At 40.6% G+C, this 111817-nt stretch overlaps 1 protein-coding gene, 1 long non-coding RNA gene and 1 other non-coding gene across 12 annotated transcripts; 2 read left to right on the forward strand and 1 right to left on the reverse strand.

Moving 5' to 3' along the window:
• Positions 1-1864: 1864 nt before the first annotated feature.
• LOC112648219 (uncharacterized) lies at positions 1865-33797 on the forward strand. Its single transcript, XR_004817608.2, has 4 exons — positions 1865-1989; positions 6689-6768; positions 14861-15059; positions 33194-33797. It is a non-coding gene; the product is annotated as an uncharacterized LOC112648219 (long non-coding RNA).
• On the forward strand, positions 33437-33570 carry LOC112648977 (small nucleolar RNA SNORA70). The gene has a single exon (XR_003129412.1). It is a non-coding gene; the product is annotated as a small nucleolar RNA SNORA70 (small nucleolar RNA).
• A 10352-nt stretch (positions 33798-44149) lies between the features above and the next one.
• On the reverse strand, positions 44150-111494 carry FMO4 (flavin containing dimethylaniline monoxygenase 4). Of its 10 annotated transcripts, none has more exons than XR_004817606.2 (12): positions 111171-111483; positions 108770-108911; positions 105241-105449; positions 104247-104409; positions 93507-93649; positions 92107-92306; positions 90095-90444; positions 87737-87806; positions 78867-79019; positions 63844-63942; positions 47079-47211; positions 44150-44832 (listed from the first exon to the last, which is right to left on the reverse strand). XR_004817606.2 is itself a non-coding variant. In XM_035719352.2 (9 exons), the coding sequence occupies exons 2-9, from the start codon at positions 108903-108905 to the stop codon at positions 79013-79015; spliced, it is 1278 nt and encodes a 425-aa protein (XP_035575245.1). In that variant the 5' UTR covers positions 108906-108911; positions 111171-111483; the 3' UTR covers positions 78862-79012. The 10 variants fall into 10 exon arrangements, 7 of the variants coding, with proteins under 7 accessions (XP_035575245.1, XP_035575243.1, XP_035575242.1 ...); XR_004817604.2 differs by having other exon boundaries at positions 63840-63942; XR_004817605.2 differs by lacking the exon at positions 44150-44832 and adding an exon at positions 46294-46478 and having other exon boundaries at positions 63840-63942.
• Positions 111495-111817: the final 323 nt, after the last annotated feature.

The following is a 111817-nucleotide window of genomic DNA, read 5'->3' on the forward strand; positions in this document are numbered from 1 at the left end:
AAAAAAATGTTTATTTTATTCAGCATAGTGCCCTCTGATCCATCCATGTCATACATGGCAAGATTTCATTCTTTTTTAAGGGCCAAGTAGTATTATATATATATATATATATCACAAATATATATATATAGAGAGAGTATGTATACACATGCACACACACACACATCATCCATTCATCTATTGATGGACACTTAGATTGCCCCCCTATCTTGGCTATTGTAAGCAATTCTATACTTTTAGGCTTCCTATAGAAAAAAGAAGTTCATGTATTACAAAGTATCAGTATTCCATGCCTAGTTCGGGTTTTGTTTCTCTGTATTCCCCACTCTTATTTCAGCAAGGTTTAATTAAACAGTTATTTCAGAATTATTTCTTTGAGTTGCTGAGAGTCTCAGTGAGATGATTGCTTCACATGGGAATTCATAGTACAATACTCCAGGGATTGGGCCATTGTTAACCTTATAGTACACAGTCTTAATACAAAGAAGAGAGAAAAGGAATAGTGATCAAAAGAATTGAGAAAAAGCTTCTCAAAGTGTTTAACAACCTGGTTAAATTGTTGTGAAATGAACCTCTCTTCATTTTAATATTCCATATTACCTATATGAAATTTTTAATTGGAAAGCCTTATTTATTATAATGATTAATAAAATTGTGCTACCTTTTAAGCTACATGTAACCAGGCCACTTGTCCAACCTTGAGAAGATGCTGGTAGGTTGGGTGATCAATCATCCCGGTTTGCCTGAGACTGTCATGGTTTTAGTACTGAAGGTCCATGGCCCAGGAAACCTCTCAGTCTGGGGCAAAATAGGACAGTTGGTCACCTTATGCTGGCTACGAGGAAGGGGAGGCATGGATCTTAGTACCAAGCTTCTTCCACATTAAAGTTTCCTTTGGGGACGCCTGGGTGGCTCAGCGGTTGAGCCTCTCCCTTTGGCTCAGGGTGTGATGGAATACTGAGATCCAGTCCCTGTGGGGCTCCCTGCAGGGACTCTGCTTCTCCCTCTGCCTTTGTCTCTGACTGTCTCTGTGCCTCTCATGAATAAATAAAATCTTTTAAAAAATAAAAAAAATAGGGACGCCTGGGTGGCTCAGCAGTTTGCCGCCTGCCTTTTGCCCAGGGCATGATCCTGGAGACCCGGGATGGAGTCCTGCATTGGGCTCCCTGTGAGGAGCCTGCTTCTTCCTCTGCCTGTGTCTCTGCCTCTCTCTGTGTCTCTCATGAATAAATAAATAAAATCTTCAAGAAAATAAAATAAAATCTCTTTTTTTGGGGGGAGGGGTGTCTAGGTGGCTCCGTCAATTAGGTATCTGCCTTCAGTTAGGTCATGATCCCAGGGTCAGCAGGGAGCCTGCTTCTCCCTTTCCTCCCTGCTTGTGCTGTCTCTCACTATCTTTGTCTCTGTCTCTCTCTCTCAAATAAATAAACAAACAAACAAACAAACAAACAAAATCTTAACAAAAAATCTCCTCTAAAAAAAAAAAAAAAAAATCTCCTCTGGGTCCCTATTATCTGCCTGAGAAGATATCCTTGCTGGAGATTACTAATAGGAAAGGAGCTTTGTCTGATACCACAGACAAATCCTGGGGTTTAGCCAAACTACAGAAAATTAAGAAGTTAGTCCTAAAGAGCACTCTGGCATCAATTGGACACATCATTGTTGTGGTGCTCACCTGGTTGTCATTGCTGCATTAACTCCTCCTATCCTGTGCCAACTGCCAATTAGGAAGTCCTTACTGGGGGCTAGCAGTGTGCTAAGTCCTTTGCACACGTCCTTTTACATGCCAGACTGCAATATAGATTATAAAACTGTGGTTACAGGAGGTAAAATGGCTGCCTTTGATGTCACAATACCAGTTGGTATAGAGCTGGTTGGTATTTGGACTGAGGTATAATTTCAAACAGAGCTGATGCCCTCATTCACCGCCGCAGCATCCAGGTTGCCTGGAAAATGTACCTGCACACTCTCTGTGATCTTTCACTCAAGGTCTGTATCTCTTCATCATTTGCTCTATGACCTGGAGGTATGGTGACTGATGCTGTTGACTAAACCAGGTTCTTTCTCTGTCCATAGAGCATTAAACCCCATGACCCATGCTGGTGGACTCTCCCTCTACTCCCTGACAGAGGGCGATTTCAAGTGATTTTTTAAAAACCACAAAAAGAATACACATAAACAATACTATCCATTGGTAAAAGATCAATAACAAAAGCAAGAAATCTTTTTGCTTGAAATCCTAAAGTAATAAATCACTAATAATTTGGTCCATCTAATACAATTTAAAACACCAAACTAGATTACTGATTTAGAGAGTGAACTAGCTCCTTAATCACTGTTCCTAAAATTCCAGTTGAATTGACAATTCAGCAACACATTAACTATTTTTCCCATTTTATCAGTGTTATGAAATGAGGAGATAATGGGAGAGCATTTAAGCTTACATAGTACCATGCAGATATAACTTCTAGTTATTAGCGTGGCATTTTGAGCTTTATCTAAGGCCAAAGGATAAGAGAAAATTTTGGTCTCAAGATTATTTTTGTTCAGTAACCAAACTTGCAAAAGGTCAGCTTTCTCCAGGAACAGGAGAAAAATGTTTTTAGCAAGGAGCAGCTGTTGCCTCTTCTCTGAGTATGACATTTAAGCCAATCAGTCAGCCCATGGTACTAGCTGAGAGTTTCATGGCTTAGTAGGAAGAAGAGCACTGTTAACAAATCATAACTATTATCATCTTGTATTAGAAAAAAATGTTCTCAAATTACTCGAGAAACAAGTTGGCTTTAAAGAATTGGCATGAATGTTAGAATTAAGCATTGTATAGAAATTTTTTTTTAAGATTTTATTTTTAAGTAATCTCTTATACCCAATGTGGGGCTCAAACTCACACACTGAGATCCAGAGTCATATGCTCTACTGACCAAGCCAGCCAAGCACCCGTGCATAGAAATTTATTAGGTCACAGAAGTGATCTAATAACAGGGAAGAGTTCACTTTTCCAAGTGGATCACAGGAATGGTGGAATGGGAATTCTTTTTTTTTTTTTTTTTTTTTTTTTTTTTAAACATTTTTTTTAAATTTATTTATGATAGGCACACAGTGAGAGAGAGAGAGGCAGAGACACAGGCAGAGGGAGAAGCAGGCTCCATGCACCGGGAGCCCGACGTGGGATTCGATCCCGGGTCTCCAGGATCGCGCCCTGGGCCAAAGGCAGGCGCCAAACCGCTGCGCCACCCAGGGATCCCTGGAATGGGAATTCTTAATGCATTACTCAACTTGTATATTTGCTGTTTGTAAATATCATGCCAAATATTATAAATCTGTATTATTTATTTTTATTTTTAATGCAGGATACTTAATATGTACTATACTTGATTTATTTTTTTCCTTCAACAAATATTCGTTAAGACATTATGATATATCAGCTATTGTGCCAGTCATGGAGGACATAAAAATGAGCAAGACATTCTAAACTTCTGTTTTTAGGGGACATATAGTTAAGTGAAATGGGAGGAGTAAGGTAAAAAAAATTATAAGCAATTATGACTAAAGGTGGTAAATGCTCTGACAAGGCAATTAAAAGGTACTATGTGAGTCCAAAGAAAAGGCAACTAACCTCAGATTTGCAGAGAAGGGTGATCAGGGAATGAATCCAAATGTTTTACAGGAATTAGCTACATGCTTGTGTGTGTGCATGTGTTATGAGTGAGTTAGTGTATGTATATGGTAGGGACAGTGTGGCAGCATGTGGTAGGTAGGTCAACATCTGGGAAGAGGAGGGCAGTTAGTTCACAAATAGTGAAGAATTCTCCAGACAGAGGGAATAGCACAGGGAAAGAACCCCAAAAGCCAAAGGGAACATGGCATGTTTGAGGATTTTATAGTATTCAGCAGCTCTGTTGCTTAGATAGTAAAAGAAATATGAATAAAAAAGCAAACTTGCAGAGGTAAGCAGAAACCAGAATGCAAAGAGCTGTATAAATGAGTTTGGATTTTACCCCAGGGGCAGGAGGAGCCTTTGAATGGGTTAAAACTGGGATGTTATGTAATGTAGGTAAAATTTGTGATCTTTATTGAAATAACACATGAAATACAGCTTAATGTATATTATTCCTTAGTCATTCTTCCCTCCAACCATTATTATTATTTTTTTTTAAGATTTTATTTATTTTGGAGAGAGAGTGAGAGAGAGAGAGAGGGCAGGGGTATTGATGGTATTGAGGTCTGGCTTTCTCATTTGCATCTCATCTCAGGACCTTCTGAAGGGACATCTCCATTCTGGAACTCCACATAGGGTATGCTGAGACTTCCTTGAGACTGTATGTAGATCAATTTCTCAGTCTCTCTAATCCAGGTAACTTTTCTCTCTTCCATTGGCATTGATCCCCAAAGCAGTCTAGTTAAAACTCTTCCCGTTAATCTCTATCTGTTCTCCACGGGACCCAACCTGCAATACCATCATTTACCAAGCCGGAAATCTGGAAAATCCCCTAGACCCCTTTCTCCTTTATCTCGGAAAGGCCTCCATATCCAATCAATCACCAGATCCTTTTCTCTCATTATTCCAGTTGCAACCATCATAATCCAATTCACCCCCATCTGTTGGGCAGGTAAACTTTCTGCACAAGCTGCTAATTTGTTTTCCTATCTTTTACCTTTGCCTGGATCAAAGCGACTTCTTTTAAAAATAAATATATTATATTCAATAGATTTATTGAGTTATATGTGACGTACAATATACAGGATATATTTATTTTTATTAAGGATTTCATTTATTTGAGAGAGAGGTAAGGGGAGGGGCTGAGGAAGGGGGAGAGGCAAAGGGAGAGGGAGAAGCAGACTCCCCCTGAGCAAGGCTCCCCAGGTGGGGCTCAATTCCAAGACCCTGGAATCATGACCTGAGCCAAAGGTAGATGCTTAACAGACCCAGCCAGCCAGGCACCCCTATGCTGGGTATATTTAAGGTGTACAAGTTGAAGCAGCACAGTGGCGGTTACGTAGCTCAGGTTCCTGGGCTGCTTCCAGGTGCGCAAGGTCGGTTCCTATGCACCAGTCCCTGCGGCTCCCCCACCAGCATGCCAGTGCTCCTGACCAACACCAACGTTCCCAGCACGTCTCTGCCAGAAGGGCTCCCTTCTGAGTTGAGTCAGCAGCTGGCGCAGGCCCCCGGCCAGCCGGCCCAGGACATCGCGGTGCACGCGGTCCCAGACCCACGCCCGGCCTTCAGGCGCGCTCCGTAGTCTGCGCCGCACTGCACGGGCAAGATCCGCAGGCAGGACAGGCTCCTGCAGCTGCTGTGTGGCCCCCTGGCCGAGCGCCGGGGCAGCCCGGAGAGGATCCACACCGACTGCTGTGGCTCGAACGTGGCCAACCTGGGCTGGCGCGGCTCAGCCTTCACCTGAGGGCTGCGGCCCCCGGCCCGCCCACGCCAGGGCCTGCGGCCCTCCGTGTTGCACCGGCTCTGCCCTGGTGACTCCCACTTCCAGGTTGGGAGACTTACAGGGTTTGCAAGCTGAGAAAACAAAAACAAAAACCCAACGACGGTGTGCAAGATTTTGACATATGTGTATACCTGTGAATCTATTACCACGACCAAGGTAATAAGCATATCCACCACCAACTCTATAATTTTTTAAATTACAAAAGCTGTGCAAGTTAGTTGGAAATGTAGAGATAAGCAGTAAGAAAGTGGGAACAGGAATTTTTACCCTCCCTTGGGGGGGTAATCGTTTACAATTTGAAACTTTTTTTTTTAAAGATTTTATTTATTTATTCATGAGAGACATAAACACACACAGAGGCAGAGACATAAGGCAGAGGGAGAAGCAGGCTCCATGCAGGAGCAGGATGTGGGACTCCGGGATCACCCCCTGAGCCAAAGGCAGACGCTCAACCACATGGCCCTACAATTTGAATCTTAACAGGTTTTTTCCTTGTCTTAAATTCCTTTAATTGCTTCACATGTCTTTTTTTCTTTTTTTAGCTATCCAAAGTCTATTTATTGGGATGGTTTCCCACTAATCTTGATTCAGAGTGTTTTTAGGCCGCTTCCATCTGAAGGAGCATCCTTCAGTAAGCCTTACTTTTCCTCCTGGAGGCTGGCAGAGGAGAGTGGAGGAGCCAACACACAAAACCACCCCATGTACTTGGCCAAAATCACCATGGTGATTTTGTAGCATTTTAGGCACTTCACCACCATGAAGTCGGAGCTGGGGCTCTGCACCAGGTGCTTCTCTTGTGCTACCTCTTCTCTTCCCCAGGGGCGGAGGAGGTCCTTCCCGTGGGGCATATTTTCACTGGGATGTCAACACCGCAGGGAAGGCAAATGCATTTGAATAACTACAAAAATCCTTCCCTGAAGGCTGATCCCCCATCCACCTTTCCAGCTTCCTGTGGCAGACCTTTCTATTTCTAGCCCGAGGGGATTGATTTTTCAACCAAATTAGTGTTGCCCCGCCCCTTCTTGCTTCAGGGTCTTCCACCAGGCTTTATCCTTTCCCTCTACTGCTCTTTTACTCCTACCCCCACCCCTGCTTGTGCATATTCCTAAATGTGAATGAATATTTTAAATAATTGCTAATTAATGATTATTGAATACTTATTTTTTGTCAGGTTCTATGCTTTGCATACATTGTATCTCTTCAGCCTTACAAAATGGGTAATTGGCATTATTGTCCTTATTTTGCAGATAAGGAACTGTGACTTCCCCAAAATCAGGCAGTTGCTGGGTTTAGAAGGATTCCCCTGTTGCTGAATCTTTAGACCAAGGTAAGTTCCTGGTTACAGCCTCCTGTGTAATGGCCTCCAGATTTCCTGTAGAATATACATTGTACTCACAACTTTTTTAAAAAATTAGGCTCCGCACTAGGTGTGGAGCCCTGCTCGGGGCTTGAACTCAACCCTGAGATCAACACCTGACCTGAGATCAAGAGTCAGATGCTTAACCAGCTGTCACCCAGGTGCCCTTGCAGTCACTATTAAATGTCTATTTTCCCATTAGAAGACTAGACATCAGGCAGCCCGGGTGGCTCAGCGGTTTGGCACAGCCTTCAGCCCAGGGCCTGATCCTGGAGACCTGGGATTGAGTCCCAGTCTCACGTCAGGCTCCCTGCGTGGAGCCTGCTTCTCCCTCTGCCTGTGTCTCTGCCTCTCTCTCTTGTGTCTCTCATGAATAAATGGATAGAATCTTAAAAAAAAAAAAAAAAAAAAAAGAGAGACTAGACATCTCCACTGCAATTTGTATAGCAGCTTAGTGACCAAAGCTTAGAATCGGGAGTCAGAAAGAAGGGAAGTTCAAATCCAAACTTTGCCAATATATGACCTTGAGCTAGTGCTATTTAACCTCTGTGAGTCTCAATTTCTTCACCTATAAAGCAGATAATAATACTTTTCCCCTCTTACAGAATTGTTTTCAGGAGTGAGTAAGATGATATCAAAAAGGATCAAAAAAAAAAAAAAAGGGATCCAACACAGGATGTGACAGGGCCTTTTGTCTTTCCAACTTTGAATGTAAAACATTCAAGGGCAAGTATCAAATCTTGTAATCATTTTGTATCCTCTACTGTGTCTGGCATGCACAGAGTATATACTAGATAGCCAATAAATAGTTATATGGAATGCCAGGAGGTATTTCTGGGGGCTAGCTTGGGTTTATGATTTTGGTTTCTTTACTTTACAAATCAAAGGGTAAATAAAGCAAAGTTTTCTTAACACTGTCACTATTTCTGGTTTGAGTGAGATGGTTGCTGTCTGCAGAGGGTGGAATTGAGTGAGGCAAAACAGATCAGAGTTGAGTCAGCATCTATACAGGCCAGACAATGCAAGATACTTAAAAGTAACACAGAAGGTACATAGACCTATAGATAGTAGATTGATTTGCTAATTTCCACAGTTTAGACTCATTTACTTATTCATTCATCAAACATTTATATAATACTGCTTTCTGTGGATTGCTGCTCTAGGTACTCTGGGTAGTGATTCTTATACAATATTGGTGCTGGCCACAGAAAAAACTCCTGAGGGATTGTTAAGGTTAAGATTCTCGGGGTACCTGGGCTCAGTCAATAGAACATGCAACTCTTGATTTCAGGGTCATGAGTTCAAGCCCTATGTTGGGAATGGAGCCTACTTAAAAATAAAACAAAAATAAAAACAGATTCTTGCATCTCACTTGTTGGAGTTTCTGATAAGGGTCTGGGATTATCCTGGGGACTTGTGTTTTAAAAAATTCTTCATGTGATACTGATGCACTGTTCTGGGAAAGCAGACATACCGAAGGCACTGTTTCTATTCACAAAGAAGATTGCGTGAGGGACATAGTTAATAAGGAAAACTTAATCAAGTCGCATTGTTACCAAACAACCTATCATAGCTGCTAATTCAGGAAACAAACAGGTGAGCCCTGGCATGCTTTGGGACCAACTCCTCCATCCCGGAGAATTCCGAGAGGGCTGGACAAATCAAAAGCATAGCTCTTGGTTGGGTTTGCCAAAAATGTTGCTGAACAAACTCGGATAAACTCGTCACAAGAGAAGCCAGTGACTCAAGAGATGAGGGTTTGGAAAAGAGAATGGGAGAAATTCATTTCAGGTGCCGGCCGCAGGGGGTTGGTTGCAGGCTCAAGCCTTAATAACTGCCGATGACATGGACGTTTAGAGTTTGACAAAGAAGTTTTTTGGGGGGGGGGGGGGATGGATGTGTAAGAAAGCAGGGCAGAGAGCCTGTGGTCAGAGGTAAGGGTCAGTATGTGTGCAACCCATAATCATGGGCAGGGAAGGGGATGTGTGGGGTGTGGTCTACTAGACATTCCGTTGCTATCAGGACTTTTCTAGTCTGTCGGTTGGAATGTTCTGTTCCTTGCAAAACATCTTTGTCAATGCCTCAAGAAAGTGTGATAAGAAATCAGCACAATGGGTTTTAGTTAAAGCATGAGTTCAGCACTCTAGTCTATTTCTGGTTTTAACTGTTGGGGTCTACAATTGAGCAAGAGGGTTCACTGACAATGTTTCAGGATTTCTCTTCCTTTAGTGCTCATGGTTCTTGGTCACACCTCTTTCAAGAATGAAGAGGTAAACCAGACAAAGAGTGGTGAGCAGCGAAGCAAAATTTATTGTGTGAGAGTACAAAGTTCCCAAAGAGGGAGGAGATCTGAGGGGGTTGCTCTTGGAGTTTCTAAGTCTAGGGGTTTTTATGAGCTCTTTGAGGAACTATCTTGAGCAACCATGGTGTGCTAAAATATGCCAATTTTGATCATGTATCTGTGTATCTATTAGGTTAATGTTCATGTGCTGTTGGTCTTCTTGGGCTGACATCTGCGGACTTACGTCTTAACTGCCTCAGCTCGTGATAGTGACATGGAACTATCTTAAGCAACCAGGGTGTGCTAAGGTGTGCCAGTCAGGGCTTTGATCATGCGTCTGTGTACCTATTAGGTTAATGTTCACATGCTGATGGTCTTGTCTGAACAGTGAAACAGGATGTTAGCACTGTTTTGTCTTAGCTGTCCCTACTCCATGTATTTTTGTTAGGGACCCTGGCCCTGACAACGTAACTGTCCAACTAACTCCTTAACAACAGCATCAAGTTTTTTGTTGGTTTGATTTTGGCTCTGGGTAGTATGAATTTATTTGCCCGTACCATCCCTCCTACAATAATATAGCCTAAGTCTTCACTGAAAGGGTCAAATGACATTGTTTGTATTCATGTTGCCATTGTGGGGAGTCAAGATGTGCTTGTAGAAGAATATGTGGGCTGATAGAATGTGCCAATATATAAGCAGGTCGATAATTAGAAGCATACATGATAAAATAATCTCAATTTAGGTCTAGTAAATTTCAGTCCAGAAAGAGATGAAATAGAATTGTCTGAAGAGGGGTGAAATCTTTACCAAGTAGGCTATCTATCCAGAAGAATCAGCACTTCACTGATGTGTAAATATATTGATCAGTGCCTTTCTATCAATATCTAGAAAATGCCCCCATCACCAAAAACGTATCCATTATCACCCACACAGTGCCTCGACCTCTAGCTCCCCTCAAAGCTGGGAATGGAAGCGAAGTAGGAGTGCTGGGTATCTTCACCCACACAAACACAAATTCAGCATGAACCCTGAATAGGAGTATAAAGATTTGGACAGCAAAAAATGTGCTGAGTGCAGAGCAAAGGCACATGTAGGAAAAAGCATCGCTTTTACTCAGTTCCAGGTTGTGGAAGAATACATAACCATTGCATTTTACATAACTGGGAATTTAATAGTTGCTGTGTTAGAAAAGTTTGGTTCTAACATTAAAACCAATCGGATATTACTAAGTACCTGTTGTGTATGGAAGGGTCTTTCTAAACATTCCAATAGAAGAAAAACACTGGTGCTTTGACTCTAAGTGTACTCACAGCCAAACATTTTACAAGCTGTATCAAAATCCCTGTTATTAGTGTCTGCTTTGAGCATGGAGGTATTAAGTAGAGAACCATAGACCCAAGGTAGAGTCACTTGCCCTCAGGGCAGTAAACCAAGACTTAATTGCAGTTTCAAACTCTCCAGGGGTGTAATTTTAAGACAATCAACCTGGAATTTTTCTGGTGAACACCAATGAAGTAATCTGTCACATGTGGGCCCCCCCTCCCACCAAGGAAGATGAGGTGATTAGCATGATAAGACCCCTGCCCTTTCCCTTAAGGGAAGGTAAACTGGCCTAAACCAGTTTTGTTTTGCTAATAACTTTTTGCTCCACCTCCTTTCCTATAAAAACCTTCTTTTCTTACAAAACTTTGGAGCTCTCTTCTACTTGCTAGGTCAGATGCTGACCCTACTTGAACTGCTTAGGAAAAACAATTTAGTCTTGGAATTTACTCCACTGAATTTTGCTTTTTTAGCAGAGAATAATGTGGCCTGTCACCCAATTGCCATTTACATTTTTTTTTTTGCATTTCTAGCAGTGAGTCTTTTTAGGGTGTTTTGTACTACCTTGTGTGGCAGATGGTTGAATCATAGGATAGACTATTAATATAGGACTCTCCAAGTGACTAAATAAGAACCTCATCCAAGGTCATGGACACAGGCTTGACAATCACCCTACTTCAGCTTTAAGTTTATATTTTGTAAAATTTTCCATAATTGATCCCAAAATGCTTTTTTTCTCTGAATAAAGCATGATTAAATATATTAAACTGATGTTGAATTAAAATACCAGGAAGAAATGGGTAACTAAAAATAACAGGATATGATTAATGGTTTTGATTCATAGCCTATTTTTATCTTCTTCTGGAATCTGAGTATCCAAATTTGTATTTGCAGAGCAATATAAGAAAAGATGAGATTGGAATCTTTAGTTTTGAAATGTTCTTTTGAATTATTAACTATATTCAAAGACTGTCACTTTAGAATTTGATCTATTAGTGAATACTCTCAGCATTGCTTCTCTGGGATTAGGTGTTAGCCTATATAAGAATTCATTGTTAATTTTACAGGGTGTGATAATATTATTGTGGTTATGTTGTTTGAAATCCTCATCTCTTGGAGATATATTTAGACTATGTATAGGTAAAATGATATAATGCCTTGGTTCAAGTTTCATGTTGGGCGTGGGGATTACTTAAAAAAATGAAAAATATTCCAGCCAAACAAAACAAAGCAAGAAGAAAATAGGAAAATACGTAGATAATAAGAATGGCAGAAAGTTCCTCCTGCCTGTCAAAATGGTTAACATCAACACCCAAGAAACAACAGGTGTTGGGAAGGATGTGGAGAAAAACTCTCATGTACTGTTGGTGGGAAAGCAAACTTGTGCAGCTGCTGTGGAAAACAGTATGGAGGTTCCTCAAAAAGTTAAAAATGAAACTACCCTACAATCCAGCAATTACATTACTGAATGTTTACCCAAAGAATGCAAAACCACGGATTCAAAGACGTACATGCACCCCTATGTTTATAGCAGCATTATTTACAATAGCCAAGATAGGAAAGCAGCCCAAGTGTCCATCGATAGATGAATGGATAAAGAAGAAGTGATATTTATATATATATAATTGTCAAAACAAGGGAGCAAAGGGAAAAAAAAAAACACAAACCAACAAATAGACTTAATTATAGAGAACAAACTGATGGTTACCGGAGGGGAGACGAGTGGAGGGATGGATTAAATAGCTGATGGGGATTAAGGAGTGCTTGCTGAGATGAGCACCAGGTGTTGTATGGAAGTGTTGAATTGCTATATTGTACACACAAAACTAATATAACACTGTAGTTAAATAGCGGGAATTAAAATTAGAAACTTAAAAAGAATGACAATGCTGATAATTGTTTAAGGTGGGCGACAGATATATGGGGGTTCAGTATGCTTTTTCCATGCATTAAAAAAAATGTCCACAATAAAAACTTCTAAAAAGGTTTTTCTCGGTAACACACTCTACACTATATTTTTCACTTTCTTTTAGCAATCTCTCTCTCTCTCTCTCTCTCTCTCTCTCTCTCTGGCAAAACTACCACATCTAGAATGTAAACAAAATGAGAATTTTTTTAAATAAATTTTTTAAATAAATTTTATTTTTTATTGGTGTTTAATTTGCCAACATATAGAACATATAGAATAACACCCAGTGCTCATCCCATCAAGTGCCCCCCTCAGTGCCCATTACCCAGTCACCCCCACCCCCCGCCTACCTCCCCTTCCACCACCCCTAGATTGTTTCCCAGAGTTAGGAGTCTCTCATGTTCTCTCCCTTTCTGATATTTCCCATTTATTTTTTCTCCTTTCCCCTTTATTCCCTTTCACTATTTTTTATATTCCCCAAATGAATGAGACCATATAATGTTTGTCCTTCTCCGATTGGCTTATTTCACTCAGCATAATACCCTCCAGTTCCATCCACGTTGAAGCAAATGGTGGGTATTTGTCGTTTCTAATAGCTGAGTAATATTCCATTGTACACATAGACCACAGCTTCTTTATCCATTCACTGTCGATGGACACCGAGGCTCCTTCCACAGTTTAGCTATTGTGGACATTGCTGCTAGAAACATCGGGGTGCAGGTGTCTTGGCATTTCATTGCATCTGTATCTTTGGGGGTAAATCCCCAACAGTCCAATTGCTGGGTCATAGGGCAGGTCTATTTTTAACTCTTTGAGGAACCTCCACACAGTTTTCCAGAGTGGCTGTACCAGTTCACATTCCCACCAACAGTGCAGGAGGGTTCCCCTTTCTCCACATCCTCTCCAACATTTGTGGTTTCCTGCTTTGTTAATTTTCCCCATTCTCACTGGGGTGAGGTGGTATCTCACTGTGGTTTTGATTTGTATTTCCCTGATGGCAAGTGATGCAGAGCATTTTCTCATGTGCTTGTTGGCCATATGTATGTCTTCCTTTGTGAGATTTCTGTTCATGTCTTTTGCCCATTTCATGATTGGATTGCTTGTTTCTTTGCTGTTGAGTTTAATAAGTTCTTTATAGATCTTGGAAACTAGCCCTTTATCTGATACGTCATTTGCAAGTATCTTCTCCCATTCTGTAGGTTGTCTTTGAGTTTTGTTGACTGTATCTTTTGCTGTGCAAAAGCTTCTTATCTTGATGAAGTCCCAATAGTTCATTTTTGCTTTTGTTTCTCTTGCCTTCATGGATGTATCTTGCAAGAAGTTACTGTGGCCAAGTTCAAAAAGGGTGTTGCCTGTGTTCTCCTCTAGGATTTTGATGGAATCTTGTCTCACATTTAGATCTTTCATCCATTTTGAGTTTATCTTTGTGTATGGCGTAAGAGAGTGGTCTAGTTTTCATTCTTCTGCATGTGGATGTCCAATTTTCCCAGCACCATTTATTGAAGAGACTGTCTTTTTTCCAGTGGATAGTCTTTCCTCCTTGTGCTTCCCATTCTTTGTTCAGAAATACCCTTTAGTGCCCATTTAATGAATAACCTGTGCTTGGTGCAGTTGCTGCTGAGGCTAAGGGATTCAAAAGGAGCACATGATCTGTTCACCAGAAGCAAGTCACATTTGTGATTTTCAGTTTCCTTTTTGGAAAATGAGCAAACAAAACTGGATGACTTCAGTAATCTCCTTCCAATTCTATGTGTCTTTGAGTCTGGCTTCTTGAGAATAAGAACCATAATCTTTTCATTGGGACAGCATAAAATAATTAGATTTTAAATACGTATGCACTTAGTAGTAGGTAATTTTGAACCAGATGTCTGTTTCTTCATGTGAAAATAGGATATTCTTCATGGCATTCCCTTCTGTCAACTATCCCTTACTTTCTCTTCTGGTGTTGGTTTCTTTCCAAGACTAATCTGGAATTTTTAGGCAAATAATTTTTTGGAAGAACTTACCCTCCCAAATTTATGATATTCTACAGTAACATATTGATAAACATTTTTGGTAATTTAACTCAGGTTTTCTTTATAAATGAGAGTTAATGCATTTTCAAATTTAATATGGTCAATTTCCTTAGCTATAAAGAGTGAGATCAGAAACTCACTTAACAGGACAAGCCAAGTATCATTCAGTACTCAGTTATTAGGACATTGGGAAGACTTAAAACTTTAATTTCGACATACTATAAAAGAGCAAATACCAGGTTGTTCTGAAGAAATGAATTTAAAGTAAATGTAGCTATTCGAAAAATGTTTTTAGCAGATGCATGAGAAAAATGTGTTTACAGAGTTGAGTGTTGCTGTGGAGAATTCAGAAGTTAAATATATATATTTTATGACAGAAAAAGATAAACGACCTCCCACAAAACCATCTCTTCTTTAAGGCTTTTTGCACTGAATCAAAGTTGTTATATCTTTGTATTAGTTGTTGATTTTTTGTTGGCATTGTTAATTGCATATAACAAATAGTTTTTTTTTTTTTTTTTTTTTTTTTTTTTTAAGGAGGCTTCACACCCAGCATGGAGCCCAATGTGGTGCTTGAACTCATGACCCTGAGATCAAGATCCAAGCTGAGATCAAGAATCAGATGCTTAATGGACTGAGCCACCCAGGCGCCCCTGTAACAAATAATTCCATTAAATACTGTTGAAACAGTATTTTACCGAGGGAAGCTTACAGATATATTTTGCAGCCAACATGAGTAAGTGTGTGTCTTTTTCACAATCTCTTCTTCGGGACTGGGAGTATACGCTGCAACTATATGCCTTAATTAACTTTTTTATTGGCAAGGAGGTGAGGCTAGGTTTACAGGAACAAATGTAAGTAAGTTGGTAACTTGCACTTTTCTTCTGTCTTACAAATGAAAGAAAATGCCTATTTTTTACCCTAGTCTTTCTTTTTCCCCTTCCTTCCACAAACATGTATTGAGCTCTTTGTGTGAACTTTTAGAGATTTAGGGAAGTGGGGATGTGGGACAAAACCATATACTGCTGCCTTGCCAAGCCATGGCTCAGAGCTCTGATTCTCTCCTCAGCTCTGGAATTGTAAATCTAATTTTTTTTAAGATTTTATTAATTTATTCATAAGAGACACAGAGAAAGAGAGAGAGAGAGAGAGGCAGAGACACAGGCAGAGAGAGAAGCAGGCTCCATGCAGGATCACACCCTGGGCCAAAGGCTCAACCTCTGAGCCACCTAGGCATCCCTGTATTTCCAATTTTTAATTTGATTTGCTCTATCATTTACTAACAATTACTGTTGAGCTTTGCATGCATTCTCTCTTTAAACTCTCTTTAAAAACCCTTATAAGACAGACACTCTGCCCCCTTTGCAGTAAGAAGATTCAGGTTTAGATCAGTTAAATTAGTGGTTGAGCCAGGATTCAAATCAAGTCTGTTCAATGGCAAATACCTATGCTTTTTTACCACCTCATCACTCTGTAGTACCAGATCTTAATCCCAAATGTCTATAGGAAAAGTAAGGGTCTAGTGCAGACTGTGGGACCCTCAGAAGCTTGTGCTCCATGAAGTGTTGGGAGCTGGTGATCAGCTCCACCAGCTAAAGCCAGGCCAGTATTACAGTGGTTCTGATCTCTAGAAAGCAGCTGAATATAGATTTTTATTCTTATTTTTTTAAATATTTTATTTATTCATTTGATAGACTGAGAGAGAGAGGGAGAGCATGACTGGGGGGTGGGACAGAGGAAGAAGCAGATTCCCAACTGAAGAGGGAGCCTGACAGAGGGCTCAATCCCAGGACCCCCAGATTATGACTTGAGTCAATTGCAGCCCTCAACCAACTGAGCCACCCAGGTGCCCCTAAATATAGATTTTTATTTTTTTTTTAAATTTTATTTTATTTTATTTATTTATGATAGGCACACAGTGAGAGAGAGAGAGAGAGAGGCAGAGACACAGGCAGAGGGAGAAGCAGGCTCCATGCACCGGGAGACTGACGTGGGATTCGATCCCGGGTCTCCAGGATCGCGCCCTGGGCCAAAGGCAGGCGCCAAACCGCTGCGCCACCCAGGGATCCCTATTTTTTTATTTTAAGAAATATTTTATTTATTTATTCATGAGAGACACACAGAGAGAGGCAGAGACAGAGAAGCAGGTTCCATGCAGGGAGCCCGATGCAAGACTCAATCCTGGTACGCCAGTATCATGCCCTGAGCCGAAGGCAGACACGCTTAACCTCTGAGCTACCCACATATCTCTATTTATTCATGAGAGATACACAGGGAGGCAGAGACATAGGCTGAGGGAGAAGCAAGCTCCATGTGGGAAGCCTAATGCAGGACTTTATCCCAGGACCCCAGGATCATGCCCTGAGCCAAAGGCAGATGCTCAACCACTGAGCTACCCAGGCGTCCCTGAATATAGTTTTTTAAATGAAAGCCCCCAGTTATTAAATGATGTTATTTAATTATGCACACATTTAAAAAAAATGTGAGGGCCAAACAAAGCATGTCTACAGGCACCTCAACCTCTGTAACTATTTATCTTTTCCCTTCAAGCCTGTTCACATTCCTACCCATATTGGAGTAGGGGCATCTCTAGCCACGGAGTATGTGGAGTTAAAAGCTGAAGTGAAATAAGTCAATCGGAGAAGGACAAACGTTATATGGTCTCATTCATTTGGGGAATATAAAAAATAGTGAAAGGGAATAAAGGGGAAAGGAGAAAAAATAAGTGGGAAATATCAGAAAAGGGACAGAACATGAGAGACTCCTAACTCTGGGAAACGAACTAGAGGTGGTGGAAGGGGAGGTGAGCGGGGGATGGCGGTGACTGGGTGACGGGCACTGAGGTGGGCACTTGACGGGATGTGCACTGGGTGTTATTCTATATGTTGACAAATTGAACACCAATAAAAAATAAATTTATTAAAACACACACACACACACACACACACACACACACACACACACACACACAAAGAACTGAAGTTGTTTCTCCTTTCTCCTCTTCATCCCACATTTCCAACCCCAGAAATATTTCTCAAATCTGGTAGTCCTCTCTGCCCTCCCTCTCCCAAGCTAGTGTCTTTGGTCAAGTTCATATTTCTTTCTTTCTTTCTTACTTTTTTTTTTCAAGTTCATATTTCTACCTGCATTATAGTAATGCCTCTTACCTGGTATCCTTACTTCCAACCTTTCTCCTCTGCAAAACTGCTGGTTAAATTAAAAAAAAAAAAATTGCCCCCAAATCAGCGGAGAGAATGGACCTGTTGTTAAAAAGATAAGTTGGGGGAAAATATGGAGAAAATTAATTAAGATTGGATCTCTACCTAATACCATATGGAGGGTAGATTCTGGTTGGGTTAAGGATCTAAATGTAAAAGGTAAAATAGCAAAGTTAATGGAAACACATGTAGGAGAATATCTTTGTGATTTTAGTTCAGAGAGAGCTTCTTAAAATAAAGCAAAAGCCAAACTGTAGAGAAAACAGTGACAAATGTTATTATATCAAAACTGAGTATTTCTGTGAATGATCTTTATTTTTCTGTAAATGATTTTGATAGAGGAAATAATAGGAAAAGGTATTTAAAATATCTAAACCATCCTAAGGGTTAATATATAGAATACTTCTAGATGTTGCTGCAAAAGATAGCAACCCCAATGGGGAAAAAATGGACTAAGGATTAACATAGTGGGTCAAAGAAGTTTTTGAAGAGGAAACCTGAAGAACTAATAAGCATATGAAGAGAAGCTCCTCATTGATAATCAGAGAAGTGCAGATAAAAACAGCAATGATATGCCAATTTATACCGATGGGAGTAGCAGATATTAGAAAGTGTAGGTAGGGGTGAGGGAATTCAGTTACCCCTTGCATTACTGGTGAATATGTAAAGTAGTGCAGCTGTTTTGGAGGGCAACGTGGCACAATTTAGTTAGATGAAGTATATGCATGCCCTGTGAAGAGTAATTCTGCTTCTGAATATATATTCCAAAGGAATTGTTATACAGATTTATAATGGGACACATAAAAGCAGTTCAGGGTTTTCTTTTTTTCATATGGTAGGGAGGAGTTGTGCCAGTTGGGTGTTCATCAGTGTGAGAGTAGATAGTAAAATGCGATGGATGTAAACTCTTAAGTACAATATAGCAATTACAATAGACAGATTAAATATACACACTGCCATATGGATACATTTTAAAATCATAATGTTTAGTAAAAAAAGTAAAAGAGAATGAGTTATGTGACACACTACCATTTACATTAATTAAAAATACTTGCACACTTCTATTTGATTTAGGGTTAGTATCCAAAATACATAAAAAACTCATACAACTCAACACCAAAACTCCATAAATAATCTAATTAAAAATGAGCAGAAGAGCAGCACCTAGATGGCTCGGTCAGTTAAGTGACTCTTGATTTCAGCTCAGGTCATGATCTCGGAGTTGTTAGATCGACCCCCACATCGGGCTCTGCACTGGGTGTGGAGCCTGTTAAAGATTCTGACTTCCTCTCCATTGGTCCCTCCCCTTCTCTCTAATATAAAAAATGTGGATAGAAGACATGAACAGACATTTCTCTAAAGAAAACATACAGATGGCCACATGAAAAGATGCTCAACATCATTCATCATCAGGAAAATGCAAATCAAAACCACAATGAGATATCACCTCACACCTGTCAGAATGGCTAAAATTAAAGCCACAAGAAATAAACAAGTGTTGGAGAAGATGTAGAGAAAAGGGAACACTTGCACCCTGTTGATGAGAATGTCAGTTGGTACAGTCACTGTGGAAGACAGTGACTTCCAGTGGAAGTTCCTCAAAAAATAAAAAATAGAAATACCATATAATTCAATAATTCTGCTATCGGGGTATTTACCCAAAAAAGACAAAAATATAAATTTGAAAAGATATACATACTCCTATGATCATTGCAGCATTATTGATAAGAGTCAAATTATGGAAGCAGCCCAAACATCCATGATAGATGATTAATGGATAAAGAAGATGTGGTATGTATATACAATGGAATATTACTCAGCCATCAAAAAGAGTGAAATGTTGCCATTTGCAACAACATGGGTGGATCTAGAGAGTATAATGCTAAATGAAAGTCAGTCAGAGAAAGACAAATGCCATATGATTTCACTCATGTGGAATTTAAGAAACAAAACAAATAAAAAGAGACAAACCAAAACAAATTCTTTTTTTTTTTTAAAGATTTATTTATTTATGATAGACATAGAGAGAGAGAGAGAGAAGCAGTGATACAGGCAGAGAAATAAGCAGGCTCTGTGCCGGGAGCCCATCGTGGGACTTGATCCTGGAACTCCAGGATCACGCCCTGGGCCAAAGGCAGGTGCTAAACTGCTAAGCCACCCAGGGATCCCCCAAAACACAGATTCTTAACTCTAGAGAACAAACTGATGGTTCCTGGAGGGGAGGTGGGTAGGAGGATGGGTGAAATGGGTGAAGGGGATTAAGAGTACACTTATCATGATGAGCACTGAGTAATGTATATAATTGTTGAATCGCTATATTGTACACTTAAAACTAAATAACACTGTATGTTAACTATCCTGCATAATAATTTTAAAAAGACATGCACATTTTGTAGGAAAACAGGCAAAAAGGAACACAAACACACAAGTGAAAATATTATTCAATGTTGTATGATTGCATATAGTAGAAGGAGAATGAGAGAGAATATGAGGATAAAAAGAGAATAAATAAGAAAGTTTTGTCTGGACAAGAAAAATGATAATAGGCCATACATGACCTTTCAAGTATGATTAACTTATCATTGTGCATCTGAAGTCCAATAAAAATCATACCCCACTCCCAGCACACAACACACATACTTTCTTATTAGTACTCCCAAAGTTAACTTTCCTCCATTGACTTTGTCACCTATAGTTAAAAGTCAAATTTCATAATAATTTGGCCCTAAGGTAGGCCATCTTCCTGCTGTCCCTGAAATTCTTGCCATTCCTGAACATACCTTTCCTATTGTTTCCTATTGTTTCCATCTTGAGTTTTGACTCTTATCATATTGTATTGTGTTTTGTTTTTTTTTTTATTTTTAATTTTATTTATTCATGAGAGACACACAGAGGCAGAGACACAGGCAGAGGGAGAAGCAAGCTCCATGCAGGGAGCCAATGTGGGGCTCCACCCCGGGACCCCAGGATCACACCCTGAGCCAAAGGCAGACGCTCAACCATTGAGCCACCCAGGCGTCCCTCTTATCATATTATACTGTGATAATTTATTTACATGTTTATTTTCTCATTTGTTTGTGAGCTTCAGAAGTTCCCAAGGGCATATAAATTAAATACTATGTGGGTTTTATTTTTGTTTTATTGTTTTTAAGATTTTATTTTTAAATAATCTCTGTACCCATTGTGGGGCTTGAACTTACAACCCCAAGATCAAGAATCACATGCTCTACCCACAGAGCAGGCATGTGCCCCAATACCATGTGGTTTTAATACTCAGGAAAATTATAGGTTGTCAGAGGATACTTCTTTTGTCCATGTAGACAATAAATCGTTTATTGAATGATTTCTAAAGGCAGACCCTCAACCACTGAACCACCCTCAACCCTGAGCACCCAAGTTGAATGGTTTCTAAATGTTTGTTGAATTACGTGATTACTCAGTGAATTATCAAATCCAGTCACGATCTCAAGAAGTGAAATCTCCAGTCAAATCCCCATTGTCCTCTGGAATTGAATCTTGGCATGGAGAAATCTGAGGCCACCCTGACTTTTTTCTCCCATCTAAATGATTTATCTTTTCAGTCCAATAACTTTATTAGGATATGTCTTTTTGGATAAATTTTCTTGGGTACATAGTAAATCATTCCAATATGTACACTCATGTCCTCATTTGTTTCAGAGAAGTTTTCTGGACTATCCTGCACTATTTACTATTGCATTATTTTTATTTTCTTCTTCAAGAATTTTAATTATGCAAATGTTGACACTCCTTGTTTTCTAAATAATGCTCTTTCTTTTAAAATTTTTATTTCAAAAAATTTTTTTTTATTTCACTCTTATTTTTATATTCTAAGACTCTTACTGTATTTTTCTTCGTTGTTCTATGTTCCTTCTTTTTTATCCTCATCTCTGTTGGGTTTACTTTTTCCCTATACTTCCTTCAGTTTGCATTTTATCTCTTGGGATTGTTTCATTATATCTTCCCAGAAGTCTTGTAATTCTGCTTGAGGTGTGTCTTTGAGAGATGTAATTACTCCATTGACATCTCTTAAATTCATTGTGAAAATTTTAGGTCTGTTTCTTTTTAAAAATTTTAATTTTAAAGATTTCCTTATTTATTTTAGAGGGGGGGAGGGGCAGAGGGAGAGAATCTTCAAGCAGACTCCCCACTGAGAAGAGAGCCAGATGTGGGACTGGATCCCATGACCTATGAGATCATACCTGTGCCGAAACCAGGAGTCAGACATTCAACCAATTGAGCCACCCAGGCACCCCTTAGTTTTAATTTTTAAATTTGAATATGGTTGACACACAATGTTACATTAGTTTCAGGTAAACAACATAGTGATTTAACATCTCTATATGTTATGCTATGCCTACCACTTTCACCTGTTTCTTTTTTTTTTAATTTTTTATTTATTTATGATAGTCACACACACACACAGAGAGAGAGAGAGAGAGGCAGAGACACAGGCAGAGGGAGAAGCAGGCTCCATGCAGGGAGCCCGACGTGGGATTTGATCCCGGATCTCCAGGATCATGCCCTGGGCCAAAGGCAGGCACCAAACCGCTGTGCCACCCAGGGATCCCCACCTGTTTCTTTATAGCTTTTTTTTCCCTGGTCAGTGTGATTTGTTCATTGACAAGTTCGTAATTGTTTTCACATTTTAAAAGAGTACATCTGTGTCAATGCTGTGCTAGATGCTTTTTATTTTTTTTCAATATTTTATTTATTTATTAATGAAAGATACAGAGAGAGGCAGAGACATAGGACCTCATCAAGGATCAAGACCTGAGCCAAAGGCAGACGCTCAACCACTGAGCCACCCAGGTGCCCTAAGATCCTTTTTTTAAAAAAAATTTATTATCAAGGCACCTGGTGGCTCAGTCAGTTATGTGTCTGCATTTGGCTCAGGTGGTGAGCCCAGGGTCATGGGGTCGAGCCTCGCATCTGGCTTCCTGCTCAGTGGGGAGTCTGCTTGCTTCTCCCTCTCCCTCTGCCCTTGGGCCTCCCCCCACCCCCCTGCTTGTGCTCTTTCACTCTGTCTCCCAATACTTCATTTTTGCCTTTGGAGACATGTCTAGCAAGAAGTTGCTGCAGCTGAGGTCAAAGAGGTTGCCATCTCTGTTCTCCTCTAGGATTTTGATGGATTCCTATCTCACATTTAGGTATTTCATCCATTTTGAGTTAATTTTGTGTATGGTGTAAGAACGTGCTCCAGTTTCAGTCTTTTGCATGACTGAATTCCAAATTTTCCAGTACCATTTATTGAAGAGACTGTCTTTTTTCCATTGGATATTCTTTCCTGATTTGTCGAAGATAAGTTGCCCATATAATTGAGTATCCATTTCAGGGTTCTCTATTCTGTTCCATGATCTATGTGTCTGTTTTTGTGCCATTACCATACTGCCTTGATGACTGCAGCTTTGTAAGACAGCTTGAAGTCCAGAATTGTGATGCCTCCAACTTTGGTTTTCTTTTTCAGCATTACTTTAGCTATTCAGGGTCTTTTCTGGTTCCGTACTAATTTTAGGTTTGTTCCAGTTCTGTGAAAAAGGTTGATGGTATTTTGATAGGGATTGCAATGAATGTGCAAATTGCTTTGGCTAGCATAGAGATTTTAACAATATTTGTTCATTCAATCCAGGAGCATGGAATGTTTTTCCATTTATTTGTGTCTTCCTCAATTTCTTTCATAAGTATTCTATGGTTTTCAGAGTTCAGATCCTTTACCTCTTTGGTTAGGTTTATTCCTAGGTATCTCATGGTTTTTGGTGCAGTTGTAAATGGGATCAATTCCTTGATTTCTCCTTCTTCTGCCTCATTGTTAGTGTATAGAAATTCAGCTCCTTCTGTGCATTCATTTTGTATACTGTGACCTAGCTGAATTCCTGTATCAGTTCTAGCAATTTTTTGCTGGAATCTTGTGTTTTCTACATAGAGTATCATGTAGTCTGCAAAGAGTGAAAATTTGACTACTTCTTCCTCTGTTTAGATGCATTTAATTTCTTTTTGTTGTCTGATTGCTGGGCTAGGACTTCCAGTACGTCTTGAACAACAGTGGTGAGAGTGGACATCCTGTTGTGTTCTTGACCTTAGGGGAAAAGCTGTCAGTTTTTTTTCCCATTGAAGATGATATTTGCTGTGGTTATATGGCTTTTATGATATTGAGGTATGTCCCTTCTATCCCTACACTGCAGTTCTTATCAAGAAAAGTTGCTATATTTCATGAAATGCTTTTTCTGCATCTATTGACAGGATCATAAAGTTCTTATCCTTTCTTTATTAATGTGATGTATCACACCGATAGATCTGTGGATATTGAACCACCCCTGTAGCCCAGGAATAAATCCCATTTGATCATGGTGAATAATCCTTTTAATGCACATTCAGAGTAATTATTGAAAGGTATGAATGTAATGCCACTGTATTACCTATAAAGTCACTGTTTCTGTAGATTGTCTCCGTTTCTTTCTGGTCTTTGTTAACTTTTTTGTCACATTCCAAAGGAACTGTTATTCAGATCTATAATGGGAAACATTAGTTTTTGTTTATCCTGGAAACTCTATCTCTCTTTCTATTCTGAATGACAGCCTTGCTGGATAAAGTATTCTTGGCTTCATATTTTTCCCATTTAGCACATCAAATATATCATGCCAGTACTTTCTGGCCTGACAAGTCTCTATGGATAGGTCTGCTGCTAGCCTTATGTTTCTACCTTTGTAGGTAAAAGACCTCTTGTCCTGAGTTGCTTTCAGGATTTTCTCTTTATCTCTGAGATTTGCAAGCTTCACTATTAATATGTCAAGGTACTGACCTATTTTTATTGGTTTGAGGGAGGTTCTCTGCCTCCTGGGCTTGAATGCGCTGAGCCGAAGACTGGCGCTTTAACTGCTAAGCCACCCAGGTGTCCCTAGTTCAGATATCTTATATCCATATTGATTAAATCCTAGCAGCAAGTACTAACTCCTGTTCTTTCTTTTGTGGTGAATTTCTCTGTTCTGTCATTATGCCCAGCAAAGGATAGAAGAAAGAGAGAAAGTACAATAGCAACAACAACAGCAGAAAAAATAAATAAATAAAACAAACCAGAAGAAGACAAAAACAAAACAAAATAAGAAAAAAATCAAACCAGAAACAAAACAGAACAACACAAAATACTAGATCCTGGTCTGCTTGTTAAAAGAAACTAGATCCTGGTACACTTGGGTGGCTCAGTGGTTAAGCATCTGCCTTCAGCCCAGGGTGTGCTCCTGGAGTCCCAGGATCGAGTCCCACATTGGGCTCCCTGAATGGAGTCTGCTTCTCTTTCTGCCTATGTCTCTGCCTCTCTCTCTGTGTCTCTCATGAATAAATAAATAAAATCTTAAAAGAATTGCAGATATTCTTATGATTGGCCAAGTTTGGAAAACACTTTTTACCATTTCCACTTGAGTAAAATCAAGTCAAAATAGCATCAGATAGTCTCTGAGAAGAGGAGAAGCACCCCAGAAATCTGAGTAAGTTTGGTAGGAGGAGAAGCATTGATGGTAAGATGGGAACATTGGTGTGTATAAACAGGTTAGATACATAAGAATCAACTGTTCTATTAACCACCATCTGCCAGAGGTGGTCCTGCTTCTATGAGTCTCTATGTAGGCAGAGATAGGGTGACATGGATGAGTTAAAATTGCCTAATCCCACCTCTGGGCTGAATGTACCTATGGAAAATCCCTATTTGGCTCTGCTTTCAAGAATGCCAAGCCTAGCTCAGCACTTCCCCTGTGCATCTGCTGATGCTCATATTTTGGAATGGGGGTAGCCCAAACCATGTTAAAGTAAATGTCGGTTCTTGGTTTTAACATCATAATTAAGAAACTTGTAAAGGTTACCAAGAGTTATTGGCTGGTCTAAATTCACCTCTTATGCATGTTTTAGATTTGCATCAAGGGAATAATGTGAGTACCCTGAGGGATAACCTTGATGACATAAGCAAACTGTAGTCATGGGAATATCTTTGAGGATGTTTGTTACTGAACTGTTGTTCAGATTCCATAAAGGAATGATATAGTGACTCAGGTGAAACAGTTTAAAATTTTATAGTAGGCAAAGAGATACTCAGGTAGCTTTCTAGAGGGAGAGAAACATTTTGCAGGGCTCCCTTCTGGCTCAGTCAGAAGAGTGTGTGACTCTTGATCTGGGGGTTGTGAGTTTGAGCCTCATGTTAGGTGTAGAAATTACTTAAATAAACTTAAAAAAACCATTTTGTTAGCTGCTGGCACATTTTTATTTATTCAGTAAATATTTATTGAGTTGCTATTATATTCTAGGTTCAGTAGATAAAGCAGAGAAAAGATAAATGTCTCTGAAGTTACTGGGCTTTCACTCTGGTGTGGGAAATAGATGATATACAAGTGAACAAATATCAAGATATTTTCAGACAGCAGAGTACACAGTACCAAGTAGACCTAATTAAAGAATAGTCATTGATTAAATGTATTGCAAGAATCCTTTAGATGTTGGGGCACCTGGGTGGCTCAGTCGTCCAGCATCTGCCTTTGGCCCAGGTTGTGATCCCAGGGTCCTGGGATCAAGTCTCACATTGGGCTCCCTACAGGGAGCCTGCTTCTCCCTCTGCCTGTGTCTCTGCCTCTCTCTCTCTCTCTCTCTCTCTCTCTGTGTCTCTTATGTATAAATAAATAACATCTTAAAAAAAAAGAATCCTTTAGATTTTGAGGCCCTGTGGTTTATTTCAACTATGATTTGTCTATAAAAATATAATTTACAAACGAATCTTCCTGACATGAAATTATTTTGCAAAGGTCTTGTCTTTTTTTAAAGACTGAGAAAATGTGAAGATTTATGTGTAAAAAGAACTAACAGTATCAGTTAACAATATGGTTAAGTGCAAACAGGCTAGTACAGATTCTAGGTGCTGTGGCATTTCAAATAAGAATCGAGGGTTTCCATGGTTTTGGGGTCTGACAATTTGGAAGCTTTTGCATCTTCAAACAGATTTCAAACTTCACCCACAATTTCTTAAATTGGCTTATCCACTTGTTCACTTTCTTTGGTGTTCTATCCTTTAGCAGAGGGAGTGGGAGGTGAGAGGAGGAGGAGGTTATTATGTGCTGCTCCCTGTGGGCTGCTTGTATATAAAAATGGCACCCCAAGATGGTTAGAATAATGCTTGTTGTGTCTAACTGAGATAACAGTGGTTGAAGGTGTTGTCGTTGTTATAGTTGTCGTTGTTAAGGAAAATATAGAAAGATCCCAGGGGCGCCTGGGTGGGCCAGTCAGTTAAGTGGCTGACTCTTGATTTTGGCTCTGGTCATGATCTCAGGGTCCAGGGATGGGGTCTCTAGATGAGACTGAGCCCTGCAACGGCTCTGTGCTCAGCAGGAAATCTGCTTGAGATTCCCTCTCTCCCTTCCCCCTCCCCTTGTTCTCTCAAATAAATAAATCAGTCTTCAAAAAAATATCTCAGATATTAGAATTACTGACTGTCCATACCATTTATTGTAAAAATGGTGCTGCTGCTCTGGGATATGAAAAATCCCTTCAGGAATGAAACATTGGTCACTTTGGCTCAATTTGAGCAGGCTAAAGACCTGAGTGTAGTTCACTTCCTTTTGATAATAACACACAAAAATGTTTAAGAAATATTTAAGTTGAGAGAAATGGGGCACCTGGGTGGCTCAATCCATTAAGTGTCTGACTCTTGATTTCAGCGCAGATCTTGATCTCAGGGTGATGAGATTGAGCCCTGCCTTGGGCTCCATGCCCAATGTGATTCTTTCCCTGCCTCCAAAAAAAAAAAAAAAAAAAAGAAAAAGAAAAAGAAAAAATGACAAATTACAGAAAAAAGAAGAAAAAGGAATGCTGTCTAAATGTCAGAAAAGAATGAAACTCAAAAAAAAAAAAAGAATGAAACTCAAAAGAGTTAGAAGCATAGGACATTAAATTGGTGCCGATCAGACTTTTTGGTGTGACTAAAATAATTTCTTGAGGTGACATGTCACCATTGTGTAAACTGTTCTTATATAGATGTTTTTTTTCTCTAGATGACATGTAAATAAATAGGATTCCCTCTTTAATCATATCTGCACATAAATATATAGAATTTTAATTTTTTGTTTGTATTTGTGTCACTTGCAAGTTTACTCCCTTTCTAATCATACTGGGGCAGTTAAGTTTGTCTGCCAAATATTAACTTGAAGAGTCATGAGGAAACATGTAGAAAATAGGAAGCTACATGCAAATTTTACACAATTAGCAAACAGACTTGATTTTATGTCATTCTAATTTATGTCAGATGAAAAGAATAGCATTTTCCTTATGAAAGAATTTCCGAGTAAGAAAAAAAATACCCACACCTAACATTCAGTCAAGTATTGTCCGGGGAATGTGTCATTATCTGTTTATATAATTAACTCTGAAATAGATTTGGGAAATAACTACACAGAAATTTTCTATCCCTGCTGGACTGAAGCAATGAGCTTGGAAACTTTTTAAAAGAAGGTTCAGCTTTTGAATGGTCAGTGCTTCGTAGACTTCTTTATAAAGTCATCCCACCACCATTCCGGGGAGATGGGAAAAACCTGTTAGCAGCAGAGATGATTTAAGTCTTAGCAAAATTTTTATTTTAAATTAAAATTTTTTTTTCTGACAGAGTGCACACATACACACACTGGAGTGATGGGTAGAAGCGGAGGGACAGGGAGAGAGATAATCTTTTTTTTTAAATATTTTATTTAGAAGACTCTTTTTTTTTTTTTTTTTTTTTTAAATTTATGATAGTCACAGAGAGAGAGAGAGAGGCAGAGACACAGGCAGAGGGAGAAGCAGGCTCCATGCACCGGGAGCACGACGTGGGATTCGATCCCGGGTCTCCAGGATCCCGCCCTGGGCCAAAGGCAGGCGCTAAACCGCTGCGCCACCCAGGGATCCCTAAATATTTTATTTAGCATTCAGGAGAGACACACAGAGAGGCAGAGACAGGTAGAGGGAGAAGTGGGCTCCTTTTGGGAGCCTGATGTAGAACTTGATCCCAGGACCCGGGGATCACGACAAGACAAAGGCTCTGAGAGAGAATCTTTTTTTTTTTTTTTAATTTTTTATTTATTCATAGACACACACACACACACACACACACACACACACACACACACACGCAGAGGGAGAAGCAGGCTCCATGCAGGGAGCCTGACATGGGACTCGATCCTGGGTCTCCAGGATCACACGCAGGGCTGCAGGCGGCACTAAACCGCTGCGCCACTGGGGCTGCGCTCTGAGAGAGAATCTTAAGCAGGCTCCATGCACAGCACAGAGCCTGACATGGGGCTCAATCTCACAACCCTGAGGTCATGACTCAAGTGGAAATCAAGAGTCTGACACTTAGTTGACTGAGCCACCAAGGTGCCCCAAGATTTTATTTTTAAGTAATCTCTACACCCAATGTGGGGCTCAAATTTATAACTTCAAGATCAAGAGTTGCATGCTCCACTGACTAAGCCAGCCAGGTACTCCTTAATAAAATTTTTAAAAATCAAAAGAGAAAAAGCTTTCTTTCTTTTTTTATAAAGATTTTTTTTTTTTTTTTTTTTTTTTTTTTATTTATGAGAGACACACAGAGAGAGGGGCAGAGACACAGGCAGGAGGGAGAAGCAGGCTCCATGCAGGGAGCCCGACATGGGACTCGATCCCGAGTCTCCAGGATCACGCCCTGGGCTGAAGGCGGCACCAAACCGCCAAGCCACCCTGGCTGCCTGAGAAAAAGCTTTCTTTACATTAAAATCTAACTCTTGGGATCCCTGGGTGGCGCAGCGGTTTAGCGCCTGCCTTTGGCCCAGGGCGCGATCCTGGAGATCCGGAATCGAATCATATGTCGGGCTCCCGGTGCATGGAGCCTGCTTCTCCCTCTGCCTGTGTCCCTGCCTCTCTCTCTCTGTGTGTGTGACTATCATAGATAAATAAAAATAAAAAAAATCTAACTATTAATTATCTTGATAGTTGAAAATCAAGCTTAAAATGTTCACTTTCAACATTGCTTTTAAAATATGATTTAAGAGATGCCAGTTAAGCATCTGACTCTTGATTTTGGCTCAGGTCATGATCTCAGGGTTGTGAGATGGAGCCCTGCATTGGGCTCTGTGCTGGGTGTGGAAACTGCTTGATTCTCCCTCTCTCTCTGCCCCTCCCCCAGCTTGTGTGAGCATGCACCTGCGCTCTCTCTCTCTCTCTCAAAAAAAAAAAAAAAAAAAAAAGAGTAAAATATGACTTAAAACAAAATGCTTCACACAGTTTTCCTTTATAAGTGTTGATGGACACTGAACAAATCAGAATTGACTTCTGCTTGTTTAGTTGAGAAAATTGAATTTCTTTAGGGTAATATTTTCATGTCCTTCTTTTCTTTCCTTAGAACATTGCTTGAATATGTGACCATTTTTCTTTTTACACTCCTTTTTTTATAATTGAAAGGGACTACTAACCAAATTAGAGCTGTCTTGAGGTAACTAGTAAATCATATTTACCGAAGACATACATTGCCACTGAGGGTGCTATAATAAAAGTTGATACTCTATGAAACAGGCCTCTGGAACCTCAATATATTATTTAGAAGATTTTCTTCTGAAAGAGTGAAAAAGCTTTTAAGAATGAGGATCATCTTAAGATGAGTTATTATTGGGGTCAAGTCTATATCAATACACTAGAAAATAAGTTTATACTAGCAAGAGTATAGTGACCCTGGAAATCTCATACTATTGATGGCATTATTAATTCATAGAAATGTCCTAGAAATCTTCTGAATAATATTAATGAATGCAAAATGTACATAGTGATGCTTTACTCCATAGGCTTACTACTTTTCCCCTGCTCTTCCTTCTCCCTCTCCTCTTATTCTTCCTTCCTCTTCTTCTTCTTCTCTCTTCCTCTTATTCTTTTTTTTTTTTTTTTAATTTATGATAGTCACAGAGAAAGAGAGAGAGGCAGAGACACAGGCAGAGGGAGAAGCAGGCTCCATGCACCGGGAGCCCGACTGCGGGACTCGATCCCTGGGTCTCCAGGATCGCGCCCTGGGCCAAAGGCAGGCGCCAAACCGCTGCGCCACCCAGGGATCCCTTCTTCCTCTTATTCTTGTTTGTCTTTTTAAAAAAATTTATTTATTTGATAAAGAGAGAGCATGAGCAGGGAGAGGGGCGGGGTTGGGGGCAGGGTAAAGCAGACTCCCCTCTGAACAGAGCCTGATGTGGGACTTGATCTCAGGATCACAGGACTCCAGGATCATGACCTGAGCTGAAGGCAGACACTCAACCAACTGAATCACCCAAGGACCCTTGTTTGTCTTTTCAGCTCCACAGAGTTGAAGTCATTTAGTCATTCACCCAGCGTATTCTTTTTCAGTGCCTATTTCAGGCACTATTCTAGGCTTTGGGAATACAGCAGTGAATAAAATATACCAAATTCCCTTTTTGGAGAAATCTGATGGCTGTAGGACATGCAAGATAACATCGCCTACATTGGGACAGACCAACATCTTATATCTGCTGATATGAGGCTCTGAGGACACATCACTTCTGTAGGATTCTGGCTAAAAATGCATAATCTGAGTCTGATTGTGAGGAAATAGACAAATACAAATTGAGGGACATCTGCAAAGAAACTGTCCTGAAATCTTAAAAAATGTCAAGGTCAAAAAAGACCACCACCACTACTAAGGATCACACCCCGGGCTGAAGGCGGTGCCAAACTGCTGGGCCACCGGGGCTGCCCCTCTATACATTTAAATTACACCAAAATAAAGCATGAAAATTTTTTTCCTGGTGGAACTTACCTTGGTGTGTTAGTGGCTGGGTGAGGTGGGGGTGGTGTTTCAGACAGATAATAACAAAATAAATCAGTAAAAAATATATTATGTTAGGGGCACCTGGGTGGCTCAGTGGTTGAGTGTCTGCCTTTGCCTTGGGTTGTGATTCCAGGGTCCTGGGATTGAGTCCTGTGTCTGGCTGCCCGTAGGGAACCTGCTTCTCCCTCTGCCTATGTCTCTACCTCTTTCTCTGTGTCTCTCATGAATAAATAAATAAAATCTTTAATAATAAATAAATAAATAAATAAATAATAAATATATATATATATTTAAGTTTTACTGAAAAACTGAGCAGGAAATACAGAGTTCCCAGATAGGTCTTCTCCCCCACAACAGTATTTCCTGTTATTCATGTCTTGGGTTAGTGCGTTACATTTGTTAAAATTGATGAGCCAAATTTAACACATTTTTATTAACTGTAGTCCACAGTGTACATTAGGGTTTACTCTTTGTATTGTCAGATTTTATGGGTTTTGCCAAATACATAATGTCATGTATCCACCATTATAGTATTATATAGAATAGTTTTATTGCCTTAAGTTCCTGTTCTCCACCCATTCATCTCTTCCTACCCTTGAATCCCTGGCAATCATAGATCATTCTATCTCTGCAATTTTGCCTTTTCCAGAATGTCACATAGTTGGAATTATACCATATGTAGCCTTCTCAGATAGCTTCTTTCACTTAGAAATGTGAATTTAAGTTGTCCCTATGTCTTCCTGTGGCTTGACCGCTCCTTTCTTTATATCACTGAGTACTATTCCATTGTACAGATGTACCACAGTTTGCTTATTCATTCACTTTTTGAAGAATACCTTGGTTGCTTCCAAGTTTTGGCAATTGTTAGTAAAGTTGCTATAAATAACCAGATGCAGGTTTTTGTGTGTACAAAAGCTTCCAACTCATTTGAGTAAATAACTAGCCGTGCATTACTGGTATTGTGAGTCTATGTTTAGGTTTTTATTTTTTTTTAAGATTTAATTTATTTATTCATGAGAGACACAGAGAGAGAGGCAGAGACCTAGGCAGAGGGAGAAGCAGGCTGCCTGCAAGAAGCCTGATGTGGGACTCGATCCTGGGTCCTGGGATCAATGCCCTGAGCTGGAGGCAGACGCTTAATCACTGAGCCACTTGGGCATCCCATCTATGTTTAGTTTTGCAGGAAACTCTCAAACTACCTTCCAAAATGGCTGTACCATTTTAATAAGCACAGGAATTTTGACCTGCTGCATTTCTGACCTGGGCTGGTTCACCCCTCCTTAGGCAACGTGATGGTGCCTCCATGCCTGGGAGGTCGCTATGTTGATGCCCAACTTGGTGCAGACACCCAATTAGGAGAGTCTATTGCCTCCCAGAACTCCTGGGCTCCAGTGATCCTCCTGTCTCAGCCTTCAAAGTAGCTGGTGGCTACTGCCTGAGTGCTCCTGGCTGGACCATTTTGTATTCTCATCAGCAGTGAATGAGAGTTCCCATTGCTTCACATCCTCACCAGCATTTGGTGTTGTCAGTTATTATTATTTTAAAAATCTTAGCCATTCTAATGGATGTGTAGTGGTATCTCATTGCTGTTTTAATTTGCATTTTTTAAAAGATTTATTTATTTCAGAGAAAGAGAGAGGGAGAATAAGCAGAGGGAGCAGCAGAGGGAGAGGAAGAAGCAGGCTCTCCCACTGAACTGGGAACCCAATGGATCCCAAGACACTGGGATCATGACCCAAGCCACAGGCAGACGCTTAACTGACTGAACCACCCAGGCGCCCCAGGAACCAGAGGATCTTAAGCAGAAATCTGCTTTCTGTTTAATAGGCTCATTCTGCTTGCTGTGTTGAAATCAGACCAAAGGCATAAAAACAAAAGACTGGTGAGGAGACTGGTGCCAAAATCAGGGAAGAGGTGATGGTGACCAAGCCACTGGTGGTATTGAAGGATGAAGCATGATTGAATTCTGCATATATTTAGAAGATAAGGAATTTACTAATGGATTGGATGCGGGGGTGTGGGAGAAAGAAAGAAACTGAATATAGTCTGTTCAAGGATTGTAAACAGAGTCTGGAGCCAATTAAGCCAACTGTGCTCTTTCCCTAGAGGGGCCTGATGTGCCATGGCTGCAAACAGTAGCTTCCTTGGTAGTGCATGAAGCCTACTGCTTCTAGGAGTTGCCTTAAGGGACCTTGGAGACAGAGGTTCATGTCTGACTTCATGCTATCCCCAGTCTAGGCTCTAGACAGGTATGTAAGGTGCCTTTGGAAAGCCCCAGAACACAGTAGCCAGGGTCCACATTGGCCACGCCAGTATGTCTATCTGTGGCAAGCTGCAAAAAAGGGAGCATGTAACTGAGGCCCTATACAGGGCCAAGGTCAAGTTCCCTGGCTGCCAGAGGATTCATATCTCTAAGAAGTGGGGCTTTACTAAGTTTAATGGGGACAAATTTTTTTGAAAACTTGGTGGCTGAAAAGTGGCTTATTCTAGAGGGCTATGGGTTCAAATGCAGCCCTAATTGTGGTACCCTGGACAAATGGCAGACCCTGCATTCCCAAGAACCTCAGGGCTGCCCCCTCCTTAGTCATGCTCACTGATAAATCCTACTTCCTATCAACAATAGCAAAGATAAACCGAGGCGTATTCAACTTTTAAGAGTTTATTTGAACATTGATTTGAATCAGGCAGTGCCAAACTGGAAGCAGGCAGCAAGGTTTTCAAAAAGAAGCAAAGCAAGGAAGCTATTTCATTGGCTAGAACTTAAGGGGTGCAATAGTGGGAAAGTCTACTTGGCTGTGATTGGTTGTTCTTCTTGATCTGGAGGTATTTGCAGAACTGACTCTGGCTGAGGTTTCAGTTTGATTACGTAGGTTACCAAATTGGCTTTAGAGCCACCCTCAGTCTAGTGACCCTTTTGTTTGATTACTCTAAGAGTTCCAAGTTTGCTTAGTTCGTTTCCTAAGCAACTGAAGAATAGCAACGATTATGCTCTGTCGTCTTAGGTCTGTACAAGGTCCTCTTTATTCCTGACCCCCATTCTTATTTCTTCTACTTTGCTCACAGGCATCCACCAGTATGCTTGAGACTTATATATTATTTAGAGCATTTTAAATTTACACTGGTTCCGTGCTATTGATTTTATTTTGTTTCTCACACTTTTTCCACTTGACACTATGTCTTAAGAGCTAAGCACATAGCTGAATATATATCTGCTGCATTAATTCTGGCTGCTTCTTAGTTTCCCACTGATTGGATACATTACAGCTGATGGAGTTATCTTCTTGACCACCAGTGGCCAGGTTGCTTCCAACTCCCTGGCACTGCAAACAATGCTGAGATGCACACCTTCAGACTGGTTCTAGTAAACACCTGCATGTAAGTTTCTGTGGAGTATATTCCCAAAAGTGTGATTGCTGGGGCATATTTAGTTGCCTAACTATTTAGTTGCATCAGTTTACCATTGTAGACCAACAGCCTTTGAATGTACCCTTCCTTCATTTTTTTTTTTAAGATTTATTTATTTATTTTAGAGAAAGAGATTGAGAGGGAGAGCGAGCACAGGGAGGGGCATAGGGAAAGTGGGAGAGAAACTTTAGCAGACTTCCTGCTGAGCAACAGTAGGGCTTGAGGTCACCACCCTGAGATCATGACCTGAGCTAAAACCAAGTCAGGTGTTTAACTGACTACAACACCCAGGAGCCCTCATATTCTCACTAATTCTTGATATTAAACTTTAAACGTTTTATAATGTGGTACCTCATTGTTATTTTAACTGCTTTATTTGATTACTAAAGAGTTTGAGCAAAAAAAAAAAAACCAAAAAAACAAAAAAACAAAAAAAAGAGTTTGAGCATCTTTTCATGGATTTGTTAGGCATTCATATTCCTCCTGTAATTTGTGTGTTCTAATTCTTTGTCCAGTTTTCTATTGGATTTTTGAAAAAGATTTTATTTATTTATTCATGAGAGACAGAGAGAGAGAGAGAGAGAGAGAGAGAGAGAGGCAGAGACACAAGCGGAGGAAGAAGCAGGCTCTGTGCAAGGAGCTTGATGTGGGACTCGATCCCAGGACTCCTGGGATCATGCCCTGAGCTGAAGGCAGACACAACCACTGAGCCACCCAGGCATACTATCTATTGGATTTCTTGCCTCTTGTTGATATATAGAAGTTTTCTCTATATTCTATTTTTAAAAATTATTTTTAAAAAATATTTTATTTGAGAGAAAGAGAGAGAGAATGAGAGGGAGAAGGAGAGAGAATCTGAAGGAGACTCCATACTAAACACAGAACCTGATGCAGGACTTGATCCCACAACTGTGAGATCATGACCTGAGCTGAAACCAAAAGTCATTTGCTTAACTGACTGAGTCACCCAGGTGCTCCTCTCTGTCTATTCTACATATGAATTCCTTGAGTTTTAAAGGGGACAAATATATTCCTCTAGGCTGTCACTTGTCTGTTAACTTTGTCTATGATGTCCTTCTTTGAAAAGAAACCCAATTTTTTTTTAAAGATTTTATTTATTTATTCATGATAAACATAGAGAGAGAGAGAGGCAGAGACACAGGCAGAGAGAGAAGCAGGCTCCATGCTGGGAGCCCGACGTGGGACTCCATCCCAGGACTCCAGGATTGTGCCCTGGGCCAAAGGCAGGCGCTAAACCGTGGAGCCACCCAGGGATCCCTAAGAAACCCAATTTTTATATACTGAAATCTATACATTTCTTCCCTGATTGTTTATGGTTTTGAGAACTTCTCTACTACTCTAATTCAAGGTCACAGAGATATTTTCTATACTTTCCTCCTTATCTTTATTGGTTTCTATTTCAGATTAAAGCATCTAATCCGGGCAGCCAGATTAGATGCTTTATCTAAGCATACAGATATACTTTATGGGTGGCTCAGAGATTTAGCGCTGCTTTCAGCCCCGGGTGTGATCCTGGAGACCCGGGATCGAGTCCCATGTCGGGCTCCCTGCAGGGAGCCTGCTTCTCCTTCTACCTGTGTCTCTGCCTCTCTCTGTCTCTCATGAATAAATAAATAAAATCTTAAAAAAAAAAAAAAGAAAAAAAGCATCTAATCCATTACGTTAGCATTTCTATGTGGTATGAGGTAGGACTCCAGAGGGCTTTTTCTCCATGGAGCAAGATAGTGCTCCCAGCATCAATTCCTAAATAATCTATCTTTTTTTCATTGTGAGAGGTGCCACCTCTATTGTATATGAAGTTTCTATGTACATGTGAGTGTGTTTCCGGATTGCTATTTTATTCCATTGATCTGTCTACTCCTGTGCTAGTATTAAATTGTTTTCTTTCTTTCTTTCTTCTTTTTAAGATTTTATTTATTTATTCATGAGAGACATACACACACACACAGAGAGAGAGAGAGAGAGGCAGAGACACAGGCAGAGGGAGAAGCAGGCTCTATGCAGGGAGCCTGACATGGGACTCGATCCTGGGTCTCCAGGATCACACCCTGGGCCAAAGGCAGGCTAAACCACTGAGCCACCCAGGCATCCCCTAAATTGTTTTCATTACTGTAGTTTTGTGATGTGATCTTAATATCTAGTAAGAGAAGTCCTCCATCTTTGCTCTTCTTTTTCAAAATTGCCTTAACTACTGTGTCTTATTCTTTGTATTTTTTAGAATCCGTTTGTCACATCCCTCTCAAAATCGTGCTGGAATTTTTTATTTTATTTTATTTTATTTTATTTTATTTTATTTTATTTTATTTTATTTTAAACATTTTATTTATTTATTTATGATAGTCATACAGAGAGAGAGAGAGGCAGAGACACAGGCAGAGGGAGAAGCAGGCTCCATGCACCGGGAGCCCAACGTGGGATTCGATCCCGGGTCTCCAGGATTGCGCCCTGGGCCAAAGGCAGGCGCCAAACCGCTGCGCCACCCAGGGATCCCTGGAATTGTTTTTTTTAAAGATTTTATTTTATTTACTCACGAGAGATACAGAGCGAGCGAGAGAGAGGCAGAAGGAGAAGCAGGCTCCACACAGGGAGCCCGACATGGGACTGGATTCCGGGTCTCCAGGATCACGCCGTGGGCTGAAGGCAGCGCTAAACCGCTGCGCCACCGGGGCTGCCCTCGTGCTGGAATTTTGACTGGAAATGTATGCTAGGTATGTGATATTTTTAGAAGAACCTATAGGGGCACCTGGGTGGCTCAATCAGTTAAATGTTTGACTCTTGGTTTCAGATCAGGTCATGATCTCATGAACTGTGGGATCAAGCCCCGCATGGGGCTCTGCACTCAGTGGAGAGCCTGCTTGAAGATTCTCTCTCTGTCCCTATCCCCACTCATGCACTGCACTCTCTCTCTCTCTCTAAAATAAATAATAAATAAATCTTAAAGAAAAAAGAAGAAGAACATGTAGATTTCTACTGGTAAGCTATTCCACATGAACAGAGTACTCTATATTTTCTTTTTATATTTTATGCTTTATTAGGGTTTGTAAGATGATTTTTAGAACTCTTGATTACAGAAATCATGACAGATATATTTAGAGATACATTTACAAGAGTGTCATGAATATTTGGAAACTACATGTTCCATAATAAAAGGATGGTTAAAAAACTGCAAATAGTTTGATGTATGCATTAACAGAACATTGCATCAAAAAAACCCTTGGGCAGCCCGGGTGGCTCAGCAGTTTAGTGCCGCCTTCAGCCCAGGGCGGGATCCTGGAGACCTGGGATCGAGTCCCACGTCAGGCCCCCTGCATGGAGCCTGCTTCTCCCTCTGCCTGTGTCTCTGCCTCTCTCTCTCTCTCTGTTTCTCATGAATAAATAAATAAAATCTTAAAGAAAAAAAACATACTTTCAGGGCACCTGGGTGGCTTGGTTGGTTAAACCTCTGCCTTCAGCTCAGGTCATGATCTCAGGGTCCTGGGATTGAAACTACATCAGGCTCAAGGCTCAGTGGGGAGACTTTTCCCTCACCTTCTCCCTCTGTCCCTTCTCCCGCTCATGCTGTCTCTTTCTCTCTCAAATAAATGAATATCTTTAAAAAATGCCCCCAAACAAAACAAAAAAACCCATAGTTTCAAAGAATCTTTAATGACATGAAAAAATATTCTTGCTATAATAATTACGTCATTAGTCAATGAAATTACACAGACTTCAGTTGTCTTTATTATATATTTTTGGGTATGTTCCAAGTTCTCTAAAGTGAACATACTTTATTTTTGTGATAGCTGTTTTTTTCTTTTAAAAAGTTGATGGAGGCAAATAAGGTTTACATTTGCCATCCGACTACTCAGAAACATGGAAAAATGGTTTCTGACTCATCTGATGAGCTCATCAGGCAAGAAACGATAACTCATATGAAAATTTCCTAGTTTGACTCTCTGCCTGCTCCATCTGTTGGGACTCCTCACAGTTTGTTAGGCCACCTGACTCACTCAGCTAAGCATGAGCAAATGTAATTTCACACATTTGCTTTTTCATGTAATAAATATTTAATAATGCTGCTGTGTGCAAGCACTCTATTAGAGCCGTTGAAGACAAATGGCCAAATTACATCGTCTCCATCCCAAAGGGGCTCAGCAGGGCATATTCCAGACCCCAAAGGCTGCCCGGCTGTCAGGACCGTCTATGCCAACTCTCACGTCTTCTACACTTCAGGCATGCCAGACTTTTTTTCACTTTCCTCGTGTTGTTCCCTCGTTTGGAATTTCTTTCCTTCCTTATCCACCAATAAAAATGCTATCTCACACATCTGTGAGGGCTTCTCTGACCCTCCCACTTTCTCTGACACTCTGCCAGCACTTCTAATGTGGCTCACACTTGGCATATTTTTGGTGCATTTTTGTCTTTTTAGTCATCCAAAAGCAAAGTTGGAAGCATGATTGTTATCTGCATTAAATACTGCATTTTTTGGTTGCAATAGACAGGAAAAATGGAAATTCAGCATATATATTTTAGAACAACACACCCATAACGCTTTTCCCTTGTGATATTGTTAGCAGATGGGGGATTAGGGAAAGCTGTTATGGCAGCCTTGGGCAAGTATAGGACCCCATGGGTGATAGTTCACTAGTGACTGTTTAAAAGTTTGAATCAAAGAGGTTGTCTGATAGATTTCATTGAATCCGAGGGGAATTTATTAGGGAATCAATAGACTGAGATAACTCCGAGACCAAAAAAGAGTGATTCTATCAGGAGCTGAAAAAACAGGGTTTAGCTGTGTCGCTGTGGTTCCTGCCCTGGGCTTCATCCATTTGGAGATGTGTCTAATTATGATTTCCATAGGGCATCTTTTCCAAAACTGAGCTTTGCTCTCCAGAGCTGGGTTTCCCTGTGGAAGTTTCTCTCCAGACTTTGAGGAAAGTAGCTACAGAGGCCCAGCTAGCTATGTGAGCAAGGCAAGCTCCATTCCTTCTTCCAGACTCACCCATCAGCTCTACTCTTCTATATGGAGTGAGGGTGGGGATGAAGACAATGCTCCTGCCACAAGTCTCCTTTCTGGGATATGGAGTTGAAATACTCCCCACCTTCCCCACTATGGAAATGTGGACTTCCACACATCTTGTATAGTTCCTATAACTCCTCAGTTATATTCTTACTCTCATTTTATAAGCATGTGGGGAGAAAATGGAGACAGCAAGGGACTGACAGGTCACCTGGAAGTTTTAGATGAAAGAGAAGGAAAGAGGGTGGCTGGTGGCTCAGCTGATTAAACATCTGCCTTTGGCTCAGGTCACGATCCTGGGGTCCTGAGATCCAACACCAAGTAGGGCTCCCTGCTCAGCAGGGAATCTGCCTCTCCCTCAGCCTCCACTTGTGTGTGCTTTCTCTCTCAAAGAAAGAAAGAAAGAAAAGGAAGGGAAGAATTTGAGGTGCAAAGTCAGTACGTTTTTGTTTTTTTGAAAGGAGAACTTGTTTATAAAACAAAGAGAGCTTTGTTTGTAGGCTAGTAGTTCTCAAACTTGAGTATCGGAATCACCTGGAAGGCTTGTTAGAACACGGATTGTGGGTTGCATGCCCAAAGTTTCTGAATTAGAAGGTCTGGGGTGGGGCTGGAAAAGTTGTATTTTTAACAAGTTCCCACGTGGTGCTGTTGCTTGTTGGGCCCATCCTCTGAGAACCATTAGTACAGGCTAAGGCAGGGGTTGGCAAAACATGGCCCACTGCGTGTTTTTTTTTTTTTTTTTTTAACATTCATGAGCTAAGAATGTTTTTTTACATTCTTCTTTTTTTTTAAGATTTTATTTATTTATTCATGAGATACACACACACATACACACACAGAGAGAGAGAGAGAGAGAGAGAGAGAGAGACAGAAGCAGAGGCAGAGGGAGAAGCAGGCTCCATGGGGGTCCCCTGACATGGGACTCAGTCCCGGGTCTCCAGGATCATGGTCTGGGCTGAAGGTGGCGCTAAACCGCTGAGGCACCCAGGCTGCCCAGTTTTTTACATTCTTAAATGGTTGAAGAAAAAAAAAAAAATACTTTGTTGCATGTGAAAAAAATTCAAATTTCATTGCCCATAACTAAGGTTTTTTTTTTAAATTTTTATTTATTTATGATAGTCACAGAGAGACAGAGGCAGAGACATAGGCAGAGGGAGAGGGAGAAGCAGGCTCCACGCACCGGGAGCCCGATGTGGGACTCGATCCCGGGTCTCCAGGATCGCGCCCTGGGCCAAAGGCAGGCGCTAAACCGCTGCGCCACCCAGGGTTCCCCATAATTAAGGTTTTATTGGGATACAACCATGCTTATTCATTTTGTATTGTCTAGGGCAGCTTTAATGTTAGAACAGCAGAGTTGAGTAGTTGTTACAGAGACTCTATGGCCTGCAAAGCCTAAAATATGTACTACCTGGTCCTTTACAGAAGAAGTTTGCTGTGTACCCTTCTGCCCCAACAAGAAACTAGTTGTGATGGAGAGGTTAGTAATATGGGAGAAGGGTAGCTGATTGAAGGGGGAGTGTTCTGCATGAGGCAAGAGAAGGATATCTTATCCTCTGAAATTGGAGGGAAGTTGGTGAGAATTAGGGGGAATCTAGGTAAAGTTGTAGATGTGTCAATTGGTTAGAATTTGACAAAGACCAATTACTAGACATGAAGGGGAAGAGGAATTGATAAAATTTGTTAAAGTTAAAATATTTAAGGGGAAATAAGAAAAATCATAAAGGGCCTGGCTGAGGCTGAAGATCAATAATTTTTAGTAGTTTCATATACATAATGTGTGTCATTATATCTAATTTTGCTTATTGTCCCAATGTAGGAGCAGAGAGGATAATCATAGTTTCGATCTAGAATGTGAAGATAGATGTGCCTTGGAAATGATGGTGGTCACAAAAGAACTGTGCATAGGATCTACCACATTAGTATCCTGGGTTCAGAAGGTTAAAAAAGGTCAGGAAAATGCTAATTGAGAGAAATGAAAGGTTTAAGGTTTAAGAAGTAGCAGACTGTCCTCTGGGATTCAGAAATAGTGGTGCTTGAAAAATAGGCATCCATAGTCAGAGGATGAGTTATTATTGTTCAAAGTTTAATCAATGGAATGATTCCAGATATAACAGCATCCAGATGTGATCATAAGAAAGGGCTGAATGAAGTGAAAATAGCTATCACTGAGGCATCAAGAGACTAGGACACTCCAATATTCAAAGGGTTATTCCCATGGATGTTGAAGACTTCCAAGATGATGCCCATTTACTAAGTAGTCCAAGAATGTGAGCAGGTACAGTAAGCCGATGTTCAGAGATAGAATAACTCTTAAATGCAGAGCAATACTTCAAGGACAGGGAAGGCCTGGAAGTACTCTCGGGAATGAGGAAGAGCTTTACCTTGCCCACCCACCTTAGATACATCAGCTGCAGAGATGGTTAGCCCCCTACAACTAGGCTGCAGTGGTCTTGGACCAGACCCAGGCCTTTATTATGACTAAGGGATTGAGATAACGTTCTGTGGACTAGGGATGCAGAAAAACGACAGGTAAGGGAAAGAAACAGTGGAGCAATATGGGGATGAGGGTGTTGGGGGTTGTTGCTATTTTGGTTGCTGGCCAATTTAGCCAACACTGTGATGCCTAGCATGATTGAACAGCTGTAGTGTTGCTCCGTGCAACTCTGTGTTGCATGGTCCTTAAGTCTCAGGCCAAGCTGGGCAAGGTGGAGGTGCTGAGAGTGGAGGAAGGAGAAGAAATGGGGGGCAGTAAGCAAAGCAAAAGTGCACAGGCCAAGAAGCTTAGAAGAAGGGGCCTATTTGTAAGGAGCTGAGAATTTGGGGGTGATATGGCTGATGGCTAGAAGCATCTGCAGATGAGTCAGGTGCCCTGTAAGCCAAGTCTGATCTTTTCTGTGAGTGTTCTGGTCTCATCGAGGATTTTTAAGTCATGGAATGATATGATGAAATCACCATTTTAAGAAGTTCATTTGGTGGTGGTGGGGAGCATGAATCGGAACTTTCTAATCACTCACAATAATTGGCACTGTAATCACGGTGATTCCTGTGGCCTGCTTTATATTAAGATATTTGTGTAATGGGACACCTGGGTGACTCAGTGGTTGGGCATCTGCCTCCGGCTCAGGGTGTGGTCCTGGGGTCCTGGGATCGAGTCCCACATTGGGGTCCCCGTGTTTCCTGGGGCCTCAGGAAGAGGGAAGAAAGTAGATTCTCTGGAGCTGGTTTGTGAAGACTCCTGAGAATAACTCTGAGAAAAGGGTTAGCCTCTGCCTGAAAAATGGAGGCAAGGCAAGCATCCTGCCCAGCAGCACAGCAGTGAAAACAAACTCTTTCTCATGAATAAATTATTTATTTATTTATTCACGAGAGACACAAAGAGAGAGAGAGGGAGGCAGAGACATAGGCAGAGGGAAAAGCAGGCTCCATGCAGGGGGCCTGATGTGGGACTCGATCCCGAGACTCCAGGATCATGCCCTGGGCCGAAGGCAGGTGCCAAACTGCTGAGCTACCCAGGCGTCCCAATAAATAAAATCTTAAAAAAAAAAAAAAAAAAAAAGATATTTGTGTAACCTGTCTTCTTTACTATTTTATGAGCTTTCCATTGCCAGGGAGCCTATTTTATTCTAAGACATAATATTCCCTCCCATCACTTAGCATGTTCTTGGACCTAGTAGTTTCTCAGTGAGTGTTTATGTGTTTATGTGAAGATTAATATACTCTCTTGTAGAGGATTACCTTTCATAATTTATCCTTATTTCCTTCTTCCCCTGTTTTCATTCATGCCCCATACTCATAAACCAACTATTTATTTTAGATATGGGACCCAAAATCAAGATAGATATTTGGCAAAGATGTTTTTCTTTAATTTTGAGTTCATGTATAAAAAAAAGTTCGTAAAAGGTGAATTACAGGGATTCTTGGGTGGCTCAGTAGTTGAGCATCTGCCTTTGGGTCAGGGCGTGATCCCAGGGTCCTGGAATTGAGTCCCGCATCAGGCTTCCCATGGGTAGCGTACTTCTCCCTCTGCCTATGTCTCTGCCTCTCTCTGTGTCTCTCATGAATAAATAAATAAAATCTTTTTTTTTTTTTTAAGTAAATTACATTTAGGGGCTCCTGGGTGGCTCAGTTGGTTAGTTGGCTGCCTTCAGCTCGGGTCATGATCCCAGGGCCCTGGGATTGAGCCCCACATGGGCTCCCTGCTCAGTGGGAAGACTGCTACTCCCTTTCCCTCTGCTCCTCTTCCCACTTGTCCTCTCTCTGTCTTTCTCGCTCACTCTTGCGCTCTCTCTGAAATAAATAAATAAAATCTTTTTTAAAAAAGAAAGTTACATTTACTTATATATCATTGCTTTTATCAAAAGGAAATTATATAAAACAGACTGCTTTGGAAAGCCCAAGATGGATGGTGTCTATGCTTTTGTACATCAGGCACTTGGACAGAATGTAATGAACTCATCCATTTTGCTTGAGGGGCCATGGTGACTTGTGCATTTCCTGGGACCTCAGGAAGAGGGAAGAAAGTAGATTGTCTGGAGCTGGTTTGCGAAGACTCCTGAGAATAACTCTTGAGAAAAGGTTTAGCCTCTGCCTGAAAAATGGAGGCAAGGCAAGCATCCTGCTCAGCAGCACAGCAGTGAAAGCAACCCATACATGAAGGGGACAGAAGGGAAGGAAAGGGAGGATCTACTGGGGTAGGGCTGCTGGCTCACAACCAGCATGAGGGTCCCATGATGCGGTGGTGGCGGGAAGAGGCACAGGGTATGCACAGGATCTGAAGATTGAGGCTATTTGTAGAGATTGGGAAGCTGCAGGCCAGGTGTGGGGGCTAGGGTACAAGACGGGAGGTATCAGCATCCCCTAAAGATTTCAGGAGAGAGCAAAAGGCTTGGACAAGGTAGAAAGTTTCTAGAGTGTGGGAGAAAGGATGCAGGGTAGGGGGGCCGTGAGGCAGAGGGCTGGTAGAAACAGCAGAAACCCCCTCTTCATTTTATCCAGGGGTTCTTGTGGCCCAGGGCGATATACATTGTGACACAGTCGGAAACTAGAGGACAGAAGAGAATTATGGTTATTGTTATATTTGTATCTAATTTGTATCTAGATTTTCATCATGACTAATAGCATAAGAGGAAGCTTGTGCTTACTCTCCTAAATGGGAGGATAAAGGTTTACTCCTAGCTTCTTGAATTTAGTTTTTTTTTCTTAAAGATTTTATTTATTTATTCATGAGAGACACACAGAGAGAGACAGAGACATAGGCAGAGGGAGAGGCAGCCTCCCTGAGGGGAGACTGATGTGGGACTCGATCCCGGGACCCCGGGATCACGACCTGAGCAGAAGACAGATGCTCAACTGCTGAGCCACCCAGGTGCCCCTGGAATTGAGGTTTTAATACTAACAATAGCCAATATTTATTGAGCTATTACTATGTGCCAGGTGTCACTATTAATTATTGTCACAACTTCCAAGTAGATACATCCTTTTATGGATGAGAAACTGAGGTTCAGAAAGATTTACTAACAGTGTGGAAGTGGTTAAGTGGAAACATCAAGCCTGACCTATGGGTGCCTGAGAGTTGCCCCTGACTACTGGGCTCTGTTGTTCCTTTAAGAGCTCGCACAGTCAGCAGTGATCTCCGTAACTGTCGTGGTCCAGGTGACCCTTGTGGTATGCAAGATGCTCTGACTTGGGATGCGGGTTTTTACTGGCTTCTTGAAGTGGGAAAGGGGAAGGCCTGGGATACACTCAAAAGGTTCTGACCAGCATTGTCCTGAGGGGATCCAATACCTCTAGGGACAAGAAATGGGCAGGGAGAGAAGATGGGAGGGTTTTGAGAGGAAACACAGAAAATCTCAGGTTGTAACAGTTCTCTGTGCAAGTGGTGTTCCTGTAAACCCACCTACCTCTAGGGACCCCCATCTTCCACATGTCAAACACCCTCCCCCATATACTCGTTCCAGAAGTATTGATTGATGGCATTGTGTGACATGGGAAGGCAGTGGAGGGTTTTAAGCAGCAGATCTTACAATTTTATGTTTAAAAATAATCACTCTGAAAAAAAAAATCGCTCTCTCAGGCTGAGAGGAAAGCAGCTCAAGATTTGTTACACAAGAAATCTTAGAAGTCTTTTCCCATATTCTATGATTCAGGGGTAAGGTGAGAGAGGAAAAATAAGTTAAGCACCTCTTTCCTTCTACTGTCTCTTTGCTCAAGTTCCCAGATTTCCCAGAATGCTTCTTTCCTTCCTCATTTCATCATCTTACCTCTTCCATTCTGGAATCTCAGCCAACTTTACCTTTACTATGCACCTGCCCTATGGCCCTTAGGAAATTAACAGAAGGCTCAATGCAACAGTAAGCCATACATTTCTATGGATGTGTCATTAGGTAAATGTCCTGTATCAGTGATTTTAATAAGTTTTAATAATCAGTGGTTTTAATATCCTACTCAGTGGAAGCATCTTGATGCATAGTGCTTCAGTGGAGACAAGAAGGGGGATTTTACCCATAGGCTTTTGGGAGATTTTTTGTTTTGAGATGTTTTTCTTATTGATGACTCCTCAGGGTAAACACAGCAAGAGTGGAAGCTAATGCACATGTGTATTCTTTATCTCATGCCTTTCACTATTCCAAGCACTTGAATCATTTATTCCTCATTACATCCTTCTGAAGTAGTTATTATTGCTCCATTCTGTAGATAAAGAAATGGAGGCACAGAGAGTCTAAATTAAATAACTTGCCCAAGATGCATGGATAATAAATATTCTTGACCACTATGTCATGCAAAGAATATGCCAATGCCAAGCAAGTTTAATATATATGTATAAAATATTATATAACTTAATATAAGTATATGTCAATATACAAAATACTATATTATATATATTTAAATACAGTGGTAAGGCCACATAACGTGTGATCTCCCGCTTAACAAATTTTTAGTGTGCAATACACTATTGTTGGCTATGAGCACAATGTTGTATAGCAGATCTTTAGAACCTATTCATCCTGCATAATTGAAATTCTATACGGGTTGACTAGCAACTTCCCATTTCCCCCTCCCCCTAGTCCCTGACAACCATAATTCTATTATTTGCTTCCATGAGTTTGACTATTCGATATAGTCACATAAGTGAAATCATGCAGTATGTCTTTCTGTGGCTGGCTTATTTCACTTAGCATAATGTCCTCAAAATTCATTTACATTGTCACATATTGTAGGATTCCCTTCCTTTGTAAGGCTGAATAGGATTTCATTGTATGTATGTGCCACATTTTAAAATCCACTTACAGGGCACCCCAGTGGCACAGTCATTTGAGTGACTGATGCTTGGTTACAGCTCAGGTCATGGGCTCAGGGTCGTGAGATTGGCCCTGCCTCAGGCTTCCCGCTCAGCACGGAGTCCGCCTATGATTCTCTCTCCCTAGGAAAAAATAAAATAAGACAAAATCAGAGAGAGAGGCAAACCATAAGAGACTCTTAATCATAGGAAACAGACTGAGGGTGGCTGGAAGGGAGGGGGGTAGGGGGACAGGGTAAGTGGGTGATGGACATTAAGGAGGGCACGTGATGTCATGAGCACTGGGTGTTATATGAGACTGATGAATCACTGACCTCTACTTCTGAAACTAGTAATACATTATATGTTAATTAATTGAAATTAAATAAAATTAGAAAGAAAGAAAAACACTGCAAAAAACTCTTTATTTTTGTCATTTGACCTCTAGTACAGAAAATTTGATAATTAGAACACATTCTCAAGAAATTTAAAAATTGTTCTACATTTGTTTAGTGAATCTGTAATTTTACCTAAAGTATATGCCAGTTTTTCAGGTCCGAGAAGTAAATAACATAGTCATTAATATAATGACTTTTAAGTTATAAAAGTAATGCCATTAGTGTAGAACAGATTAATAGGTTTTATTAAACATTTCTAAGATTTGACTTTTTGAATTAACGTTTATCTATGTTGTATCTAACAAATAGCTGTTGTGGCTTACGCAATTAATATTTTAAAATGTGGCTAATATTCCTTAAAGATATACTAAAATTAAAGACAGAGTTCTTATGCCATTAAAAGAAAAAAAATTCTGCCTTTGCTCTTGCTCCTCCCCCTTTCAAAAAAATCAATCAATAAAATCTTTTTTAAAAAAGCTTTTTTTAAAATAAAATCTTTTAAAAGAGATTTATTTATTTATTTGAGATAGAGAGGGAGAGAGCATGAGCAGGGGGGAGGGACAGAGAGAGAGGGAGAAGCAGGCTCTCCAATGAGCAGGGAGCCTGACCTGGGGCTACATCCCGGGACCTTGAGATCATGACCTGTGCAGAAGGCCTACAGTTAATTGACTGAGCCACCCAGGTGCCCCGATAAATAAATCTTAAAAAAAATCTACTTATCCTCCAATGAACATTTAAGTTGTTTTTAGTTTGGCAATTGTAGATAGTGCTGCAATGAACACAAGGGCGCGGATAGCTCTTCAAGAGATGAAGTATATAAAAAAGTGCTCAACATCACTGCTCATCAGAGAAATGCAAATCAAAACCACAAGTAAAAAAATCACAATGAAATATCAAATATCATTGTGTTAGGATGGCTATTATAAAAAAAAAACCTCAAAACACCAGTGTTGGCAAGGCTGTGGAGAAACTGGAACTCTGCTATTGGAAGGAACGTAAAATGGTGCAGCCAATGTGGAAAAAAGCATGGAGTGTCCTCAAAAAATTAAAAATAGAACTACTATACGATCCAGCAACTCCACTTATAGGTATTTGTTCAAGTAAGGTATTTTCAAATGAGTTTAATGTTGTCCAACTCTGTAGTGCTTTTTTTTTTTTTTTTTTTTTAAGATTTTATTTATTTATTCATGAGAGACAGAGAGAGGCAGAGGCATAGGCAGAGGGAGAAGCGGGCTCCCTGAGAGGAGCCTGATGTAGGATTTGTTCCCAGGACCCCAAGATCATGACCTGAGCCAAAGGAAGAAGCTCAGCCACTGAGCCACCCAGATGCCCAACTCTGTAGTGCTTTAACCACCTGGGTAGAGTTACTACAATATTGCTCACCCCACTTCCTTTCATGGAAATCCTCACGAACACAGCAGAGGACTCAGAAATTCTCGAGTCACATAATAAGAATGGACCATGCTGAAATAAAACATTGTGTTAAAATACCGGAAGAACCTGAAAATTATGTAGATGTTTTAGGAGAAATTAATGTTCCAGAAAGACACTGGCTGGTTTCCAAACATAGTCTTAGCACCTCTGGGTGTGTCTCTGGCCCTTATTATCATAATTGTTTCCTGTTTCACTTTGCTCTCACCCATCTGAGGTGAGTCACTCTGATAACTCAGAAATTTTCCATCACTGCCAGAAGGCTCAAATCCGGAATGAAAGGAACTGAAATCTAAAAGAGATTTCAAAAGGAAACCTGCTGCTGAAACTTCAAGCTTTGTCCCTAAGGAGATGTAAATAATGAAATCCTCTTAAAATAATGCAGGGCTACACTGTCACAGCAAATCGCACCCGATCCAGATTCTCTCTCACCAAGCACACACAGAGTTTGTTAGGCAGGGTGGCCACTCAAGCTGATACTGCTGTGGCAGGTCTCAACACAGCCCACTCAAACTTCCTGCTTGTTGTTGCAATGATGTGATGGAGGTGGACTGATGCCACTTGTACAAATCAACAATTTGGACTTGTTGCTAGAACTTTAGAGCTGGAGTGGAAAGGGTCTCACAGGTCATCTAGGTGAAATGATGGTTTCCATCAGCTCATGCTGCTGTAACAAAACTATGGGTGGTGTAGGTGAGAAACATTTATTTCTCACAGTTCTGGGCTGGCAAGTCCAAAGTGCTGAGCAATGACCTGGTGAGGACCCTTTTCCTGGTTTGCAAATGGTGCTTTATTTGTGACCTAATGACCTAATTGCCTCCCAAAGGCTCCAGCTCCAAAGAGTATCACTTCGGAGGTTAGAGTGTCAACATACGAATTTGGGGAGACAAAAACATGTTTACGTCAGTGATGGAATTTTTTTTTTTTTTTTTTTTTAGTTTTAGAAATGGAGTCCTATCTTTAAATAAGACTTTAAATGGACCCCTAATATGCAAAGTTCACAATTTAATTTGCCAGCCTTTCTTTCTGTCTTCTGAGTGGCCTACAGAGGCACACACATCAACACAGTATGAGGAACTCCAATCTAGTTTAAATCTCTCACTATGCAAGTGAGAAGACTGAGGTTCAGGGAAGAGCCCCAACATGTATGTCTAAAGCCATTCATTATAGCGGCGCGTGGGTGGCTCGGTCACTTAAGCATCTGCCTTGGCTCACAATCCCAGCGTCCTGCTCCACGGGGAGTCTGCTTCTCCCTCTCCCTCTGCCACTCTCCCTGCTCATCCTCTCTCTCAAATAAATAAATAAAATCTTTTAAAAAGTCATTCATTGTGTTAGTGGCAAAGTTGTGGCATGACTAATTTAGGAAATGGAAATTTCATTTTTCCAGTTATCTTGTTCAAACATATTGTCATCACTCTTTATTCTTGTCTTACTTTCACACTGCACATTTTTTAAAAAAGATTTTATTTATTTCTTCATGAGAGACAGAGAGAGGCAGAGACATAGGCAGAGGAAGCAGGCTCCCTGTGGGGAGCATGATGTGGGATTTGATCCCAGGTGGAACCATGCATGACCTGATCGAACTTGATCACAAACTTGATCTTGGTACCACGACCTGAGCCAAAGGCAGATGCTCAACCACTGAGCCACTCAGGTGTCCCACACTGCACATCTTGTGGTCCATCATCAACTGGTTTCAAAATATATCCAGAATCAGACCATCAGTTGTGCTATGACTTTGATCCAAGTTGCCAGCATCTTTCTTCTGCAATAGCATCACAACTCACCTCTATGCTTCCGTCTATTGTTTTTTTTTTTTAAGATTTTATTTATTTATTCATGAGAGACACACACAGAGAGGCAGAGACATAGGCAGAGGGAGAAGCAGGCTTCCTGCAGGGAGCCTGACATGGGACTCTGTCCCAGGACTCGATCCCGGGACTCTGTTCTAGGACTCTGGGATCACACCCTAAGGCCAAAGGCAGATGCCCAACCACTGAGCCACCCAGGTGACCCCTGCTTCCATCTATTGTTGATCCTATCTCCCCCCACCTTTACTGGCTTCACTCAGCAGAACAACCAAATCAGTTCTTTTAAAAACACTGCATTTAATTGTATCTGAGATGACACCAAGTTAAGATGCATCATTATCTTATGTGCCACTGAGAAATAAACACTTCCAGTCATATAATGATGTAATGCTCTCCATCACTTACAAGTTTTGCCTTATCCTTTGTACTTGGCTCTAGAACAGCAACCCTGCCCTCTTTTTTTTTTATTTTTTTTTATTGGTGTTCAATTTGCCAACATATAGAATAACACCCAGTGTTCATCCCATCAAGTGCCCACCTCAGTGCCCATCACCCAGTCACCCCCACCCCCCGCCCACCTCCCCTTCCACCACTCCTAGTTCGTTTCCCAGAGTTAGAAGTCTCTCACGTTCTGTCTCCCTTTCTGATATTTCCCACTCATTTTTTCTCCTTTCCCCTTTATTCCCTTTCACTATTATTTATATTCCCCAAATGAATGAGACCATATAATGTTTGTCCTTCTCCGATTGACTTATTTCACTCAGCATAATACCCTCCAGTTCCATCCACGTTGAAGCAAATGGTGGGTATTTGTCGTTTCTAATGGCTGAGTGATATTCCATTGTATACATAAACCACATCTTCTTTATCCATTCACTGTCGATGGACACCGAGGCTCCTTCCACAGTTTGGCTATTGTGGACATTGCTGCTAGAAACATCGGGGTGCAGGTGTCCCGGCATTTCACTGCATCTGTATCTTTGGGGCAAATCCCCAGCAGTGCAATTGCTGGGTCATAGGGCAGATCTATTTTTAACTCTTTGAGGAACCTGCACACAGTTTTCCAGAGTGGCTGCACCAGTTCACATTCCCACCAACAGTGCAGGAGGGTTCCCCTTTCTCCACATCCTCTCCAACGTTTGTGGTTTCCTGCTTTGTTAATTTTCCCCATTCTCACTGGGGTGAGGTGGTATCTCATTGTGGTTTTGATTTGTATTTCCCTGATGGCAAGTGAGGGCGGAGCATTTTCTCATGTGCTTGTTGGCCATGTCTATGTCTTCCTCTGTGAGATTTCTGTTCATGTCTTTTGCCCATTTCATGATTGGATTGCTTGTTTCTTTGCTGTTGAGTTTAATAAGTTCTCTATAGATCTTGGATACTAGCCCTTTATCTGATACGTCATTTGCAAGTATCTTCTCCCATTCTGTAGGTTGTCTTTGAGTTTTGTTGACTGTATCTTTTGCTGTGCAAAAGCTTCTTATCTTGATGAAGTCCCAATAGTTCATTTTTGCTTTTGTTTCTCTTGCCTTCATGGATGTATCTTGCAAGAAGTTACTGTGGCCAAGTTCAAAAAGGGTGTTGCCTGTGTTCTCCTCTAGGATTTTGATGGAATCTTGTCTCACATTTAGATCTTTCATCCATTTTGAGTTTATCTCTGTGTATAATGTAAGAGAATGGTCTAGTTTCATTCTTCTGCACGTGGATGTCCAATTTTCCCAGCACCATTTATTGAAGAGACTGTCTTTTTTCCAATGGATGGTCTTTCCTCTGTCGAATATTAGTTGACCATAAAGTTGAGGGTCCACTTCTGGATTCTCTATTCTGTTCCACTGATCTATGTTTCTGTTTTTGTACCAGTACCACACTGTCTTGATGACCACAGCTTTGTAGTACAACCTGAAATCTGGCATTGTGATGCCCTCAGCTATGGTTTTCTTTTTTAGTATTCCTCTGGCTATTCGGGGTCTTTTCTGATTCCACACAAATCTTAAAATAATTTGTTCCAACTCTCTGAAGAAAGTCCATGGTATTTTGATAGGCAACCCTGCCCTCTTAAGGCTGGGTTAGGTGTTCTACCTACGTGCGTACTCTCACAGCTTCTTGTACTATCTGTCTCTTAGGTAACACTGTATTCTAATTACTTGTTTGCTTGTGTATCTTCTTTTAGTATGCTAAGGTACTTGAAGGCAAGAACTGTGCCTCATTTACTGCAGGATCTTCAGGAAATACCACAATGCTAGTGTTACAGGATTTCTCCTCCTCTGGTGCTTGGGGTTCTTGGTCATGCCGTTTTGAAGAATGAAGAGGTAAGACCAGCAGAAGAGTGGTGGGCAGCAAAGCAATGTTTATTGAGTGACAGTGAAATTTATTGAGTGATAGAGTACAAAGGTCCCAAAGAGGTAGAGGACCTGAGAGGGTGGCCCTCAGAGTTTCTAAGTCTAGGGTTTTTGCTTTTTAAAAAATTTTATTTATTTGATGGAGAGAGAATAAGCAGGGGGAGCAGCAGGAGAGGAAGAAGCAGGCTCCCTGGAGCAGGATGAGGGATTTGATCCAGAGACCCTGGGATCATGAACCAAGCCAAGGACAGACACCTGACCAACTGAGCCACCCAGACTCTGGTAAGTCTAGGGGTTTTTAGGGCCTTGTTGGTGGCTGTTTTAATCTGATTAACCCTCCATGCACCTGTCATCCAATCAGGTTTTTGTCATCTATCACATGGGAAAGGGAGGTGGGCTCCTTCCTGGGTAGTATAAAATCCTTTTAAGGGTGGTTTCTTCTTAGGGCAGGGGCCCCTTGTCCCTGCCTTATTTTCTTCCAACTATCTTTTATCACTAGTACACAGCAAGTGATCAATTAATATTTGTTAAATTAATGAATGTTATATAGGCTGATTGTATTGTCAAAGTCTAGCATTGTATGAATACATGAGCCCCCCAAAACTTTATTTACTGATTATATCAGCAGTTATCTGTCAAAGTTAGGCTACAACACAGTTTTTTACTAGGGACACTATCATGTAGGGTGACTGTCTTCCTGGACAAACTACTGTGGTTGGTCATCCTATCATCAGAATACAGCACTCTTCCAATTTTATCATCATCCTATGGAGCTTCTGTATTTGTACTTTCATATATTTAAGAGTTTGAAAACAAACTTTATTTCCCTGAACATGCTTAAAACTTTTTCTCCTTAAAATTATGTCTTTTAAGTACACATAGTGTACATGATAAACTACAGTCATCTTTGACTTTCAAGATGTTTCCTTCTACATAATTACTGTTTTTAGTTTCCATGTGGCCTTCATTTATGCACTCACATGCATATTTACAAAACCAAACTTTTATTTTTTTATTATTTTTTTTATTTTCAGGATTTATTCTTTTCTTTTTTTTTTAATTTATTTTTTATTGGTGTTCAATTTACTAACATACAGAATAACCCCCAGTGCCCGTCACTCATTCACTCCCACCCCCCACCCTCCTCCCCTTCTACCACCCCTAGTTCGTTTCCCAGAGTTAGCAGTCTTTACGTTCTGTCTCCCTTTCTGATATTTCCCACACATTTCTTCTCCCTTCCCTTCTATTCCCTTTCACTATTATTTATATTCCCCAAATGAATGAGACCATATAATGTTTGTCCTTCTCCGACTGACTTACTTCACTCAGCGTAATACCCTCCAGTTCCATCCACGTTGAAGCAAATGGTGGGTATTTGTCATTTCTAATAGCTGAGTAATATTCCATTGTATACATAAACCACATCTTCTTTATCCATTCATCTTTCGTTGGACACCGAGGCTCCTTCCACAGTTACAAAACCAAACTTACGGAAATATACAGTATTATTCTAGGGGGTACTTATTTCCAAATATATTATGCAAATTGCCTTTATATTTAAAAATGCATTTTTAATGAGAATTCTATAACATTTACCATATATAATTAAATGAAACTAAATATAAAGGACAAACCAGCATTGCTCAGGGCCCACTTAAATGTATTTAAATTCTGAACAGTCTGGACATAAAATATATATTCTGAAAAAGAGATCAAGAAGTCCAAGTATTAATGTAATTGTTCTTGGAACTCAGAGGAGAATGTTTTTTTTTTTTTTTTTTAAGTAAACTCTACCCTTAACATGGGGCTTGAACTCCCTACCCTGAGATTGAGAGTCAGATGCTCTACCCACTGAGCCAGCTAGGCAAGAAATCTCTACACTCAATGTAGAACTCAAACTCCCCATTCCAAGATCAAGAGTCAGATGCTCTACTGATTGAGCCAGACAGGTGCCCCATGTCTTTTTAAACCAGATCCTTCTATCAAGAAATTCAGGCAATTTTGTAACGCTGTTCCTTGGTTCTAAGCAACATAAATAAATTCGACTAACTTAAGACATAAGGCAATTCCCTGGGGTGGGGAGTCGGGGGAAAACTTGTGTAGTCTGTAGACACCATAGAAAGCTAAAGACTCAGGCTTAGGAACATCTGTTGTCTCAGAGTTGCTGCTGCAAGATATGTCCTCCAAACACATTTTCAATCCTTTCAGTCACAAATTTCCATGTACAAAATCTCATTATTCTGACTTGTGTTATAAATCCACCTCTTAGCTTGGGGTGTGTGTGTATGTGTGTGTGTGTGTGTGTGTGAGAGAGAGAGAGAGAGAGAGAGAGAGAGGTAGGAGGAAAAATAGAGAGGTCAAGGGAGAGAAATAGAGGACAGTGTGGTAGGATAGAGTGACAAAGGAAACTTAATTTACTGTCCTATCAAGATTATACATAACAGAGAGTGTCCTTTCCCTAAAAGAAATGAGCTGTTGTCAGGAAGAGGGAAAATATGCTGGGCAGCCAAAATTTTCATCAGTTGTCTTTGTGGAAAAAAGTTACCCTTAAGCAAAATTTTTCCGATAGTCAAAATGCTCAGCATATGTTTGATTCATGCAGTTATGATAATTTTTCTAGAAGGGAAAATAACTTTTTCCCAACAAAAAGGTGCCCACATCTCTGCCTGATAATGACCCATTTATCTAAGTAATATATATTTATTGACCAGTAAAACTATGTGTCAGGGATTGTTTTAGGTGTGGTGACAGCAGTTTATAGGATACAAATACTGCCATCATGGAGACTGCATTCTAGTGGGTGACTTAGCAAAAAAGTAACTAGACCCACATCATAATTTCAGATAATAAATCAGGATAAGAGCCATGGGGGTATTTTAGATGTAGTGTTCAGAAATTACCTCTGGAGGTGACATTTCAGTGAAGAATTAAATGACATAAAATTGGAGAATGTTCCAACTGGTGAGAACAGTAAGTACAATAGTGAGGAACAGGAAAAGCTTGTGAAGGAAATCAGATTATGCCACCCTGAAATGTACTACTTTGGCATAAGGACTATTTTGAGCTGAGAGAACTTGAGAAACAGCAGATGTAAGAAAAGCTGTCTATCCTCCCCCTTTGTGTTGAAGACAGGGTGTATGTTTTTCTTTGTGAAAGTGTACCCCTCCCCATTCCAATCCAGAAAGAAGAGGACTCTAATCACTAGAAACACTCTTATCACCAAAGGCTGTGTGAGATTAAGTCTGCATAATAAATCTCACTAAAATAACCCTTATCTTCCATTTGCTTCTGTCATGTATTTAACTTCCTGCAATTTACCAGCCCTTGAAGCCTAAGCCATTTTCTTTGTCTTGTCACTTCTCCACAGTTTATTGCTCTTTGTTAGAATAGTATATAGCTTTTGTTCTACCCATTTCCCCACACCCCTTCCTTAGTATAAAGGCTTCTGTATGTATGTGTAATAAATATTTTCTCCTGTTAACCCATCTTTTGTCAGTTTGTGGAACCCCAGGCACTATACATAAGAGAGTAGAGGGAAAAGTTATTTTCCTTCCATATACATGTTTAGGTCACTGCAAGAAGAACAGTGAGGCTGGAGCCTGGTGAGAGAGCAGAAGAGGTGTAGGAGATGAGATCAGAGCATTAAGTTAGTCACTAGAGCATGAAAAACCTTATATGGAGTCCAGACTCTATTATAAGTGGATGCAGAGTCTATTGAAGGTTTTCAAGTAGGAAAGTGTATGTTTTAATGGCAGCCAAAGGGAAAATGGAATTCAGAAGGCAAGGGTGGAAGCAGGGAGACTATTGTATTCATCCAGGTGACAGCTGAATGGTGGGGGCTTAGGCTCACGTGGCAGCTGTGAAGGTATTAAAAAGTCAGTTTCCATTCCTAAGTTATGAAGCACCCAGATCTTTTTTAATATTATTTTTTTAAAGATTTTATTTATTTATTCATGAGAGACACACACAAAGAAAGGCAGAGGCACAGGCAGAGGGAGAAGTAGGCTCCATGCAGGGAGCCCGATGTGGGACTCGATCCTAGGACTCCAGGATCACACCCTGAGCTGAAGGCAGATGCTCAACCACTGAACCACCCAGGTGTCCCTGAAATACCCAGATTTTGTTGGCAGATTGGATGTAAGGAGTGAGTGAAAGAAAAGAATCATGGAAAACTCATAAGTTTGTGGCTTGAGCAACTCAGAAAATGAGATGGAAATAATTGGGGGAGAAGCAGAGTTTTGGTGTGGGAAACAGAGATTTTGGTTATGGTAAATTTGAGGTGCTTATTGGATGTTCAAAGGGAGTCATTGGTTGGATGTCCAAATTTGGGGCCTTGAGGAGAAATAAATCTGTGCTCACTGTATAGTTGGTAATTAAATCCATAGCCTAGATAAATGGGAGAGTGTAGGTACAGAGGGAAGAGAACTCAGAATCAAACCACATTCAAAGAAGGAAAGATACAGCCAAGAGGGGCTGTGAAAATGGGCTTTGGAGAAATTTGAAGAGAAAGAAGCATGGAACTGGCATTTGGGCCAGAGGGAAAGTGAATTTCCTAGTGCATGAAGTGAGATTGCTCCATAGTGCTAACAACCCCATTGAGACCTGTGACCATGATTTCAAAGTTAGAACCAGTCAGCACCACAGTGTGTTAGTTAATTAAACCATTTTTGGCCATCTGGGTGCAGGTGCTGGGTAGGTAGAGATGGGGTTTTCACAGGAACCAAGTTTTGCCTCCAACTCAGAAAAATAAAGAGAGGGGCGGGGCAGTCAATGGTGCCATCAAAGAATGATTATAATGATGAACAATGAGAGTACAAGCTAGAGAAATGGGTAAGAAGGAGGGTAGAGGCAGACAGTGAACGTACTGGAGACTCTGGTGAAATTTCTGGGGAGGCTGGAGGCTTGCTGAGGACAGCAGGAAATCTAGATATCTGGGAAAGTGGTGATCTGAGAATGAGAGGGCTGGAGCAAGATTTCAGAAATAGGAAATGATCATCAGAGATGATGAGGTCAAGGACCTGAGAGGCCAAGTTGTTGGCTGTGGAATCACTAAGACTAGTGACAGCAGTTGTGCTAACAAGGGACAGAAAACCAGGAGCTTTAAAGCCTCAGAGAATGAGGGTGAGCCATGGGTGGTTGACGGGTGGTTTGTGAAACAAAGAGGTCATGGAGTCTAGATTCTAATGCCATGTTCTTTAAAGAGTTGAATTTGTGTGGGCATTGGAGAAAAGGAGGGTTTTGCCAATGACATCTGTGAGTTCCACAGGATGTAGTAGAAAAGTTCGAGTGCTTCAGGAAGATTGGGCCAGTTGGGTACATACAGTGTTATATGGGGAGAAGGGTCTGGTGATGATGGATGATCTGGAAACCTGAACTGTCATGAGTCACCAAGGTAAACAGAGAGGTGAGGCCGACTGACATTAGTCCTGTGATCTTAGGAGAGGCTGGGCAACCAGTCCATTTATAGCTTCTTTCTCTGATTTGGACTCCTAGGTAGTTTCTGATGGTAAGCCCCCTGTCAATCTTCCCAGGAGCTCCAAATATTGACCTAACCCTCTAGCCTTCCAATGTTCTTTACAGCACAAGGTATCCTCATGCCTCACCATCCTGATCACCCTCTCCTGACTACCTTCCACTTTATCAGCATCATTGTTAGGATGTGTTTCCTAGAGCAGAATATGATATTCTGAATGTGAACCAGGAAGTACAAAGTGTCTTTAGCATGCTGCCTCCTTTGTTTTAGATTCTATTCTTTTTTTTTTTTTTTTTAAGATTTATTTATTTTTGATAGACATAGAGAGAGAGAGAGAGGGGCAGAGACACCGGAGGAGGGAGAAGCAGGCTCCATGCCGGGAGCCCGACGTGGGACTTGATCCCGGGGCTCCAGGATCGTGCCCTGGGCCAAAGGCAAGCGCTAAACCATTGAGCCACCCAGGGATCCCCTTTAGATGATACTCTTATATTCATCTACCTGTTTGTGTTTCTCAGTTCATGGTGAGCAAGCATTCTGAGAAAGGTTCGCCCTGCCTCCTCAGAAACTGCTATTGTGCCAATTCTTCCTACAGACCTACACTTATAGAATCATATAAGTTCCTGAGCAAGATGGAGTCAGGATATCATTCAAGCTAACACATTTTTAAAAAAAGATTTTAGGGACGTCTGGGTGGCTCAGCGGTTGGGCACCTGCCTTTGGCTGGGGTTGTGGTCTTGGGATCCGGGATCGAGTCTTGCATCAGGCTCCCTGTGGGGGGCCTGCTTCTCCCTCTGTGTCTCTGCCTCCCTCTCTCTCTGTCTCTCTTGAATAAATAAATAAATCTTTAAAAAATTAAGAAAGATTTTATTTATTTATTTTTGAGAGAGTGAGAGAGAGCACAAGCAGGGGGCGTGGCAGAGGGAGAAGGAGAAGTGTGGGTGAGCAAGGTGCCCACCTTGGGGCTTGATTCCAGGACCCCGGGATCATGACCTGAGCAAGGTGCCCACCTTGGGGCTTGATTCCAGGACCCCGGGATCATGACCTGAGCCAAACACAGACGCTCAACCACTGGGCCACCCAGGCACCCTGCCAACACATTTTATATAGCAATTTCTTTTATTTTATTATTTATTTATTTATTTATTTATTTATTTATTTATTTATTTATTTATTCAGGAGAGACACAGAGTGGGAGAGAGAGAGGCGGAGACACAGGCAGAGGGAGAAGCAGGCTCCATGCAGGGAGCCCGACATGGGACTTGATCCGGGGTCTCCAGGATCAGGCCCTGGGCGTAAGGCGGTGCTAAACCGCTGAGCCACCCGGCTGTCCCAACACATTTTATAGATAGGAAATAGACTTCTATCTAGAGTAAGTGATGAGTACATTTTGATATTCCGAATAAAATATTTGGCTGGTTTAGAAAAAAAAATGAGTAATGAAATCGCTTGCAACTGTCTTAGTTTAGGACTGCGAATCTAAACCTCTTCCTCTTGGGCAGATTTGAGCTATTCTCAGGGCAATGGGACATTTTCCTGTTGGTAGAGGGATTTACATTTGCACAGGGTGATTTACTGACAGCCATGGGGACTCAGGTGCCTGACCTGGAATCAGGGCTGGTCCCAGCACTTTAAGGAAGTCTGACTTGCATTGGCATTTTGCTTCATTTCCTCCACCCTCTAGGCGTTTTTATCAGCCAGTTAACAGACAGGGAAGACAATGATACTTATAGGAGCTATTTTGAGATCATGGATTTTGAGAAGAAAGGACTTAGTAAATTGCTCTGCTTTTGAATAATAACATTGGAAAAACGAATTCAACTCAAAAATCTTCATTCTTATTTTCTTAGGAATAGAATAATAGAAGAACATCAAATAAGGAAATCAACCCTAACCCTTTTTCTGACTGAGAACACCCTCATACTGCATGGCTCCAAATAAACAAAGTGCTGATGGGAATCGCCTGCCTCTAGGATATTCAAGACTTGTGGAGTAGTGGCTTTATTTTGTAGCACTTGTTTGTATTGTAACCCCATTAGAATGGGCCCATTTGGTTGGGCTTAAAGGTTGGTCTTTTCCATTTTTTAATGGTCAATTCTCCATTCCTCACAGATTATAGACCTTGAACTCACTAGTTGTTAAGTCTAAAATGCTGGCCAGTAAGTCTTCTGGACAAATTCCAAGCTGGGGTCTGTCAGGTAAATAGTTAACAGGACAAGACAAAGAGAATTAGGCACTGCTCTTCCATTATTGACCACCATCTTATTCATCACTTTGTGCTGAAATCTCTTTTTTAAGCACACAGTTATTTGCAGTTTTTATTGATCTTTCCTTGGCCTTTGCCTCTGTGGTCAGGAATCTATTCTGAACTTCGCTGTTTAGCTTCATAGAATCCCCAGAGCTACTAAAACTAATGTAGAAGCTGTACTTTAATGGCATATGAAAATCTGGGTCAATAGATAAATTTAATTCAGTTGGAAGTAAAATGTAATGTGATGTAGTCTACACCTTCATTTTAAAGCAACTCTTTTGTAATGGCTTGACATCATCTCTCTCTGAGCTGTGTGGATGACCCCTTGCTAAGGAGATAAGCACTCCTATATGCTGATACCATGATTTTATTATCAGGATTTACTGTAATCTCTTACTGTAAAAAAATGTCAGTAGATCCTCTTTAAAGAATCCAGTAATTTATGGGAATTTAGTATATTAAGGTGGCCTTTCAAAACAAAGAGGAATGATGGAATATTTAATAAATGATATTGAGAAAATCAGTTATTATTTAGGAAAAAAAGTTTATTCTTATCTCACAGTGTGTCACAAAAGAAATTTCACCTTGTTTAGAGGCTTAAGCATAAGGGACTCTACTATAATGTATTAAAATAAAACAAAGATTATTTTAGTAATTTGGGGGAGGAGAAAGCACAAGCAAGACACCCAACTTAGAAGCCACAACAGATAAACAGAAGTACTCTTGTAAAATTAAAAGTGCTTTTATGATGAAAGTTACCATAAATAACATAAAAGATAAAAGGCAGACTGGGAGAAAATCTGTGCAACATACATAATAGACAGAGGGTTAATGTTTCTATACCAGAAAAATCTCCTACAATCATTAATTAAAAACAAACACACAAACAGTAGTAGTTGTGGAATCACAAAGGAAGAAAGACAAATGGCCCCTTTACTTAAAAAGTTGCTAAAAGTTCTGTATCTAATTCCAATGTGTGGGACCAGTTCCATTGTGTGTGGAGAGGGGGGTTTCCCATACCATCACCACCAAGCTATTCTCTGAAACCAGAGGAGTGTCCTACAGTTCAACTCAATGCTGACACTATCTACCTAGAGATAGCATCGGATCATACAGGTTAAGGGTTGAGTCCCACCAGACTTCTCTCTGGCTTCAGATGCCAGTCACAAGTCCTAGGTTGTCACCTGTGCTTCTGAGTCATTGCTTATAAAAGAGAGGTTTCCACAACCCCTTCCTTTGGTTTGATTAATTTGCCAAAGTGGCTCACAGAATTTAGAAACATTTCATTTACTAAATCACTGGTTTATTATAGAAGGATACACCTCAGGAATAGCCAGAAGGAAGAGATTCGTAGGGCAAGGTATGTAAGAAGGGCATGGGCCTTCCATACCCTATTAGAGCATACCATTCTCCATAAATTTCCATGGGTTCACCAACCTACAAGCTTTCCAGATCCTTTCCTTTTGAGTTTTTATGGAGGCTTCATTATATAGGCATGATTGATTCAACATCTACCCCTCTTTGCTCTCTGGAAGTCAAGGAATAGAACTGAAAATACCAACCTTGGTGTGCTTTCCAAAAGTCACATCATTAACATAAACCCAGTTGTGGTGGAAAGAAAGTTGTAAATAACAATACACGCATTTCACTTTTATGGCTCTGTAACAACTGAGTACAGGAGATCAAATATTATGAAAAAAGATGTTCCCGCTGCTCTTATTGCTCAGGAAATTCCAAGAGTTTTGGGAACTGTGAGGCAGAAACTGTGTTCAAAGATCAAATATATATGAGAAATATATTTTGATAATCTGAATCACCAAATATGTATTTCTTATAAATCACAGTATCACAGTTGCTCAACCAAGAATCAGGTAGATGTGAAGTCAAAACAAAATTTGGTGTTTCACATTTATTTATAAATTAAAATATAGGAGACAGAAGTTTATATAAAGGGCCATTTGGAAAGAAGATTGGTACCGGCAGAGATGAGTGCCATGCCTCAATCTGGATGGACTTCTGAAGCTGGCAGGTTATGCACATTTTCTTACATAAGGTGAAAGGGGCACCCTTTGAGACTCCTGGCCAAGGAAAAGTCTTGGCTATTGACACCCTGGGAACAGGTAAACTACAGGCTCCAATTTGCCTCTTCCTGCAAATTCCTCTGCATCTCTTCAACTGTACTGTGAGTCCAGGGGGAGGCATGGGAGATGCCCAAGTGCCAGCTATCTACTTCATGGCCAGCTTCTACCAGATATGATGCTGCTCACTCCCTCTTTGACACAGCCTCATTGTTCACTGTTCTACTGCCTATGTTGCCCCAATTCTGTGGGGTTCATTTCTTTGGCACCAACAAATTCTGAGGGCTGGGGCCAGGCAAGATTCTGTAAGAAAGGTCTGCAACATCCTTCCTTTCTCTATACTGACCTCTATATCTTGGAAGCCTGAAAACTATACAACCTGTCTGAAACTCCCAGAAAGAGAACAGATTAGAAAATGGTACTCCCTGGGCCCAGTCCTGTTAGGAGCCCACCCAGGGATCCCGAGGAGCAGATTTCTTGGAATCAGGAAAGGCAGGTGGGATAAGGGACAAATCACTATTCTTCACAGCAGGAAGCTGTGTTTGAGCAGCATGTTTGGTGATTTAAGGTTTTCCAGATCTTTCACTTCTACCACCTGCCAGCTCCATTTTGCTGTGTATTTTCCTTATAATTCTTACAAAAAAAAAAAAAAAAAAGAGTGGTGCCTGGGTGGCTCAGTCAGTTGGATGTCTGCCTTCAGCTTGGGTCATGATCTTGGGGTCCTGGGATCTAGCCCTGCGATGGACTCCCTGCTTCATGGGAAATCTATTTTTCCCTCTCCCTCTATCTCTCCCTGATGCCTGTGCTCATCCTCCCTCTCTCTCTCTCTCTTTTTCACTCTAAAAAAAAAAAAAAAAAAAAAAGATTGTTACTATCTAGATTTGCAAGGGGTGTAAAGGAGAAAGGACACTGAATAGCATTTGGTAGTGTTAAAAACAAGATAACAGCCAAAATGGAGTCAGGAATGCTAAGCCCAAGTCACCAAATGTAGACTTACTTACAGTTTCAGCTCTTCTAGAAATGGAATCTTAAGCCAGTCAGTCAGGAATCATCTGATCAGCATTAATTAGGTAATCTGTCTGATAGACTCCTGCCATTCCCTAAAAGAAAATGACCTTGCAATAATCAACCAGCTTTATTTGTCTAGTATCACTTCCCTATTCTACTCCCTTCTGCTTATAAAAGTCTTTCATTTGGTACAGCTCTTCAGAGCTCATTTCTGCTAGATTGGATGCTGCCCAATTCATGAATCATTGAATAAAGCCAGTAAGATCTTTAAAATTTTCTCAGTTGAATTTTTTAAATAACAGTATCTATGATTTTATCTATTTGACCAACGCTCCTATTTCTAAGAATCTATCCTATAAAAATATTATTCATATTATTCATTATTACTCATTGTTTCTGAGCTCTACGTCCCTATTTCTATCTCTAATCACTGGAGAGCTCCGTTTGGAAAGCTCACAAACATCTCAAAACCACACTTCCTTCCCATCTTATTTTCACTGAACTCATGGTATTCTCATTCTCAAATTTGACTTGCATTCCATCTCCCCCATATCAGAAAATAGTGCCTCAAAAAAAAAAAAAGAAAAAGAAAAAGAAAAAGAAAATAGTGCCTCTATCCAATCTATTTTCATACAGAATAAATCATGAGTATCTTTGATATTGTTTCCTTCATATCAAACGTCTAATCTATCTGTATTCTATCTAAAATATATCTGAAATCTGTCAGTTCTTCTCCACCTTCACTATCCCCATTAAGACTAACATCTTCTGCCTATACTAGAGCTTCATAACTTGCATTGTTATCCCCATTTATTCAAATTCCTATATGGTAAGAAAATGATAAGATGGGCTACAGACTGGGAGGACATATTTATAATCATATATCTGATAAAGTTATATTCAGAATATATAAAGAACTCTTACAACTCAATAATAGGACAAACAACCTCATTTTAAAAATGGGCAAAAGATTCGAATAAATATTTTACTAAACAATATATACAACAGGAATACCTGGGTGGCTCAGTGGTTGAGCTTCTGACTTCAGCTCAGGTCGTGCTCCTGGGGTCCAGGGATCAAGTCCTGCATCAGGTTCCCTATGAGGAGTCTGCTTCTCCCTCTGCCTATGTCTATGCCTCTCTCTGTGTGTCTCTCATGTATAAATAAATAAATCTTTAAAAACCCCACAATATATACAACAGGAAAAATGAACACAGAAAAGATGTTCAACATTATTATTTGCGAGGGAAATGCAAATTAAAGCCACAAAGAGATACTAGTACATACCCATTAGAATGACTAAGATTAAAAAGTCTGACAACAGCAAGTGTTCATGAGGATGTAGAGAAACTGGAAGCCTCATGCATTTTCAGTCAGAATGTAGAATCATACAGCCACTTGGGAAAACAGTTTGGCAGCTTTTTAAAAAGTTAAATAGGAACTTATCATAGAACCTAACAATTTCACTTCTAGGAATCAGTCCAAGAGAAATAAAACCTATGTCCATACTAAGACTTGTAGATGAATGTTCATAGTAGCCTTATTCATGATAGACACCCCCTGGTAACAATCCAAACGTCCATCAGCTGGTGAATGAATGAATGTGCTATATGCGTACCTTGGAATACTACTCAGCAATAAAAAATAACAAACTACTAATACCCACTGTGACACTGATGAACCTTAACAATATCATGTGCAATGAAACAAACCAGACACAAAAGTCTACAGAGTGTATGATTCTATTTATATGAAATTTCTAGGAAAACAAACCTATGGTGGCATCAGACATCAGATTAGTGGTTGCCTTGGACTGGGGTGGGAATAAATAGGTGCAAAATGGATACAAAGCACTTTTTTGCGTGATTGTAATGAAGGCTGCACAACTGTATAAATTTATTAAAACTCATCAAACTGTGGGCTTACAGTGGATAAACTGTACAGTAGGTCAGTTATACCTCAACAAAGCTGTTTAAAAAAATCCCTCTTAAAAAAAATCCCTCTAATACTTTTTATTTACAATACCTACGTAAAAGCAGACATCTTTCCCATAACCTATAAGGTCCTAATTTACTGGGCTTAATTGGCTTTGATTCTTCCAAATCCTCTTCTACCATTCTTTTTTTTTAAAAATTTTTTTATTGGAGTTCAATTTGCCAACATATAGCATAACACCCAGAGCTCATCCCGCCAAGTGCCCATCACCCAGTCACCCCAACGCCCCCCCCCTCCCCTTCCACTACCTTTTGTTCATTTCCCAGAGTTAGGTGTCTCTCATATTTTGTCACCCTCACTGATATTTTCACTCATTTTCTCTCTTTCCCTTTCACTAATTTTTATATTCCCCAAATGAATGAGACCATATAATGTTTGTCCTTTTCAGATTGACTTATTTCACTCAGCATAATACCCTCCAGTTCCATCCACGTCGAAGCAAATGTTGGGTACTTGTCGTTTCTAATGGCTGAGTGATATTCCATTGTATACATAAGCCACATCTTCTTTATTTTTTTATTTTTTTTTAATTTTTATTTATTTATGATAGTCACACACACAGAGAGAGAGGGGCAGAGACACAGGCAGAGGGAGAAGCAGGCTCCATGCACCGGGAGCCCGACGTGGGATTCGATCCCGGGTCTCCAGGATCGCGCCCTGGGCCAAAGGCAGGCGCCAAACCGCTGCGCCACCCAGGGATCCCCTCTACATCTTCTTTATCCATTCACTGTTGATGGACACCGAGGCTCCTTCCAGTTTGGCTATTGTGGACACTGCCGCTATAAACATCGGGGTGCAGGTGTCCCGGTGTTTCATTGCATCTGAATCTTTGGAGTAAATCCCCAGCAGTGCAATTGCTGGGTCGTAGGGCAGGTCTATTTTTAACTCTTTGAGGAACCTGCACACAGTTTTCCAGAGTGGCTGCACCAGTTCACATTCCCACCAACAGTGCAAGAGGGTTCCCCTTTCTCCGCATCCTCTCCAACATTTGTTGTTTCCTGCCTCGTTAATTTTCCCATTCTCATTGGTGTGAGGTGGTATCTCATTGTGGTTTTGATTTGCATTTCCCTGATGGCCAGTGAGGCAGAGCATTTTCTACCATTCTTGCTCACTGATTTCCAGCCAATGAGACTTAGTTCCAGCCTTGTGCTGTATAGGATTTTGCCTTAGGGACTTCCTACCTGCTGTCTTCTGCCTGAAATACCCTTAATCCTCCCACTCTTTAGCTGGAGAAGTATTACTGCTTTTTACATCTCAGTTTAAATGTCACTTCCTCAGAAAGAGCTTCCTTAACACACATCCCTTTGCAGTTTAAATTAGGTCACTCATTTTCTCTACCTGGACTGTTTCTTCAAAGATTTTTCACAGTCTGTAATTATGTATCTATTTTATGATGATTTGTTGGATTTCCATCTTCCCACTTCAATGTAAGCTCTAAGAGGGCAGGGGCCATATGTATTTTATATGCTCATATTCAGCAGGCGTCCTCTGACATTTAATTGGTTCATGTAAAATAAACAATCAGGTTAATTCATACAATTACCTGGGATTACATTTTGCCATTGAAATATTTTGAAGAGTTCACCACAAAGTTCACAGCTAAAATGAAAATAAAACACTTCATTGAAGTCTTATTTTTATTATGATTTTTTTCCTTTTTACCACTTGGGTACTTGGAACATGAGCTACTAATTTTTCTGGCTAAAGTCATCATATACAAGCTTTATGGGACAGAAGTTTGGGTCCTCGTAGCTGTCAACTGTTTCTTTTATTTTTTTTTAAAGATTTTTTTCTTTTGTTTATTTGAGAGAGAAAGAGAGCATAAGCAGAGGGAGACGCAGAGGGGAAAGGGAGACATAGACTCCCCACTGAGCAGGGAGCCCAATGTGGTGCCCGATCCCAGGACCTGGAGATCATGACCCGAGCCAAAGGCAGATGCTTAACCATCTGAGCCACTCAGGTGCCCCTCAACTGTTTCTATATACATTGGCAGAATTGATTTTCGAAGTGCAGGTACTCTCTTAATTGACCACATATCTGTAGGGACCTGAACTTTTGCCAAAAGCTCATTTGAGAGGAATAACATTCAGGAAAGATATCTACAGAATATATGTAGTCTTTGTAGAACTTCAGGTACCTGCTTACTTGTACTGGGCTATTTTGGTCCCTCCTAGAATTGCTTTTAGTGACTTGTACTGTCAGTCAATACACAACAAAATAAGAAATACTCCTGCTGACTTCACTGCAGAAATACAGTGTTCTTTATTACCAGTGCTATCTTTATGAGAACCTACTGTCTTTCTGGCGTGCTAGATGTGAATCTCCAGCTACCTACTAAGCATCACTACTTGGATGCAGAACCAGGAATCAGAGTAAGCCAGATGACAGAGTTTAACATTTGTACATAGAATTCTTTTCTACTAGTTAATAGGAATGACTGGTTTCCACATTTTTAGCAAGGCATCATTTTCCCTAATAAAGTATCACTGGGTACTCCAATATATAAAATATTAAAAAAAGTGTGTGTACATGGAGTTGTGGCTAAGCCATGCTTTGGTTTTTTACTCCCATTCCAGTATCTTTGGTCTCCTGAAGTAAGCAACAGAGGTGTCAAAATCCACTGATCTAGTCCAGTCCATCAATTTGGGATCGTGCCTCCTACTGAAACACAGAGGCACACAATTCATTTAATAAAATATAGACACTGTAAATGGCTCCTTAGGAAGACACAGGAGAAAATTTCCTAAGATACTTAGCAGATGATTAGTAATCCCACAATGACAGGAGGCTGCCCAGGATTAACACAGTATGTAAACTGGACCAGTCCAGCCTTATATGAGGATTCACTAAATGCCCATCAATCCTGCCTCCAGGAGAGTGTCTTTTGAAAGCTTCTTTAAGAACAGGGTCAGCAAGGATGCCTGGGTGGCTCAGTGGTTGAGCATCTGCCTTTGGCTCAGGGTGTGATCCCGGGATCCTGGGATGGAGTCCCGCATCGCTTTCCCTGCCTGGAGTCTGCTTCTCCCTTTGCCTATCTCTCGGCCTCTCTCTTTGTGTGTCTCTCATGAATAAATAAATAAAATATTAAAAAAAAAGAAAAGAATCGGATCAGCAGGGGGAGCTATTTGTTAATGTTACCATGTTTCTGGTGAGGTTTCTCAAACTCCTATGCAACTGTTCAGGCATTAATATTCCTAAAGGCCTGGCCACTGCGCAAAGTACTTCACTTGATCTTAGCCAAAAGGCCGAGAAGCTGGGCAAAGTACTTCAGAGGGTTGGGAGAGAAGTAGCACATAGAAGCAGAGCCCCCACATAGCCCACTTTCTTTGAAGTCTCCCTATTTATCTAAAAAATTAATGAAAATACTGTATTTTGCTCCATAAATTGTTCATATTCATTTTAGTGTTAAAACAATGTTTGGTATCTATCTATCTATCTATCTATCTATCTATCTATCTATCTATCTATCATCATCTATCATCTATCTATATCTATTTATTTTAAAGAGAGATTGAGAGAGAGAGTGTGTACAAGCAAGAGAAGGAAGAACAGAGGGAGAAGGAGAAGCAGGCTCCCCACTGAGCAGAGAATCCAAGGAGGACTTGATTTCAGCACCTTGAGATCATGACCTGAGCCAAAGGCAGACGCTTAACCAACTGAGCCACCCAGGCTCCCCAGGCTGGGATTTCTAGGCTCTCTCCTTTTAAAAAATTTTTTTTTTTTTTCCTGGGGAGCCTCTAAAAGTTAGAATCCAGAAGTTTTTCTCTGGAGCCATTCAGATTTTCTAGAGAGGAAAGTGCTACTTTGCTTCCTGGTTGCTGGTATTATTGGACATAAGGCAGGGAGAAGGGATTGCTGGGGCTCATTCTTCAGAATGAAAACTTTTTTTTCTTTTTCTTAAAGTTTTTATTTTAATTCCAATTAGCTACCCCACAGTGTTATATTAGTTTCTGGTGTACAATTTAACGATTCAACAATTCCTTACATCACCCCATGCTCACCATGACAAGTTGTACCTCATTCCCTATTTTACCTCTCCACCCTGCCCCTACCCCTGTCCTGTTTGGTTACCATCAGTTTGTTCTCTATAATTAAGAGTCTGTTCCTTATTTTGTCTCTCTTTCTTTTTCCCTTTGCTCGTTTGTTTCTTAAATTTTACATGTGAGTGAAATCATGTGGTAGTCATCTTTCTCTGACTTATTTTGCTTAGCATTATTCTATCTAGCTCCATCCATGTTATTGCAAATGGCAAGATTTCATGCTTTTTAATGGCTGAATAATATTCCATTGTGTGTGTGTATCAGTTGATGAATGGATCCATGTGAGATATATATATCTCCTATATATGTATATAATATTCCATTGTGTGTATCAGTTGATGAATGGATCCATGGATCCACACACAATGGAATATTATATACATATATAGGAGATATATATATATCTCACATCCTTATCCATTAATCGATACACCCTTGGGCTGCTTCTGTACTTTGGCTGTTGTACATAGTGCAGCTATAAATATAGGAATGCATGCCCAGTGTGGAGTCCAATGTGGGGCTCAATCTTATGACCCTGAGATCATGACCTGAGCCAAAACCAAGAGTCAGATGCTTAACTGACTGAACTACCCAGGTGCTCCATTTTGTTTAGGTTTTTTACATCTATATTCATCAGAGATATTGGCCTGTAGTTCTCTTTTTTTGTAGTATCTTTATCTAGTTTTGGTATCAGGATAATGTTGGCCTCATAGAATAAATTTGGAAGATTTTCTCTTCTTTTTTTTTTGGAATAGTTTGAGAGGAATAGGTATTAACTTCTTAAAATGTTTGGTAGAATTCACCTGTGAGGGCACTATAGTCTGGTCCTGGACTTTTGTGTGTTGGGAGTTTCTTGATTACTGTAGAATGGAGTCTTTAACACACTTGGCTTTACCTACTTGCCCCATCTTTGCCTTTGCTGTACTGGGTACCCATAGATCCTGAGCTTTTCAAAGTTTCTGTGGCTTCTTGTGATACTTATTGCAAAAGTAAAGAAAATCTCATTTAAAATGGAGTCAGATGCCCTGAAGGGGGAGCTTGCATGTATCTACCACTTGTTGCAGACTGCATAATCAGCAGGGAGAAAAGATAAGAATTATTTTGACAAGGGAGGGCACATTTTCACATGGAAGTTTATCTCCTGCCTTTAAGAAAAGGAAAGACAATCCTTCCCTCCCTGCTCCAGAAACAAAGCACTAACCACCAGTGCAGCCAAGGAGAAACTGCCTCAATCTCAAACTCTTATTCCCCGATAAACTTTTGTTCATGACAGCACTCTTCAGTTTCTTCCTAAAACCTAATAAAAGCTGACCTTGTCTTTGCCTCTTCAGACTTGCCATGGTTCAGCAATTGCAACCTCTATTACTCTTAAGTAAACCTATTCTTTTTTCACTTGAACAAAATTGCTTTGTTGAAAGTGAATACTGTAATAGTTTAAGTTGTAAACTTCCTCCACTTTGTTAGTTTATTACTATTCCATCTGCTTTTCATCTACTTAAAATGTGATGACATTGCCCATCAGCTATTGTCTCCCATTATTTTTTTTTTCCTTTACTGTTGTTTTGGTGGGGTTTTAAAGAAATGAAATAAACATAATAACATGTGTTCTATCTGGCATGTTTAACCAGAAGTCTTAGTAAGACTGATTTTTATCTCATACCCTAAAAAATATTTCAAAATGAAGTTTTCTTCTTGTGGGGGTGGGGATAGTCTACTTAATTTAGCCAAGCTGCCCTTTTTCCATTTTTTGAACATCTTGTTTGGAATTACAGAAGCAATCAGTTTCTCTTTCTTTCTTTCTTTCTTTCTTTCTTTCTTTCTTTCTTTCTTTTTTAAGATTTTTAAAATTTATTCATGAGAGACACACAGAGAGTGGCAGAGACAGAAGAAGCAGGGTCCATGCAAGGAGCCTGATATGGGATTTGATTCCGGGACTCCGGGATCATGCTGTGAGCCGAAAGCAGACGCTCAACCGCTGAGCCACCCAGGCATCCCAAAAGGGCAAATCAGTTTCATTTTTAATATTTTCTTTTTTTTTTCTTGAGGGGGGGGTAGATACCATGAGTGGGGGGCAGGGGCAAGGGGAGAGGGAGAGAGAATTCCAAGCATGCTCCAAACCAGCACAGAGCCCAATGTGGGGCTCCATCTCACAACCCTGAGATCATGACCTGAGCTGACATCAAGAGTCAGACACGTAACTGGCTGAGCCACCCAGGCACCTCTGTGTTACGTTTTAGTTTTAATTGAAAAGTAATTTCTGGGTTTGCCTTTATAACTTTCACAGCCACAGCATGTCCTAATGATTTTTAGCTGCTGTTAGAAGCCAAATTTCCTTTCAGAGGAAGATGATTTAGTCCAACTAATGTGTCTTAAGTATAAATGTAGGCTGTCACTTAGCATTTCCCTCCTAGGACATTAGAGAGGATGGATGCCCTCTGCCCAATGGCCCCATAAAGCTGTATTATTGTAGCTGACTTTTTCTGCCTTTCAAGTTATCAGTGTTCTCAAGAGTTATGGATAATGGTTTAATTCTCCCACGTGACTCCAGAGCACTCTTCTATTGGAGTTGGAGTTCTTGCCTTTCCTTGTCTTCCTTCTTGCTTGCTTCTTTTCTTTGCTTTTGTGTTTTTTGCTTTTGTCTATTAATCGCTTTGGCTATTGCCAGTGGATCATTATAACTGATTTGTTGATGGTTTTTGACCTGTCAGCTACCTGAAAATTAACTGAGGGTAGTAGAGGGAGACCAGATTGTCTGGTATGATGTAAAGTAAGGTCAGATGAGCTCTATGTGTACATGGGTGTTCATATAGTTCTCTTTATGTTTTCAGAATGAATGGCAGGCACTCTCATTACTTCTCCTATGGGGACTCTAAAGTCTGCTTGAAGAACTATAGTGAGCTCATCTTGGAGGAGATTGAGATGTTAGAACTTGTGTGCATAAGGGTACTCCAAGAAAATAAATGTTTTATTTATTTCCTTTTTAGTTATTAAAAACCAGAAGATGCAATCTCTGAAGTTTAGTCCTTTTTTTTTTTTTTTTTTTTTTTTAATGATTTCCTTTTCACTTGAAGGATTTCCTTTTGAGGAGATAAATTTTTGGAAATTGCATGACAGAAGTATCTAATTGTAATGCTAAGCTTTGAACACATTTTATTATTCAGCAAGAGATTTTTATAGCAGGTTTATTTTTAATTTCCTTGAACAACCTAGCAAAATGTGGTTTGCCTCATAAGGCTTCTTAATATTGCATTCTTTCATTTAAATTATACTTTAAAATACAAGTTACATTAGTGATAGAAGATAAAACTACTAGTAATATTTTTAAAATGTTGTGGAATTATGGGTTATCCCTGGAACCTTGTTTCATTCTTAATCGAGTAAGTGAAAAGACATAGCTTGCTGCTTGGAGGAAAACTGCTTCATTGTTAGCTTGGACCTTAGAAAGGCTCAAGTCTAGGCATGGACCAAATTTTTCACTGCCTCTCCTAGGAAACTGCACACACAGCAGGTTGGACATTTTATTGGCCCCTCTCCATCTGTGAGATCTGATTATAAATACTGCATCAGACGAGGGTTGGACTTTTTTTTTTTTTTTTTTTTAAGTAGGCTCCTGCATGGAGCCCAATGCTGGGCTTGAACTCACAACCCTGAGATCAGGACCTGAGCTGAAATCGAGAGTCAGATGCTTAATCAACTGAGCCACCCAGGCGCCCTGGGCTGCATCTCTTTAAGTAGATCTCAGTTTCTCCATTACTAGGATCCAAGGATTCCTCAGATTAGATTCCAAGCTTCACTGCAAGCTTCCATTGGTGTGGCCTGCAGGTCACACTTTGTACATAAGTGCAAATGGTCAGAATTGCAAAAATCCACCAGAAAGAATTTTGCAATACTAGTTGAAAGGTTTACAAAGTTTCATGAAGCTAATGATTCACCCTAATCTATTTACTTAGATGACTTCATGTGTACTGTAAAGGAAAAGCACTCCACTGAGTCTACTTTGTTCTTATTGCTCTACTACAAGCACTTCCTCACTTCTGACACCAAGTGTGTGGGTTCTCCACACATCAAGCAATTCTGGAACACAAGCCTTGCTTCACTGCACCACCCAACGTAGGAGGCCAATCTCCAGTCTAGGTTGTAATCTGTGCTTCTGACCCACCAGCTATAGATTGGAGGGGCTCATACTCCTTCCTCAGGTTCTATTAAATAACTAGACTGGCTCACAGAACTCAAGAAAAGTTTCCTTGCTACATTACTGATTTGTTATAAAACGAAATAACTCAAGAACAACCAGATGTAAGAGATACGTAGGGCAAAGTGTGGGTTGTATTGGCCAAGGACAGCTACCCTAGAATGTGCCACTTTGGCATACTGATTATTTTAAATAAAAATTACCTAAGAAATAGCTAATGCAAAGAGTACTCTGACCCTCCCACTGCCCCTTGTCACGAGACAGCAAGAAATAAATCTCCCATGTGAAAGATACCCTCTGTGTACCAGGAGGTAAAGAGACATCCTTATTACCAGAGGTAGGAAATTTAGAGCCAAAAAGTCTGGGTAAACAACCCTGGTTACTTTTTACTCACTTACCACTCTCGCCCAAAGTCTGTTTAAAGTTTCTTGCTAAATGAAGCTCCCAAAGTTAAGTTGTCTCTATCCTGTCAACTCCTCACAGATTTCCCTCTGTCTAAGATGTATAAAAACTGCCTGCCTTGTTCATTTCTTTGGGTCTCAATTTCATTATTGGGACTCTGTGAACATATAATAAAACTCGGATTTTGTCTCTTGCTTATATGTCTCATGTCATTTTATTTTTTAAACCACTTGGAAGGGGAGCCTGGGTGGCTCAGTTGATTGAGCATCTGCCTTCGGCTCAGGTCATTCTCCCAGGGTCCTGGGATTGAGTCCCACGTGGGCTCCCTGCTCAGCAGGGAGCCTGCTTCTCCCTCTGCTCCTACCCCTGCTCATGTGCTCTCTCTCAAATAAATAAATAAATAAATAAAATCTTTAGGAAAAAAAAAAAAAAACCCTCTTGAAGACCTTGAGGGTAGAAGGAGAAGCTCTTCCTCCCCTATAGGGGAGGAGTGCAAAGCTATCATGCCCTCTGTGAGAATGACTGTCTCCTAGCACCTCCATGTGTTCACCAACCCAGAAGCCCTCTGAAACTTGTCCTTTTTGTTCAGTTTTGTTTTTCATGTTTTTGAGGTTCCACTACATACGTTTAGACCATTGGCCACTAGTGATTATTAACTCAATCTCCAGCTGAAAGTTCCAACCTATTAATCATTTGGTTGGTTCCCCTGGCAACCAGCCCCCATTTTTAGGGACTTTCCAAAGTCACTACACTAACATAAACTCAGGTATGGTCGAACAGGGCTTGTTATGAATCCAAAAGTCATCTTTTTCACTCTATCACTTAGGAAATTCCAAAGGTTTTAGAATCTCTGTGCCAGAAATGAGAACAAGACCAAAAGGATGTTTCTTATTGTAAATCATAATATCACACATGCCTTATTGATGCCTCATACAAATTATTTTTATTTAAACTTTGTTTTTATTCCTCCCAAATTTTTATATGTTAAAGTCTGTATAAGATCTAAAGAGATAGATCTCTGAGGTTCTTAATTAATAGTAATAACTCCTTACATTCATTGAAATAAATTTCTAGGCCACTCCTGCTTCAGGTGCCATGTAAACAAATGGATATTTTCCCAATGGAGAATGTCTGCTTCATGTATTAAAGTTGGCATCACCTAAATTATTTTCTTTAATCATTTTTCATATGTTTGAATCAATATAATTTTTTAAAAATCCATTTTCGGAGGCACTTGGTGGCTCAGTTGGTTAGGTGTTGACTCTTGTTACTCAGTGTAAGAGGGTTCCCTTTTCTCCACATCCTCTCCAACATTTGTGGTTTCCTGCCTTGTTAATTTTCCCCATTCTCACTGGTGTGAGGTGGTATCTCATTGTGGTTTTGATTTGTATTTCCCTGATGGCAAATGATGCAGAGCATTTTCTCATGTACATGTTGGCCACGAAGCTAGACAAATGTTGATCTTAATATGTAACTTGGATATATGGCATTATGTATGAGTAGTGGTGAGAAACATATGCAGAAGGGAAGAAAATTGGATGTGGACCCAAGTTCCAAGGTGGACTCTGGAGAGCCGTCTCAATTATAGAGGCTGACTTTTGAAGCACAGTGGGCAAGCAGCAAGTTCACAGTCAGCAGAGGCAGTGGTTGGCACTGGAATATCCAGTTCACTGACAGAACTCAGCTTTGAAAAAATCAAGTGACTTTTAGTCCTTGGGTATTAAGTAGTCAGATGACTGTCATTCAGGAAGTATGCCACTGTACCATGGTTCTCCAGTCATCAAAAATATTTTGCTTCTAATAAAGACTGATTTGAGCAACTTTGGAGAAAAGCATTCAGAGGAGGCAGTTAGAAGAGCATAAACTGCGTAAAATTTGGAAGAATGACAAAAACTCAATTCCACCCATCCATTCATCCATTTTCCCATCCATCTACTTATTCATCTTTACTTGCTTTGATTACTTTACCACATATTTATTGAGCCCCTTCTTTGTACCACACATTGAATTAGGTGCTGGGAATGTAATGGAGAGCAAAATAGGTATGGTCTCTGTCTTCCTGGCACTTAAGAGTCTAATGGGTGTGATAGAGGTAATTAAAAATCATAAATGCATTATTACCAAATTGTGAGAAGGATCTGAAGCAAAGGCAAATGGTATTGTGAAAAAAATAATAGGACACTTGACCTAGTCTGGGGAATCAAGGTAGTTCCCCTGATGAAGAAGTGTTTGAGCTGAGATCTGAAAGAGAAGGAGTACCCGTGAAGAATGGGAGGAGAGTGAGTCAGCTTGTGCAAAGGCCAATTGTAGGTATTTCTTCCAAATTCTGCATTCAGATTGGTGGGTGGAGTGAAATCGTCCACAGTAGGAATATTTGGACCATGGAAATCTGCAAGCACTATAAACAGGACTTTCAGAAAGCCGGTTCTAAGACATTTGCTGGCATCCTCATGGGAGAAGGGAGATGCAACTGATATGTATACTAATCACTCAGTAGGACTCAGGTGCTATGTTAGATACTGGGTATATTACTTTACTTAATGCTCACACTAACTCTGTGCAATAGAAATATTTATCCTCATTTCATAGACATAGAGTGGGACTTAAAGTAAGAAAGTGAATTTCCCAAAATTGTTGAGCTAGAACATGGACAAGGTCATATTTGAACCCAAGTCTGTTAGGCTTTTTTTTTTTTTTTTTAAAGATTTTATTTACCCATTCATGAGAGACACAGAGAGAGGCAGAGACATAGGCAGAGTGAGAAGCAGGCTCCATGTAAGAAGCCCTATGTGGGACTCAATCCCTGGACTCCGGGATCACACCCTGAGCTGAAGGCTGACGCTCAACCGCTGAGCTACCCAGGCATCCCTGGGTAGCTCAGCTTTTGATAAGCAAAAAAGGCTTTTGATAAGCAAAAAAGACTTATTTAGAAGAGCCCTTGTAAATGGTTCACCCACTTCTGGAGTGTGTAATTTTCAGAAGTTAAAAGGCAATTCTCTTTTGCAAACATAGAACGGATACCTGTCAAAGATTTAATCATCTCATTACTTAGTGAGGGAACCAGTACAATGATCAGGCCAGTTCAAAAAGAATTTATGGAAGTGGGTATTCATAGGCAGTTCAATAAAGAAATCTTAGAATAAATGATCTAGGTTAGAAACAAAATTGATTAATGTTTTACAGGGCAATAAAACATAACCTTTGGGATTATCTCTTCTGCTAGAGAGAAATCATTTGCATCTTTATTGGATATAAATCTACAAGTTAACATAACTTCACAGAATATGAGCCCCTAATTAATAGTAAATAGAAAAGTCAGAAAATAGTAAATTCTCCCAGAAAATGAAATAATCCTTGAGGGGATTGTTAAACAATGCTTCAGTGTGACATTGAAAGGGCATTCAGGTATTCTTTTAGCTTTGTTTCTATGTTTTGTACAATTTTTCTTAAGTGTGAGCAAGTAACTCTCATTCTAACCTCTACACCTAACTTTATGGTGACACAGGGCACACTACCCCAAAACATGGCACCCTGGCACATTGAATATCTTAAGATGAAAGAATCTAAGAAAAATAGCAGATGTAGGAAGGTCACCCTGACCTTCCCTCACCTTCCCTTCCTCTTTCCTGAAACAGGTGATGAATCTCCTATGTGAAAGTTACCCTCTGCTCCAGGAGGAAGGCAGACATGGTCATCACCAGAGACAGGGAATTTGAGGCTTGGAAATCTGTACAAGCAAACTTTGTTGAGCTAACCCTTATCTTCCCAGACACTTCTCCATCATTTACTATCCCTAGTCCAAACCTCTCTGCCTTCTCAATTCTTTACATATTTATTGTTTCTTTGTCTAAAATGTATAAGGCTTTCTACTCTGGTCACTTCTTCAGGCCTTCATTCTTCTGTAGTCTCCTGGGTTAAGTGTAAAAATTCAACAATATTTGTTTTGTTTTGTTTTTTTAAAGACTTATTTATTTATTTGTGAGACACAGGGAGAGAGAGAGGCAGAGACATAGGTAGAGGGAGAAGCAGGCTCCTTGCAGGGAGCCCAATGTGGGACTTGATCCCAAACCATAGGATCATGCCTTGAGCCAAAGGCAGATGTGCTTAACCGGTGAGCCACCCAAGTGTCCCAAGTCAACAAAATTCATATGCTTTTTTTTCCCCTGTTAATTGGTCGGTTTAATTTTCAGGCTTAGCCAGGCACCCTGAAAATGTCAAGGAAAATTTTTTCCTTTTCTACAGGGATATGTAGTTAAGTGTGGGGACGCTAGAATAAAGATCTGCCCGGTTCTGTCCCTTAGTAGTTATGTGACTTCAGGTGAATTAAGTAACCTTTCTTCCTCAATTCCCTCATCTGTATAATGAGGGTGATAATAACAGTACTTACCTCCTAGGTCGCTGAGAGGATTAAGCGGTCTTGGCAGCATAGATTAGGGTGGACTCATCTAGGCTTCTCCAGTCAGCCTTTACTGGCTGCTGCTTTTTGTTTCCAAGATAGAGTCAACAGACAGGAAGTTGTGGGCTAAAGTAGGTTTACAACCTTTGAAGTGGGAAGTTGATAAAACAGCAAGTCAAGAAATAGAAAGGAAGGGATCTGATAGTAGAGGGGTTCTTATCTGGCGTGTTGATGATGTACTAGCAAAGTACGTAGCCAGAAGTGGAACATGGAGGTATAATTAAATGCTAGGGTACAGGTTTGGGGTCTCTAGTCTCTACTCCTAAATAGCAACTTATTTCTTCACCTGGGTTCTAAGCAAATTATAAAATAAAAGAGTGAAATTTGAGTCCAAAATACTTATTTTGTTATAGATAGAGGTTAAGCTAGAATATATGGTTTTGCTCATCAAACTTCAGAATTGGGAGACTTCCCCACCCAGTGCCTGGGGCAGTGCAGAACATATGCTTTCTTTGGGCAGGCTTGCTCCCACCAGAGAGCCAGCAAAGCTGGTTGGGGAGCAGATTTTGCCCTAGATTTGTCAAATCATTGTACCTGCCCAGATTCATAAGCAGAATGAGTAAGGAGATGGAGAGAGGCCCAGGGCTATACCAATTCAGGTCCTCTCACAGGAAGGAAGCATTAGGAATGAGGAAGAAGCGGATCTGGGACCATACAGGATCCAGAAGAAGAATGGTACATTTCACAGGGGGGGTACAGAGATGCCCTGTGGACCGCCCGCAACTCTATCTCCTTTTATGGTCAAGTTAGATTTTAGTCTTTTTTTTTTTCTTTAAAGAATTTATTTATTTATTCATGAGAGACACGGAGAGAGAGGCAGAGACACAGGCAGAGGGAGAAGCAGGCTCCATGCGGGGAGCCCGAGCAGGACTTGATCCCGGTAACTCTGGGATCACGCCCTGAGCCGAAGGCAGACACTCAACCGCTGAGCCACCTAGGAGTCCCAGTTAGTCTTATTCTCCTGGATAAGTTCGAAATTTCAGAGTGTGAGAAAGTTATCTTTAGTGAACATTGACCATTAACTTCTGTTTTCTCCTACTGACTTTGGAGAACTGATAATGCATTTCTTGTACTCAGAGGTACAGATATTGCTAAGGGCCCAAAGGCCTCAGTCCCACTGTTGTAGTCATTAGACTGTTCCCAGAGCCTACTGAAAATAAATCTGTGAGACTTTGAGAAGCCTTGTTAGTCTGGGGAAACCGAATTTAATTCAGTGAATTGCTTTTCAAGTGAATTGCTTTTCAATCAGGCTTTCTTTCTTTCTTTCTTTCTTTCTTTCTTTCTTTCTTTCTTTCTTTCTTTCTTCTTTCTTTCTTTCTTTTTTCTTCCTTTCTTTTTTTTTAAGATTTTATTCATTTATTTATTGGAGAGAGAGAGAGAGAGAGAGAGAGAGAGAGAGACTGAGTAGGGAGGGGCATAGCGGGAGAGAGGACAAGCAGATTCCGAGCTGAGCATGGATGCGGGGCTCGACTCCACAACTCTGAGATCATGATCTGAGCAGAAACCAAGAATTGCAGCTTAACCAACTGAGCCAGCCAGATGTTTCTCAATTAGGTTTCTTTCTGTTCCTGCCTTCAAAGAGTATATAACTTAGAAGGATGCAAAGAAATAATCACAAAGAGTTTTTCTTGTCTGGGGATTTGTTACCTGAATCTCTCATGTTACACTCTTAAACTTACTTTATGTTTCTTTATGGAACTTATCACTATCCAGCACTTTATTGTTTATTTTGTGTCTCTCATATTTTATTATAAATTCCATGAAGCCATGGACTTTCTTTTTAGTCACTGCCATAGCATTATGCTCTAGAATAGTGTTTGGAACATAGTAGATGCCCAATAGATATTTGTTGAATGAATTAATGAATTACCTGACCACTTAAAAGTTTATTTTCTCTCAAACACATATACTTACTCAACAGGAGAGTCTACCCTGGGTATCATTTTGCATCAATGTCTTTGTGGTCATCTAATGATCATCTGATATTGTATACCATACAACGCAAAATACGTAATAGCAAGTGAAATGGCAAAACCTTCAAAATAAGAAGGACGGGGATCCCTGGGTGGCGCAGCGGTTTGGCGCCTGCCTTTGGCCGAGGGCGTGATCCTGGAGGCCCGGGATCGAATCCCACGTCGGGCTCCCGGTGCATGGAGCCTGCTTCTCCCTCTGCCTGTGTCTCTGCCTCTCTCTCTCTCTCTGTGACTATCATGAATAAATAAATAAAATCTTTAAAAAAAAAAAAAACAAAATAAGAAGGACTTCATGTAGTTGATAAAGACAATATGCAAGAACAGCTAAGCCATTGGCAAATCTGAATTTAGCAGAGTTAAATCAGTATGAGATTTTAAGAACAAATAGAGATAATTGACAAGCATAATGACAAGACAGGAGTTTCAAAAGAGAAACTGCCATGTCATGGCAGTTAGGGTAGCCCGGGTGGCTCAGGGATTTAGGCTTGCCTTTGGCGCAGGGCGTGATCCTGGAGACTGGGGATCGAGTCCCACATCAGGCTTCCTGCATGGAGCCTGCTTCTCCCTCTGCCTGTGTCTCTGCCTCTCTCTCTCTCTCTGTGTCTCTCATGAATAAATAAATAAAATCTTAAAAAAAAAAACCCAAAAGAGAATGATTTAAATGTAAAAGAATTAAGAGTTCCTTGGTAAGATCAATGAAAACTTTGGAAATTTTTACAAAATGACCAATCGTGTAATTTTGCTTTGAAAGTCAAACATGAGGTCAAGAATGTTATGAGAATGTATGAGATAGAAGATGTTCTATCTTGCTGTTACATAAATTGTCACACAGCTAGGCAATTCTTGTTAGTACATAGTTACAATTATAATAAAAATTTGGTTAAATAAAAGACTAAGAAAATTTATTTTTATAATTTCTGGTTTTATTTCTCAAGTTCATGTCTTGATAAAACCCAAATACTACTGCTGCTATTTACTATGAAATTTTGATTCCCATTTAAAATGATTTATCTGCAGTGACTTTTTCATGACACAATTGTTCTTCAAGAACTGGGGTCATGGGATGTGATAAGCACAGTATTTAGAAATCTATTCAAGTTGTAAAGAGGAGGTATCCAGCTTGGAGCTTTATTTATAAGCAAATTAAAGTGGGAAGAAGTGAATGGAGAAGTTCTTTCTCAAGGCAACTGGTAAGGCAGGTTGGACATTAGGATCGCATATATTTGGCTTCAAATCTTTGTTTTGTCTCCTATTTGCTCTGTGATTTGGGGAAACTTACTTCACTGAGTTTGATTTCTCATCTAAAAATTAATACATGGAAAATCACAACATTACATAATATAATGAGATGTCTTTTAACAAAATGGGAAAGCTCTGCTTTCCTCTTCAAGAACTTGGGTATAGATGACTTAAATATGACATTGCTTCAGTTGGTCAATTTTAGTTGGTTTCGAGGATTTGGAATTAGGTGCCCTTCTACTGGGTGATGTTGCTAGTGAAAATCTAGACATATCAACAAGTTATGTCAGGAGGCCCGTTCTTAATGATTGAGAACAATTCCTTCTTTACTGCTGTTTACCTGATGCATTCTGGAGGGCCCATCTGAGTAGCACTTGGGTGGTGTGGTGGTGGCGGCAGCTATGGTGGTGGCAATAGGCCTCAGGGATTTGGTGGGGATCACAAGGACAAGAGAGTGATCCTAGTTGGAAAGTACTATGAGAGAATTCATGGAGACCAAAGGCCACACTTTCTGATGAGGCAAGAGGGAAAAGAGCTAGGCAATGGATTTCAAGTCCTATAACTCAGAACACTGACAATGTCCTCAGACTCTTCAGCTATTAATAGTCAAATTACTTTGTGTCTAATATCCTATATTGTCTGTGTACTTTTAAAGTGGGTACCTTTATTACTTTTCTCCTTATTTTCTGGATGAGGATACTGAGGCTCAGAGGGTTACTTGGCCAAGCCCTCGCAGCTGTGCAGAACTGAGATTATAATCCAGGTCAAATTCTAGAGTTAGTGCTTTCAACCAGTACACATGGCTCCCAGTTACTGTGTAGTTATATTTACTACAATTGCCATACGGATTTCTTGCTGTTGGTGAACCATCCTTGTTCATTTGCATGACTGAGGTAATCTAAGGAAATTTATCATGTTCGCAGGAGAAAGAATGTGGGTAGAAGAGCACAGACAAGAAATGTCAGCTGGTGAGGCCACTGTTAAATCAGCAAACATTTATTTAACAATACTTTGCATCAGGCAGTGTTTTAGCTGAACAAGATATGGTTTTTCTCAGAAACTCACCATTTGTTAGGAGATAGATTCAAAAAGAATATTATAGTTGATCCTTAAACAATGCACCCCTGCACAGCCAAAAAACTTTTGACTTCCCCCAAATTTAACAATACTACTATACTAATAACCTACTGTTGATTGGAAGACTTACTGATAAAGTAGTCAATTAACACATATTTTGTGTGTTATTTGTATGATGGACTGTATTCTTACAATAAGGTCAGCTAGAGAAAAGAAAATATTATGGAAATCATAAGGATGAGAAAATACATTTATGGGACTCTGCTGCATTTATTACAAAAAAAATCCAAGTATAAATAGACGCATTCAGTTCAAACCCATGATGTTCAAGGGTCAACTATACACTACAGTGACAAAAGGGCAATGAAAAGCAGTACACGAAATGTGGTCATTACAAAGTGGGTATCAACTCTGTTCTGAGGATGCAGGGAAGGCTTCATAGAGGGAGATAATTGAGCTCTCTCTTGAAAGACTTGGTGTTGGAGTTCCCACTGGAGGCAATAGCTTGTGCCAAAGTGAGGAGATATGGTGCAGTTCAGAGGTCAGTAATACAGGCTGGTAGGTTTGAAGTAGGGCAGGACAGGAGTCTGGTGATCAGGCAAATGGGCTCAGATCAACAAGGGTCTCTTTTTCTAGGCTAAGGAATTTGGACCATTATCTCTAATCAAAGGAGAAATTTTCAAGGATTTTCAACTGGAAAGTAATATGTCTGCACTGGATCCTTTTCATCTGCTCTTCCATATATACTCTCCATCATCTTTGCTCTGTCTCTACTTTAGGAGGCTGATCGCTGTGATGACAGCAGTCTGTGTTAGTTTCCTAGGATTGCCATCACGAGGTACCACATACCAGGCGGGTTATTTGTTCACGGTTTTGGAGGCTAGGAGTCTGGAATCCAGGTGTCAGCAGGGTTGGTTCCCTCTGGAGTTTCTGAGGCAGAATCTGTTCATGCCTCTCCCGTATCTTCCAGCTTGTGCTTGCTGGGTGATCCTTGGCTAGACTCCAACAAACTTCCTAATTTGAATGTCACAATCTTATTCCTACCAAGATCTTGATGGAAACAGTGACAATATTATTTTAGAATAATTGCTCAGGTAGCAGAGTAGAATATGGATTGGAAAAGGAGGCAAGAAAGGGGACATTGAGATCAGAGAGGAAGAAAGTATAATAATTCAGATAAGAGATCTTGATTGGACCTGAACTTGGATGATAGCAAATTAAGGCGGAGAGGAGAGGAGGGATGCATGACATATCTGGAGATAGAATTAATGTGGCTAGGAGAACTCTTGTAATTAATCAGATTCATCCTCACCAAATACTTATTAGATAAGGGGAAATTCTAACCTGTAGATGATCTCGCACCAATTTAAAAAAAAGTGAAGATTTATATATCAATAGAAGAGAGGCAAGTAGGATAGGTACTCCCCCAAGTTTTAAGTAATGTGACATGCAGGCAGGCTTGGTGGAATCAGGAATAGTTCGAGTTTTTAAGGGTTTCAGTGTCCTGTCCCACTGAGTCAGGATGGCATTTCTGGCTCCATCCCATTTTCCAGGGCCCAGGAGGCGGTACTGGTAAGGAGTACATGGTCCAAAGAAAACTTCCCAAGCTAGTCTGGGATCCTTGAGGAACAGAATTGGGACACTGGGCTTTGTGCCTATGCAGGCAGCAAGGTCATCCATGTATGGAATGAACTCAAGTTTGTCTTTAGTGATGTCTTTCATCACACCCCTGAGAGGGAAAAAGATGGTTTATTTTTCAGTTTCAAGTTATAAGTCACCCTTCTTCCCACCATTTTGTTTCTTTTTATTGAGGTCAAATCATCTTTGAGAATGTTTTTCTATGTTGCAAAGAAAAAAATAAGAGTAGTTTACCTACAAAGGGTATTTGTGAGAGTAATGAATTTATTTATTTTTTATTTTATTTTTAAAGATTCTTTAAAAATGTATTTATGCTCACATTCTTTGGCCTTTCATTTTTTCTTTTAAGATTTTATTTATTTATTCATAGAGACACACAGAGAGAGAGAGAGGCAGACACACAGAGAGAGAGGCAGAGACACAGGCAGAGGGAGAAGCAGGTTCCTCGCAGGGAGCCCTCGCCTGGACCCTGGATTACTCCCTGAGCCAAAGGTAGACGCTCAACTGCTGAGCTACCTAGGCGTCCCAGTAATGAATTTTTTTTAAAGGGGACAGTAAAAGGAGGCAATTGGAAGGGGAGCTCTAGATAGTGGTTTAGGTTCTTGAATTTGATATGAGGGTAAAAATCTGATCAGTCCAAATACAAGTTGTTGAATAAAGGAATGTGATCAGAAAGCATCACATGTATGGCCCCCAAGTTATTTTTATTGAGGTTAATTGTGAGTTGAGAGGACCATACGTGGTGTACCAGCACTGAATATGTACAGATATGAGTATAGTGTATATGGAAGCTTTATTCCTACTCATTTCTGTTGTTAGTCAACTTTCATGATGTTCCAATGTCATTCATTCACTTGTTCATTTATATATTCCTTCAATAAATAAATATTAAGTGTCTATCATGTAACAAGCATCACCCTAGGTGAATAAAATAAAGGCCTTGCTGTCAAGGAGCTTACATTCTAGTGAGAAAATTAACAGGCTATAAAGCTCCCCGCCCTGGCCAAATAGATAGGTGATAAATCAGGTGGTAACAGGTATTATTAGTGAATATAAAGGAAGGTGGGGGACGATGCAATGAAGGGACTGGGTGGACTGCCATATTTAAACACTGTTGTCAGATAAGGCTTCTCTCTTATGAGGTGATATTTGACAGAAGGAGCCTGCAGGTATCTATCTGGTGGGGAGAACATTCCAGGCAGAGGGAATAGTAAGTGCAAAGGTTCTGAAGGGCTGTGCTTGGCATGCTTGAGGACCAGAGAGGAGGCTGGAGTGACTGCAGCAGTATGGGTGAGGTGGGACAGCAGGAGGCAGTGAGGACAGAGAGATAGCTCGTTGCTCTGGAGGGCTGCAGAGTTGTAGGGAAGTTTCTGGGAGTGAAATGGGAAGCAATCAGAGGATTCTGAACAGAAGAACAGTGTGGTGTATGTTGCTCACTCCTGCTGAAGTGTCAAGATGCGACTGTGGAACAGCAGAGTGAAAGCAGGGAGACCAGATAAGGGGTGACAGCAAGTATCCAAGTGAGAGATAGCTTGGTCTGGGGTAGCTGTGGGGGTAGTTAGAAGGGTCTGGATTCTGGATTTGTTTGAAGGTAGGAGCTGGCAGTATTTGATGACGTGGGGTCTGAGAGAAAAATGGGAGAAAAAGATCATTCTAGGGTTTTTGATGGACCAATTGGAATAAATAGCCAGTGACTAAGAAGGGGAGAAGTCTAGAGCAGCCCATGTGCAGGATGGGTAGGCAGGTGATGGCAGTTGAGCATTAGTTTTTAGATATATTCAATTTGAGATACTTAAGTGGTAGCCAAGTAGAGATATGTAGAGGGACGTGCATTAGGGCTCTGGAATTCCAGGGAGAGATATGGGAGCCATGACACTATGATGGCATTTAAAGCCACAGGCCTGGATGAGGCCACCTGAGAGTGAGTGTTAATAGAAGTGAGAAGAGGGAGAAGAGGTCTGAGGATGAAAGTTGGGGTTCACCAATTGTTTGGAGTGAGGAAGAGGTGACACCACTAAATGAAGAGACAGAACAGCCTGAGAGGCAAGAGGAGAACAAAGATACAGTGGAATTCCAGGGGCCAAGTGAACAAGATTGCCATCTGTTGGGGGCTGGGCTCTGTGTTCTGCTGAGGGGATGTGGCGCCCCCACTGACACATCTAAGGCTGCAAATCTAGTTGGTACAAGAGTTGGATTAAAAGCGTATTCTTAGGGCACCTGGGTGGCTCAGTTGGTTAAGTGTCTGCCTTTGGCTTTGATCATGATCCTGGAGTCCCAGGATCGAGCCTCGGATCGAGCCCCGGATTGAGCCCCAGATTGAGCCCTGGTTTGAGCCCCGGATTGGGCTTCCTACTCAGTGGGCAGCCTGCTGCTCCCTCTGCTTGTGCTCTCTCTCTGTCAAATAAATATATAAAATATATATATATTTTTTAAGCATATTCTTGGGACACCTGGGTGGCTCAGTGGTTGAGCGTCTGCCTTTGGCTCAGGGCATCATCCCTGAGTCCTGGGATCAAGTCCCACATTGGGCTCCCTGCATGAAGCCTGCTTCACCCTCTGCCTGTGTCTCTGCCTCTCTTTCTGTGTCTCTCATGAATAAATAAATAAAATCTTAAAAAAAAAAAAGCATATTCTTCTGACTCTAGTGCAGTTATATCCTAAAAACAAAAAAGCATATTCTTCTGACTCTAGTGCAGTTATATCCAAGCTACCATGGTGCTTCTCTAGGAATGGCTCTTTTTTATTATTTATTTATTTATTTATTTATTTAGGAATGGCTCTTATATTGAGAATGTGTGTGTGTGTGTGTGTGTGTGTGTATTTATAAGGAAATACATTAGGTTTTCTTGGAATAAGCTGCATGTTATGTCATACCGTTTTATGAGTTGCTCCTTTTTAGTAGCCTCAGCCATCAATTTTTGGGTTGGAGGTATCTTACAGAGTCCTGTGTGAAAAATTGGAAACACATTAACATCACATGTACCTTTCCCTTTGAGCTCTCCTTCCCCTCATTTCTGGCCCCCCACTGTCCCATCCTTAGGACATGTAATAGTCAAAGCTAGACTGGAATTACAGGTCATCTCTGGAGGCAAAGTCCTCCTCCAAACCCACTTAGCCAGCATACTATTCTACTGCCAGAATGATGAGGATGGATATTTCATGGCCCAGCCCTCGGCCTGCACTGGCCCATTGGTCATCAGCACCTGCTCCAGCTCATTTATATACTCGCACATTACATATATTCATATATAATATTAGTGTTATATGGTTTGTATATCCCTCTTTGTATTTGTATCTATGCCATTATTTGGTTAAATGTAAATACTAAAAATGAGCTCATTTTTATAACCCTGCTTTGATATGTCTTTACTTTTGTTACACCAGAAGCCTCAAGGGTGGAAACACCTGCCTGATGGTTCCTCAGCCTCACGGAGGCTCTGAGTGGTGGTGAGGATGTGCTCAGTGTCAGTCTCTCACCTAGATGGTTTCAGGGTGTGGGCTTTGCTCTTTTGGCTAGGAGCCAAGTACAGCCCCCAGAGGGTGGGGTTACTATGTACTTGAGATAGGTCTGACTTAGCTCTGTAGCGTACTTGCCACCAGCATCACTTTATCCTGTAGAAAGTGGGCAAGACTTTACTAGTAGTTCCTGGGTTGCCTCCAGAGGCTTTCTGGAGAAGCATGTAATTACTCCTGTGGTGTGATTTAATCGAGTTTCATTTTGTCAGCTCTATCATTCTGATAAGGATTTTTGAGCTTATTATAAAACACTTAAAAAACCCCCACTGGGTACTTAAGAGTCTTCTATGATTTTAATATAATCAGATAATGCTGTGAAAGCACTTTAATTGGCCTTAAATAAATAAAAATTTGTGATCATTTAATGTAATGTGTGGAATATGTCATCTATTACATTTGTACAGTGTGATAGAAGTTGACACTCCTTAGTACTGTGTTATATACTATTTATAAATTATTGGTGATTGTTTTTATTCATTAAGGACACAATTCTGCTCAAGGACAGCTGATTGGCTCAACTCTGATTGCTCTTTATATTTAAAAAATTATACAAGTGCAATTCTTTAAAATGCTTACTAATGTGAAACTTGCCCTGCTTTAGAGAGGTATGATAATAATAGAGAAGAATGACAGCTGTCAATTAATAGCCTTCACTATGTGCCAAGCATGGTGCTAAGTGCTTGGCAGACATCCATCTAACAAAATCCTTGTGAAAGAGGTTTTATTAGCCCTATTTTACAGATGAAGGGGCTGAGATTCAGAGAGGTCCTCACAAAGTTATGAGTTTTTTTTTTAAAGATTTTATTTAAATAAATAGAGACATGAAAGAGGCAGACACACAGGCAGAGAGAGAAGCAGGCTCCATGCAGGGAGCCCGATGTGGGACTCAATCCCTGGACCCCAGGATCACGCCCTGTGCTGAAGGCAGAGGCTCAACCGCTGAGGCACGCAGGCATCCCAAAGCTATGGGTTTTAGAGTTGGGATTGGACCCCCATAGCTCTGACTCCATTATTTGCACTCTTACTTTTTTGTTTAAAGATTTTATTTATTTATTCATGAGAGACACAGAGAAAGAGAGAGAGGCAGAGACACAGGGAGAGGGAGAAGCAGGATCCATGCAGGAAACCCGATGTGGGACTTGATCCCAGGACTCCAGGATCACGCCCTGAGCCGAAGGCAGATGCCTAACCACTGAGCCACTCAGGCATCCCAATCATTTGTACTCTTACAGTAAAAACTGACAGCAGTCTCCAGAGTCTATAAAACTTATTTTATAGGCATTTCTCAAAGGTTACCATCTCCCCAGAACTCAAATTTATTCACAGTGTGCATTATTCCAATACCTTGCTTTGGAAGAGGTGCAAAATTCTACTTCTAGAAATAAATGATAAGATTTAGAAGTAAATCAACCAGACTAGATGAGAGTAGAACAGAGGATCCCGAAGCTTCCAATAATTTTGGTTAATCTGAGAAATGTGATTATATCTTGTCCAAATTTATTCCATCCACAGAATCAAAACCTTTTTCCCACTCTGTCACATTAGTGATACAAGCACACCCATGATAATATTACCCATAGATGAAGTTAGGTAGCCATTAGACTTTTCTGATATTTTATGTTACTCTAGTTCACATCTGTTCCATTTTGGCTAAATTGCAAGGCACTAATTTGAAAACTCAGTTGATCGTGTAGGGCTTTAAATAGAGTCAAGTACCTTTGAATACTCTTGTGGCCCATCGTGCTTGGAGCTCTGTGCCTGCTAAGATGGATCCTTTAATGCTGATGAGGCCAATGATAGCAAGTGTTGCTCTCTCTAGGTTTGAAGGAAAGACTTGCTTGTACAGGAATATCTTCTTTGTGCAAAGGCTTTTAAGGGGTTCTTCGAGAAAGGGAAAAGAAAATGTGTATCCTGTAGCAAAGATCACAGTATCGATGTTTTCTTCCACTGTTCCATCTTCAAAGACAGCAGAGGTCTCTGTAAATTCCTTCACGCTGGTTTTCATAGTGACTGTCCCACAGAGGATGCAGGTTGGCAGCTCATCGTTCACAATGATCTTTCTTGCCCTTTGACACAGAAGAGAAAATTATTCATTGTAGTTATTTATATCTGTGACACACTTGAGCAAACTATTTCTTTGGTTAATTCAAGGAAACTATCTGCCAAGTTAAGGGAGTGAACTGATCAATGTCAAGTTCAAAGGAGCCTATCCCACTTAGGGTTGCAATGACATGTTTTGTTCTCCCGCTTCCAAGAGAAGGCATGTGGACAATGTTTAAACCTGCTTGGGATTTAAAATATGCTCTCGAATTAATTTCTGGAGCAATGCTTTTCTTGAAGTGTCAGGATCGAGTATGCAACAATCCATTTAAGAATCAGTTTTTGGTCTCATATCACCGAGGCCTCAAATGATTGACATTAGGAAAGGGGAGGTTACCAAGAAACTTTCTGGGTTAAAAAAAATCTGAATCGGGATCCCTGGGTGGCGCAGCGGTTTGGCGCCTGCCTTTGGCCCAGGGCGCGATCCTGGAGATCCGGGATCGAATCCCACATCAGGCTCCCGGTGCATGGAGCCTGCTTCTTTCTCTGCCTCTCTCTCTCTCTCTGTGACTATCATAAATGAATAAAAAAAAATTTAAAAAAAATCTGAATCAATTTATGCTGGTAAATATTTTCATTGGGAGCATCATTCTACTTAATCACAGCAGACATAATGTCTTTATAAAATTGATGTATTGGGGTGCCTGGTTGGCTCAATCAGTTAAGTGACTGACTCTTGATTTTGGCTCATGCCATGATCCCAGGGTCCTGTGATTCAGCCACACATGGGGCGTTGCACTTGGTGTAGAGTCTGCTGGGGATTTTTTCTCTCCCTTTCTCTTTATCCTCCTCCCCCCAGTCTTCCCCACCCCCTGCCCCTGCTCACACATGTGTGCACACTCTGTCTCACTCTCTAAAAATAAAACATAAATAAATTGACATATCAAATCATCCATTGCCATTAATTTTCTTTATAAGGTTAAAGCGAGCTGTCTTCCCAAAGAGAAATATTTGGGTCAAGCATAAAATAAAAGCACATTTAATGACCTTACGTTCATTTCAAAGGTCTTTTTCTTGCCATTTGCAACCCTATATAGATGTATATTCAAGTATGTAATTCTAGAAATTCCTATTGGAAATGCATCCTCTAATCATTCAGCCAAAGACAACATTTATTAAAAGTTAGCTGGCCATCTGCAACTTGTGATGCTGCAAATATTCCATTTTTAGATGGCAGCCATTCCAAGATTCCTCAAAGCCAATTTTAATTTCCTGATTTTATTTTGTTTAAGATTTTATTTTATTTATTTATTCATGAGAGACACACAGAGAGAGACAGAGACACAGGCAGAGGGAGAAGCAGGCTTCTCGCAGGGAGCCCGACGTGGGACTCGATCCTGGGACCAGAATCACACCCTGAGCTGAAAGCAGACGCTCAACTGCTGAGCCACCCAGGTGTCCCTAATTTCCTGATTTTCAAGCTAGAAATGAAAAGTTTTTATACTTCATTTTCTTCTAGCCTAATGAATTACTGCTTTTGTTACCAGAGAATATTCCCATTTCAAGAACTGCTGTGCTACCTGATGAACATTGTCTTAAGGAGCTAAGCCCAGAACAGAATAAACAAAGGCAGCATAATAAAAATATTGATTCAATAATTTCCCCATTAAATAAAAAAAATTAAGTACCCCTTTGTAATACTTAATCCGTAATGCTCATGGTTAAATCTTTTATTCATTTTCTTCTCTTGAATCCAGTTTAGTACACATGAGGGCAGAACTTGTGCAATAAAATTAAGGCATCTTCTTGTAACCACCATATTATATGGGTAGCCCCATTCTGAAGAGCGGCAGATAACCCAGGCACCGGTTCTGGTACTGAGAAGTACCTAAAAAGTAAGGAAGGATAAATATATGTACATCATTTTGTAGTATTTTCCCTTGGTGTTTCAAATAGTCTTATAACATCTGTCCTTTTTTAAAAAAGTTTTTTATTTTAATTCCAATTAGTTAACATACAGTGCTATAGTAGTTTCAGGTGTACAATATAGTGATTCAAAACTTCCATAGATCACCTGGTGCTCATCACAAGTGCCCTCCTAATCCCCATCACCGATTTCACCCATCCCTGCACCCACCTCCCCTCTGGTATCATCAGTTTGTTATCTATAATGAAGAGTCGGTTTCTTGATTTGTCTCACTTTCTCTCTTATTTTTTTCCTTTGCTTGTTTATTTTGTTTCATGAATTCCACATATGAGTGAAATCATATAGTATTTGACTTTTTCTGACTTATTTCGCTTAACATAATACTATCTAGCTCCACCCACACCTTCACAGATGGCAAGATTTCATTCATAACATCTGTTCTTTACTGGTAAATGTGTGCATCCATCTATAAATGACTGTTTCTGTTGTTGCCATTGTTTTTGTAAATCACTTTTATCTGATCTATATATCTGTTAAGTATTTTTATCATGTTCAGTATAAAAATTATAGTACTAGTACATTTGCACTACTCATCTGGCAATTTTTTACATATAAATAATATAGAACTTAAAGTGATGTTTTGAGAAAGCAATTTTAACTGAGTTAAATAAAATTCTGTTCTTTCCAAATCTAATCATTGTCCTATAATTTATGTTAAAGTGGAACAGATTTCTAATTTGTGAATCTATGCTTGGGTTTTCTGAAATCATCACATACACTTCGTGGACAAAGTAAAGCTTGCTTTTATTTTAAAGCAAATATGTTCAGAAAACAACTTCCCTTTTCTATCTTTATATGGAGGTTTTGCCAGAAATGCTAAGGGAGAGTGTGAAAGAAAGATAATTGGTTTGGGTGGAATAATTTGTCCATTTGGTCTTGTTTCTGAAACAGTACCTCTGAAAAATGCCTACTGGTCTGACATCCATACAGTTTCCTAAACCCCTCTTGGAGATGGTTCAATCTCATCACATGTGGATTTTTTTTCACTCATGCTGTGTCCACATGATTTAGCAATTGGCCTATGTGTTTTGTAATCTTGTGTACCTCTCTCCAGCCACCAGAAATGGTGATGGGGTGAGGGTGTGGATTCCCCTGGTGTACCTGAGCTGCCGTTCGACTGAGCTCCACTGCAACATCCCCTCCAGTGTTTCCAAGACCGATCACTAACACACGTTTGCCTTGAAAGCCTTCTGGGCTCCTATACTCCTGACTGTGCAGGATCTGGCCTGTAAAATTATGAATACCTGAGGGGAAGGAGGGATCAGAAAATCAGAAGTATCTAGAGTTATAATTCCCTAGGATGCAGGCATAGCATCTGTAGGAAAAGGGAACTTCCAGAAATATGTCAGCCTTTTTGCTCTTGCTGCTAATTGCAGGAAGTAGAAACAGCACATCATCTCCCTCTCCACTGGATTTTGTGAGCCCAGATACAGATTTAGTACAGCCTGCAGGAGATTTAGGAGTACAGAAGAACTTATGTTCCATATGAGTGCTCCCTTTTAAGGTAATTACTTGGGAGAAATGAAGCTCAATGCAGCTCATTGAGAAATGAAGCTCAATAACAAACATCTCATGCATGACCCCAAACATCTTAAGCAAGAAGTAGATTGTTGACGCATGTTATTTTACCCAACAGATACAGTCTATGGGAATATGGTCTTTGTATATAACATATTTACAAATTGAATTCTGGTTCAATGACCATTTTCCACAAAAGAAATTTTGTGGCAAGTTCTCCTGAACATAGTAATATTATTACTATTAATATTTAAAATACTATTAATAATTAATAGTAATTATTTTTTTGTGGTTTAGGCTTGCTATTTATACTTAATGCTTATTTTACTTTATTATATGCTTAATGCTTTACTATACTGTATGCTTATTTATACTCTATTCTTACATTATTTATATTTGTGTTACTGATTGATCTTTCAAGTTCCTAACACTCCACTAATAGAAGTATCCCCATTTATTTATTTATTTATTTATTTTTTAGTATCCCCATTTAAAAAATATTTTATTCATTTGAGAGAGAGAGAGAAGTGAGGAGAGAGAACACGAGTAGGGGGAAGGGCAGAAGGGAGAGGGAGAAGCAGGCTCCCTGCTCAGCAGGGAGCCCAATGTGGGGCTCCATCCCAGGACCTCGGGATCGTGACCTGAGCTGAAGGCAGATGCTTAACCGATTGAGCCACCCAAGTGCCCCTATAAGTATCACTATTATGGTATGTATATCTATGAGAAGGGCTCTCAAATATTTCTTCTCTTGATTTATTTTTGGTAACTATCTCCTTGGCATCTATAAAAGATGTAAATCATGGATTCATATAAGTGAAGACCAGTAGTAACAGAGTAAGTAGAGGTGTTTCCAGTGGCAGCTGTGGGAATTATGAGGTGGCAGAGGGAACAGGAGTGATGGGAACAGTGACCGTCAGACCCACAGATGGGTGAGATGACACTCTGACAAGGAATCTGAAAGGGAAGCTCTGCAGTTTAGAGGGTTTGACAATATCTCACTTCAATACTTCAAGTGCTTCTGAAATTTTAAAATAAAGAGATGAAACTAGGAGTGCCTGGGTGGCCTAGTTGGCTAAGCATCCAATTCTTGGTTTCAGCTCACATTGTGATCTCAGGGTCATGAGATTGAGCCCTGCATCAGGCTCCATACTCGGTGGGGAGTGTAAGACATTGTGTCCCTCCGCTCCTTCCCCCACTCTCTAAAATAAATAGAAATACATCTTAAGAAAAAAATGAAACCACCTCCCAGAATATATAATTCTTCTATCATGCAATGGTTGATCGATTCATTTACTCAATAACATTTATTGCATATGTAATATGTGTAACAATATTTTAATTGGAGTCTTTGCTTCCTGAGGACCCCAAAGCTGGAAACTGAATACAATGGTGGCCATATTCCAAGGGAGGTGTTAAACCCACTGTGCAGAATTTGCAAAGAATGTGTATGCAGACCGGTTTTAGGATCCCTAGCCCCTCACTCACTTTTGGGGATTGGAGTTGAAGTGGCCAGGAGTTGGAAATTGAAGACTTTCATGAAAGAACTTAAAGTGCTGTGACATTTTTATGTCCCCTGGATATGGAGGCAGGTTTGAGGGCTGCAAGGAGATCACTGTGAGATCTTGACCCTTGGGAGTCTCTGAAGTGTGGGCCCTAGTGTTTGACCCAAGCTTGACAGCCTGTGGCTGCAACTGCCAGCAAGGGGTACTGGCTGCCCTGGTAGCAAGTTTTTCATCTCCTGTTGACAGGATGAGATGCATATTTCATGTGCACCAGACAAAAGCCAGGTAGGAGAGAGCCTGGCAGATGCCAATTTAAAGGGACTTTGCACAAGATAGGCATCTGCCTAGGCTCTGAGACTTGAAAGACAGTCTGTGTGGAGATGACAGGGGGAGAACTAGGTACATTGCCAGCCTGAGGGGGCGTGGCCTATGCCCAGGGGTTGCACTGAGAGATCTCCCTTCATGGAGCACCTCTCTGAAGCAGAACCCATGAAAGCACCCCACAGAACATCAATCTTAGGCACCCCCAAGGCTAGAGAAAACTAGTATTTGATTGGTGCAGGTCAAGAAAGAGCTTTCCTGTCCACTATGTCTTCTGGTCCTTTCCCTGACTCCACTTCTGGAAAGGTCAGAGACTGAAGACTGCAGACTGCAGCTGGTGGGTGATGGATGCGGAGGAAAGAAAAACTGGGAGAGGAAGGGAGAAGCTGGGCCAGGGGGGAAACTTCACCATTACATGTAAGTTTTGACTACTGCACGGGGAAGGACATTTTAGTTATGCAAATGAGAATTTTTTGGTCATTTTAAAGTGATCAGAGGACTTTTCATTATCTGACGGTGAGCAGAAAAGCAGTAGGAATATCCCAAGATTGCAAGTAGGGGCAGAGGAAGAACAAAGCCCCACAGATCAGGTCTGCAGGGGCATTGCAAGAAAACAATGCAGTCGGTGGGGCATGTGGGTGGCTCAGTGGGTTAAGCCTCTGCCTCTTGGTTTTGGCTCAGGTCATGATGCTAGAGGTCCCTATTGGGCTCCGTTCTGGCCATGAAGCCTGCTTAAGATTCTCTCTCTCCTTCTCCCTTTGCTCCTTGCCCCCACCCCCAGGTGTCTCTCTAAAATATATAAGTAAATCTTTTTTAAAAATGCAGTAGGTAAATAAATAACTGTACCTTACAGGATCTGGTCTTTCTTTAGCCCGAGATGCTGTTTTGAGTTTAGGGCCTGTGAGGATAAAAATTAGTTTCTACCTTCAGGGAGTTCATCCTCTAATGAGGAAGAGATAACTAGACAGCAGCTAACTAGCATTTATTCAGTCCCCTCCTTTTTTTAAGGATTTTATTTATTCATGAGAGATGCAGAGAGAGGCAGAGACATAGGCAGAGGGAGAAGCAGGCTCCCTGAGAGGAGTCTGATGTAGGACTTGATCCCAGGACTCTGGGATCACGACTTGAGCCAAAGGCAGATGTTCAACCACTGAGCCACCCAGCTGCCCCTATTCAGCCCTTCTTTTACAAGTCCAAGGCACTTGTCTAAGGACTTTATACATATTAATTAATTTAAACCTCACAACCCCAGAGGGTGGATAATTTTATTATTCAACTTTACTGAGAGTGAGGCACAGAGAGGATATGTAACTTGCCCATGGTCATACAGCACGTAGCAGAGTCTGGACAGGAACTCGATCCTCTGACTCTGGAGCTCAGCTGTCAAGCATGATACTACACTGCCTCCTAGATCAGGAGTTGTTAGGATGGTTCCAATGAGGCATCTGACCTGGATTGAGCCTGGAAGGCATGCAGGAGGAGGTGATTTTTTTTTTTTTTTAAGAATGACATTTGAAGGATAATTAAGAATTCAAGAAGGGGTGCAATGACGGTTCCAAGAAGGGGAATCAATACATGTGTTGGCTGCATTAGAGACTCGAGCTTTAAGCTATTTACTGAGGTTTCCCTGGAGAGAAGCTTCTGGAGGGCTCAACCTTGGTTCACAGATACTACCTAACACAATGCTTTGCAAATGATAGGTTCTCTGTAATTGCATATTTGAGCGGGGAGCCCTGCTCAAAAAATGTAGTATGCATAGTTAGTTTTGAGTCAATGATTATGTCGACAATGCAGTGCCAAAAAAGAAAAAAAAAAAGGAATCTGGTAAATCATAACTACTAATTCATGAAAAAAAGAAAAGACAATTCATATACATAAAAATAAGGTGATGTGGATGAGCTTTCAACTGCCAAACAGTGGTGGCGACACCTTGTAGACAAACATCCTTTTCTATGCATTTGGTTTTTGATAGATAGGGTAGAAATGGCCCAGATATTACTATACAAAGAAGAGTTATGTTCCCAAGCAAAACATTCATGTTCAACATTAGTCTTAAAACTACTTGTGAAAGACACATGGTGATTAGTGAAAGGAGAAAAGGCTTCTTAAAAAGAGCAAATCTTAGCCAGATGTCAGAGGGGCTCTGATAGCATTTTAAGTCATTACCAAACAGCTGTGGCTCTCTTGCACACTGGCGTAAGTAAAGATTGACAGAAATTAATGTATTTATTCCCAACTGTTCAGATTTTGGCCAGGGCTTTGTCTTGCAATGCCTTGCCATTTCCTTGAGGAAATTGTATGGCTACTTGACGTTATTTTTTTGGACTGCTGTCATGTTTGAACTATTTACTTTACCACTGAAGGAGTTCAGGACCTGCTACACAAAATACGCCGCTTTGATATATTGATTGTTTTCAGGCGAAGGCACTTGAAAAACAGCAAAGGCAGGAAGAGGCTTTCTCTAAACTCTCCTCATCTGCCTCAAGGCAAGTCCTCCAAAAGGAACTCTATGGTCATAAATCTCCTTTCTGGCAGTTTCACTAACCAGGAAAGATTGACTCATATCACACGAGAGGATAGTAGAAGTCTAAGCCCAGACAAACATTGTCACAAATAGTCGTATCTCCCATCTTCTTTTCTAAGAGTTCATTCATCTTTCTAGAAAACTTTGCTTCCCCCCGGATTGCCTATATCCACTCCCCCTTTCCCTATTAGGATAGTATGTAAACTCTCAAATCTCATAGATTTCTTTGGTATTCATTGTTTTCCTATGATGTCCACATATTAGTATTAAAAATTAATAAATCTGTATACCTTTCTCTCTGTTAATCTGCCTACCAAACTGAGTAGGGTATAGGAAAAGTCTTTTCTCCCTTACAAAACAGAGGTGTGCATTTCAGCATACATATAGGCAGAGTTGGGGGGGGGGCTGTCTTTTTTTTGCGTGTGACAATTCACCCATAGTTTTATTTCAGAAAATAGGCAACGTTGGCTGGGACACATGTATGTACATCCTCCCTTCTTCCAAACCAGAGCAATAAGAGACTTTAATATTGTTTAAATATTAACTTCTAAATTCAGGCAGATGGGACTTCAAGTTAATGTTCATCTGAATGGAATGGGGTTGTTTTAGAAAGATATTATAATCTTTGCCCTTAAAATAAATTGAGGGCAGGGAAACGTTAATAAAGCCAGAAGACTTTGGCTATTGCTGTTCTAATAACACAGCGATTGCATGGATTTTTCTCACAATAACCCTTTGAAGTCTATACTATTTTCACTTATATTTTACATATGTAGAAACGGATTTGCTGGGATAATGTGATTTTTGTGACATCACACTTGTCAATGAGTAGAGAGCTGGGAATTTGTTTTTATTTTATTTTTTAAACTAGATTCCACTACAGTGGGGGGCTTGAACTCATGACCCCAAGATCAAGGGTCACACACTCCACCCACTGAGTCAGCCAGGTACCTTGAGGGCTGGGAATTTATTTATTTATTTATTATTTATGATTTTATTTATTCATGAGAGACAGAGAGAGAGAGAGAGGCAGAGACTTAGGCAGAGGGAGGAGAGGCAGGCTCCACGCAGGGAGCCGATCCCGGGACTCCAGGATCACGCCCTGGGCTGAAGGCAGAAGCTCAACCGCTGAGCCGCTGAGCCCCCCCAGGCGTCCTGAGAGACACAGGAGAAGCAGGCTCCATGCACCGGGAGCCCGATGTGGGATTCAATCCTGGGTCTCCAGAATCGTGCCCTGGGCCAAAGGCAGGCGCCAAACCGCTGCGCCACCCAGGGATCCCGAGGGCTGGGGGTTTAAATGCAAGTACTCTGACGCAAGATCCTGGACTTTTAATGTCCATGTTTTGCTCCATTACCCTCTGCTGTCTCTCTTCCAGTATCATTCTGTCATCACGTTGTGCACGATAAATTGTGTTGTTACTCAAAGAATGAATTCACAGTACAGCTTAGCAGGAAGTTATGTTTTACAAAAAATTGTAATGGACAGTGCTCCGCCAGGTGCTTTCATAGGCATTCTCTCAGGTCAGGTTTGTAGTAATCCTCCTGGCCGTGGGTTAGTCATCCTTGTCTTACAGGTGAATCCATTAGTGCATAGAAAGGTTAAGCGATTTGTTTAAGGTCATATAATTAATTAATAAGTGCTAGAAACAGGATTTAAATTCTGGTCTTATGACTCCAATTTGTGCTACATTTCAAGCTTTCTCCCTGAAATGACTTAAGCGATTGAGTTGGCCCTGGAAATAACAAATAACCATCTTTAATTTGGAACCAGTAATTTTTTTTTCCATTTCTTTTCCCACAAACAATGGGCATAATTCTTTCATACCAACACCCCTAGCTAAATTCCAGAGCACTCTGCTCTAGGTCCTGTGCTAGGCACTCCTGGGCTAGCAGCTGATTTCATCCAAAAGTAACCCTAAGAAGAAGGTGCTATGAGTACTTCATTTTACAGGTGGAGAAATAGGGACTTAGGACACAGGATTTGCCCAGGTGTCAATAGGAATCACATGGGCACAAGTTGACTCTTGTCCCATGGTAACCAAAGGGTTAGGCTGCCTCTACTTGGACTATGGAAATGACTCTTAGGCTTTAGTTTTCATGAGGATCACGTTGATGGGGGAGTTTGTTAAATATTTGGATTCCAAGGTTCCACTTTTGGAGGTTTTTATTCCATAAATGCCACAGTAACTTGCTTTTAAAATAAACATCTCGGGTTTTGGTGGTGGTTGGGAACCCTGCACTCGGGTCATAGCCTACATCTATCATTACACTAGTTCTTTTCTTTCAGACTGTTTTCATAAAAGGCTGTTGGGCACCTGATTTCATTCAACAGGCACATATTAAACGTATGCTAACATCATGGTAAATTACTTCAAGATTCAGCTTTCATCTTTACCATATTTTCCTTTTCATATCTTACATCCGTGTATGGGGATGGGGACAGGGAGTGATTTGAGGACTACTGAGCACTTCTCAAATGCTATCTCCTTCCTTTGGGGAAGTCTAATTAATGCCTTATAATAAATGCATCTTTGATGCCAAAGAGGTTCAACGTTCAGGGGAGAGCATTCTTCAGACAACTGGGCAATTTAGCACAGAAACATCAAAATCTTAATTATTATTTTTCACAGAAGACTTTCTGAAGTGTATTATATATTTTATGTCCTAAAAGTAGAACAGACTGATAATTCCAGGTCATTCTTATAACCTTCAATTATTGCATTGTCCTCTTATACAGTGAGAGCCTTGGGGTCTGCTGTGGGGCATGGGACTTAGTTTGCCAAGTCACTAAATATTTCTGGAGCACTTTACTGCTGTGATTTATTCTTCTTATACTTATTGCCCTAATGTCATGTGCTAGGAAATGCAGAGCAACTACCTGAGGGGAAGGAAGACCATGCGCCTGAATTACATTTACAATGCTCACCAAGCATAAAGACATTAGTAGCTGATCAAACATAATTAGGCATTCACAGCACTAACCTATAACTAATGGTCACAACTGATATGTGGTTAGAGAGTCACTCTTACACAGCTTCTGTGTGTGGAAGAGCAATGCAGAGCTTAGGTCTGTGTGACCCGTCCTGGGGTTCCCACCTGGAACACAGGAGGAGCTGGCACTCTGAGGCCGAATGGCTGCTAGAGCAGGAGTTATTATGGAACTAAGGAGGATGAATATTTCCTTGTCTGAGGGGAATCACAGATCTTTTAGGAAGCAGGTTCTTCTGAACAATTCTCAGAACGTTTATAATAGTTCACAGGAGGTCATGAGTCACAGCAATAGCAGCTAATGTTGACAGAGTGCTCACCATGTGCTCTGTCCTATCCTGAGTATTTTAATGTAATTCTCATGACCGCTCTATGAAATGGAGTCATTGAGTTAAGTCTACCCAAGAGTGGGACACTTGGGTGGCTCAGTGGTTGAGCGTCTGCCTTCAGCTCAGGTCGTGATCCTAGGGTTCTGGTTTCAAATCCTGCCTCAGGCTCCCGGCCTGGAGCCTGCTTCTCCCTCTGCCTGTGTCTCTGCCCCTCCCCCTCTGTCTCTCATGATTAAATTAATAAAATCTTAAACAAAAATTTACCCAAGATTATGCAACTAGTTCCGGGATGTGGTCCAGGCTGCCTGATGTTAGAACTTTGTTCATAACCATTATGCTAAATGCCACTTATCATCGAGGGCCATCACCCCAAGGGAACTGTAGCAGTCAGGACCCCTTGGAAACCTTACACCATATCCACTCACCAAGATTCCTCATCCTGGGAACATAGAGGAAATTGGGATATCCATTCTGGTGTCCACCTGTAACAAATCCTTCTAAAGTCTGGTCATAAACTAAGACCTCCTCAGGAGGAGTCTGAAATCTGTATGTGTGGATTTCTTCCTTCTCCCTAATCTGGATTTTGGGGCAAAAGAGAAGGGCACACCAATATTTCTAATGTAATCATTTCTTCCCTAGAGGTCATAAAGGTATATAGAAATGTTTGCTTTTGAAATGATCCCAAACTACCTTGTGATTTTTTTTAAAGGTTTTACTTATTTATTCATGAAAGGTACAGAGAGAGAGAGGCAGAGACATAGGCAGAGGTTGAAGCAGGCTCCCTGTGGGGAGCCTGATGCAGGACTCAATCCCAGAACCCCGGGATCATGCCCAGAGCTAAAGGCAGATGCTCAACCACTGAGCCACCCAGGCGCCCCTATCTTGCAATTCTATTTTATGTTTGCCCAGTCTCTTTCTTTGGAACCAACTGTTCCAGATTCCACTTTATCCTGCCAAAAGGATCCTCATTTCTCAGTTCTTGACTGATCTTTTGCAGTAGCATCTCTGAGTCAAAGCCTAAGTGGAACTGAGGGTAAGCCAGCCAAAACCTGGTAAGACACTACATTCCAAAAACATCAATCTTTTGACACTTCTAACACATTTCCCCATAGAAATATTGTTATAAGAGGTGGTTCTATATTTCGTTAGTACTGTCCCACTGTGTATTTGACCACCAGACTAGTTGCAAGTCTGAAGCCCAACCACCATTGACACCATTGCTTCTTTGCAAAATTATGCATCAAAGTCTCACTTGATTCCCAAAACATTTTAAAAAATAGGATATTTTATTAATTTGAGATTACATTTATAAGATTTATATTTAATTTTTTTATTGGCCCAGGTTTACAAGCTTTATTCTTCACACTCTTCTTAAAAGTTCTTTCAATTCCTTAATGAAGTTTCAAAACTTCACTTACTCAACTGCCTTTAAAGCCACTTATAAGTGACAGAAGAAGAGTAGCTGTACGGCATATTAATAATCGTCATTTGATCCCAAAAGATGGAGATGTGCTAATCATGAGTATAGCTGCCCCTTCTACAACAAGAGGTTTGAACTATATGGGTCCACTTATACATGGATTTTTCTCAGTAAATACCATACAGTACTGTAAATGTATTTTCTCTTCCTTATGGTTTTCTTAGTAACATTTTCTTTTCTCTAGCTTACTTTATTGTAAGAATATGGCATATAATACATATAACATACAAAATATGTGTTAAACAACGACTTATATTATCAATAAGGCTTCCAGCCAACAGAAAGCTATTAATTTTTTTTTTTGGGGGGGGAGTCAAAAGTTATATGGCGATTTTTGACTATGTAGGGGATCAGCGCCCCTAACCCCTGAGATGTTCAAAGGCCAACCGTACATTTTAAAAAATGTGCTGTTGGAGTCAAAAGCATTTCCAAAAGGAATTTCTAAACTCCCTTTGTGGTTATAGCCTTAGTATAATGAGATATATGGATTATTATTGTGGTGACTGTTTTGAAGTATAAAAATATTTCTTTGGATGTATAATTGCTGCTCTATTCCTTAAAAACAAATCTGTCACGTTTCTTTAGACTCTCACTTCCTTTAAGTTATTGAATTACAGACCACTCCTGATTCAAATGACCTGTAATTCAACGACAAAATTCAAAAGCTTGTGTTTTTTTTTAATGACACGTAAGCCTTATGTGATCATTGAACTTGAATCAGACAGGCATGAAAAAGCTTCAATAACAGCAGCATTTATATTAGTAAGAAGACCTGACACCTACCTAGTGATTTATAACTTTCTTTAAAAAAAAATATTTATTTAATTGACAGAGAGAGAGAGAGAGAGCAAGACAGAGCAAGTGCCCAAAAAGAGGGACTGGCAGGCGGAGGGAGAAGGAGAGAAGCAAACCCCCTGCTGAACAGGGAGCCCTATGTGGGGCTTGATCCCAGGATCCTGTGACCATGACGTCAGCCAAAGGCAGATGCTTAACCAGCTGAGCCGCCTAGGCACCCCCCCATCCACTTTATACCTTTCAAAGTTATTTTGTACATATTATTTCTGAGGGTGAACATGGAGTTGTCTATAATCATTAGTAATTATTTCCAATTACAAATGAATGGCTTTCTTGTAGAAGAACTCAGAAAAGTAGACATAATCTCAGGTAGAAATGACTCACCAGGAAAGGACTCCAAAGGCAAATGGGGATTCAGGAAATGTCCAGTGCAAACCATGACAGCATCAAAGACGGCACGCTCCTGTTTCCCCTCTGTCTCTGTGACCACATCCCACTGGCCAGTTTCAGAGAAGTCTGGTCGCTTCGTTACACTGCACACCGTGGTCTGAAATAGGCAGAAAAACACTCACTTTCTATCAATCACCTTGAGACTTCATGTAACAGCTGGTTGGTAACCATGTTTGTTATTTCATATGGGGCAAATCAGTCTCAGGTTAAAGGGTCTGTCAATATTGGTTTATCTCCTCCCTAAAGAAAATAAGTAACTGGTACAAAGACTTAAAAGTGGTTATATAGAGTAGGACCCAAAATATCTGCAAGCCTTCACTGGAAGAAAGAAACATTCGGTCTTTATTCCCAGTGAGAAGTGGTGAATTATAATACTGAATGCATTGGGAAAATGCAGGAAGGGAGTTTTGGCTCATTATAATTTCTGTGATTCAGATTCCTAGCCATTTCTTTCCCACAGGTTTCATGAACAAAATTCATTTTTCCTTTCCTCTCAAAAAAAAAAAAAAATTCTAAATTTCTTCCTGAATAAGAATTTGGATTCAGAAGAGGAATCAGGAAAGCCTATTTTTTTAAAAAAGATTTTATTTATTTATTCATGAGAACAGGAAGAGAGGCAGAGACGTAGGCAGAGGGAAAAGCAGGCTCCCTACAGGGAGCCCCATGTGGGACTCGATCCCAGGACCCAGGATCACAACCTGAGTAAAAGGCAGGTGCTCAACGATTGAGCCACCCAGGTGCACCAGGAAAGTCTAATTTAATGATTTATTTGAATAAACCATGAGAGATGGAAGAAGTGAAGAATCTTTATTACCTACTTTATTTATATAGAGATAAAATTAGGAATAAATTTACTTAGGATCCCCTTTCCATTAGATTGGATGGGCAGACCCCATTCATTAACCTTCCATAACCCAAGTTATCTTACCCTAAATCGAATGTATTTCAGAAGGTCAAAGTGCTCAGCAAATTCTTGCAGATAGTACCAAAATTTTCCTTGGTTCATGAAATTGGGATAATCTTCTTGGAAGGGGAAGTCACTATAGCATGACATTTCTTTGCAGACATTTGTCACTAATGACTTGTAGACCCTGGTCATCCCATCTTTAGACGTCTCCTGTGGTGAAACATAGTTTGCTTGATGGGGTGGGGAGGCAGGAAGAAAAGAGATCATTAGCAGTCAGTGTTCCACTTCTAATTCCAAAGAGTTCCATGAAAATGTAGTATTGGATCTACAGTTATCAGAAATCATTGGCGGGATTAGAATGATTAAACACCATATCTTTCTCACACTACAAAGAAGTTAATGCAATTTAGCAGGACTCTCTAAGACTAACATTGCCATTCAGTGATTCCATGGACATGAGGCCTATGGTCTAACTCGTTTATTTTTCTCTTCTTTCTTTGCCGTCCTCAATCCCTCCACTCATGAAGATCTCTTTCTCTTGTCTTTGTTCACAGAAGTCCTCACTGATTTTTGTGTTTATTGTCTAGGTATATTTCCTTTTTCTCTTTCTTTGTTTTAGATTTATTTATTTATTTTAGAGAGAAAGCATGCACGCAAGCGAGGGGAGGTGCATTAGGAGTGGGAGGGAGAGTATTTCAAGCAGACTCTGAGCTGACCATGGAACCCAATGCAAGGCTTGGTCCCATGACCCTGAGATCAGGACCTGAGCTGAAATGAAGAGTTGGATGCTTAAACGACTGAGCCACCCAGGTGCCCTACTACTATATTTTCAATCACTTTCTCTTTATTGGCTCCTTCCCATCAGGAATTAAAATATTGAAGATAATTTTAAAAGCCAAACAAAACTCCCTTTCAACCCATATCCCTTCTAGCCTTGTCTTTCTCTGTCCTAGTTCAACTGTATGAAAAATCACATACTGGTAGCCTCTGTTTTCTCACTGGACTCCTAACTCACTGTTGTCTCAATGTTGCACACTAAAAACATAGCAAAGAAACAAGAACATGCATATTAAAGGCACCAATAAACTCTGGTGGCCAAAGCTAATTTCTACTTCTTTTTTAAAAAAGTGTCTTTCTTAGCTGTTCTTAGTTGTCGCCTTCCCTGAGGCAGCTGCTGTGCTTTCTCAGTGTCCTGCTTTTCTAACATAGAACCATTCACACTGCAGTGTAATGTCTTTACAGTCTTTATCACCAGACTGTAAGGAGGGCAGGGTCCCTGTCCATCTTGTCCCCTCCTGGTAGAGGGACATTATACATACTGGTACTTGTCAAATAAGGAAAAATTAATACTATTACTGCATTAAAAATTATTTATTCATGAGAGACACACACACAGAGAGAGAGAGAGAGAGAGAGCCAGAGACATAAGCAGAGACATAGGCAGAGGGAGAAGCAGGCTCCATGCAGGGAGTCTGATGTGAGACTCGATCCCAGGATCACGCCCTGAACCAAACAAAGGCAGATGCTCAACTGCTGAGCCAGCCAGGTGTCCCTATCACTGCATTTTCGAGAAATAAATAGTATATAGATGTTGAGAGAAACTACATCAACATTTATTATTATTATCATTCTGAATATAGTTGACACACAGTGTCACATTAGTTTCAGATGTACAACATACATAAAAATTTTAATAGTGGGGACCCACGGATATTGATATTATATTTAATTTGTATTTTTCCTTTTGTTTAGTGCAATTATTATTTTCTTTTTTATTATATTTTAAAGATTTATTCATTTATTTTAGAGAGAGAGTGAACTTGTGTGAATGAGGAAAGGGACAGCGAGAGAATCTTTTTTTTTTTTTAAGATTTTATTTATTTATTCACGAGGGACACACAGAGAGAGAGAGAGGCAGAGGGAGAAGCAGGCTCCATGCAGGGAGCTCGATGTGGGACTCGATTCCCCAACTCCAGGATTACGCCCTGGGGAAGGCAGGCGCTAAACCGTTGAGCCATCCAGGTGTCCCAGAGTAAGGAATCTATAAGCAGATTCCTCAATGAACCTGGAGCCTGATGCAGGGCTCCATCTCATGGCCCATGGGATCACAACCTGAACTGAAACCAAGAGTTCATTGCTCAACTGATTGAGCCAGCTGGGTGCCTCCCTTTATACTTTTTAGAGAGAGAGAGAGAGAGAGAGAGAGGGAGGGAGAACGTGTGTCTCCATGAGCGTTTGCACTTGCTGACACCAGTGGGAGGGCAAAGGGAGAGGAAGAGAAAGAATCTTAAGCAGGCTCCATCCCTACATTGGGCTTGTTTCATGATGCTAAGATCATGATCTGAGCTGAAATTGAGAGTCAGATGCTTAACCAACTGAGCCACCCAAGCATCCTATTTTCTTTCTTTTTTTAACTCAATATTATTTTCTAAAATTTATCTATATTACTTTAGCATGGGAGAAGAAAACCAAATCAACTGTGGGGCCAAATAGCAGAAGGTACACAAACCAGACCCAATGTTTTCTTTCCACATTGACATTTGGTGGCTGAATCAGGTTTACAGTACAACAGAAGAAACTACCCCCCACCCCCATACTATAATCCTAATCCTATAATACTATAATCCCAGGGCTGTGATCATATCTGCTTACATACATTTGCTTATTCTGTTTTCTTCACCATCTATCAAAGACTGGCAAATGCCACTTTCTCCGTGAAGGCTTCCCTCATTCATACCAGTTTGAAGTACTCTTCTAGCATGAACTCCACTGAATGTTGCTTTTCTCTTACCCCTGACGCATCCAGTACTTAGACTTCCTACCTTCTGATACTTTACACCCCACCACTGGGACAGATCCCTAGGTCCCTGCTGGACATCCTGCTATTCCCAGTTACCAGGACCAATCCTAGCCAGCAGGTGGTATTTAGCCACTCCCAGTCCTTACTTCTGTTGCTTAAGTCACTCTAGAGCTGGCCTAGCTCCAAGAATAACCTCCCAGGAGGTACACTGCACTCCTTCAAAGGATTGTTCAGTGCCTTGGTTCTTTTTATTCTGATAATGTGAGGGTTATCCAACCCCCCACCTGACCTTTCAGGGTCTGGTTTCTTGCCTCACTCCTGCCAATTCTCCTCTCAAAGACTTGAATAATGCCTGGGGGCTGGAGCTCTGCTCCTAATGCCAACTTCCATCTTTCCAAAAGTGTCATCTGCTTCATACTCACCAGTGCCATTTGGCTTAACCTATGTGACATTGTTAGTCTCCTAATGTCCGTGGTCTAGAAATAATTGTAACTTCCAATACTGTGTTTGTGTATCAGACTTATCTCTTCCTTTCCTCCCCTTTCCCACTGTCCCTGCCCTGCCTACTCTCCAGGTTTATCACCTGTCATACTGCATCCTGCACAGTGTTAGCACTGTACACAAGCCTGTGTTGTTGAAGTGAGCTGCTTTTTTATGTGATCAACAAGGTAGGCTGAAGCCACCATGCCTGAGCAGGGACAAAGCAGACAGCCAGATTACGATGGATAGAAATGGGAAGTAACAAGTTACCCACAGTAAACTTCCATAGTCCCCCAATGTCGTTACTTCTTTCAAAGCAGGTGGGCTCCAGGTCCTCGTCCAAGCAGCACTTGATGGAGGACAGGCCACTCACACCAGCTCCAATCACAGCAACTCGCCTGGCCATGGCACTCTGTTAGAGAGGAAGGTTGGGCTAAGCTTCTTTATATGACAAGACTAGAAGGAACCTTCTGTTATAGGACTTAACTTTTAGAGTGGTATAAACACCCTCTTTTAGCTGAGGCAGATTCACATTTTGGTTAAAAATGAGGGCTCTGAAATCAGACTGTTTTGGTTGAAGTCTTACCATCACTTATTAGTAGTGTGACCTCAGGCTAGCTGCTTATCATCTCTGGGCCTTGGTTTTCATTTTAGTACAATGGGAATGGAAATAATAATAATATCTCTTAAATATTTGTTACAAAATTAAATGATTGATATGTTGGAAGGATTATAGAAGTGTGTCTCCTACATAGTAAGTGCTCACTTGAATTTAGTTCTACTATAGTCAGGCCCTTGATCCCCTTGAGATTTTGTTTACTTTAAAATGTTTTATTTTATTTTTTTATTATTATTTTTTAAGTAGGCTTCGTGCCCAACGTGGGGCTTGAACTCATGATCCTGAGATTAAGAGTCACATGCTCTACTGACTGAGCAAGCTAGGTGCCCCTTGGGACTTTAGATACCCTAGGAATAAAAGAGCCCTTTGCTGCCACCTAGTGCTTCTGGACCCTAAGAACCGCAGCTAGCAAAAATGTTAGTTCCTATTCAAAGCCTCTAGAGTCTTCAAGAATAGCTGGTCATGGGTCATCTCCTGCCATGCAACAAAGATATTACATGAATTAAGGGCGGTTCTTAATCTTGCATCGAGGCAAGATAGACTGACCATAATATAGAACAAAGTCCCCAAGGAATGTTCCATGGAACATTCTAGATGAGATCTTAGGGAAATGGGGATGTATTTGTCCGTAGAGCCTGGAAGAAGTACGTGTCACAGGGATTCATAACCAGTTTTTCTTGATATTACAATTTGGATTTCTGCAAACATCAACATAGCTATTGTATTGACAGATGTGTTAACTACTCAATTCTAGCAAATCAGCTATGTTGAAGAATTGTTTGAGTTTTAGATGAAGTGACATTACTTATACAAAAGTGCCCAGCACCAAATATTTCTCGGTGTTCATTCCCTACCTCCCTAATTTTCTCTTCTCTTTTCCTCCCTTTCCCCTAGAAAAGACAGCTCAAGCAAAAACAGACTGGGAATTCATGCCTCTTAAAATCACACAACATTTCCACATTATAAATTTCTGAGCCAGGGCAGCCATTTAAAAAATATGCTTCGAATCACTGAGGAAAGTCAGTGAGCAAATTGGAAATGGGAAGACCTGGGTTCTAGTTCTACCTCTGCTTCTAACCAGCTGTATAAATTTAAACAAAATTCTTCATTTCCCTGTGAGATTGTTCCCACATTTGTAAGCAGAGGTTTCTAATAGTTTTCTCTTTTCCCCTTCCAGCCCAAGAGAAATGTTTTTATGTCCAAATGGCAAGTATTTGATACCAAAATAGGTGTGAATTGAAAGGTAGGAGAGAGAGTGCAGACTTGAAGGGCTGGGAGGTGGGGACACAAAGTGCATGTAAGCTCTTTATAAACTAGAAAGGGTGCTAGGCCCTCTGTAGACCAAACGTTGCTTATAATAAGTTCCTTGGTAGAGATGAGCTGAACCACTGAATTGGGACTTTTGAACGACATGACAACCCCATCCCATATCTGGCAGACCAGAAAAGGTAGGAACTGTTTTTGAGACATGGAGAGACTTGGGTGATTTCTGAATCATGCGACTGCTCAAAATTTATTTGAGTATGGAATCTCATCTGTTTATATATTTTTTAAGGTTAATTATTTAAAAATTTCTTTATTGGAGTTCAATTTGCCAACATATATCATCTGTGTATATTTCTTATCATCACCCACCAATGCTCTTACTTTGTTAGAGTCTTTCCTATACCCTGCGGAGTGTTTTCTGTTTCCCAGTGCCTGGAGCTACTATCTCCCCCATAAGATGAAATCAGGGGTGAGAAGAGAATTACAGAAAGTGCCACGATTCTATTCTTCTTAACTGCCACCTCGCTTTCAGATGGTTTCTCCCTACAACATAACTTGGTTTCCTTGCAATGCTCTTTTGCTTTCTGACTTTGTCCTCAACTGTTATCTTAACCCTAATCAAGAGGCTCCGGAAGAAGAGATTCACAGTCATTCTTAAGGAATGGGTTCATCAAGAAGAATATTCATCCTCTGCAAAAGCAGTTTCTGGAAACATTTCCCCATTAAAAAAAAAAAAAAAAAAAAAAAAAAAGACAACAGCAAAGAAGAGTCATCCAGGACACTTACCTCGTTGGCACAGAGAAGATACTCTGACAAATGATTTCGCAAAGCAAATAGACAGTGTTTGCCTCAAAAAAAAAAACAAATTTTTTTTTTTTTTTTTTTTCCGAAACTCAAACTTTGTTCTAAGAGGAAAACAAGGGAAAGCTGACTTTGATCAAGTGGCCTCAGCGTGAGACACAGCCGTTCGCCTGCCCCATCCCGGTGACAGCAGAGAGCGTCCCACTCGCTGGGCGTAAAAAGTTGTGCTGCACAGGAGCTGGAAACTTCCGTGATCTCAGGGGAGGGCTAAGTGACGAATTAGAATACGGGCTGTGGATTCGAAGCGCATCAACGACTTCTGCCCCTTTCCCCTCCCTCCTCGACGTCACAGTCCAGGCACAGCCTGAAACTTCGCGGAAGGCTTAAGCGGCTGCCCTTCTCGCGGCGGCCTGCAGAGGGCGCCAAAGCCGCCGCGGCGTCGCAGCCCCTCCCGAAACGGGCGTTCTGCAGGCCAAACTCTCGCATCAGGAGTCTCATTTTATTTTGTTTTATTTTTTATTTATTTATTTTTTAATTTTTATTTATTTATGATAGTCACACACACACACACACACAGAGAAGAGAGAGAGAGAGAGGCAGAGACACAGGCAGAGGGAGAAGCAGGCTCCATG

Source organism: Canis lupus, chromosome 7 (genome assembly GCF_003254725.2).
Source record: "Canis lupus dingo isolate Sandy chromosome 7, ASM325472v2, whole genome shotgun sequence".
In the NCBI taxonomy this organism is placed as follows: domain Eukaryota; kingdom Metazoa; phylum Chordata; class Mammalia; order Carnivora; family Canidae; genus Canis; species Canis lupus.

Excerpts from the sequence above, each read along its gene's own strand:
- FMO4 (XM_035719349.2), bottom strand. The coding sequence starts at position 108,905 with ATGGCCAGGCGAGTTGCTGTGATTGGAGCTGGTGTGAGTGGCCTGTCC. Across the intron at positions 93,650-104,246 it reads GCCTTTGGAGTCCTTTCCTG|GTATTCATAATTTTACAGGC; the intron begins GTGAGTCATTTC and ends CCTTCCCCTCAG. Across the intron at positions 84,954-87,736 it reads AAGGAGCAACTCATAAAACG|GGGTGTGATGAAAGACATCA; the intron begins GTATGACATAAC and ends TTTCCCTCTCAG.